Source organism: Hyla sarda, chromosome 3, assembly GCF_029499605.1.
Source record: "Hyla sarda isolate aHylSar1 chromosome 3, aHylSar1.hap1, whole genome shotgun sequence".
Taxonomy (NCBI): domain Eukaryota; kingdom Metazoa; phylum Chordata; class Amphibia; order Anura; family Hylidae; genus Hyla; species Hyla sarda.
In genome coordinates this window covers 196166972-196311150 of record NC_079191.1, presented here as the reverse complement: position 1 = coordinate 196311150, position 144179 = coordinate 196166972, and positions in this window count along the sequence as shown.

The following is a 144179-nucleotide window of genomic DNA, read 5'->3' as shown; positions in this document are numbered from 1 at the left end:
AAGTCACCCCCCTTTTCCCATAAAAAAAACCCACCATGTAAATAAAAATAAATATAAACATATGTGGTATCGCCGCGTGCGTAAATGTCCGAACTATAAAAATATATAATTTATTAAACCGCACGGTCAATGGCATACGCGCAAAAGCGCAAAAAAATTCCAAAGTCCAAAATAATGTATTTTTGGTTGCTTTTTATATCATGAAAAAATTTATAAAAAGCGATCAAAAAGTCAGATCAATACAAAAATTGTACCCGCTAAAAATGTCAGATTGCGGCGCAAAAAATGAGCCCTCATACCACCCCATACGCAGAAAAATAAAAATGTTATAGGGGTCAGAATATGACAATTTTAAACGTATAAATTTCCGTGCATGTAGTTATGATTTTTTCCAGAAGTACGACAAAATCAAACCGATATAAGTAGGGTATCATTTTAATCGTATGGGTTCCCACATATCAGTTGTCCGGCAGAGTGGAGTGTTTATGCTGGAGTGTTTTCAATATCACTCATCTTTTTTTCAGGCTTATTCACTATTCTGTCGCACGTCAGTTATTTTTCTTTTGCACATTTTTTTGGGTCGCACTAATTAATTGTGTTGCACAAACTTCGAGCTAAAGAAATTAGTTGTGTGAGTCAAAATGGTTTAGACTTGTTTGTTTAAAAATGTTTCCATGAATCAAAAGTATTCATGTGTTATAATTTTTCAAACATTACAACAATTATCCTTGTTTATCAGCTTGGGTGTTAAATTGATTTAAACCTAATATTGCTAATGTGTTAAAAAGTAAAAAAAAAATTATAATAATTAACTATCACAAAAGCATTCAATATTTTATTCAGAAAAGTGTTGAACTGTCCAAAATGTTTTCAGGTTATAAGACAAGTTACTTTCACCAAAAACACAATGGCAAACAAACAGTCCCTTGTTAGAAATCACTCCATTTTTGGAATTTTACTTGGCCTCATGGCTGTTGGTTATTGTGTGAGGCAAACTCACACTTTTTCTCGAGGGATTTTGGAAGTACTTTTTGTTTTTTGTCGGTAAAACACCCATTTTTGCATAAAACACGCCCAGTGGAAAAAAAAAACACTCCGAGTGGTTTCTAAAGTATCGGTTGTGCGGCATAAAATTTGGTTGCATAAATAGTTGTACAGATGTTGCGACTAAAATTTAGGCGCTATAATCGAGAAAAAGAGTCGGTTGGACTTTAGTAAATGAGGGCTAACGTGTGTATGTATGTATGTGTGCGTATGGGTGTATGTTCCAGCATCCCGTCCAAACCGCTAAAGATATTAACATGAAACTTGGCACACATGTTACTTATATGTCAACAACAAACATAGGATAGGGGATTTAACCCTTACCATACCCCATTTGCCAGGGTTGGGGTTTTTATTTAAAGTTCCATACATGTCTATGGGAAATTTATGTTACTGCATGATTTCCAAACAGCTGGAGATATTTTGCTAAGGCTTGGTCACATGTTACTTATATGTAAAATAAAAATATATAATAGTTAAATTAACCCCTAACCTGCCCCCATATGGGAAGGATGGGATTTTTGTTTCAAGTACCATGCAAGTATATAGGACTTCTGGTGCCACATTCCCTGAAGAAGCCTTCTGGGCGAAATGACGTTGGGGTGGTGTCCTGTACCGGGGTAAGACGTCTGCACAGTTCACTTAGTTTATGCTGCTTATTTGTTTATTTTGGAGGCCTTGTGCACATAGGTTTAGTAGGCTGATCATCTGTGGCTCCAGCCACATACTCCTATGTACCTCTTATTACACAGTGAGCACTTTATAAACTGAATCGTGGTCCTTTCCTCCATGCGGGCTCTTTTTACATTTGGGCTAGTGTGCAATTTGCTTTTTCTATGTATGCTGCTATATTTATTATTGCCTGAGTGCTAATATATAATCTCTGTACAGCCATTTCTTCCTATATTTACATGTATGTATACATCTTGCGGGCATCTAGGTTGAGCCCCTATATGTGTGATCTCTGCACCTAACTAACCCCTCTACCCATGTACCCGGACACCTCAGTAGTCTGTCTGCTCCTGTTCCTTTTATAAACTGTTTTATAATTCACATTCTAATAAAGAATTGACACTGTTTATAATTTGGTTCTCGGTGTACCTTTTTGGGATAATTCTTGGTTTAAATATTCCCACCTGAGACCCCCTTAGAATTGTATTCTATGTGGTTTGACCCCTCTCTTTGGTCATTACCAAAATAAACTTGAGTAAGCCAAAATCCTTCTGGGAAAATGTATTGTGGACAGATGAGACCAATATAGAGCTTTTTGGTAAAGCACATCATTCTACTGTCTACCAAAAATGGAATGAGGCCTACAAAGAAAATAACACAGAACCTACAGTGAAATATGGTGGAGGTTCAATTATGTTTTGGGGTTGTTTTGCTACCTCTGGCACTGGGTGCCTTGAATGTGTACAAGGCATCATGAAATCTGAGGATTACCAACGAATTTAGTCCGGATCTAAATCCGTTTAACACCTGTGGAGAGATCTTCAAATTGCTGTTTGGAAAAGGTGCCCTTCCAATAAGAGAGACCTGGAGCAGTTTGCAAAGGAAGAGTGGTCCAACATTCCAGCTGAGCGGTGTAAGAAGCTTATTGATGGTTATGTTAAACGACTGATTTCAGTTATACCATCCAAATATTAAGTTAATGGTGCCGATAATTTTGTCCAGCCTATTTTTGGAGTTTGGTATGACATTATGTCCAATTAGCTTTTTTTCCTCCCTTTTTTGGTAAAGTTCCAATACACACAAAGGGAATCAACATGTGTATAGGAAAACATGTGTTACTGCAATCCTTTTCTGTGAGAAATACTTAATTTTCTTGAAAAACTTCAGGGGTGCCAACATTTACGGCCATGACTGTTGTGAGAAGGTGAAAGGTATGTTGGTTGATGGGCAATATGTGTCACCCAGGTTTCTGGCCTTGGTGAGGTAAGAGCCAGTAATTTTCCAGTGTCTGTGCTGCAGTGCAGACTGATACTGTGGCCTAAGTATGGTTGGAAGGCCAATCCGGGATGGCTCTTACTGGGAATGACCAAGTGTAGGGTGGGGGTCATTCCCCACAATCCCGGCCGGCTTTTGTTGGCCTTGAAGCTAGGCTGCCTTACCAGTTGAGGCAATTTTTGCTAGTTGCATCACACAGTGCTAGAGAGAGCTGTGTGTGGAGTTTTTCCCTGTGGGAAGAGTGGAAGCTGTTGGACAGCCTAGCTGGAGGCCTGAAAAAGACTTGCTTGGTTGATTTGGAAAATGCTGTCCCCTTGTTTCTATACTGCAACCGCACCTATTTGCAAGAGCGAGTCATCACACTATATATATATACATATATATAGAGAGAGAGTATGCAAAAAAAGAGGATTGCAGCAGCACACATTGGTCAAAAAATTGAGGCTCTTAGAGCACTTTTTGATCAAAACGTATCCCCCCATCCACCACGGGGAGGTGGCCTCATTCATATATATATATATATATATATATATATATATATATATATATATATATATAAAGAAAGAAGATTTTAAAGTAAAGTGTAATTTACAGTATCAATACAAATCATTTTAACAACCAAATGCACAACATGAATCTGCAAAGATGTGCAGAAAAAAATTACCAAAAGTTAACAATGAAGGACAACTGATTTTATGTGAAAAGTCTTAAACTTTCAGGTCTGGGATGTAGCATTCAGATTCTAGAATCATCCTGTAAATGCCTAGCAGCTCAGATTGTCCCTGCTTGCTCCAAAAGTCATAATTATAGCCAAATTGTGATGATTAATATCATCTTTATTCTGCTGCAAGATAATATATTAATGGAAAAATATAGTTGTGCATAAATTTTTATGTGCACCTGCATGTCATCATGTTAATGTATTAATATTATAGCTGAGTAAGAATGTTTAATAGTACTAAGTTATTTGGTGGTTATGTTTATTAGGCATTGCAAATATAAAAATAAAATGATAGCACATACTTTTCAGTTCATTCACCATAGATAAATTACATTTATATGATAAATTTAGTAGATTGTGATATAAAGAAAACTGGAGTAAAGCATGTGGATAAACACACATTTGATTTAAGACTATAGGAAAAATTGACTAACCAAAGTTTTTTTATCTTTATTTTTTTTCTCCTTGCTTCCTAAGATCATTAACACTTTATTTTTAATTTTTCCATCCACAAAGCTAGGGATGAGCGAATTTAATCTAACCAATCTGAATTTGTTACGAAATTCAGGAAAAATTCGATTTGCAAGGAATTCAAATATCACCGCGATTCTGTCACGCGGATTGCTTCATTAAACTCCATTTAGTGCGGTCCAGGCTCCAGGGTATCTAAAATGGCGGATCCACATGTGAGGACATGGGGCTAGGAATCCTGGGAAGGTGGGAACAAGGGTAGGCAGGATGACCCTGAATCACATGCAGGATCAGCAGCCAGTCACCCCTGTGATGTCACAGCCTTATATAATCGGCAGCCATATTGCGGCCAGACACTTCAGGCTTTCACTGCAGAGAGATAGATAGAGACAGACAGCGCTGTGTGTTGCACAGAAAAGCTTTTTCCAGCAGCAATTCACCTCCTAGTCAAGTCAGCATTCTGTTGCACAGAGAGAGGGACAGAGAGCAGGGTGTGTTTCACAGAAAAGCATTCTTACTGCAGCGATTTACCTCCCAGTCATTGTCTACAGCGTTCTATTACAGAGAGCAGTGTGTTGTACAGAAGAACAGCAGTGATTCAGCTCAAGCACAAATCCTGCCTTGAAGCACTGGTAGGGAAGGGAGTGAGATTGAGAGAGAAAGTGCAAATTGGGTGTAGTGCACAGCAATTGTGTGCTGCAGTACTGGTGTGTACTGCTGGTGTTGTACACAAATACTTCTTTAAGCGTACTGTTGCAAATTTTTCTGCCCTCATAGGATCATAGCACATACGTATATCTAAGTGGTGTACTATTTTGTTCCTGTTAAAGTCTCAAGGGATTATATACTGTGAAAGGCCAGGCAAAAGTACTCACAGGCTGGTGTTATACACAAATACATTTTTAAGCGTACTGTAGCACATTTTTCTGCCCACATAAATGTATACCACATACGTACAACTGAGTAGTGTACTATTTTGTTCCTGTTAAAGTCTCAAGGGCCAAGATACTGTAAAAGGCCAGGCAAAAGTACTCACCGGCTGGTATTAAACACAAATACTTTTTTATGTGTACTGTAGCGCATTTTTCTCACCTCATAAGTGCATACCACATATGTACAACTAAGTGGTTTACTAATTTGTTCCTTTTAAAGTCTCAATGGCTGTTAGGATTCGGCTAGCTGGATGTGTATCCACTGTGTCAGCGAAGGATTGGCGTGGACCGTGTCGGTGGACCGGTTCTAGGGTTGCTACTGGTTTTCACCAGAGCCCGCCGCAAAGCAGGATGGTCTTCCTGCGGAGGTAGCAACCAGGTCGTATCCACCGGCAACGGCTCAACCTCGCTGACTGCTGAGAAGGCGTGGGACAGAAGGACTAGTAAGAGGCAAGGTCAGACGTAGCAGAAGGTCGGGGCAGGCGGCAAGGTTCGTAGTCAAAGAGGATAGTAGGAGATCTGGAACACAGGCTTTGGACAACACTAAACGCTTTCACTTGCACAAGGCAACAAGATCCGGCTAGGAAGTGCAGGGGAAGTGAGGTAATATGGACAGGGAGCAGGTGGAAGCTAATTAGGCTGATTGGGCCAGGCACCAATCATTGGGGCACTGGCCCTTTAAATCTTAGAGAGCTGGCGCGCGCACGCCCTAAGGAGCGGAGCCGCGCGCGCCAGGACGTGACAGCCAGGGAACGGGACAGGTGAGTGAATTGGGATGCGATTCGCGAGCGGGCGCGTCCCGCTATGCGAATCGCATCCCCGCCGGCAATGTCAGTGCAGCACTCCCGGTCAGCGGGTCTGACCGGGGCGCTGCAGAGAGAGGAACACCGCGAGTGCTCTGGGGAGGAGCAGGGACCCGGAGCGCTCGGCGTAACAATGGCCTAGATTCTGTGAAGGCCAGGCAAAAGTATTCACCAGCTGGTGTTATACACAAATACTTTTTAAGTGTACTGTAACACATTTTTCTCCCTTCATAAGTGCATAGGACATACATACATCTAAGTGGTGTACTATTTTGTTCCTGTTAAGGTCTCAAGGGACTAGATACTGTGAAAGGTCAGGCAAAACTTCTCACCGGCTGGTGTTATACACAAATAATTTTTTTAAGCGTACTGTAGCGCATTTTTCTGCTCTCATAAGTGTATACCACATACGTACATCCAAGTGGTGTACTATTTTGTTCCTGTTAAATTCTCAGGGGCCTGGATACGGTGAAAGGCCAGGAAAAAGTACTCACCAGCTGGTGTTATACATAAATACTTTGTTAAGTGGATTGTAGCACATTTTTCTGCCCACATAAGTGCATACAACATACGTACATCTAAGTGGTGTACTATTTCACTCCTGTTAAAGTCTCAAGGGCCTAGATACTGTGAAAGGCCAGGCAAAAGTACTCACTGGCTGGTGTTATTCACAAATACTTTTTTAAGCGTACTGTAGCGCATTTCTCTACCCTCATAAATGCATACCACATTTGTACAACTAAGTTGTGTACTATTTTTTTCGTGTTAAATTCTTAAGGTCCTAGATACTGTGAAAGGCCAGGCAAAAGTGCTCACTGGCTGGCATTGTACACAAATACTTTTTAAGCGTACTGTAACAAATTTTTCTCCACCCATAAGTGAATAGCACATACTTACATCTAAGTGGTGAACTATTTTGTTCCTGTTAAAGTCTCAACGGCCTAGATACTGTGAAAGGACAGCCAAAAGTACACACCTGCTGCTGTTCCAGACAAATACTGTTAAGCGTAGTGGAGCACATTCTACTGCCCTCATAAATGCACGCCACAAACATACCTTGAAAAGTTGTACCATTTTGTTCCTGATAAAGTCTTAAGGGCTTAGTTACTGTAAAAGGGCAGCCAAAAGTACACACCTGCTGCTCTTTTAGACAAATACTGTTTTAAGCATAGTGAAGCGTATTGTTCTTCCCTCAAATAAGCACTAAATATGTCAGGCAAAGAAGTGCCAGGACGTGCACAGAGGAGAGGCAGAGACATAAATTCTTCAGTGGCAGCCGGAGTCGTAGCAAGAGGCCTGATCAGCTAGCGGTCGTGTCCCGACCAGCAACCCATCTGCCTTTTGTCGATTGGTTAACACGATCATCCACTTCATCACAAGTGACATCTGATACCCCAGGCAACAGTCGGTGGGTTCCTCAGACACAACTCTCGGTTGGCATGGCCCGGGAGCAGTCCCTGTCCTCGCATTGCCTCTGTCCTATGCAGTTCCCTCCCTTACAGAAGTATCTTATGCTGTGGGTTCTGCTCCACTATTCAGTAAGGACCATCTAATAGAGGACAGTCAGCAGCTACTGCCCAGCTAAGAAGTGGAGGAGACATCTGCTAGGCGGGCAAGTAGTGATTAGGAGAGTGATGTAGGAGGTGGCGTTGGAAGCTTTCAGGGTCCTGAAGAAGACACTGTTGAGGAACCGTAGGAGGACTTCAGTGATGTGCAGATACTTGTTGATGAAGACGATCGCAATAGGGAGGCGGGTACAAAAGAGGCTTCATCATCATCAGGAGAAGAGGTTTGCAGGTTGCCCATGAAGCAGCAGCTGAGGCAGCAAGGTATAAGCATGGTTGGCAGTCAGCATAATGGCAGAAGTGGAAATTCTGGAGCCAAACATGACCAGGGAAGACCACCTGCTTCCCAGCAGCCTACCTTCCTGGGAGGTAGTGGAACAGGGGTTCCTGGAGACGGCGGCAGTAGCAGTCAATTAGTGTGGCCTGTTGGTGGGAAAATCAGCTACTCAGCGGTATGGCAGTTTTTCAGGAAGCATCCGGAGGAGGTTAACACATGCCATATGTGTCGGCAGAAGGTGAAGCTTGGCCAGGGTCCCAATGTTGGCACCACGGCCCTGCATCAACATATGCAGCGCCACCATAAAGCAACCTGGGAGAACCATGGCTCGGATGCGGTGGTCCAGTCTTCTGCATCACCCAGTGGCACGCTGCTCCCTCTTTCAGCCAGCCAAGGCTCCACCACCTCAGTCGAAGGTAGCTGTGTCTCATACCCTCATTCTGTCACTCCAAATGCTCCTCCTACTTTTATTCAGTCATTCTGCCAACAATCCATCAGTAAAGCTGTGTCCAAGAGACAACAGTATGCGCCCACTCATCCAATGGCGCAGAAGCTGAATGTTCTCCTGTCCAAGTTGCTGGTGCTGCAGTCCCTCCCTTTTCAAGTGGTGGACTCTGCACCTTTCAGAGAACTGATGGCTTGTGCCAAGCCAAAGTGGAGAGTGCCAAGCTGTCATTTCTTTGCGAAGAAGGCAGTATCAACCCTGCACAATTTTGTTGAAGAGAAGGTGGGCCAGTCTTTGAGCTTGGCTATATGTACCAAAGTGCAAGCATCGCCAATGTCTCGAGCTATAACTTTAGTCAGGGACAATACATGTCCTTTATGGCCCACTGGGTGAAAGTGGCTTCCGCACAGCCACAACAGCAACTTGGACAGGTCATACCACTTCCGCCTCCACGCGCTCAGGCCGTTGGTCCTGTGACAGTGTGCGACTCTGCTTTCTCATCTTCCACCGTGTCCTCAGCCTCCACAGCATGGACAAGTCTCAGTGCCCCTTCAGCATACCATATGTGCAGGGCACGGCGTTGTCACGCTGTTCTTCACATGGTATGCCTTGGCGGATGGAGTCGCACAGGGAAGGAACTGCTAAAAGTCATTCATAAACAGATCGGAGCATGGCTTACTCCACGAAAACTGGAAATGGGAACCATGTTGACTGATAATGGGAAGAACATCTTCTCTGCGCTGCATGTAAGGCTGAGCCATGCTCCCTGCATTGCACATGTGTTTAATCTGTTTGTCAAGCGGTTCCTGAAGTGTTCACCCCATTTGCAAGACATCCTAACAATGGGAAGGAAACTTTGCATGCACTTCAGCCACTTGTACACCGCAAAGCACACCCTCCTTGAGCTGCAGCGTCAAAACGGTATCTCCCAACATAGTCTGATTTGCGAAATTGCCACACATTGGAATTCCACCCTCCATATGTTGAACCGACTATACGAACAGAAAAAAGCCATCACTGATTTCTTGATGATCCAAGCGGATATGGGGAATTCCCCTCTGCATCTTCAACGTCAACCAGTGGCAGCTCAAAAGTGACCTCTGCCTTTTGCTCAGGCTCTTTGAGGAAGCCACATTATTAGTTAGTCGCCAGGATTACAGGATGAACAACGTCATTCCACTGCTTCATTTCCTACAACATGTGTGAGAAATGATGGCTGGTCAGGGCGCTGGAGATGTGGCGCCTACATCTCACAGCCACATGAGCCCCGTGGGGGCTGAACTGGAGGAGGGGGAGGGGCAGAGTGGAGCACAGTTTAGGTTTCATGAAATGGGTGGTTTTTCTAGTCATCTGACAGGAGAGGAGGAGCAAGAGCAGCCAGAGGAGCTAGAGGGTTATGAAGAAGGCAAGACAGAGGACCCAGACACACCATGGCAGGATGCAGTTGAGATTAAGGCAGGGAATCCCTCCGAGTCACTTGCACAAATGGCATGATACATGCTCACTTGCTTGCGTGGTGACCGCTGAATTTTCACCATTCGGCAGCGGGATGACTTCCGGCTCTCCACCTTATTGGACCCTCGCTTCCGGCACAAAATGGGGGCCTTTTTTACACCCACTGAGAGGGAGAGACATCATATGTAGTCAGTTAGCCGATGTCTATCGGTGCCATCATCCATCTTCTTGCAGGTCTGACTCGGAGGGCCCTCTGTGCTCACCTTCCACTGCCATGGGGATGGGTGGGGTGGCAGGAGCAGTACCAGCTCCATCAGCAGCACCCTGAGTCTACAGTCGCTGATGAGTACCATTCTTCACCCGCTTCAGCAGCAGGTAGACCTGCAGCAGGACCTGAACCAGCAGGTGGTGGCATACCTTGACATGACTATGTCAACCGCAACTTGCAGAGTTTGCCCTGGAAAAGCTGTCCTGACTGGCCAATAGTGTGCCATCAGAGAGGGTGCTTAGTGCAGCGGGGGCCATATTCAACCCATGGAGAACTTGTCTGTCCACAAAAAATGTGGAGAGACTGGCCTTTGTGAAGATGAATCAAGCATGGATCAGCCAGGATTTCCACCCACCAATGCCTGATGCATCAGAGTAGATTGACCATGGTGCCAAACAAACACTTCACAAATATGGATAGTGCAAAACAGATTTAAGGCGCTGCTCCCAATTACAAACATAACTTCGCATCAGACCTTTTTTCACCCACCTTTGTCATTGGGTACTTGTATTGCCCCCCACCACACCACTCTGTCACCGGGTCACTTTCAGGACTCCTGATGCTGCTGCCACCTCCTGGCTGTCTCATTCTGCCACCATATGTTCTCCTCGTGCTGCCGCCACCTCCAGGCTGTGTCATTCAGCCACCATATGTTCTCCTCATGCTGCTGCTACCTTCAGGCTGTGTTAGTCAGCCACTATGGGGTCTCCTCATTCTGCCACCAACTCCAGGCTGTGTCATTCAGATGTTCTCCTCATGCTGCCACCACCTCCACGCTCTGTCATTCAGCCACTTTATATTTTCCTCATGCTGCCGCCACCTCCATGCTCTGTCATTCAGCCACTATATCTTCTCCTCATGCTGCCACCTCTTCCACGCTGTGTCATTCAGCTACTATATGGTCTCCTCATGCTTCTGCAAATTCCAGGCTGTGTCATTCAGCCACTATATGTTCTCCCCATGCTGCCGCCTCTTCCATGCTGTGTCATTCAGCTACTATATGGTCTCCTCATGCTGCTGCAAACTCCAGGCTGTGTCATTCAGCCACTATATGTTCTCCTCATGCTGCCGTAAACTCCAGGCTGTGTCATTCAGCCACTATATGGTCTTCTGTTGCTGCCGCCAACTCCAGGCTGTTCCATTCAGCCACTATATAGTCTCCTCTTGCTGCCGCCAACTCCAGGCTGTGTCATTCAGCTACTATATGGTCTCCTCTTGCTGCTGCCAACTCCAGGCTGTGCCATTCAGCCACTGTATGGTCTCTCATGCTGCACCAGATCCAGACTGTGTCATTCAGCCACTATATGGTCTCCTCGTGCTGCTTGCACATTATTTAAAAATATTTAAGATAACTCTAGTTTCCAAAAAACTTCAATATAAAATTTAAAATTGATCTTTTAATCTTAGGGATTGTGAGGCCCTATGGTCTCCTCATGCTGCTGGGACATTACCTAAACATTTTTATGGTAGCATTAGCTACCATAAATCTTCAATTTAAATTAGAAAATTCGTCTTTTAATCTTAGGGATTGTGAGGACCTATGGTATCCTCATGCTGCTGGGACATTACCTAAACATTTTTACAGTAGCACTAGCTACCATAAATCTTCAATTTAAATTTGTAAATTAGGAATTGTGAGGCAATATGGTCTCATCATGCTGCTGCCAACTCATCAAGGCTGTGTCATTCAGCCACTACATGTTCTCCTCATGCTGCTGGTACATTACCTAAATATTTTTATGGTTGCACTAGCTACCATAAATCTTCAATTTAAATATTCATCTTGTTATCTTAGGGACTGTGAGGCCCTATGGTCTCCTCATGCTGCTGCCAACTCCAGGCTTTGTCATTCAGCCACTTTATTATCTCCTCTTGCAGCCGCCAAGGCTGTGTCATTCTGCAAGATTATGGTCTAAAAAATCAATTAAAGATAGTGCATAAAACTTAACTCTTATTCAGTGTCTATTAAAAAACACACAATTTGTGAGCTTATCACCATTAAAAATTACTGATACAGGCCTCAAAAAACCTGGGTGTAAACAACCCACAATTTACAATTTACAGTGTTGCATATTATTGTGTCCAGTAAAGGACAATAATACTCCAATAATCTGTGCCCTCAACGCGTTTATGTTGATCTATAGCGATCAACATAATCAGGATGGCGAGGAGCTGTGATGGAGAGTTGTTATATGTTACAGCACCACCTAAGTATATGATAATACACACGGAAAATCCCATATCTCCCAGTACTAGCTTGGTTTTGCTATAAAGTGCTCAGCATTCCTTTGGAAAGAACAATATATATGTCGGCCAGCAAGAGAAAGTAGAGCATTGCGTATCCACAGACACATGGAGATGGCCATCACAAATTGCCCTCCTCAAGCAGTGGTCTCGATTATGTGGAGGAAAAAAAACATAGCTACTAATTGCAAAGTCCTCAGATGCCCTGAAAAGTAAATTGTTATACAGCTGACCTGTTACTTACTGGGATGCCGCTCACTTCCGAGTCTCCTGTTGAGCAGAACCAGCCATGATGCAGGGAGGGCTGTAGTCAGTCCCCAGGAGTGAGTACATCTCCTAGCGGGAGGGAGAATTAGGGTATGAATAGGAGGTTCCAGAGTGGGGCCATCCCGCCTTGGTCTAGGGCCCCAGTGCAGAGCGGACCAGGGTTGGAGTAGAACGCATATAGGGCCACACAATTACTCACTCAATTACTGGTGTTGATACTAAGTATGCACACCAGCGCTAACACAAACCAAGTATTTTTTTAATAAACCACCTCATTCCAATCTCCGACATGTAAATGCGCCTAGGGGAAGTCTGTTTATATTCCCCAAGACCGCCTTCTCGCCGACATCAAGTGAGGGGAGTGGCCCTGACTGACGTGTGGGTGCCGGAACCATATATAAGGCAAGACGCGAGATTGTCAGAGTGTGAGCAGCAGTACCCGGTGAGTAACAGCTCCCTGCACCACGGCAGGTTCTGCTCAACTGGAGACAATTGAGCAGTGCCCCAGTGAGTAACAGCTCAGCTGTATAAACAATTTACTTTTCAGGGCATCAGAGGACTGTGCAATTAGTAGCTATGTTTTTCTCTCCACTTTTAGGCACAACTTAATTGAGACAGGAGATATTTTGGTTATTATTTACCCAGATTGTAGCCACCAAGGTGGGTGGATGAGGTCAGAACAAAACTCATCACTACTGTTATTTCAGATTATGGTATTCTCATGCTGCTGCCACCTCTGTGTGGCTAGCTTTTTGTGAACTAGAATTTCCTGTTTGACTTTTCTTTTTTTGACTACAAATCCCATAATTCCATTTTCCTCCCTCCCACACATCAGCCACCCACCGATTAAAACATAAATGAGCTGCATCCATTCAAAGACCTATGGTTTTCAATCAGGGTGCCTACAGTTGTTGCATTAGTTGCAGATTGATCACTCCACCCATTGAAGCAGACAGGCTCCTTGTCATCAGCTGACTAGTGAGTCATGTCTCGGCCGCATTGCAATCTGGGAAAAATCACAGTCATTTCGTATTTTTGTATGCTGTTAAAAATAAATATTGGGGGGAAAATCATATAAGAATTGTGAGAAATCCATCACACACAGGTACAGACACTATATTATGAACTACACTAACTTTACAGCCCCTGTAGCAAAGTCAAATAAAAAAAAAAATTCCTGGAATACCCTTTTAAATCTTAAATTTTAATTAAAAAAATCTATAGAGCGATAACAATGAACCATAAGTGATTAAATCAAACATTCGCGCTTTCACAGTCGGGGGGGGGGGGGGGCGCTGAGAGGCAGGGGCTGGAACAGGTGGTATATTGCCTGGCGGAGGACCACCAACTCGATTTTAAGATACAAGTACAAAGTTTTTCACTGTAGCCACTTCTAGCTTTATACGCACACATATCCAATAGCACAGAAGCTGAATGTGCTCCTGTCCAAGTTGCTGGTACTGCAGTCCCTCCCTTTTCAAGTGGACACTCAGAGCATGGGGGTGCACTGATAGACAGGGGCAGGAACAGGTGGTAGCTCACCTCATGGAGGACCGCCAGCTCGATGCTCACCAGAATGGGTAATCAAAAAATTTAAATAAATTCAAATTAAATTAAATAAAAATTACATAAAAAATCTGCCTCATTCAGATGCTCTACGGCAGTGATTCTTATAGCGATACCTGTAATCTGCATGTCATACTGAATAAAAGTATTATTTCACCAACACAGCACACTCCCTATGCGTGTTGGGACAAGGCAAAGTGTTCTACACCCCTATTCAGCCTCTCTGAAGGCCAGAAATAGCCATTTTTAATAGTGATTCGCCAAAAACAAATTCGGACCTAACCAAATTTTTTCGGAAAATTCTGCGATTCGGCCAAATCAAATTTTTTAAAAATTCTCTCATCTCTAAACAAAGCCTATATTTTTGTGGAACAAGCTTACCTTTTTATTGGCACCCTTCCCTTTACCAAATAATGTATTGTGAAACAAGAAAAAAATGGGCGTAATGAAGAAAAAAAAACGCAGTTATACAATTAATGTTCTTTGTACAATTACAATTGTACCGAATTTACACATTTTTTGTTTTGCTTTACTCATTTTTAAGAAATTAAAATCTAGAAAAATGGTTTGCTTTGATTCTGACCCCTATAATTTTTATTTACTTTTTTAGACTTCCTAGAATTTTACAAATAAACTTTCTATTCCTTATACAGCACACTGAAATACTGTTAGATTTTTGTGTACTGCTTGATTGCCTTTCTACCCATGGCAGGCTGTACTGTCAGATCTAACAATGGCAGCCACAAAGGCCTTCTGATGGCCTCAGGGCTGCCATGACAAGAAAATAAGACCCCACAATTGTATTGCATGGTTGCCAAAAGGATCAATTAGATCCCTACAAGCCATATTGACCAGTCAGCATCAGAGTCATCTCTGATGCCAGTCACTGATGGTGAGTGAGTGCCCACTCTTAATAAAAGTTAGCACATGTTGTGAATGACACTTCATCTGGGTGCTGAGACATTTACTGGTTGCTAGAGTGATTGCTAGAACTATTCCCTTAAACAATTAAAATTATAATGCAGAATCCTCAGCCTAAGCAAAGTCTTAAAATATGACCACTGATATGCACCCACAGAAATGTATACTTAATGTATCTCAGAAAAAATTTTGAATTAGAAAGAAATGTACTGAAGGATGGCGCTGCTTGGAAACATGATCTGGGAGGTTTCTTCATATAAATGTATTTATTTATATTGAAAAAAAACAGGGTACATAAAAGCAATAATGCGTTTCCGGTTTAGCACATCCCTTCTTCAGATTGCAGATGTATATGTTAAAACAATAAAGACTGGTTTAAATAAGCAGGTATTGGTGCCAAATAGTCAAACGGAGGTTGGGAGCGTGATGACCTCAGACCCGGTAGTATCATGGTATAATAGTAAAAAAAAACAGATAAATATACAAAAAAGATATAGAAATATGACATATTACAATATTGCGTGAGGGAGGGAAAAATATATGGAAAAATATGAACGGCCACATTCTTGTGGAGCAGTCTAAATGAACCACAGGATGTAAGATGAAAAGAAGGCTTGGAACACATGTTTACTAACATCGTAAAACATATTCGAAAAGACCTATGAATGGGTGCAGGCTGGTAGCCAATGAAGAGACAGCTTAGTTTAGTAGCTGTTGCTGGATAAAATGTATTCCCGGGGCTCTTTTTAAATCAAGTGAAGGTCATGTGTTTGTTAGCGACCAATGGGGTTTGCGTTTGGCATGATGCCGAGAGAAAAAGGTCACATGGTTAATAGTGACCAATGAGAATTCTGTATGGCATGGTGCCGAGAGTTATGGCTTGGGGTTCCCAGGGCTGATAAAAATGAATTAAAAGTCACATGGTTGCTAGCGACAAGAGGGTGATAGTACAGCTTTTTTTTTTCTTTTAACAACAAACCCTACAGGCAATATAAAAGAGTAAGGAGAAATTGTACACACCCTAAATCTAAAGGATAACCCTCCTCCATCATCAAAAGCAGCTTCCACAAAGCAGTAAAAAAAGAAAATAAATCCTCAGACTTTTCCTATAATTTCATCACCACATTCACAAGTGACCACAAAGATATAAGAACTATCATCAAAAAACATTGGAGTATTCTACAGCTAGACCTTTTCCTGAAGGACACCATCCCCAGCAATTCTAAAATCACATTCCACAAGAGCCATTAACTCAAAAATATACTAGCTTCCAGCCGGCTCAAGAACTCTAAAAGCACTGACCCTTATTTACTCTCTTCCTCCTGTAATAAGTAGCTACAGGTGAAATAACATATGGTGTAAATGCTGTATAACAATAACTTATGGTGCTAAAACATCAAATCCCATACTACAGGTGAAACCTTCACTGTCATGTCATTTATGAATTGTAGAACCAGCTATTAGAGATGAGCGAATTTTTAATATTTTCCCCAAAAAATTGTGGCAAATGAATTTAAAATGGCTATTTCTGGGCTATAGAGAGCCTCAATAGGGTTGTAGAACACTTTTCTTTGTCATAACACTCATAGGGAGTGTGCTGTGTTTGTGAAATAATACTGTTATTCAGAATGATGTCAAAAAGAAGGATGGTATATATCACGCACTCACCCGGTGTATGCCAAAGAAGTTGCTTTTATTCCATGCTAGAGGGGTTACAGCGGTTCGACCCGAACCGCTGTAACCCCTCTAGCATGGAATAAAAGCAACTTCTTTGGCATACACTGGGTGAGTGTGTGATATATACCCTCCTTCTTTTTGACATATTACATATGTGTTTCTCCATTTAAGCGCACCCCCGACCTGCCACATCACTCGCCCATAGGCAATCACTTCAGTCTAACATTGCAACCGCAGCACCGTATACTACACTATAGTGCCGGCTCTCTGTCTATTGTATACCGTTATTCAGAAGGACATGCAGATTACAGGTGTCGCTATTAGAATCACTGTCGCAGAACGGCACAATGACAGAGCCTGGAGGTGGCATCAGTATGAGGAGACCATATAGTGACTGAGTGACGCAGCCTGGAGGTGGCGGAAGCATGAGGAGACTGTATAGTGGCTGAAAGACACAGTGTGGGGGTGACGGCAGCATGAGGATTTGTCAGATTTGATTCGCTCATCCCTACTAGCTATATAATTTACCTGTTAGACTGCCCATCTTCAATATGTTGGTCGAACCATACAACCCTTACATTGCCATCTGAATAAACATCAAACCAATGCAACTTATGGATTTACCCTTCATAGTGTTTCACGCAATGCCGCCACTAAACATAACTGTACATTTTTGGGTTTTCTAATAACCCCTATCAAACATATCACTGAGGACACTAGCCAGATAGATATATATATATATATATATATATATATATATATATATATATATATATATATAGGCTTAAAACATTGCAACCTATAGGTTTAAATGAATGTATACAGTTGCAAGAAAAAGTATGCGAACCCTTTGGGATTATATGGATTTCTGCACAAATTGGTCCTAAAATGTGATTTCATCTTCATCTAAGTCACAACAATAGACAATCACAGTCTGCTTAAACTAATAACACACAAAGATTTAAAGGAGTACTCTGGTGCGTTTTTCTTAACCCTCTGTGCCCGGGCTGCAAAGCAAAACAAAGTAAACTTTAACTTACCTTCCTACATTTCCCCGCTGCGCTGATATTGATGTCCCGTTCTCCGGTCCCCGACTTCTTCCACTTCCTGTAAGTCGAAGAGTCACGTGACTCTCAGCGTATCACCTTTCGCAGTGTCCCCCTGTGGCCGGTGATAAAAATGAGCACCACGTGACTCTTCGACTTACAGGAAGCGGAAGAAGTCGGGGACCGAAGAACGGGACATCGATATCAGTGCAATGGGGGAACGTAGGAAGGTGAGTTAAAGTTGGTTTTGTTTCGCTTGGCAGCCCGGCCCCATAGGGTTAAAAAAAAATGCACCTGAATACTGAATGTTTTTATTGAACACACCATGTAAACATTCACAGTGCAGGTGGAAAAAGAATGTGAAGAGTATGTGATTTAATAACTGGTTGAACCTCCTTTGGCAGCAATAACTTCAACCAAATGTTTCCTGTAGTTGCAGCTCAGAGGTGTGCAATGGTCAGGAGTGATTTTTGACCATTCTCTTTACAGAACAGTTTCAGTTCAGCAATATTCTTGGGATGTCTGATGTGAATTGCTTTCTTGAGATCATGCCACAGCATCTCAATCAGGTTGAGGTCAGGACTCTGGCTGGGCCAATTCAGAAAGCATATTTTCTTCTGTTTAAGCCATTCTGTTGTTGATTAGCTTCTATGCTTTGGGTTGTTGTCCTGTTGCAACACCCATCTTCTGTTGAGCTCCAGATGGTGGACAGATTACCTTAAGTTCTCCTGCAATATGTCTTGATAAACTTGGGAATTCATTTTTCCTTTGATGATAGCAATCCGTCCAGGCCCTGACGCAGAAAAGCAGTCCCAAACCATGATGCCCCCACCACCATACTTCACAGTTGGGATGAGGTTTTGATGTTGGTGTGCTGTACCTCTTTTTCTCCACACATAATGTATTTCTTCCAAACAACTCAACATTGGTTTCATCTGTCCACAGAATATTTTGCCAGTACTGCTGTGGAACATCCAGGTGCTCTTATGCAAACTGTATATGTGCAGCAATGTTTTTTTTTTGGACAGCAGTGGCTTCCTCTGTGGTATCCTCCCATGAAATCCATTCTTGTTTAGTGTCTTACGTATCGTAGATTTGATAACAGGGATGTTAACATATGCCAGAGACTTTTGTAAGTCTTTAGCAGACACTCTAGGATTCTTCTTTATCTCATTGAGCAGTCAGTGCTGTGCTCTTGCAGTCATCTTTACAGGACGGACACTCCTAGGGAGAGTAGCAGCAGTGTTGAACTTTCTCATTTGTTTACCATGGACTGATGAACAGCAAGGCTTTTGGAGGTACTTTTATAACCCTTTCCAGCTTTATGCAAGTTAACAATTCTTAATCATAGGTCTTCTGAGAGCTCTTTTGTACGAGGCATCATTCACATCAGGCAATGCTTCTTGTGAAAAGCAAACCCAGAACTGGTGGGTGTTTTTATAGGGCAGGGCAGCTGTAACCAACACCTCCATCTCATCTCATTGATTGGACTCCAGTTGGATGAAACCTCACTCCAATTAGCTCTTGGAGATGTCATTAGTCTAGAGGTTCACATACTTTTTCAACCTGCACTGTGAATGTTTACATGGTGTGTTCAATAAAAACATGGTAAGATTTACTTCTTTGTGTGTGATTAATTTAAGCAGACTGTGATTGTCTATTGTTGTTACTTAGATGAAGATCAAATTACATTTTATGACCAATTTAGAAAATATGACTCCTCAATATTAACCATGGGACATTTTTCTCTCGGCACTACGCCATACAGAAACCCCATTGGTGACTAACAAACACGTGACCTTCACTTGATTTAAACAGAGCCCTGGATATCAATTCTATCCCAAGGCAGCTCCAAACCTAAGCTGTTCCCTTATTGGCTACCAATCGTGTGGTCATTTACAAATCCCCAACACGAGAACATCCCGCCTACATCCATTTATAGCTTTTCTATGTTTTATGAAGTTAGTAAAAGTTTTTCAAGCCTCCATCTCATCCTATCTCCTGCAGTTCATTTAGACTGCTTCACAAGAATGTAGCTTTTCATATTTTCCCTTATATTTTTTCCTCCCTTACGCAATGATGTAATATGTCATATTTCAATGTCTTTTTTGAATATTTATGTGTTTTTACTATTATACTATGAATCTACCTGGTCTGAGGTCATCACGCCCCCTAACCGATGTTTGACTGTTTGGTGCCAATACCTGCTTATTTAAACCAGTATTTATTGTTTTAACATATACATCTGCAATCTGAAAAAGGGATATGCTAATCCCGAAATGCGTTATTGCTTTTATGAACCATGTCTTATTTATTTTAATATATATATATATATATATATATATACATATATATATATATATATATATATATATATATATATATATATATATATATATATGAAGAAACCTCCCAAATCATCTTTTCAAGCAGCTGCTGAAGTGGAACTTGCCTTCAGGACCTAGTGGATATCTGTTCCCGTCCAAATCAAATATTAGTTGATGCATGTATCAAAGTGAATAACACATTGACTCGTTTGTTGAGTACAGAAATTCTTTCTTCCTTTATTACAACATTCCACAGAGGCTTATAAACACTTAAGAATTAACATGAATTACCACCCACATTATCGGTTAATTATTAGTGACGTTTGTTTATTAGTCTACGTGATCATAGTTTTGTCATGCGCAAATTTGACTTGTTTTTCTTCTAAGCACTAAGCAATTATTAACTTTGTTCTCCCCAAATATTCAAATGTGAGTTTGACATCACCTTTATCTCTCTGCAAACAGTTCAATCTTGATAGTGTAGGCTACACTGGTGGGGGAGAAGATGATTTCTGTCAGGTCAGCTAGTATTGAGCAAAAAAACTAAGCAGATGTAAAATATGACATTTTATACCAATAAAAAAAAATGAAAAAAAAAAAAAAAAAAAAAAAATATATATATATATATATATATATATATATATATATATATATATATTTATTAAATTCATTACAACCCCCCCTTAAAATGGCTATTTTTACATTCTTTCCCTAACATGTAGTCCTATCTCATCTGTCCTATGTACTTCTAGAACTCTTTTTCTTCTTGCTGTACGTTAGATGAGTCATGGCTATTCCATGATGCCCTTTGTCATAGACTTTGTACATAGATTTTCAGATGCTGTCCCTTACATGTAAAATGATTCTGTATTCTAGCATTTCTGCAATGGGGTATATGATCCATCATGGGATTCTTCATAGTCAAGGTTCATCATCACAGGAGTAGCATTGTCCATGGCTTTTTCACACATCTTCTTCAGGCATGTCAGCATACAACAGATGATAAATACAAGGATGGTAAGAATTGTTATTCCTATTTCAATCAACATCTTTTGCCAACCCCCCCCCCCCCCCCCATTCCATTAAAATATTGGTCTCAGGAGTCTGACAGTCCAGAATTTCTTTTAAGTTCCGCTTTCTAACTTTTTATGGCTATGATTACCTTACCGTTGGGTTCTGTGTTATCTGGGATGTATGTACAACAGGTTTCCCCAAACATTTTACATACCCCTCCTTTCTCAGTTAAGATCATATCTAAGGCCATCCTATTTTGAAACGTCATAGTAGATGTGGTGCTAAGCTGTTCAGCCTGTCCTTTGAAGGCTTCTATTTAAAAGTTAACAAATCTTTGTTGATTGTAATAGATATAATTAATCCAGTCTACATTCTTATTCATGGTGACTAGGGGTAGTAGGACATATTTAAATCCTGTTTTTACTTGGTCTCTAGCCTTAAACTCATCTTTGACTCCAGTGGCATCAATATATACATGGGGTCAAGGCTCGCTTTTGGGACTTGTCACCTGTTGCTATGGTGAGTTTCTTGTTCTGAAATTGGTTCATGGTTAAAGATATGCACAGGCATAATGACTTTACTCAATGTCCATTCTCCAGTTCAAGTTCCTTCTAACCAGGTTCTAAGCTTCATATCTCCACACAACCATTAAATATCACCTAGAGACTGGACTTGGCATTGTAGTTTGTCTTTATCCATAATTGCATATGAGGATCAGTAAAGTTTGCCATGAATCTGCCTTAGTTACCTGGGATGGAATAGCAAGTATAGTTCCCAGGGTAAATGGTGATACATTCTCTTGGTTTAGGGGTTTTGGTGGTTATAGGATGTTCCTTCTTCCACCATTCACAATTTGTGTGATATGTGGAGCTATTGGTATATAGGCTGAGGAAGCATTACTCTGCTTGTTCTGGGATATATAATGGGACTGTACCTAGATGAGGCCTGGTGCTTCCACAAACATAACAGTTAGTTCTATTACTCTTCCCTGCTGTATACCTCATCTACTCATGCCAAAGGTTAACATCTGAATATCCTGTTTCTATGGCCATTTTGTCCACGAAGGTGGGATTTGCTATAGCTACCATTTTCTTGTAGGACTGGTCATGTTGTTCTATAGAATGGATTAAAGGGGCATTAGGGTCTCTCCATTCCCCTTTTCTGGTGACCTTGGTTAGTCCCCCCAAACCACCAACCAAGGACATAAGTCCCTGCATCACTGGGGACTGGATTCTGAATGGTTAGTGTTAGCCGCATACCATGCCCTGTTTTAACCAACTTCATGTGGTCTAATAAAGGTCTACCGTCCTTATCCTTGCTGTCTGTAGCTGTGGACTGTTCAGGTTTGTAACCCAATGGGGGCCCAGAATTCCAGGCCTCTGCGAACCAGGACTTACAATCTTCTCCCCATGGACCACCAGTGATACACACATCCTTCCCCATATCCTTCACAATACTACTTCCATTGATTGACTCCCCTTGGGCAAGTTAACATTGCACATGCATCAAAAACATATGTGGCTCCAGTGGTATTCATCCCTTTTTCATAGTTATGGCTATCTCTGGGCCACCTAGTGCTGTTGATATGAGACAAAGGATATGTATGATCTTCATGATTGGGTTGGACTGGTTCCTTCATCTTCTGGCATTGGCAGCTTCTTGCAGTGGGAATCGTGGATCCAGGTGTTCTTCCCTTCCACCTTGACTGAAGTGGACGTGGTCAGCAGAATTTGGAATGGACCATCAAATATGGGCTCAAGAGGATTCTTTCTCACAAACTTTTTCACTAGTACCCAATCACCAGGCAATAGCTTGTGAGTCCCAGCAGCTGTTTCAGGATCTGGAATAGAAGAAAACATTTGGGCATGTATTTTAGTCAACTCCCTTGATAATGCGGCAACATAATTAGTTAGTGCATCAGACTGTACTTGTAACTGCTGAGAATAGTAACACCCTCATCTTGGGGCAGTGCTAAACAAAATTTCATAGGGGGATAGCGAATGCCCTCCTCTAGGGGTGTATCTGATGCTATAGAGGGCAATGGGTAGACTATCGGGCCAAGGTAGACCAGTTTCCGGGGACATTTTCAACATTTGGGTTTTGAGGGTGACATTCATTTTTTCAACCCATCCACTGCTCTGGGGGTAATAAGGCGCATGAAAGAATAAAGTGACTCCTAGGGCAGACCAGATTTCTTTTGTCACTGTAGCTGTGAAAGCAGGTCATTGGTCACTTTCTATGACTTCAGGTACTCCATACCGGCATACTATTTAATTGAGGAGTTTCTTGGCCGTGGTCTTGGCTGTCATATTGGTAGTTTGTCCACCACCACCACAAGGGCATACTCAAATCTTGCGCTCTTTAGCATTTGTATGTGTACTGTGGTCTGGCCAAGTGTTTCTGGGGTGTTTTCTCCATACGGCCTGGGTTGCACTTTACACAAATAGCACAGGACTTGGAGTAGTGGTGTAATTCCTGGTGCTGTGTAGTACTTTTGAATTAGGGCATTCATGAGAGTTTTTGACAAGTGGGCAATCCACTGCTGGGTACATACTTCTTGTTAAGCAGGGCTTCTTGTTATTTTCAAATAGGCCATTCCTATTCAACACAGCTCCTTTCTGTTTCCATATGTCCTTTTCTTCAGGGCTTGCTGCCTCTTGTAGTTCTTTCAACTGGCATTTGTCTACTGGTAGGGTCTGTAGGGCCAGCTTCGGGGAGTCCTCCCCTCTGCTTTTTACTTCATGTGAGTTTCTGGCTGCTTTGTTATATCCAATAGGTCTTGTCCTGCTGCCATGAGACTGGGCTAGGACACCAGTGGCATGTCCCTGTCGTACCAAGACAAAGAGCTTGAAAGGTTTGTCATAGTCTGGCAGGCCAAGTACAGGTGCTGATGAGATGGCATCCTTGAGTTTCAGGAAGTTGGAGATAGCCTCCTCAGAGAGGTCAAAGGCATCCGTCTTCAAAGCATCGTAGAGAGGTTGCATCAATAGAGAGGCTTCTGGGATCCATGACCAACAGTAGGAGATCAGTCCAAGGAAGGCATGTAAAGCCTTGGAAGGCTGGTACAGGGATATCCTGTAGGGCTTGAATTCTGTCTTGAGTAAGGTGTCTGGTGCCTTGTGAAATGCAGTGGTCGGCTAGGAGACTTTCAGAATGTTTTTCTGCAGATGGTCTCAGCACATGAAATACAATCATCCACGTAGCTAAGAAGTACCATGGATGGGTTCTGTTCTTGCCAGGTGTACAGGATGAGAGTCATGGCTTTAGCAAACTGGCTGGGTGAGTTTTGAGCTCCTTGGGGCATGACAGTCCAAGTGTACTGCTGTCCTTCGTGGGTGAAGGTGAATAAATACCAGCATCTGGGATCCAAAGGTATGCTAAAGAAAACATTGCTGAGGTAGACAACAGTGAAATACTTTGCAGTAGGGGGCACCCTTGACAGCAGAGTATGGGGATTGGGGACAATAGGGGTGTCTAGTACTGTGGCTTCATTCACGGCTCTAAGATCTTGAACCATCCTGTACTTCTCAGGTTCCCCTTTGGCTGTTTTTTTCTTGACCAGGAATAGGGGTGGGTTGCAGGGGGAGGTGCATGGCGTGCCCCATTGTTGACCAGTGTCTGGACTTGTTTAGAGATAGCCTCAGATTGGGCAATCTTGAGTGGGTACTGGGGTTTTCTAGGCAGCGGGCTCCTGGCTTCAGGGGGACCATGACAGGTGGGACCTTAATTTTGCCAATGTCTTCTGGACCAGTTGACCAGAGACTGACTGGTATATGGGCCAGTACAGTACAGACCAAAAGTTTGGACACATCTTCTCATTCATAAAGTTTTCTTTTTTTTCAGGACTATGAAAATTGTAGATTCACACTGAAAGCATCAAAACTATGAATTAACACATGTGGAATTATAAACATAACAAAAAAGTGTGAAACAACCAAAAATATGTCATATTCTATGTTCTTCAAAGTAGCCACCTTTTGCTTTGATTACTGCTTTGCACACTCTTGGCATTCTCTTGATGAGCTTCAAGAGGTAGTCACCTGAAATGGTCTTCCAACAGTCTTGAAGGAGTTCCCAGAGATGCTCAGCACTTGTTGGCCCCTTTGCCTTCATTGGGTTCAGGTCTGGCGACTGTGGAGGCCAGATCATCTGGCGTAGCACCCCATCACTCTCCTTCTTGGTCAAATAGCCCTTACACAGCCTGGAGGTGTGTTTGGGGTCATTGTCCTGTTGAAAAATAAATGATGGTCCAACTAAATGCAAACGCAAACCGGATGGAAAAGCATGCGGCGGCAAGATGCTGTGGTTGCCTTCAATTTTGAATAAATCCAGAACAGCGTCACCAGCAAAGCACCCCCACACCATCACACGTCCTCCTCCATGCTTCACCGTGGGAACCAGGCATGTAGAGTCCATCCGTTCACCTTTTCTGCGTCGCACAAAGACACGGTGGTTGGAACCAAAGATCTCAATTTTGGACTCTTCAGACCAAAGCACAGATTTCCACTGGCCTATTGTCCATTCCTTGTGTTCTTTATCCCAAACAAGTCTCTTCTGCTTGTTGCCTGTCCTTAGCAGTTGTTTCCTAGCAGATGTTCTACCATGAAGGCCTGATTCACACAGTCTCCTCTTAACAGTTGTTCTAGAGATGTGTCTGCTAGAACTCTGTGTGGCATTGACCTGGTCTCTAATCTGAGCTGCTGTCAACCTGAGATTTCTGAGGCTGGTGACTCGGATGAACTTATCCTCCACAGCAGAGGTGACTCTTGGTCTTCCTTTCCTGGGGCGGTCCGCATGTGAGCCAGTTTCTTTGTAGCTCTTGATGGTTTTTGTGACTGCACTTGGGGACACTTTCCACCTAGAATATGACATATTTTCAGTTGTTTCACACTTTTTAGTTATGTCTATAATTCCACATGTGTTAATTCATAGTTTTGATGCCTTCAGTGTGAATCTACCATTTTCATAGTAATGAAAATAAAGAAAACTCTTTGAATGAGAAGGTGTGTCCAAACTTTTGGTCTGTACTGTACATCTGATGGGATTGTTGAGGTGGGAGTTTTATGGAGAGCCAACATGATCGGGATGGAGCATAGAGCAGAGACATCCTCAATCTCCAGAGGGGAAGAGATGGATATAGTTCCATCTTTGCTAAATTTTATGGAGGCTTGGAGTCTGGAGAGAACATCTGCTCCTAACAGGTTGAGTGGACAAGTGTCGGAAACTAGAAATCTGGCTAGTAGTAAGTGGGGGAAGTTGGCTATGCAGGGAGGCTTTGTGAGGGGATTAGTTCGGGGGACACCATCAACCCCTACACATGACACATCTATATTTGTGAGGAAAGATTCAGTTTGCCAGCCCTAATTACACTTCTGGCTGCACCTGTGTCTATAAGAAAGGTTGTAGGGTGCCCTTCAATGGGTAGTGTCCCTTTAGCCAGAGGGAAATCCATGTTCGTTGAGGATACTGCCATAGAACATGAGTGAGACACAGGATTGCCCAAATCCTATCGTAGCAAATCCTGGGTAGGTCTTTGCCCTTAATTTGGGGAGTATCCAGAGGACTCTTGAGTGCCACGTGGGCCATTGAGTTGTTGGTATTGGTAATTGGCTGAGTATTGACCTTGTGAGGGTTCAGATCTTCTTGGTGATCTGCAGTCACAATTATAGTTGCCAGGCTTGTGGCAGTTGTAGCAGACTACAGGTTGGCACCATCCTGGCGGCGGGTGGTTGGTGAGGAGATCCCCAGTCATCATAAGAGGGGTAGGTTTTTTAGTGGAGCTTGGCTAGATTCTAAGCCTTTTGCCACTAAGAGTAGGGTATCAAGTGTCAGCACTCTGTATTCTGGACGTGACAGAACAAGGCCCTTCTTTACCGGGCCATTAACAAAAGCAGAAGATAACATTTGTGAATGTGATTTGTTGGATGAGTCAAATCCAAGATCCTAAAAGCATTGCTTGAGTCGGGCATAGTATTTTTCAACAGAAAAATTGTCTTGGCTAATATCATGGACATTATTTGCTTGAACTGCTAATCTGTCTTGGGCCCATTTTAATAGGCGCTCCCAGAATTAAATGCCTGACTGGTAGATAGTTTCCTCAGGGTGGTGTCCTTTCTGGAGATGTGCTTCCATAATTGGCCAGTAAGCATCACCAGCCTTAATCTGCCATAGGCTCTGTAGATCCTTAAATGAAGTAGAGTAAGATTGTTAAATTTCCCTGATCCTATGATAAAAGGGCATTAGTTGTTTCTCTGGGTCAGGGAGTTGAGATACAAGGATAACTGCTTGGTATGGGTTAAAAGTAACAAACATAGTAGGGGCATCAGGAGGGGAGTTGCCCCATGCATGTCCATCAAGCCGCCTCAGGGTATAAAAGGTATTTCTGATAGGGGTTGGAAAGGCTGGCTGGATTAAAAGGTGACATGCAGAAGCAACCGGGTGTAATCAGGTCTACCTGCTGCTTGGGACAGGTCACGGGTGCTTGAGCACCTGCTATGAGGGCAACCCCCAGAATGGAAGTGTAGCCGCTCACTAGGGGTGGCTGCTTTAACGCTGGTTCTATCCCTCTGGCAGCAACATTGGTCTTGTTGTCTTCTGAGAATTGCTCCTCATTAACAGAGTGAGAGAGGATGGTTGTAGGAGGAACATGTTAGGAGTCATCAGGATTAAGCACAGGATACATGGGAGTAGGCCTTCTGGGTATAGCAAGATGGCTGCCAGGGGTAGTGCCAGAAGTAGGGGAAGTAAGAGTATTGAGTGACCCAAGATGGCTGCCAAGGGTGGAAGTGGGAGTACCCATACGTCCGGATATACCAAGATGGCCACCAGTTCCGGATACGGAAGGGGCAGGTGTTTTCAGGTCACTGGGTGTGGCCTATGGGCATCCCAACTATAACACGTATCTTGCCAGGGGGTGTTCTGGGCACCACAATTAAAACATATCCACCCTGGTTTGCCATCATAGGGCGGTGCCTGATTTAAAACATTGATGGGGGTTGAAGGCATTTCATCAGCATTAAGACATTTATGGTACACGTATACCTTCTTATCCCTCTGTTCTATTTTTTGTTCTAACCAATTTTCCTTGTACAAATTCCTTGCACAAATTTAGCTGTATTAAACCATGCTTCTGCCGTCTTCAGCACAGTATTATCAACTAATAATACTTTCTTCTCTATGAGAATTTTCCTCCACATTTCTGGCAGCAACCTTCCTCCTATTACTGGTTGCATATCACATATTTTTATTAGTTTACCCAACTTTTTCACATTTTCTTCACCCACCAGATCACATGCTAAAATCTCAAGCTTTATATGTTTCTGTCCCATCTTTACTTCTTTGGACCTCCCAGTGGGAGCCCAAACAGATCTGCTGCTCTATTCTGCTCTTCCGTCTCACAGTCCTCGGGCTGTTCTCGGTGGCAGAGGCACCTAACTTGCTCACTCCCCTTCTCTCTTGCTTTACCTTCTATTTCTTCCAAAGATAGTCCCTGCTTCCATTCTTGTATTTGAAAGTGCACATTCATATTTCAGTATTTCTTTATTGGAAAATTTGCATAGACACGATAAAAACTCTGACACGTTTCACACTTTCACGCTTAGTCATAGAGTAACAAGACATTGCATAAGACATACATAAATACTAAAATCTTAGTCACTTGTCCATGACATCAAAGAAATGGAAACTCTTGTCTGGATTTGGATAAATCGAATACCTGAAATGGATTCACAGCCAAGTTATACTTTTAAACCTGTTCACACAAGAAAAAAAGAAAAAAAGTTGTACTTTTCAATGCAAGTTCCTGTTCACAGAGTATGTCATTATCAAATCTGTCCTATGGTTTAAACAATGAGGGTGCCTTGTATTTAAAACAAACATCCAAAAGGTTTCCCTATTTAATAATTTTCTTCTTAGGTCACCTCCTCTAACATTGCTTCTAACCTTCTCAATGTCCATAACACACAAACTACTCATGTCTCCCACATGTACTTCTTTGAAGTGTCTGCTCAAAGCAGAAACACCAAACTTCTTTGCTTGGGCATCTGAGATATACTGTCTAATTCTGCTCTTTAGTTGGTTACTAGTACATCCTACAAAATGTTGTTGGCATAAATCACAAGACGCTAGATAAATGACTGAGGTTGTGTTGCAATTAATATAGGATTTGATAATGTATTTTTCTCCAGTTACAAACGAACAAAATTATTTTCTGACTTTCACATTTACGGTGACCACATTTCCAATTACCAACACTGTTTAGCCAATTATTTGTATCCAATTTTTGGGGATCGCTGTTGAATAGACTTGGGGACAATTTGGAGCCTAGGGAAGGACCCCTTCTAGACATTGCATTTATTCCTACCTCTACTGCTTCCTTCAATACCGGTTCCATTTCCAAGACAGGTATATGCTTGTTAATGATCCTTCTTATATATGAAAATTGTCTACTATAGGCTGTTATAAAAGTAGGTTTCCTTCTCATTTTTCCTTCCTCTTTCCTATATTTATGTTTTTATTTTTAATTCTTTTATCTCCATCTGTCGCTTTTTTTTTTTTTTAGCTATAAGTGTTTCCCTTTTAATGTTGTCTACCCTTTTTTCAGCTGTTTGTATTTCTTCTATAGAGTAACCCCTTGCCTGAAAACCTTCTTCCCACTTGCATTTCTCCACCTAGTAAACTTCTGGATCTGAACAATTATGTTTTATACCGCATAATTCGCCATAAGGAATATTTTTAAGTTGCCAGAAACACTGAATTGTCTGCTGTTTCATTCCTATATGGGCTAATTTTCACCATTTCAATTTCGGATGAGATCTTTATATCGAGAAAATGTACTTACTCTTTGCTAAAATGAGATTTGAATTGTAAGTTAAACTCCTTTTTATTTATTTACCTCATGAATTAAAAAAATTCACACTCCAATCCCCTCCACACCAGTAGCAGGTTGTCTATAAAACGACCTACCCACTGAATGTGGTGGGAGAAGGGATTATTAGGAGTAAATATTAAACAGATCTCCCAAAATATCATGTAGATATTTGCTAATAAAGGCGAATATTTTGAGCCCATGGGAGCTCCCCTGGCTTGAAAGAAAAACTGTTTATCAAACATAAAAAAAAATAATGTGCTGCAATAAAAATTCCAATGCTATGCAAATAAATTCATTCAAGCCAGGGGAGTAAAGGCAGTATATTATTGCTTCCATTCCTTTCCCCCATGGCATGGATGGATAAAGTGCTACCATATCACATGTGGCCCAGGCAAAGCCAGGTTCCCATGTGATATGGTCTAATACATTAATGACATGTTTTGTGTCACGGATGTAAGTGGGGGTAACCTCAGTAATTGGTTGTAGATAATGATCCACCCACTCCCCCAACCTTTCCACACGGGAGCCTATTCCCACCACTATAGGTCTAAAAGGTGGACCTTAGGGAGTGAGTAGAACACAGGCATTAAGGGATTTTTTACATACAAAAATTCTTCCAATTTATTATCAAATGCACCCAGCGCAACTCCTTCACTTAGAACCTTTTTTTGTTTCATTTGGCATATTTGTGTGGGATCACTGTTAACCTTTCTGTACACATTTGTATCTGATAACATTTGTAAATTAAGGTTTTTATACAAACAGACTAACATCACTATTTTCCCCCCTTTGTCTGCATTGCGGATTGTCATATAATCATTCTCACTAAGTTCTTTCAATGCAAATTTTTCTGCTTTATTTAAATTACCAACATCCTTATTGTAACAACGGTCATATAATTTGACTAAGTCCCTCTAAACCAATTCCTGGAATCTATCCAGGGCCTCCGATCGGGAGGCCACAGGATAGATACCAGGATTGGTTGTTTGGAAATTTCCCCCCCCCCATATCATTGCATATAGTTCTTGATTCATTTTCTAAAGCACGTAAACTTAACAAATTGTTCTGTTCTGCAAAGTCCCGACATAAGGCCTCTGTTACTCCCCTGGGACAAGTTATTTCTGTAAGGTTTTCTTCCTTATTCTGTTCCCCCTGGGAGAATTGTCTTTGCAATGTTAAGTCCAGTGCAAATTTATTTACGTCAAGTATGGTGTTAAATAGATGAAAATTACAGGAGGGAACAAAATTCAATCCTTTACTTAAGGTTAAGTTGGAACATGGGCAAAACACATGCTGACAAATTCATGATGGGTAATTTCTGTCTCAGAATAGAACCAGAGGGTACCTGTTTGCATCTGTTTTTGCGGCCATCTCGTCTGCATCTGTGCTTTCGCATTTTTTTGGAATCGCACCTCCACTGCAATCACCTCTGTCACAGATTTTCAAAGATTCAATTGATTAAGCAGCAGATGAAACTCCAATGCTCTCGTCCTGGGAATTTTCCATATCTGAGAAACTCCTCACACATCTCACTGACTTATTTCTTTTTTGTAAGAATTTTTCTTTCCCCATTACTTGTTTCTATTATTTTTATTGTTGGTATTGGGAGTTCTTAGAATGGATATCGGGAAGTCTGCGTCTCCATCTTCATTTTTATGTGTATTTCCCTGGAAGTACCAGGTAAAAACCTGGTCACGTTCATAATCCCCAGTGTCTCTTTGGAATTTGCTCCTCTTCATATCCATAATGTTCTCTTCAATTGTTTCTAGTTTCTACAACATTTTACTTTCCATCTCTTTAAAATCCTTGTGCTCTTGATACAGTCCCAACTCTATTTTAGTTTTGTCCATCTTACTTTAAAGCATAGTGAGTTCAGCCGACTCCTCTTCCACAGTATATGTCATAAGTTTTTTTAGAACACTCCAGCAAAGCGGCATCTCATTTTGCTTCAAACTGTGGGGAATATAATTTTACTGGTCTTTTCTTGAGGCGCAGACCACAAAGGACAATGTCTTTTAAAAGGTACGTGGAAAGGGTTTTATGGTTCCACCAAACATTAATTTCCTTTGCTAGTGATATTTCCATTTCTTTAAATAAAAACAACACGACTGTAGGTGCTGTCTTATTTTGAGTTACCAGCTTACTTTCAAATACGGAGCGGGCTTTCGCATCATGCCTTGTGCTTAGCACTTTTACATCCAAACCGGTAATTCCTCCTGCAGTTCCCATTGTGTCTGGAGTGGAATTCTCCATAATAGCAAGCTCTTTTAATCCAAATGTTCACCCTTTCAATCTGGGGAGCTTGTCTTGTGATGTAAACCAGTCCAAAACATCAAGTAGTGACAGCTCACCCTGATCAGGCTTCCCACCTGTGCACAGACCCGCTTGTTCCGCCTCTAGCTTCAATGCAGAGCAATATAGAAACATAAAAACATATCATGTGTCGGCAGATAAGAACCATTTGGCCCAACTAGTCTGCCCAATGATCTGAATCCTATGAATTGTCCCTGGCCCTATCTTATATGAAGGATAGCCTTATGCTTATCCCATGCATTCTTAAACTCCTTCACTGTATTTGCAGCAACCACTTCTGCAGGAAGGCTATTCCATGCATCCACTACTCTCAGTAAAGTAATACTTCCTGATATTACTTTTAAACCTTTGCCCCTCTAATTTAAAACAATTTCCTCTTGTGGTAGAAGAGAAGAACAAAAAGAACATCCAGCATCCAGGTTGAAGTCAAATTTCTTTATTGGAAAACTTGCATATAAACCATAAAAACTCTGACGCGTTTAACGCTTTCACCGCTTAGTCATAGAGTAACAAGACATTGCATAAGACATATAAATACTATGGTTTTTTTTTCAGTTTTTTTTCTTGTGTGAACAGGTACTTGTGTTTAAAAGAATAACTTGGCTGTGAATCCCTTTCAGGCATTCGGTTTATCCGAATCCAGACCGGATTTTCCATTTCTTTGATGTCATGGATATGTGACTAAGTTTTTAGTATTTGTGTGTCTTATGCAATGTCTTGTTACTCTATGACTAAGCGCGATAGCGTGAAACATCAGTTTTTATCGTGTATATGCAAGTTTTCCAATAAAGAAATACCCTGCTTTTGACTTCAACCTGGATGCTGGACGTTCTTTTTGTATATTGCTCTGCATTGAAGCTGGAGGCGGGACTGGTGGGTCCGTGCACAGGTGGGAAGCCTGATCAGGGTGAGCTGTCACTACTTGATGTTTTGAACTATACACTGTGTCTCTGTTAAACTACTGGCGTCCGGCCAAATTCACTATTATCTTCTCTCACAGACTAACTGGAGTTGATAGAGACTGTCCTTGGGATCCCATTCACACACACAAACAGTTATGACAGCAGGGAGGGTCACGGAAATGTCTTAGAGGCAGAGGAACTCTCGTGTTATACTTCCCTGTATACACTCTTGTTCAAGACACGCCTTACTGCAGTGGCTGTTTTGAACTACTGGTGTCTAGCACCTAACCACTAATACTCTAACTAACAGGAATATCTGTATTAGCAGTTATTAGTGTCCTCTCTTATTCAATCTCCCTGAGACCAAGCCCTCTTCTCAAGAACACAAACACACACATTCAACACATACCCGGGCAACAGATTGGTTCAGTAGAAAAACCCCTTTGCACAGGGGTTTAATGAAGACTTCCAAATTAACATAAACTACCACCCACATTATCAATTAATTATTAGTGATGTGTGTGTGTTAGTCTACGTGTACATAGTTTTGTCATGCTCAAGTTTGACTTGTTTTTCTTCTAAGTGCTAAGCAATTATTAACTTTGTTCATCTCCCCAAATATCTAAATGTCAGTTTGACATCACCTTTATCTCTCTGCAAACAGTTCAATCTTGATAGTGCAGGCTACACTGGTGGGGGAGAAGGTGATTTCTGTCAGGTCAGCTAGTATTGAGGAAAAGAACTAAGCAGATATTAAATATGACATATTATACCAATTAAAATATATATGATTATAAATATTAAATCCATTACACTGCCATGTAGGGCAGAGATAGAGTGCAGCCCTAAACTTGCCCAAACCCTCTGTCCCTGCCTACTTGCGTGCCTATCCAAATTAACGGGTCCACACCATGAAGACTGTCCCTTCCTAAAATAAGTGAGGGGCCGTCAAAAAGTCAAAACAATACAATACAATAAGTTAGGTGTCAGGGGACAGCTGGAGGCACACAAAACTAACAGAAAATAAACTAAACACACACACAGAAAAGCAAGGTCAAACAGGCCGGGTCAGCAACTAGAATATCCGAGGTACCAATACCTAAATACAGAAGAGAGGTCAGAAAGCCAAGCCAAGATCAATAACAATAATACAGGTGTCACGATGCCGGCTGGCAGGTAGTGGACCCTCTGTGCCAGAGAGGGATTGGCGTGGACCGTGCTAGTGGACCGGTTCTAAGCCACTACTGGTTTTCACCAGAGCCCGCCGCAAAGCGGGATGGTCTTGCTGCGGCGGTAGTGACCAGGTCGTATCCACTAGCAACGGCTCACCTCTCTGGCTGCTGAAGATAGGCGCGGTACAAGGGAGTAGGCAGAAGCAAGGTCGGACGTAGCAGAAGGTCGGGGCAGGCAGCAAGGATCGTAGTCAGGGGCAACGGCAGAAGGTCTGGAAACACAGGCAAGGAACACACAAGGAACGCTTTCACTGGCACTAAGGCAACAAGATCCGGCAAGGGAGTGCAAGGGAAGTGAGGTAATATAGGGAAGTGCACAGGTGAAAACCCTAATTGGAACCACTGCGCCAATCAGCGGCGCAGTGGCCCTTTAAATCGCAGAGACCCGGCGCGCGCGCGCCCTAGGGAGCGGGGCCGCGCGCGCCGGGACAGAACAGACGGGGAGCGAGTCAGGTAGGGGAGCCGGGGTGCGCATCGCGAGCGGGCGCTACCCGCATCGCGAATCGCATCCCGGCTGGCAGCAGGATCGCAGCGCCCCGGGTCAGAGGACGTGACCGGAGCGCTGCAGCGGAGGGAGTGAAGCGAGCGCTCCGGGGAGGAGCGGGGACCCGGAGCGCTCGGCGTAACAGTACCCCCCCCCTTGGGTCTCCCCCTCTTCTTGGAGCCTGAGAACCTGAGGAGCAGACTTTTGTCAAGGATGTTGTCCTCAGGTTCCCAGGATCTCTCTTCAGGACCACAACCCTCCCAGTCTACTAAAAAAAAATTTTTCCCTCTGACCTTTTTGGCAGCCAAAATTTCCTTGACCGAGAAGACGTCCGAGGAGCCGGAAACAGGAGTGGGAGGAACAGATTTGGGAGAAAAACGGTTGAGGATGAGTGGTTTGAGAAGAGAGACGTGAAAGGCATTAGGGATACGAAGAGAAGGAGGAAGAAGAAGTTTATAAGAGACAGGATTAATTTGACACAAAATTTTGAAAGGACCAAGATAGCGTGGTCCCAACTTGTAGCTAGGGACACGGAAGCGGACATATTTAGCGGAGAGCCATACCTTGTCTCCAGGGGAAAAAACGGGGGGAGCTCTTCTTTTCTTATCCGCGAACCTCTTCATGCGTGAAGAAGCCTGTAAGAGAGAATTTTGGGTCTCTCTCCATATAATGGAAAGGTCACGAGAAATTTCATCCACAGCGGGCAGACCAGAGGGCAAGGGGGTAGGGAGGGGGGGAAGAGGGTGACGGCCGTACACCACGAAAAATGGGGATTTGGAGGAAGATTCAGAGACCCTGAAGTTATACGAAAATTCGGCCCATGGAAGGAGATCTGCCCAGTCATCCTGGCGGGAGGAAACAAAATGTCGCAAATAATCACCCAGGATCTGGTTAATTCTTTCTACTTGTCCATTGGACTGGGGATGATATGCAGAGGAAAAATTTAATTTAATCTTGAGTTGTTTACAGAGAGCCCTCCAGAATTTAGACACGAATTGGACCCCTCTATCCGAGACAATCTGCGTAGGCAACCCGTGAAGACGAAAAATGTGTACAAAAAATTGTTTAGCCAACTGAGGCGCAGAAGGAAGACCAGGAAGAGGGATGAAATGTGCCATTTTGGAGAATCGATCAACGACCACCCAAATAACGGTGTTGCCACGGGAAGGGGGTAAATCAGTAATAAAATCCATACCAATCAGAGACCAAGGCTGTTCGGGGACAGGCAGAGGATGAAGAAAACCAGCGGGCTTCTGGCGAGGAGTCTTATCCCGGGCACAGATAGTGCAGGCTCGCACAAAGTCCCCAACATCCGTCTCCAGAGTCGGCCACCAATAGAAGCGGGAGATGAGTTGCACAGATTTCTTGATGCCCGCATGACCTGCGAGATGGGAGGAGTGACCCCATTTGAGGATTCCGAGGCGTTGGCGTGGAGAAACAAAGGTCTTTCCTGGAGGAGTCTGCCTGATGGAGGCAGGAGAAGTGGAGATCAGGCAGTCAGGTGGAATGATGTGTTGCGGAGGGAGATCAACTTCTGAGGCATCCGAGGAACGAGAGAGAGCATCGGCCCTAATGTTCTTATCGGCAGGACGAAAGTGAATCTCAAAATTAAATCGGGCAAAGAACAGAGACCACCGGGCCTGGCGAGGATTCAGCCGTTGGGCCGACTGGAGGTAGGAGAGGTTCTTGTGGTCGGTGTAGATAATAACAGGAAATCTTGATCCCTCCAGCAGATGCCTCCATTCCTCAAGTGCTAATTTAATGGCTAGAAGCTCTCGATCCCCGATGGAGTAGTTCCTCTCCGCTGGAGAGAAGGTCCTAGAGAAAAAACCACAAGTGACAGCATGCCCGGAAGGATTTTTTTGTAGAAGAACAGCTCCAGCTCCTACTGAGGAGGCATCAACCTCCAATAGGAAGGGTTTGGAAGGGTCAGGTCTGGAGAGCACGGGAGCCGAAGAAAAGGCAGACTTGAGTCGTTTAAAGGAGTCTTCTGCTTGAGGAGGCCAGGACTTGGGATCAGCATTTTTCTTGGTTAAAGCCACGATAGGAGCCACAATGGTAGAAAAATGTGGAATAAATTGCCTGTAATAATTGGCGAACCCCAAAAAGCGTTGGATAGCACGGAGTCCGGAGGGGCGTGGCCAATTTAAGACGGCAGAGAGTTTGTCTGGATCCATCTGTAGTCCCTGGCCAGAGACCAAATATCCTAGAAAAGGAAGAGATTGGCATTCAAACAGACATTTCTCAATTTTGGCATAGAGCTGGTTGTCACGAAGTCTCTGAAGAACCATACGGACATGCTGGCGGTGTTCTTCTAGATTGGCAGAAAAAATTAGGATATCGTCCAGATATACCACAACACAGGAGTATAACAGATCACGAAAAATTTCATTGACAAAGTCTTGGAAGACGGCAGGGGCATTGCACAGTCCAAAGGGCATGACCAGATACTCAAAGTGTCCATCTCTGGTGTTAAATGCCGTTTTCCACTCGTCCCCCTCTCTGATGCGGATGAGGTTATAGGCGCCTCTTAAGTCCAATTTAGTGAAGATGTGGGCACCTTGGAGGCGATCAAAGAGTTCAGAGATGAGGGGTAAGGGGTAGCGGTTCTTAACCGTGATTTTATTAAGACCGCGGTAGTCAATGCAAGGACGTAGGGAGCCATCTTTTTTGGACACAAAGAAAAATCCGGCTCCGGCAGGAGAGGAGGATTTACGGATAAAGCCCTTTTTTAGATTCTCCTGGACGTATTCGGACATGGCAAGAGTCTCTGGGGCAGAGAGAGGATAAATTCTGCCCCGGGGTGGAGTAGTACCCGGGAGGAGGTCGATAGGGCAATCATAAGGCCTGTGAGGAGGTAGAGTCTCAGCTTGTTTTTTGCAGAAAACATCCGCGAAGTCCATATAGGCCTTAGGGAGACCGGTTACTGGAGGAACCACAGAGTTACGGCAAGGGTTACTGGGAACCGGTTTTAGACAGTTCTTGGAACAAGAGGACCCCCAACTCTTGATCTCCCCAGTGGACCAATCCAGGGTTGGGGAATGAAGTTGAAGCCAGGGAAGTCCAAGAAGAATCTCCGAGGTGCAATTGGGGAGGACCAAAAGTTCAATCCTCTCATGATGAGATCCGATGCTCATAAGAAGGGGCTCCGTGCGGAAACGTATGGTACAGTCCAGTCTTTCATTATTTACACAATTGATGTAGAGGGGTCTGGCGAGACTGGTCACTGGGATGTTGAACCTGTTGACGAGAGAGGCCAAAATAAAATTTCCTGCAGATCCAGAGTCCAAGAAGGCCACTGTAGAGAAGGAGAAGGCAGAGGCAGACATCCGCACAGGCACAGTAAGACGTGGAGAAGCAGAGTAGACATCAAGGACTGTCTCACCTTTGTGCGGAGTCAGCGTACGTCTTTCCAGGCGGGGAGGACGGATAGGACAATCCCTCAGGAAGTGTTCGGTACTAGCACAGTACAGGCAGAGGTTCTCCATACGGCGTCGTGTCCTCTCTTGAGGTGTCAGGCGAGACCGGTCGACCTGCATAGCCTCCACGGCGGGAGGCACAGGAACAGATTGCAGGGGACCAGAGGAGAGAGGAGCCGAGGAGACGAAACGCCTCGTGCGAACAGAGTCCATATCTTGGCGGAGTTCCTGACGCCTTTCAGAAAAACGCATGTCAATGCGAGTGGCTAGGTGAATAAGTTCATGTAGATTAGCAGGAATTTCTCGTGCGGCCAGAACATCTTTAATGTTGCTGGATAGGCCTTTTTTGAAGGTCGCGCAGAGGGCCTCATTATTCCAGGACAATTCTGAAGCAAGTGTACGGAATTGTATGGCATACTCGCCAACGGAAGAATTACCCTGGACCAGGTTCAACAGGGCAGTCTCAGCAGAAGAGGCTCGGGCAGGTTCCTCAAAGACACTTCGGATTTCCGAGAAGAAGGAGTGTACAGAGGCAGTGACGGGGTCATTGCGGTCCCAGAGCGGTGTGGCCCATGACAGGGCTTTTCCGGACAGAAGACTGACTACGAAAGCCACCTTAGACCTTCCAGTGGGAAACAGGTCCGACATCATCTCCAGATGCAGGGAACATTGGGAAAGAAAGCCACGGCAAAACTTAGAGTCCCCATCAAATTTATCCGGCAAGGATAAGCGTATCCCAGGAGCGGCCACTCGCTGCGGAGGAGGTGCAGGAGCTGGCGGAGGAGATGACTGCTGAAGCTGTGGTAGCAACTGTTGTAGCATAACGGTCAGTTGAGACAGCTGTTGGCCTTGTTGCGCTATCTGTTGTGACTGCTGGGCGACCACCGTGGTGAGGTCAGCGACAACTGGCAGAGGAACTTCAGCGGGATCCATGGCCGGATCTACTGTCACGATGCCGGCTGGCAGGTAGTGGACCCTCTGTGCCAGAGAGGGATTGGCGTGGACCGTGCTAGTGGACCGGTTCTAAGCCACTACTGGTTTTCACCAGAGCCCGCCGCAAAGCGGGATGGTCTTGCTGCGGCGGTAGTGACCAGGTCGTATCCACTAGCAACGGCTCACCTCTCTGGCTGCTGAAGATAGGCGCGGTACAAGGGAGTAGGCAGAAGCAAGGTCGGACGTAGCAGAAGGTCGGGGCAGGCAGCAAGGATCGTAGTCAGGGGCAATGGCAGAAGGTCTGGAAACACAGGCAAGGAACACACAAGGAACGCTTTCACTGGCACTAAGGCAACAAGATCCGGCAAGGGAGTGCAAGGGAAGTGAGGTAATATAGGGAAGTGCACAGGTGAAAACCCTAATTGGAACCACTGCGCCAATCAGCGGCGCAGTGGCCCTTTAAATCGCAGAGACCCGGCGCGCGCGCGCCCTAGGGAGCGGGGCCGCGCGCGCCGGGACAGAACAGACGGGGAGCGAGTCAGGTAGGGGAGCCGGGGTGCGCATCGCGAGCGGGCGCTACCCGCATCGCGAATCGCATCCCGGCTGGCAGCAGGATCGCAGCGCCCCGGGTCAGAGGACGTGACCGGAGCGCTGCAGCGGAGGGAGTGAAGCGAGCGCTCCGGGGAGGAGCGGGGACCCGGAGCGCTCGGCGTAACAACAGGACAAACAATGTTGGTTACTCAAAACTAAGTTCTTTCACTGGCAACCAGGAAAGGAATAAGCTGGGCTTAAATTTACAGCTCACAGGTGACTAGCAACAAGGTCAAACAAAAGCTCCAAAAAAAGATTAACCCTTCGGGTTCTTACATCAGTGCCATCCTTCAGTGCCTTTCTTCCTATTTCTTCATTTCTTAATATAGGTTCCTGCAGAGGATACCAGTCCAGGTACCGAAGGCTTGCAGCTTGATCACCAACTTCAGTACCCCAATGTTGGGGTGATACGCACAAAAGCCAAGAGGCTCAATACATGAGAGTCCTACCTATCTAAGGGCAGTAACTCAAAATGTATTACACAAGGCATTGTCATCTCTCTCTTTTCTATTTTTTTATTTTGTCTCATTCCTTTTTTTCTCTGAAGAAATGGCAAGAATTGTGATCTTTGAGCATATAGTAATGATATGCCCGTGCTAGGATAATGCTTGGGAAAATGTGGCATTTTTTTAAAAACTAGTAATACCCACAAATATGCCCCCTGTCCTACCTATAAGCTGGGAATGTGTTTGTTAACTTACAATATTATATACACAAAAATCAGTGCTGATTAATATTTCTATTAGCAGCGCATAGTGGCAGCAGAAGACTGCTGGCACCATGCGCTGCTAATAGAAGTATTTTTCATTCATAGCGCTGCAGGGGTATATGTATATAGAAGCGCTGGGGGGTGCAGACATATAGCGTTATCTGCCCACCACAGCACTTCTATATACATATGCCAGCGCTGTGCTATGAATGAAAAGTATTTCTATCAGCAGCATCGGGCCGCAGGCTGCTGCTAGAATGCTTTTCATTCATAGCGCAGCCATGACATATGTATATAGATGCTGCGAGGGTTCATATACATGCACCGGCGGGGGATACATTATACTTGCGCCGGCGAGGGATACATTATACTTGCACCGGCGGGGTGTATATATATATATATATATATATATATATATATATATATATATATATATAAATGCACTGCAGGGGGAATAATATAAATGCGCTGGGGGGCTAGATATATAGGCTATATGTCTGTACCCCCTGAAGATATATTTCTTGCCCCCCAAAGCGCTTTTAATATAGATATAACCCCCCTGCTACTCCCAATGTTCATTTTTAAATCTCCCGCTGAGAGCCCTGAATGGCTCCTTGGTATTGACCATTCAGGGCTCCCGCGGGGGATTCAAGAATGAAAGTTAAAACACACTGACACATCGCAGGGTTGTGGAGCTTGCCGCCCGCTCCCCTGCATAATAACTTCTGATCACATCGGGTCTCAGAAGTGAAACCCTGTGCGATCAATCCCTCAGCCCCTGTACTACAACCCCCATCATGGAACAGATTCTGTTCCATGATAGGGGTAGCAGTACAAAACACTAATGTAGCCTCCTCAGCTGTCTGCAGACTCCTGCAGCCAGGGAATTACTACTCCCATCATGGAAACAAGTCTGTTCCATGATGGGAAAAGTAGTAGTCCTTTAGCACTGCAGGAGTCTGCTGATGTCACCTCTTCTGAGCATGCTCAGAAGTAATAACGGATATTGTAAAACAGGTGCAAACGGATGGCATAAAGGCTTATCCGTTTGCCATAGACTTCAATGTTAAAAATAATGGACGTCAATTTACCCGTTTCTTGTGATGGAAGAAAAATTAGTGAATGTCCCGTTATTTCTCATGTCACAACTAACGTCTGTTATTCATGATGGGCTATAGCGGTTCATAAAGGGTAATAAAAAAAATCCCATACACTTCAATGTAGGGTTTTTTCCGTTTTTGCACTTTAGTTTTTTCCTCCTTACCTTTAAAAAATCATAACCCTTTCAATTTTGCACCTAAAAATCCATATGATGGCTTATTTTTTGCGCCACTAATTCTACTTTGTAATGACATCAGTCATTTTACCCACAAATCTACGACGAAATGGAAAAAAAAATCATTGTGAGACGAAATTGAAAAAAAAAAACGCCATTTTGTAACTTTTGGGGGCTTCTGTTTATACGCAGTAAATTTTTCGGTAAAAATGACACATTCTCTTTATTCTGTAGGTCCATACGATTAAAATGATACCCTACTTATATCGGTTTGATTTTGTCGTACTTCTGAAAAAAATCATAACTACATGCAGGAAAATGTATACGTTTAAAATTGTCATCTTCTGAACACTATAACTTTTTTATTTTACCGCGTATGGGCGGCTCAATTTTTGCGCCGTGATCTTAAGTTTTTAGCGGTACCCTTTTTGTATTGATTGGACTTGTTGATCACTTTTTATTCCTTTTATGCCATTGACGATGCGGTTTAATTAACTATACATTTTTATATTTTGGACATTTCCGCATGAGAAGATACCACATATGTTTATTTTTATTTACACTGTTTTTTTTTTCCAATGGGAAAAGGGGGGTGATTCAAACTTTTAATAGGGGAGGTGTTAAATGATCTTTATTCACTTTTTTTTCTCACTTTTTTTTTGCAGTGTTATAGCTCCCATAGGGACCTATAACACTGCACACACCGGTCTTTTAAATTGATCACTGGTTTCTCGTAGGAAACCAGTGATCGATGATTCTCATGCGTGGATCTCAGGCACTAAGCAGTCATTTGGCGATCGGACACCAGGAGGAAAGGTAGGAGACCCTCCTTGTGTCTAACAGCTGTTCAGGATCCCAAACAGCTCCCTGAGCTAACCGGCATGGTTTCACTTTCACTTTAGACACAGCATTCAACTTTGAACGCCGCGTCTAAAGGGTTTATAGCGCGCGGCACCGTGAACACTGCCGCGTGCTATTAGCCACGGGTCCCGGCCGTTGCGGCCCCACTTTATAGAAAGGGAAAGGACTAAGGATGTACCCCTGTACTTAAGGGGTTAAGGACCCATGACATACCGTTACGTCATGAGTCTGCTCCCGTTCTATAACGCGGTGCCACGGCGTGGCCCCGTGTCATAGCGGGTCGGGCCTAGCCTCTAACAATGGCTGGGACCCGTGGCTAATAGTGCACAGCACTGATCGCTGTGCCGTGCACTAGTAACCCTTTAGATGCGGCGTTCAAAGTTGAACGCTGCATCTAAAGTGAAAGTAAAACCATGCCGGTTAGCTCAGGGAGCTGTTCGGGATCGCCAACTTTGCGGCATCCCGAACAACTTACAAGACAGCCGGAGGATCCCTACCTGTCTCCATTCTGTCCGATCGCCGAATGACTGCTCAGTGCCTGAGATCCAGGCATGAGCAGTCAAGCGGCAGAATCATCGACCAGTGGTTTCTTATGAGAAAGCACTGATCAATGTAAAAGATCAGTGTGTGCAGTGTTATAGCCCCCTATGGGAGCTATAAAATTGCAAAAAAAAGTGAAAAAAAAAAAGTGAATAAAGATCACTTAACCCTTCTCGTAATAAATGTTTAAATCACCCCCTTTTCCCATAAAAAAAAAAAACAGTGTAAATAAAAATAAACATATGTGGTATTGCCACGTGCGGAAATGTCCAAATTATAAAAATATATTGTTAATTAAACCTCACGGTCAATGATATACGCACAAAAAAATTCCAAAGTCCAAAATAGTGGATCAATAAGTCCTATCAATGCAAAAATGTATCGCTAAAAACTTCAGATCACAGCGCAAAAAATGAGCCCGCATATCGCCCCATACGCGGAAAAATAAAAAAGTTATAGGAGTCAGAAGATGACAATTTTAAACGTATACATTTTCCTGCATGTAGTTATGATTTTTTCCAGAAGTATGACAAAATTAAACCTACATAAGTAGGGTATCATTTTAATCCTATGGACCCACAGAATAAAGAGAATGTGTAATTTTTACCGAAAAATGTACTGTATAGAAACGGAAGTCCCCAAAATTACAAAATTGTGTGTTTTTTTTTTTCAACTTTGTCTCACAATGATTTTTTTTTCCGTTTTGCCGAAGATTTTTGGGTAAAATGACTGACATCATTACAGTAGAATTGGTGGCGCAAAAAATTTGCCATCATGTGGATTTTTAGGTGCAAAATTTAAAGAATTATGATTTTTTAAAGGTAAGGAGGAAAAAACAAAAATGCAAAAACGGAAAAACCCTGGGTCCTTAAGGGGTTAACGGCCGTTTAACAAGGGTTTTCTGACAGATGTTTGTAGTGTGAAAGCAACCTTAGTAATCAAATTTCCTTTCCTAATATTAGAGTAACTTAGCAGGTTCATTGCTAAGCTGGACAATCCTACAAAGCCATAACATAGCAAAAATGTTGTGCTGTAGAGGAGTTGGTCCCTAAATTGAATTTTGGTGGTCCGGGTCTATTGTGCTTGCTGAAGAGAGGTAGAGGGTGCGCTAATTTCTTCAGCCTGGAACAGAAACTGAAGTTTGATATAGTTTAATCAATAATTAATATAATTTTTTTTGTTTAACTTAAATACAAGTCTAAATATATTAAGTTGACATTAAGAAGATATACACACACAATATATATATATATATATATATATATATATATATATATATATATATATATAAATTTAAATTAATTATTAGAGATATCTTCATTTGAATTCATTAAATAATTTGTAAGATAAATAAATACCTTTAGTCCTTTTTCTATTTTGCTAAACTTCATTTTTGTCTAATCAGTTTTACTTGGTACGGATTTAAAGAATAATGCATCGTAATCCAGAGCAAAGAAACAGCCGTTTCTCCACAAAGTGCAGACATTAATAAACAACATAAAGAGCATTTTATATCGTGTCCATGCAGTTTGTGGTGACAATATTTTTGCTGCATGTGGTGTCCAATTCCCTCTGTCATAGTACTGCTCTGTGTAGCTAAATGCTGAGCAATAAACCTATTCAAGTGTAAGAGAAATGTACAGGCTTCAATGCCGTTTTTGCTTTCCAGAAATGTCCACAGTGTGATTTAAAAATAATAGTGTAAAATACATTTTATTTATGAATTTATAAATCATGTCACTTTGGAAATAGTTGGTTTCCATCTCTAACTTAGTATCACCCGGGCTCTTTTATCTCAGCAGAAAGTCCATCAATTTTCATTTCATGTGTTAGGAGGAGCAATTCACTGATTCTCCTGAATGGAAAGGTTAAATCTGGAGTCTCTACAAGTGCTTTGCTAAGAGTTCATTTTTCATGGAAGTTTTTCAGGCACTTCACACCATTACTTTAAAAGGTTATATGAGTCTTTGCACATCCACTGGAACACTTACTAAAGTCAAAACATCAAATGATATCTAGTATTTTCTGGTAATAGATGGAACATCACATTTTAAGGAAAAAGGTTTTGATAGCAATTCTGCAATTTTAGAATTAGCTATTTTTAGGTATAGTTGGACAATGTCTACTTTTCTAAATTTGACAAAGAAACAACAAATAATATAGGCTAACTGGGCATTTAAAAATGTCATTCCCTCAGGGACAAAGTGATTCGGTTCTTGATACCAAACAACTATATGCTTATCCTGAAATGTAAAAAAACTTGCAGGGAACTTTTGTAGCATAGTTGAACACAATGTGACAGTATGACAAATATGATAACAGTGTACGTGTTTTACTTCATAAATATGATATTCAACATTAACACAATTCTTTTAAATGTAACCAGAAAATGTATCATTGCATTCAAAGTTTTCATTTTGGTAGCTTCACCGAATATTGTCAAAAAGTTATCTTTGGCTTAGAATAATCGAAGTAGGAACTCAGCGATGATCCTTGGGATCGATATTCACATTGTATTTTCAGGTGTATTTCAATGTAAATAAAAATGTGTCCTCCAAGTCGCTGAAAACTATCATCCATATTTTTAACATTTATTGGCTCTCCGTAAGTCTATTGGAAAGTGGATGCCTTTGCACAGAATATGTAAAACAAAAAAAACAAAAATACAGATGCATTTTTTTTACATGTTTTTCCACACTTTGCGGACACAATTTTTACAATTAAATACACCTAAAACATACTGTGTGTACCTTGCCTAAAACTCATGTATGATACTGCCTGTGAGCCCTAAAGCCTTATATAATTCTGCTAGGACACCTAGTAATGTTTCCCTTTAAACTGGTTTTAAGGCAAATTTTTATGTCAAAGTTACAGCGACATGTGGTAATCTTTGGTAACAAACAGCTTGTGTAAAAACACACTACATTAAGAGATTTTGTATTCTTTTTTGGGATGTTTTTTTTAATTACTAATAACTGTGTATACTGTAGACACATGAGTCTGCATCAGCAATTATTATGAAATGTGCCTTAAATCTGCGATTAAACAACTGTATGCAAATGTAACACAAAACTCTTGTTTGAACAACATTTTTCCCTTAGTGTGCCACACAAAAAATGGCACTTTACACATATGCATCAGTGGTTCTGTGGTCTCTAGACACACACTATTACTAAATCTGACTGTCCCCCAGATGTCTTCTTCTTCTCATCCTGCCTAACAGAGCAAATGCTGCCCCCGAGCCTGCAGCTGCTGCAGTAGATCTGTCTGTGGGTGGGCTCTAAAGACACACTTACTGAACTGATCCTAACATACCCTCTTTATATCCTGAGTCTGAATTGACAAGCACATAGACCACACACCACCATAATCCATCTTCCATAGGGCTTTGGTAGTGAAAAAATGGAGTGCCCTTTTGTTTTACTGAACGCTGATCACGCATATCTCTGACATCTTCTGAGTTCTTCTCTTAACAGCTACTCTACTTAACAATGGTGGCCACTCAATGCATAGGCTTGTCTTGTGCCTATGCCCCCCCCCTTTAACCGTCTCCTTATTGGTTGAGGGCTGCATTAAAACTGTATGCAAGCCGTATGCATGCCACCTCAGACTGGCTTGTTGAATTCTGGGCTGAGTGACATCATATCTGTGTCCCTACTTTTCCTTCCTATGCTAAAGTGTTGCCAACATCATGTGTTCACATCCCTTTTCCTACCCACATGGCATTGATGCAGTGTTAGGCTGGGTTCCCATTAATTTTTTTTACCAATACCAATACGGGACTGTATACAGAGAGAGCTAAAACCGGGCGCTCCAGTATCCCAGCTATATGTGGCCCATATGTAATTTATTTCAATGAGCGAACCGGAGTGAAACGCTGTCTCTGGTTGGCTCATTTTTGCTCCGTAAGCAGTTTTCCCACCAGACCTAAAACCGTGATATACAACTGTTTTAGGTCTGTTGGGAAAACCAGAAAAGATTAAGAAATTCAAGAAAGATTATCATCCAAGTTTGGCAGTTTACAATTTTGTTGCATAACCAATAAGCTTGGTTGAAAATTGTTAGTAAACCAAGTGCACAAAGGAAGTGACATAGAGTTTCTCCTGCCAATTTCTGCGGTCAATGATTTTCCCAGTCTTACATATGAGGATAATTATGTCTTGCCCTTGTCGTTTGGATAACATTAAACCAATATTACCTTCCAGGACTGTGTTCTTGTTAATAGCATAAGCAATTATTGTTTGTTGATTTGATGACTGCACATCAGCTTGGCTATTCATTTTATTGATGTAGAGAGGTAAAACATAAGACGTACATTCCCTGTCCGGGAGTGGGATTGGTTAATGGAGTCCATTGCTTTTCAGGTTTGTGTTTCAGGTTATAATTCAGATTTGTAAACTCTTAGTGGCATCCTGTACTGTGCTGTAAATACAACCTTAGACATCAGGTAAAGCAAAATCTGTTCAGTCAGCAGTTATTATTAATCCTCCTCTCTTCCTCCTCATTATCACAAGTTCAGCTCAGCAGAATGGAGGAGATGAGTGGTCAATTCCCTTTGTTTTAAGAATGAGACACCATACACCCGTGCAAATGAGATTATTGGCTGATCCCACAAAGACAAAGAGATCTGCTGGCAAAACTCTAATGTGTAATGGCACATGTGTGTATGCAATCACAATCCTTACCGCTGCTGTCTTATGCTCTGTTATGTGAAACAGCTGTCTATTTATGTCTGTATTAGATTCCAAATGTGAGCATAATACTGTAGCTATAGGTACTATGGTTAGAAATATAAGTTACTTTGGCTATTGGCAGTAATGGGTTCTTGAAACATGAGTTATAAGGCTGAAATAATTTGGGTGCTATAGGTCTGGGTACAATGGATGGCTTGTGGGCACAAAGGCTAGCATTACACACAATTTACTTTATTTTACAACTCTATGTGGGGGAGGATGACACTGAGCCTGGAAGAAGAGGATACCAAGGACTAGTAAAGAGGATACAGCTACAGAGGACTGGTGAAGATATGTGTATTTTATTTATTATTTTTACAGGGCCCCCTGCTGTGGAGCAAATTTTTGTTTCACCTGTAGTGCCCTTTTAAAGACTGGTTCATCTGCACTAATCTGCAGGTTAATCTGCACTAAACTCAGTATACAGGTTTAAAGTGGGGGTGAACCTGATTAAAAATAATTGTTTCTTACTGAAAACAGTGGTTGCTGAGATATAGCCCCCATTGCTAAAATTCCAATTTCATCCTTTACGCAAAGGAAGCGAGAGCAGACTTTCTGAGCTTCTCTGCCTCCATCCCATCTGCTTTGTTATGCCCTTACATCTCTTGAATATGCATTGCCTCCTCTTTGTTCTCACATACTTTTGATGTTAGCTGTTACCACAGGGTAGGCGCTACACCCAACTTCTGGGTGTAGCAAGAGAAAGGTGCCTGTGCTCTGCTAGAATAGCTGAGCACTCATGTGGACTTAGGCTATAGCCTAAGTAATAGCATGTTTTAATCAGATGTACATTCTCATTTTAACTCTCTGTAATGCTTCAAGTGTGGATGAACAGGCTGTCAGGTTACTCTTAAAATGTGCTTGTATTATGGCCTTGTTGGATTGCTTCAGGGTGTCCAACATGCGGCCCACCAGACTGTGATCTCCAGTAATAACCATACCTCTTTCTATTTAGTTGTATTGACATCTTATAGACACGGTTGCACCTAACCAGCTGAATGTTGGTAGGATCAAGAGAGCATTTGTCTTCCTCACCTGCCGCTGTGACCCGGCTGTGTATTGCAGGAGTGATTAGGGCTGCCTGCATCTACAGAAGTCAGACTCAATTAGAGGAGCTGAAAACAAAGATTTAGGGTGCACAGTGACACAAATGATTGGGGGAACTGTGGCACAGATGTTAAGGTATTAACCTTTTCTACCCAAGAGTAGTAAGGGGCCCTCTATACTTTATTCACAAAACCCGAGGGCAGTAGACCGGGGTAAAACACCCCTATTTAACACAATCCCTAAAACGTAATTTTTTGGTACATAGTCACTTGCCGACTCAACCTAGAGAGGGTACTTGGCTGAGGAGTAGCATGGTAGGGACATACCCATGCGGGCATTGTAGTTTCTGTACATCAATAAAAACCAAGACAATTACAAATCCTGTGGATCGAGAAATGTTACCTATGTTGCACAGTGCTCCTGCTGAAAAGTTATGTGGGCAAAACCACACATGAGCTTCGTCGTTGAATGTCCGAACACTCGAGCAATATTAGGAAGGGAATGGATACACGTCTGGTGAGACATATTCAGATAGTCCACCATGGTAGACTACAAGATTTGAAGTTTGCAGGTATATGCCAATTAAAGCTGGGACCCAGGAAGGGGATTATTGATAATCCCCTCCGACAGGAGGAGGCCAAATGGATATGGCGCCTATGTAGTCAAGCACCATCCGGCTTAAATGAAGGCTTCTTATTTGTCGCTTTCCTATGAATGATTAATTGCTTTTACAAGAATATATACCCCAGAACGTATTATATTTAGGACTGACCTAGTGGTGGTGGGTTGTTGGTTAGTTATAGAGGGGGAATATTTATAAGTTATTATCATTTCAGTGAACAATGTACCGTATATACTCGAGTATAAGCCGACCCGAGTATAAGCCGAGACCCCTAATTTCAACCCAAAATCCCAGGAAAAGTTATTGACTCGAGTATAAGCCTAGGGTGGGAAATACCTCATCCCCCCCTGTCATCATCCAGACCCGTCATTAACATCCTCATCATCCCCTTGTCATCATCCCACACATCCCCCCTTCATCATCCCCTTGTCATCATCCCACACATCCCCTTATCATCCCACACATCCCCCCTTCATCATCCCCTTGTCATCATCCCACACATCCCCTTATCATTCCACACATCCCCCCTTCATCATCCCCTTGTCATCATCCCACACATCCCACACATCCCCCCTTCATCATCCCCTTGTAATCATCCCACACCCCCCCCCTTCATCATCCCCACCCCCCTTCATCATCCCCACACCCCCCCCCCCCCTTCATCATCCTCTTCTCATCATTCGCCCTCAGTGGTCTTCAACCTGCGGACCTCCAGAGGTTTCAAAACTACAACTCCCAGCAAGCCCGGGCAGCCATCGGCTGTCCGGGCTTGCTGGGAGTTGTAGTTTTGAAACCTCCGGAGGTCCGCAGGTTGAAGACCACTGCGGCCTTCAACATGCGGACCTCCAGAGGTTTCAAAACTACAACTCCCAGCAAGCCCGGGCAGCCATCGGCTGTCCGGGCTTGCTGGGAGTTGTAGTTTTGAAACCTCCGGAGGTCCGCAGGTTGAAGACCACTGCGGCCTTCAACATGCGGACCTCCAGAGGTTTCAAAACTACAACTCCCAGCAAGCCCGGGCAGCCATCGGCTGTCCGGGCTTGCTGGGAGTTGTAGTTTTGAAACCTCCGGAGGTCCGCAGGTTGAAGACCACTGCGGCCTTCAACATGCGGACCTCCAGAGGTTTCAAAACTACAACTCCCAGCAAGCCCGGGCAGCCATCGGCTGTCCGGGCTTGCTGGGAGTTGTAGTTTTGAAACCTCCGGAGGTCCGCAGGTTGAAGACCACTGCGGCCTTCAACATCATCCAGCCCCCTCTCACCCCCTTTAGTTCTGAGTACTCACCTCCGCTCGGCGCTGGTCCGGTCCTGCAGGGCTGTCCGGTAAGGAGGTGGTCCGGTGAGGAGGTGGTCCGGGCTGCTATCTTCACCGGGGGCGCCTCCTCTCCGCGCTTCCGGCCCGGAATAGAGCCGTTGCCTTAACAACGACGCATCTGCGTCGTTGTCAAGGCAACGTGACTATTCTGAGGCCGGGCCCGAAGCGCTTAGAAGAGGCCTCCCCGGTGAAGATAGCAGCCCGGACCACCTCCTCACCGGACCACCTCCTTACCGGACAGCCCTGCAGGACCGGACCAGCGCCGAGCGGAGGTGAGTACTCAGAACTAAAGGGGGTGAGAGGGGGCTGGATGATGTTGAAGGCCGCAGTGGTCTTCAACCTGCGGACCTCCGGAGGTTTCAAAACTACAACTCCCAGCAAGCCCGGACAGCCGATGGCTGCCCTGGCTTGCTGGGAGTTGTAGTTTTGAAACCTCTGGAAGTCCGCAGGTTGAAGACCACTGCGGGTGGGGGAGTTCACTCGAGTATAAGCCGAGGGGGGTGTTTTCAGCACGAAAAATCGTGCTGAAAAACTCGGCCTATACTCGAGTATATACGGTAAGTGGGTTTTGATTGTACACCCTTTTTTCCCCCTCTCCTCCCCTTCTTATTAGAAATTGGAGAGTCTGACAGAGCATTCTTATTTTATCAATATAAAGTGCATTATAGATAATGTACCTCATTGAGAAATGACTAAGAAAGGGGAATTATAAAAAGATGGAAGAGCGCTCCATAGCGTGAAACTGTCAATGAGTAATTCAATAGTGAATTTAAGAATTCTTACCAAAGGCGTGACAATAGTCAGCGTGAGTATATGGCCGGTCTGCAGCTTCCCCAATCATACGAGCAATACCAGGTGAACACTTTCAATGGTCTCCTCATACTTATGCCAACTACACAATGGTCTCCATATATTGACTGTGTATTGTAGAAAACATGTGGGTATCCTTGAGTTACTGTTCCAGCATCATTGCCATGTTGATACCAGATCAGTAATAAAAGGAATATTGCTAAGGACTAGCAGAAACAGGGAACTGTGGATACTGACCACTGGCTGTTGGAATTGACCTACTATCCCAGGTGGTAGATTTACCATTTTGAAGTTCCTCAGTTCCTGTAGGCTTTAAGTCATCATTCTTTGTTGTGGTTCTTCAGTTGCAGAATTAAGTTGTATCATGTTTTCCTGTTCCTCCGATGAGCTAATGTCACTGGAACACACAATACTCATATTGACCTCTATAAGGATCCTTTTCTTCAGAGAACGTATGTATCATTTTATTATTTTGAATGTTAGGTTTGATTCTGACAATTTCTGATTATAAAGGAATTTTGGAATCTGGGACACAGGTAAAAATAAGTATTTTAAGGCGTACTGTAGCACATTGTTCTGCCCTTATAAGTGCATACCAAATACCTACATCTAAGTAGTGTACTATTTTGTACCTGTTAATCTGTCAAGGGTCTATATACTGTGAAAGGACAGCCAATAGTACACACCTGCTGCTATTCTAGACAAATAGGGGGAGATTTATCAAAGGATTTAGACTGTTTTTTCTTGTCTAAATTTGTCGCACAGAAAGTCGCAGTCTAAATATGTGCGACTTTTCTGCGACTTTTGCTCTAGAGGATTTTTAGAACATGATGCACGCTAGTCTATTTTAGACTGAAATGCATTGAAAAATGCATTGGTGCTGAATTTATCAAAAGCGACTTTTCAGCGACAAGTCGCATAGGCTGAAATTACGCCAAAATGTCAGACCATGTTGGAGCAGGTTTAAATATAGACTAAAGCATAGATCATGCAGTCTGTGCACAGAATTTATCAAGAGCTGTGCGCCATTTGATAAATTAGGTGCACAATAGACCAGACTAACCCTCTGTAGTTTGGTCTATATTGATGCGGGACATAGACAACTTTGATAAATATCCCCCATACTGTTTTAAGCAAAGTTAAGCGTATTGTACTCCCCTCATATACGCAATAAGTATGTCAGGTAGAGTAGTGAATTTCAATTTCAAAATATTTAATTTCAATTTCAAAATCTTAAAGGGGTACTCCACACCTAGCATCTTATCCGCTATCCAAAGGATTGGGAATAAGATGTCAGATCGCTGGGGTCCCGCTGCTGGGGACCCCCGGGATCTCCGCTGCAAACTCGCTCTGTGCGTAATGACGGGCAATACAGGGGCCGGAGCATCGTTACGTCACGGCTCCGACCCCTCGTGCCATCACGTTCTGCCCCTTTAGTACAAGTCTATGGGAGCGGGCGTGGTGGCTATCATGCCCCCTCCCATAGCCTTTGATTTAGGGGGCGGAACTGTGACATCACAATGCTCCGGCCCCTGTATCACCGGTCATTACACACAGAGCGAGCGTGCTCTGTGCTGTAATGATAGTGGGGTGCCGCAGCGGAGATCCTGGGGGTCTCCAGTAGCAGGACCCCCGCGATCTGACATCTTATCCCCTATCCTTTGGATAGGGGATAAGATGTCTATGGACAGAGTACTCCTTTACATTTTAAAATCATAAATTTCAATGGTTTCCTCATGCTGCTGCCAACTCTATGCTGTGCCATTCAGACACTATATGGTCTCCCCATGCTTGGGTCTGGGACTGGGGAAAAAAATATGTTATGGTAGCACTAGCTGCAATTTCAATTTCAGAATGAATCTATTAATTTTAGGGATTGTGAAGCCCTAGTGTCTACTCATGCTGCTGCCAACTCCTGGCTGTGCCATTCAGACACTATATGGTCTCCTCATGCTTCAGCTAGATCCAGGCTGTGTCATTCAGGCAATATATGGTTTACTGATGTTGCTAGGCCTGGGTCTGGGAATAAAAATGTTTTTATGGTAGCACTAGCTACCCACAATCTTCAATAAAAAATTTTGAATTCATGTTTTAATCTTAGGGATTGTGAAGCCCTAGTGTCTACTCATGCTGCTGCCAACCCCTGGCTGTGCCATTCAGGCACTATATGGTCTCCTCATGCTTCAGGCAACGCCAGGCGGTGTCATTCAGCCAATATATGGTTTACTGATGCTGCATGGCCTGGGACTGGACCTAAAAAATGTTATGGTAGCACAAGCTACCATAAATCTTCAATTTAAATTAAAAAATTGATCTTTTAATCTTAGGGTTTTTTAAGCCCTAGTGTCTACTCATGCTGCTGCCAGCTCCAGACTGTGTCATTCAGCCACTATATGGTCTCCTCATGCTGCCAACACCTCCACGTTGTGTCATTCAGCCACTATATGGTCTCCTCATGCTGCCAACAACTCCACACTGTGTCATTCTGCCACTGTTGCCCTCATTTTCTAAGAGTGGAGTGTCGGTTTGTGTTTCTTTTTTGTATTTTTAACCTTTTTTCACTTGGTATTTACTAATCTGTCATACTTTTCCCGATATTTTTTGTTGCAAGGAAAAAATCAGTCGCGCTGTAATTTCTGTTGCATGGTTCTGTCGCACGGTAATTTCTGTCGCAGGGTTTTCTGTCGCACTGTAAATTCTGTCACAGGCAGGTTTGTTTCTGTTGCAGGGTTTCTTCTACAGATGTTCAGGTGTGAGAGGTGGGAATCCCAGCAGGGGTTTCCTTGACCTTCCAGTGAATATCGGACTTCGGCACTGGTTGACACAGGATCGGGTATAGATTCGTAATTGCTTTTTCATTGAAAAATTTTTTTTTTGCAGTGTTATAGCTCCCATAGGAGGCTATAACACTGCACACACTGATCTTTTACATTGATCAATGGTTTCTCAAAGGAAACCATTGATCAATGATTCTGCCGCTTGACTGCTCATGCCTGGATCTCAGGCACTGAGCAGTCATTCAGCGATCGGACACCAGGAGGCAAGGTAGGGACCCTCATGCTGTCCTGTAAGCTGTTCGCGATGCCGTAATTTTGCCGCGGCGATCCCGAACAGCCCCGGAGCGTACCGGCAATGGTTTCACTTTCACTTTGCGTTCAACTTTGCGTCTAAAGGGTTAATAGTGCGCAGCACCACGATCAGCGCTGCACACTATTAACCACGGGTCCCGGCCATTTTTAGAGGCTAAGCCCGACCCGCTATGACTTACATAGAAATTTAAGATTTTGAAATTGAAATTGAGGATTTTGAAATTGAACTTTTAACTCCCAAGTTTTAGTGTCCCGTGCCCCGTCATGTGGCTACAAAGGACCAAATCTAACAAGGAGTCATATGTCACATGACAGCACAATGACAGCCTGGAGGTGGCATCAGAATGGGGAGACCATATAGTGGCTGAATTACAGTCTGGAGTTGGTGGCACCATAGGGAGACCATATAGTGGCTGAATGGCACAGCCTGGAGGTGGCTGAAGCATGAGTGTCACGATGCCGGCTGGCAGGAGGTGGATCCTCTGTGCCAGAGAGGGATTGGCGTGGACCGTGCTAGTGGACCGGTTCTAAGTTACTACTGGTGTTCACCAGAGCCCGCCGCAAAGCGGGATGGTCTTGCTGCGGCGGTAGTAACCAGGTCGTATCCACTAGCAACGGCTCAACCTCTCTGACTGCTGAAGATAGGCGCGGTACAAGGGAGTAGACAAAAGCAAGGTCGGACGTAGCAGAAGGTCGGGGCAGGCAGCAAGGATCGTAGTCAGGGGCAACGGCAGGAGGTCTGGAACACAGGCTAGGAACACACAAGGGAACGCTTTCACTAGGCACAAGGGCAACAAGATCCGGCGAGGGAGTGCAGGGGAAGTGAGGTATACATAGGGAGTGCACAGGTGAACACACTAATTGGAACCACTGCGCCAATCAGTGGCGCAGTGGCCCTTTAAATCGCAGAGACCCGGCGCGCGCGCGCCCTAGGGAGGACCGACAGGACCGACCGAGGGAGAGCGAGTCAGGTACGGAAGCCGGGGTGCGCATCGCGAGCGGGCGCCACCCGCATCGCGAATCGCATCCCGGCTGGAGGCGGTATCGCAGCGCACCCGGTCAGTGGATCTGACCGGGGCGCTGCCGTAGCGAGGATGTTGCGAGCGCTCCGGGGAGGAGCGGGGACCCGGAGCGCTCGGCGTAACAGTACCCCCCCCCTTGGGTCTCCCCCTCTTCTTGGAGCCTGAGAACCTGAGGACCAGACTTTTATCTAGGATATTGTCCTCAGGTTCCCAGGATCTCTCTTCAGGGCCACAGCCCTCCCAGTCAACCAAAAAAAAGGTTTTTCCTCTGACCTTTTTGGAGGCCAGTATCTCCTTTACAGGAAAGATGTCCGAAGAACCGGAGACAGGAGTGGGAGAGATAAGTTTAGGAGAGAAACGGTTGATGATGAGTGGTTTAAGAAGAGAGACATGAAAGGCATTAGGAATACGAAGAGAAGGAGGAAGAAGAAGTTTGTAAGAGACAGGATTAATTTGGCACAAGATTTTGAAAGGACCAAGATAGCGTGGTCCCAATTTGTAACTGGGAACACGGAAGCGGACATATTTAGCGGAGAGCCATACCTTGTCTCCGGGAGAAAAAATGGGGGGAGCTCTTCTTTTCTTATCGGCAAACTTTTTCATGCGCGATGAAGCCTGTAAGAGAGAATTTTGGGTCTCTTTCCATATGGTGGAAAGATCACGAGTTATTTCATCCACAGCGGGCAAACCAGAGGGCAAGGGAGTAGGGAGGGGGGGAAGAGGGTGACGGCCGTACACCACGAAAAATGGGGATTTGGAAGAAGATTCAGAGACTCTGAAGTTGTACGAGAATTCGGCCCATGGTAGAAGATCTGCCCAGTCATCCTGGCGGGAGGAAACAAAATGCCGTAAATAATCACCCAGGACCTGGTTAATTCTTTCTACTTGCCCATTGGATTGAGGATGATAAGCAGAAGAAAAGTTTAATTTAATCTTGAGTTGTTTACAGAGAGCCCTCCAGAATTTTGACACGAATTGGACGCCTCTATCCGAGACGATCTGCGTGGGCAACCCGTGAAGACGAAAAATGTGTACAAAAAATTGTTTTGCCAACTGAGGCGCTGAAGGAAGTCCAGGAAGAGGAATAAAATGTGCCATCTTGGAAAATCGATCAACGACCACCCAAACAACAGTGTTGCCACGGGATGGGGGTAAGTCTGTAATAAAGTCCATACCAATCAGAGACCAAGGCTGTTCGGGGACAGGCAGAGGATGAAGGAGACCAGCAGGCTTCTGGCGAGGAGTCTTATCCCGGGCACAGATAGTGCAGGCCCGCACAAAATCAACAACATCCGTCTCCAGAGTCGGCCACCAATAGAAACGAGAGATAAGTTGCAAGGATTTCTTGATGCCCGCATGGCCTGCGAGATGGGAGGAGTGACCCCATTTGAGGATTCCGAGGCGTTGGCGTGGAGAGACGAAGGTCTTCCCTGGAGGAGTTTGCCTGATGGAGGCTGGAGAGGTGGAGATCAGGCAGTCAGGAGGAATGATGTGTTGCGGAGAGAGCTCTACTTCCGAGGCATCCGAGGAACGAGAGAGAGCATCGGCCCTAATGTTCTTGTCGGCAGGGCGAAAGTGAATTTCAAAATTAAACCGGGCAAAGAACAGAGACCACCTGGCCTGGCGAGGGTTCAGCCGTTGGGCAGACTGGAGATAGGAGAGATTCTTGTGATCGGTGTAAATAATAACTGGAAATTTTGATCCCTCCAGCAGATGCCTCCATTCCTCAAGTGCTAATTTAATGGCCAGTAGCTCTCGATCCCCGATGGAGTAGTTCCTCTCCGCCGGAGAGAAGGTCCTAGAAAAAAAACCACAAGTAACAGCATGCCCCGAAGAATTTTTTTGTAGAAGAACCGCTCCAGCTCCTACTGAGGAGGCATCAACCTCCAATAGGAAGGGTTTAGATGGGTCAGGTCTGGAGAGCACGGGAGCAGAAGAAAAGGCAGACTTGAGCCGTTTAAAGGCGTCTTCCGCTTGAGGAGGCCATGACTTAGGATTGGCATTCTTCTTGGTTAAAGCCACGATAGGAGCCACAATGGTGAAAAAATGTGGAATAAATTGTCTGTAATAATTGGCGAACCCCAAAAACGTTGGATAGCACGGAGTCCGGAAGGGCGTGGCCAATCTAAGACGGCAGAGAGTTTGTCTGGGTCCATTTGTAGTCCCTGGCCAGAGACCAAGTATCCTAGGAAAGGAAGAGATTGACATTCAAACAGACATTTCTCCATTTTGGCATAAAGTTGATTGTCTCGAAGTCTCTGAAGAACCATGCGGACATGCTGGCGGTGTTCTTCTAGGTTGGCAGAAAAAATCAGAATATCGTCCAGATACACAACAACACAGGAATATAAGAGATCACGAAAAATTTCATTAACAAAGTCTTGGAAGACGGCAGGGGCGTTGCACAGGCCAAAGGGCATGACCAGATACTCAAAGTGTCCATCTCTAGTGTTAAATGCCGTTTTCCATTCGTCTCCCTCCCTGATGCGGATGAGATTATAAGCACCTCTTAAGTCCAGTTTGGTAAAGATGTGGGCACCTTGGAGGCGATCAAAGAGTTCAGAGATAAGAGGTAGAGGGTAGCGGTTCTTTACCGTGATTTTATTAAGTCCGCGGTAGTCAATGCAAGGACGCAGGGAGCCATCTTTTTTGGACACAAAGAAAAATCCAGCTCCGGCAGGAGAGGAGGATTTGCGGATAAACCCCTTTTTTAAATTTTCCTGGATGTACTCAGACATAGCAAGAGTCTCTGGGGCGGACAGAGGATAAATTCTGCCCCGGGGTGGAGTAGTGCCCGGGAGGAGGTCAATAGGACAGTCATAAGGCCTGTGAGGAGGTAGAGTCTCAGCTTGTTTTTTGCAAAATACGTCAGCATAGTCCATATAGGCCTTAGGGAGACCGGTTACAGGGGGAACCACAGGGTCACGGCAGGGAGTATTGGGAACCGGTTTAAGGCAGTCTTTGAAACAAGAAGTACCCCAGCTCTTGATCTCTCCTGTGGACCAATCCAGGGTTGGGGAATGGCGTTGAAGCCATGGTAGTCCAAGGAGAATTTCGGAAGTGCAATTGGAGAGGACCAAAAACTCAATTTTTTCGTGATGAGGTCCGATGCACATTAGGAGGGGTTCCGTGCGGTAACGCACGGCACAGTCCAATCTTTCATTGTTAACGCAATTGATGTAGAGAGGTCTGGCGAGACTGGTCACTGGGATGTTGAACCTGTTGATGAGAGAGGACAAAATAAAGTTTCCTGCAGATCCGGAATCCAAGAAGGCCTTAGTGGAGAAGGAGAAGGTAGAGGCAGATATCCGCACAGGCACAGTAAGACGTGGAGAAGCAGAGTTGACATCAAGGACTGTTTCACCTTCGTGCGGAGTCAGCGTACGTCTTTCCAGGCGGGGAGGACGGATAGGACAATCCTTCAGGAAGTGTTCGGTACCGGCACAGTACAGGCAGAGATTCTCCATGCGGCGTCGTGTCCTCTCTTGAGGTGTCAGGCGAGACCGGTCAACTTGCATAGCCTCCACGGCGGGAGGCACAGGAACGGATTGCAGAGGACCAGAGGAGAGAGGAGCCGGGGAGAAAAAACGCCTCGTGCGAACAAAGTCCATATCCTGGCGGAGCTCCTGACGCCTTTCGGAAAAACGCATGTCAATGCGAGTGGCTAGATGAATGAGTTCATGTAGGTTAGCAGGAATTTCTCGTGCGGCCAGAACATCTTTAATGTTGCTGGATAGGCCTTTTTTAAAGGTCGCGCAGAGGGCCTCATCATTCCAGGACAATTCGGAAGCAAGAGTACGGAATTGTATGGCGTACTCGCCAACGGAAGAATTACCCTGGACCAGGTTCAGCAGGGCAGTCTCAGCAGAAGAGGCTCGGGCAGGTTCCTCAAAGACACTTCGAATTTCCGAGAAGAAGGAGTGTACAGAGGCAGTGACGGGGTCATTGCGGTCCCAGAGCGGTGTGGCCAATGACAGAGCTTTTCCAGACAGAAGGCTGACTACGAAAGCCACCTTAGACCTTTCAGTAGGAAACTGGTCCGACATCATCTCCAAGTGCAGGGAACATTGTGAAAGAAAGCCACGGCAAAACTTAGAGTCCCCATCAAATTTATCCGGCAAGGATAGTCGTAGGCTGGAAGCGGCCACTCGCTGCGGAGGAGGTGCAGGAGCTGGCGGAGGAGATGATTGCTGAAGCTGTGGTAGTAGCTGCTGAAGCATCACGGTCAGTTGAGACAGCTGATGGCCTTGTTGCGCTATCTGTTGTGACTGCTGGGCGACCACCGTGGTGAGGTCGGCGACAACTTGCAGAGGAACTTCAGCGGGATCCATGGCCGGATCTACTGTCACGATGCCGGCTGGCAGGAGGTGGATCCTCTGTGCCAGAGAGGGATTGGCGTGGACCGTGCTAGTGGACCGGTTCTAAGTTACTACTGGTGTTCACCAGAGCCCGCCGCAAAGCGGGATGGTCTTGCTGCGGCGGTAGTAACCAGGTCGTATCCACTAGCAACGGCTCAACCTCTCTGACTGCTGAAGATAGGCGCGGTACAAGGGAGTAGACAAAAGCAAGGTCGGACGTAGCAGAAGGTCGGGGCAGGCAGCAAGGATCGTAGTCAGGGGCAACGGCAGGAGGTCTGGAACACAGGCTAGGAACACACAAGGGAACGCTTTCACTAGGCACAAGGGCAACAAGATCCGGCGAGGGAGTGCAGGGGAAGTGAGGTATACATAGGGAGTGCACAGGTGAACACACTAATTGGAACCACTGCGCCAATCAGTGGCGCAGTGGCCCTTTAAATCGCAGAGACCCGGCGCGCGCGCGCCCTAGGGAGCGGGGCCGCGCGCGCCGGGACAGGACCGAGGGAGAGCGAGTCAGGTACGGAAGCCGGGGTGCGCATCGCGAGCGGGCGCCACCCGCATCGCGAATCGCATCCCGGCTGGAGGCGGTATCGCAGCGCACCCGGTCAGTGGATCTGACCGGGGCGCTGCCGTAGCGAGGATGTTGCGAGCGCTCCGGGGAGAAGCGGGGACCCGGAGCGCTCGGCGTAACAATGAGGAGACCATATAGTGGCTGAAAGCCACAGCCTGGAGGTGGCTGAAGCATGAGGAGACCATATAGTGGCTGAATGGCAAAGCCTGGAGGTGGCTGAATCATGAGGATACTATAGAGTGGTTGAATGGCACAGCCAGAAGGTGGCATCATGAGTCCTGAAAGTGACCCTAATGCAAGGAATTTCTGAAACTGGGGACCAGCACCTTAATTATGTTTTGCAGTATCCATGGCAGCACAATAAGAGAGCCTGAAGGTGGTAGCATCAGCATGAGGAGACCATAGAGTAGTGCAATTAGAGAGCATCGAGGTAGCAGCATCAGCATGGGAAGACCATAGAGCAGCACAATGAGAGAGCCTGGAGTTGGCAGCAGCAGCATGAGGGCCATGCCAACTCTGAGGAACCCACCGACTTTTGACTGGGGGTGTCAAATGTCACTTGGGATAAAGTGGATGACCGAGTGAACCTCATTTGGGATGAAGTGGATTACAGAGTGAACGGATCAATCACAGCTGCTTGGTTGCTGGTTGCGACACGACTGCTAGCTGACACCGGGCACTCAGACCTCTTGCTGCGACTCTGGCTGCCACACACCCCTACTCTGCTGCGGCCTGTGCCTGATGAATTTAGGCCTCTGCCATTCCTCTGTGCTCATCCTGGCACTACTCTGCCTGACATACTTATTGCGTATATGAGGGGAGTACAATACACTTCACTAAGCTTTAAAAAGTATTTGTCTAGAACAGCAGCAGGTGTGTTCTATTGGCTGTCCTTTCAAAGTATCTAGGCCCTTGACAGATAAACAAGTAAAAAATAGTACACTACTGGTAGGTAGGTATGTGGTATGCACTTATGAGGGCAGAAAAATGCACTACAGTACACTTAAAAACTCAGTATTGTTGTAAAACACCAGCCAGTGATTGCTTTTGTCTGTCCAAGTATGTAGGCCCTTGACAGATTAACAGGTACAAAATAGTACACTACTTAGATGTATGTATGCGGTATGCACTTATGAGGGTAGAAAATGTGCTACAGTACGCCTAAAAACTCTGTATTTTTATAAAACACCAGTGGGTGATTACTTTTGTCTGTCCTTTCACAGTATGTAGGCCCTTGACAGATTAACAGGTAAAAATTTGTACACTACTTAGATGTACGGATACGGTATGCACTTATGAGGGCAGAAAAATGCGCCTAAAAACTCAGTATTTTTGTAAAACACCAGCCGGTGATTACTTTTATCTGTCTTTTCACAGTATGTATGCCTTTGACAGATTAAGAGGTAAAAAATAGTACACTACTTATATGTACGTATGCGGTATGCACTTATGAGGGCAGAAAAATGCGCTACAGTACCCTTAAAAAAACACATTTTTGTAAAACACCAGCAGTACACAACAGTGCTGCAGCCAAAAAAAAGCTGAATACTAAACACAAAATTGCACTCTGTCAAAGACTATTAGGAATGAACTGCTGTGTATTATACAGTCTACAGACTAGTATAACCAGCAGATGATTTTTTGTGGAACAAAGACACTGAATTGCGCTGAAAAATTATTCCTGCCTCCTCTGCTAAGGTTTACGAAGTTAAGCCATCTTGTTAAAATGTATGAGGCAACACACAGCTATCTGCCCCTCTCTGTAATACTATGCTGAAGAAAGTGACTGGGAGGTTAATGCCTGCAGCTGCAGTAAAAATCCTTTTCAGTGAAAAAAAAACAATGCTCTACACCCACGAGAATGCTGATGTGACTAGGAGGATGTTAAACGCTGCTGGACTGTGCTTTTCTCTGCTGTAACACACGCACACACACAGGCTCTGTGTCCTATGATCCTTCTGCAGTGTATTGTAATTGGAATTATGGCTGCCGATTATATAGGGCTGTGACATCACAGGGGTGACTGAATGCTGATAAGCTGCATGCTGCATGTGATTCAGGGTCATCCACCTACTTCCCTTCCCGCCTTGCCAGCATTCCTTGCCCCATGTACTGACATGTGGATCCGCTATTTTAGATGCCCTGGAGCCTGCACTGCAGTAAATGGGGTTTAATGAATAGAATAGAATCGCGGCGATATTTGCATTAATTGCAAATCGAATATTTCCTGAAATTTGTAACGAATTTGGGTTCGTGAACTTCAATTAGCTCATCTCTAGTTCAGACTACAGGAAATTAGACGCGATTTATAATCACTTACACAAATTAGAGATAGATACTATAAATAAAAAAGTTCATAAATATAATCGGGACCAGCAGGATTATAAAGCCAAATCCATAAATGGCTGAGAAACATACCACCATCACACAATAACCCTGCTAGCCAAAACAATAATAATAAAAATAAAAATAGAAATAACTATGACAAGTACAACATTAATAATAAAACAATGGATAATCCTGCTACATTGAAAGCAACCACTCCAGTTTCTTAATTGCCACCGTTGAGTAACAATGGAGCCACTAAATTTAAAAGTTATGCTGCGGCAGTGAGTGATGGTGCTGCCCAGAAGTTCAGACCTAACAAGTCTGAACATGGTCATACAATCATTAATTCTGCCTATACCACTAATCATAAAGCCTCCTCTAGTTCTCCATCTTACATTTATTCACATCTACCTATTGTACAGTCTGATGGATCTACATTGGCCCACATTCCAGCCACATGTCATTCCTCCTTATCCTGTCCTCACTCCATAGCACCTAACCAGTATTCCACCCTACAGTCCATTCTTCCACTCCGCTCCAGACCGATTCTTCCTACCACTTGCCCACTTGCACTTCCACTCACCTCAGAACCACCAGATCACTATCCTAACATGTCACTTTTCACTACACATGATGAATCGTTCTCTGTAGATACTCTCACTGAGATCAATTCCACTTTGTCTTTTTTTAGACTCCCCTCCCACGCTTCCACACATTTCAGACAACCAGTATCATATCGAATCACCAATTATTTCCCTGCAGTTCCAATGACCAACCAGTTAAAAAGAAAAGAAAACCCTGTGGTTGCAGAGGAGGTACCGCTGCAAGAAAATCTAAAAATACAGATGAGACTGCCATCCAATCTACACCTACAGACATCCAAGAAAAACAGTCCATGAAATTGTTCAATTTATCTTTATATGTATTATCACAAAATGAAATCAGCCTACTGAGTAGGGGTCTTTCATTTTGTCCTTCATCCAATCCAAGTGATTTTCAGTTATTCTTCGATCTAAACCAGTACATCAGAAAATTTACTTTAACACGTAATTTTAACATAATAAAAAATAACATTCCAGTTGATAACACACCTCATATTGAGCATAATGTAGAGCCTATTTCTATGGGCCCTACAATAAAACATGTTCCAGTTAAACCGATGTCTTCATTTTACCCTATTCATCATAGGGGTAACCACCTAGACGCCTTTTACTCTGTGGTACAGAAAGAATTCAACCAACTATGTGAAAAAACATCCCCTTTTCAAAGATAATTTAACCATAAAAGGGCGACCTGCAATTAAGTTATCACCAGACCGGAGAATAAACAGGCTTTTAGACTGGTAATGGGAGGCAGATACCGCAGAAAAAAGAAGCAAAAGGTACCTCTGGAAGCTGTGCACCCCTTGGGCCAGATATCCCGCTTCCTCCGCCCGCTAAACCCGGCTCCCGCTGACTCCTGCATGAGGCAGACCCCTGCACCAGGTACCATAACTAGAGATGAGCGGCCGATTCGACAAATTTTCCCAAAAAGTTTGTTTTGATCAGAATTTCGATATTGAAAAAGGCTATTTCTAACCTACATACAGCCTCTATAGGGGTATAGAACACTTTGCTGTGTCCTAAAACGCATATGGAGTATGCTGGGGTAGTGAAATAATATTGTTATTCAGATTAGAATGCAGATTACTGGCATCGCTCTCAGAATCACTGCCGCGCAGCAGCACAATGACAGAGCCTGGTGGTGGCATCAGTGTCATATAGTGACTGAATGACAAAGCGTGGAGGTGTTGGCAGCATGAGGACACCATATAGTGGCTGAATGGCACAGCGTGGAGGTGTTCGCAGCATGAGGACACCATATAGTGGCTGAATGGCACAGCGTGGAGGTGTTGGCAGCATGAGGACACCATATAGTGGGTGAATGGCACAGCGAGGAGGTGTTGGCAGCATGAGGACACCATATAGTGGGTGAATGGCACAGCGTGGAGGAGTTGGCAGCATCAGGACACCATATAGTGGCTGAATGGCACAGCGTGGAGGTGTTGGCAGCATGAGGACACCATATAGCGGCTGAATGGCACAGCGTGGAGTTGATATTGCACGAGTACACTACACACCAGGGCTTCACAATCCCCCCCCCCAAAAAAAAAAACCAATACAATATGAGCAATGTTTGTCAAAGATTTCTCATAGGTAGCAACCACTATCCAAAAATTTTAAATTCCCAGACCCAGGCCCCACCTCTGCGGCATCAGGAACCCATTTATTGCCTGAAGGACACAGCCTGGAGTTGGCTGATGCACCAGTACACACAGGGCTTCACAATCTGCCCCAAAATCAACAAAATTGTATAATTTAAAAAAAAAATTCATACCTTTGTGTAAGAACAAGCGCATATCCAACATTTCAGAAGACTCCATAAGGCAGGACGGTGGACCAACCAAAGACTTTCTTCTCAAAAATAATGAACCACACAATTTTTTATTTTTTTTATTTAAATTCCTAGACCCAGGCCCCAACTCTGCTGCATCAGTGACCCAGTGCCTGAAAGACACAGCCTGGAGTTGGCTGATGCACGAGCACAAACCCGGGCTTCACAATCCACCCCAAAAAACAGCAACATTTTTTTAAATTGTCTGACGAAATACCTTTGTGTAAAAACAAGCGCATATACAACAGTTCAGAAGACTCTATAATGCAGGATGGTGGACCACCCAAAGACATTCTTCTCAAAAATAATAAACCACACAATTTGTGAAATGTTTTAAAAAAATTGAAATTCAAAGACCAAGGCCCCACCTCTGCTGCTTAAGTAACCCAAATATTGCCTAACGGACACAGACTGGAGTTGACTGATGCACGAGTACACACCAGTCACCCGGGCTTCACAATCCACCCCAAAAAACAGCAAATTTTTTTTGAAATTGTCTGACGAAATACCTTTGTGTAAAAACAAGCGCATATACAACAGTTCAGAAGACTCTATAATGCAGGACGGTGGACCACCCAAAGACTTTCTTCTCAAAAATAATAAACCACACAATGTTTGAAATTTGGTTAAAGGGGTATTCCAGGAAAAAACGTTTTTTTTATATATCAACTGGCTCCAGAAAAAAAATCTTAATCCTTTCAGTACTTATGAGCTTCTGAAGTTAAGGTTGTTCTTTTCTGTCTAAGTGCTTTCTGATGACACGTGTCTCGGGAAACGCCCAGTTTAGAAGAAGTTTGCTATGGGGATTTGCTTCTAAACTGGGCGTTTCCAGAGACACGTGTCATCAGAGAGCACTTAGACAGAAAAGAACAACCTTAACTTCAGAAGCTCATAAGTACTGAAAGGATTAAGATTTTTTAATAGAAGTAATTTACAAATCTGTTTAACTTTCTGGAGCCAGTTAATATATATAAAAAAAGTTTTTTCCTGGATAACCCCTTTAAAAAAATTATTACATATGTGTGTAAGCGCATCTGTTTCAAAAAGATCAGATCACCAAAAGATTTTTTTCGACAAAAATGATTAAGCATTAATCCCTCTCCGTATTTTTTTTTTATTTTCATAAAAAAATCACACGCACCAAGCGTTCCGTTGTGTAACGGTTAGCATTCTGCAAAATTCAATTTTAATACTGATAAAATTATCAGTAAATTTAACAATAACACTACCCAAGAGTGTTTAATTACCCCATACATTGCACCAGGAACAGTCAGGAGTAGGCCTCAGCAGTGTCTCTTTTTTTCAAGGACAGGTGCGTGTTACACGCTGAAACCAGTTCGTGATAGGGATCTGGGATTGCAATTATTTACCCTTAAAACGAGGAATTACCAGTAAGTGAGGGTCATAAGCTCGCGTTGATTAAGTCCCTGCCTTTTGTACACACCGCCCGTCGCTACAACCGATTGGATTGGTTAGTGAGGTCCTCGGATCGGCCCAGGCGGGATAGGAGAAGGCACTGGCAGAGCGCCGAGAATTTAACGATCATTGTTGAAATTTGCATTAAGCATGTATTTAGCTACTGCTAAACATCCAAAAATTTAAGGCCCAAGGCCAGAGGCGCCAGGGAGGCAAGCAGTTTGTGAAAGACACAGAATGAGTCTGTAGCAGTCATTCGCAGTACACAAGAGGGTTTCATAACCCCTTACATTTAAAGATCAATGTTTACATTTGCATTAAGCATGTTTTTACCTACTGCTAAACATCAAAAAATTATAGGCCCAAGGCCTGAGGCACCAGTGAGGCAAGTAGTTTGTGAAAGACACAGATTGAGTCTGTAGCAGTCATTCGCAGTACCCAAGAGGGTTTCATAACCCCTTACATTTAAAGATCAATGTTTACATTTGCAATAAGCATGTATTTAGCTACTGCTAAATTTATAGGCCCAAGGCCAGAACCATCAGTTTCCCCCATATTAGGAGCATAGTTGTCCCCCAGATTAGGAGCATAGATGTCCCCCATATTAGGCAGCATAGATGTCCCCAGATTAGGAGCATAATTGTCCCCCAGATTAGGAAGCATAGATGTCCCCCAGATTAGGAGCATAGTTGTCCCCCAGATTAGGAGCATAGTTGTCCCCCAGATTAGGCAGCATAGATGTCCCCCAGATTAGGAGCATAGTTGTCCCCAAGATTAGAAGCATAGTTGTCCCTAGACATGTGCAATTCGGTTCGGCACGAATGTCTAATTTACCAAATTTTACCGTTTTCGTGCATTCGGACCGATCCGAATGCACGAAAACATATTTTGAACATTCCCGAATTGCCACAATACGAATAGCAAAGTAACGAATACATTTGTTATTTCCCGAACATTCGGTAAATCTTTTTATACATTTTTTGGACTTTAGCGATCCTAAAAAATTATGGAGATACCTTTTTTTATTAAAATTTTGTAGGGTATCATAAAAAATCATAATAAAAAAGATACAGTAGTGATGAAAAAATTGTATCTAACGAGACGTATCATTTTATTATGAAATGTTTATTCATTTTTAAACAGGGATCAATTTATGTGAGTGGGTAAAGCACTAAAAATATAGCCGACAATAGTAAAAATGTAGTGTGTGCGTGTTTTTCACTTTTTTAAAAATTTTTTTTTAGGTAGTACTACTACTCCCAGCATGGAACACACTGTTCCATGATGGGAGTAGTAGTTACCTGTACTAATTGACAGATCGCAGGGGTCCCTTGCGATCCTCTTGTATAATGTATAGATGCGGCGGCTGCTCTTCTATGGTCCCCTGCACTCACGTATATATACACATATTCATATTTCCCACAGAGCTGTGATTGGCCAGATGGTTCCAGGGGACCATAGGAGAACGGCCGCCGCATCCATACATTATACAGGAGCATCACAGCGGTGTCAGGCGATATACCCGCAGTGATCTTTCCTTTACTACAAGTACTACCACTCCCAACATGGAGTACACTCTGCTCCATGCTGGGAGCTATAGTACCTGCATTAATAGACAGATCGCAGCGAGTGTCAGAAGTTACACTTGCTGCGATATGTCTATTAATGCAGGTACTACAGCTCCCAGCATGGAGCAGAGTGTGCTCCATGTTGGGAGTATTAGTACCTGCAGTAAGGGACAGATCCCAGGGATGTCACTTCTCCTGACAACCGCTGCGATCCTCCTGATGTGAATGTCGGGATCAGCTGTTCTCGGGGCTACAGAGGCGGGAGAACAGCTGACGCTGAGCCGTAGGTATACATCGTATATCTACTGCCCAGCAAGAATTTACAGTGAGCCTGCAATGTGTATACAGTATACACATTGCTGGCTCACTTAACCCCTTGCTGAGCTGTGTGCTTTGCGCAAGCCCAGCAAGGGAAGAGTTAACTTACACTGCTGGACAGTGTAGGTTAACCCTTTGGGCGGTATACACTATATACAGCTATCTATAGATAGCTGTATACAGTGTATACAGAAGACGAAGTCCAGCTTACTTCCCTCGAGTCCCGGGCCGGGTTCGTGTAGCTCCGCCCCCTTAGTGATGACGTCATTAGGGGGCGGAGCTACAGAAGGGAACAAGGCTAGTTAATCTGAAGCTCTGTTCACATTGTACGTTTTGTATAATGTGAACAGACCCTTCTGGCAGTGTCTACCCAGACAGGGAGACTCCAGCTGTTGCTAAACTACAACTCCCAGCATGCCCAGACAGCCAAAGGCTGTCTGGGCATGCTGGGAGTTGTAGTTTTGCACCAATTGGTGGCTCCCTGTTTGGGTAGACATTGCATCATGGGTACTCTCCCCAGCAGACAGCGCCAGAAATGTCATAACCATTTTTTTTGTGTTTTTTTTCGTTTCAGATCCGTGTATGCAGAGGATTACTGCGGATTCGATGGATTACGGCGGATTATTTTTAAATAAAATAATTTTTCCAATGTGTTGTGTTTTTTTTTTGTGTTGTGTCCATCCCATTTTTAGTGGACAGACGAGTTCGCCTTGGGGTGACTATGGCCCCGGCCGTACTAAACAACCTTTCTGATGGCACACTACTGGCCGGGCATGACAGCTTTTCCAGCTAGTTGCGGCCATAAATCGAGTTTGGCTGCCCAGAAGTCCAGCGGATCTTCAACGGTTGTTGGCACGGTCATGTCGGGGTATGCCACCACCAGCTGGTTCAGCTCCTGCTCCATGTCCACCTGCTGCTGATGAGTAGCTTCACTATGCGGCTGAAGGAAGCTACTCATCAGCGACTGTAGACTCAGGCTGCTGCTGATTGAGCTGGTACTGCCCCTGCCAACCCTCCCCAGCAGCCGCGGCAGTGGAAGGTGAGCGCAGAGGCCCCCCCGAGTCAGACCTGTGAGTGGATGGACCATGTGGCCGATAGGCATCAGCCAACCGACTACGTAGAAGCTCTCTGTAGTAGGTCAGTTTGTCCTCCCTCTCAGTGGGTGTAAAAAAGCCTTCTGATGTAGGCGCAACATCTCCATTGCCGTGACCAGCCATGTTTTCAATCATTTTTTGTAGTAAATGTAGGAGTGGAATTACGTCGTTCATGGCGTAATTCGAGCTACTAACAAAAAATGTGGCTTCCTCAAAGGGCGTCAGCAAATGGCAGGTGTCACGTATGAGCTGCCACTCGTTCATATTGAATTTACACAGGGGAGTACTCCTATCTGCTTGGATCATCAAAAAATTGGTGATGGCTTTTCTTTGTTCGTATAGTCTGTCCAACACATGGAGGGTAGAATTCGAAAGTGTGGCAACATCACAAATGAGACTATGTTGTGGGATACCGTTCTGAAGCTGCAGCTCAAGCAAAGTGTGCTTGGCGGTGTACGAGTGGCTGAAGTGCATGCACAGTTTCCTTGCCATTGTCAGGATGTCTTGCAAATGGGGGGAAGACTTGATGAACTTCTTGACAACCAGATTCAACACGTGTCCCATGCAGGGCGAATGGTTCACAATTCCTTGTCGCAGCGCGGCCACGATGTTCTTCCCATTGTCGGTCACCATGGTTCCCATCTCCAGATTTCGTGGAGTAAGCCATACTCTGATTTCTTCACGAATTAACTTTAGCAGTTCCTCCCCTGTGTGACTCCGTTCGCCAAGGCAAACCATGTGAAGGACGGCTTTACACCGCTGTGCCCTACACATATGATACGATGAAGGGCCACCGAGATTTGGATGTGCAGTGGAGGCCGAGGACACGGGGGAGGAGGTGCACACTGTAAAAGGACCAACTGGGAGAGAGAGCATGGATGAGGAAGCGGTGTGACCTTTCCAAGTTGCTGTTGTGGCTGTGCAGGAACAACATTTACCCAGTGGGCCATAAAAGACATGTATTGTCCCTGACCGTACTTACAGCTCCAAACGTTGGCGCTGCCGTGCACTTTTGAACACACCGACAGGCTCAAGGACTGGCCCACCTTCTCTTGTACAAACTTATGCAGGGCTGGTACTGCCTTCTTCGCAAAGAAATGACGGCTTGGGACTCTCCACCTCGGCTCGGCACAAGCCATCAATTCCCTGAAAGTTGCAGAGTCCACCAGTTGGAAAGGGAGGGACTGCAACACCAGCAACTTGGACAGGAGCACATTCAACTTCTGCACCGTTGGATGAGTGAGCGCATACTGTTTTCTCTTGGACATGGCTTCGCCTATCGATTGTTGGCGGAATGGCTGACTAAAAGTGGAAGAAGCAGGTGCGCCAGAAGGAGGGTTTGACACAATGCTCCCTTCGGCTGAGGTGGTGGAGCCTTGGCTGGATGACGGAGGGAGCGGATGGCCACTGGGTAATGCGGCAGGCTGGACCACTACATCGGAGCCACGGTTATACCAGGCTGCTTTATGGTGGCGAATCATGTGTTGACGCAGGGCCGTGGTGCCGAGATTGGGACCCTGGCCATGCTTCCCTTTCTGCCCACAGATTTTGCATGTGGCTACGCTAAGGTCCTCCAGATTCTTTATGAAGAACAACCACACCGCATAGTAACTGATTTTCCCACCCACAGTCTGCACTATTTGACTGCTATTGGCGACGGTCTCCAGGAACCCCTGTTCCACTATCTCCCAGAATGGTAGCTTGCCGCGAAGCAGGTGGTCTCCCCCTGGCATGTTTGGCTCCTGAATTTCCACTACTGCCACCACCACGCTGACTGCCAACCGTGCTACCGCCTTGCTGCCTCATAGACAAAGAGCAAATCTCTTCTCCTGATGATGATGAAGGCCCCGTGTGCACGTCACTGATGTCCTCCTCAGGTTCCACAACATTGTCTGCTTCAAGACCCTGAACAATTGCAACACCGCCTCCCACGTCACTCTCCGCATCACTACTTGGCCGCCTTGAGGAGCAAGCGCCGCATGTCTATTCACATTCTTGGCTGCCCATTAGCTGCTGACTGTCCTCTATCACATCGTCCTCACTAAATAGTGGAGCTGAACCCAAAGCATGATATACTTCTTTGGGAGAGGGAACAGCATAGGACAAAGGCAATGGGATTACGGAGACTGCTGTGTGTATACTGTGTGGAATAGCACTGAATTTAGCACAGAGACAGAAAAACAGGTAGTAAATAGTACACTACTTTGTTGTATGTATGCCATTTGCTATGATGAGCGCACTGTTAAGCGTTTTTATACACAGAATTTTTTTTTCAAACACCAGCAGGTGTATACTGTGTGGTATAGCACTGAATTTAGCACAGAGACAGAAAAAAAGGTGGTATATGGTACACTATTTTGGTTGTATGTAGGCCCTTTGCAATGATGAGGGCACTGTTAAGCGTATTTTTACTCAGGAAAAACTTTTTTTTCTTTAATACACCGGCAGGTGTATAATGTGTGGTATAACACTTAATTTAGCATAGAAACAGAAAAAAAGGTAGTATATGGTATGCTATTTGCTTGTATTTAGGCCCTTTGCAATGATAAGGCCACTGTTAAGCGTATTTTTACTCAGGAAAAACTTTTTTTTCTTTAATACACCGGCAGGTATATAACGTGTGGTATAACACTGAATTTAGCACAGAGACAAAAAAAAAGGTAGTATATGGTACACTATTTGCTTGTATGTAGGCCCTTTGCAATGATAAGGGCACTGTTAAGCGTATTTCTACGCAGGAAAAACTTTTTTTTTCTTCCATACACCAGCAGGTGTATAACGTCTGGTATAACACTGAATTTCGCACAGGGACAGAAAAAAAGGTGGTATATGGTACGCAATTTGCTTGTATTTAGGCCCTTTGCTATGATAAGGGCACTGTTAAGCGTATTCCTACGCAGGAAAAACTTTTTTTTTTCTTTCATACACCGGCAGATGTATAACGTGTGGTATAACTCTGAATTTAGCACAGAGACAGATTAACAGGTGAAAAAGGGTAAAAAGGCACTAAAGTCCACACTAATATGACTTATTTCTGAACAGCAGCAGGACCCAACTGGGCAGCACCACAGAAATTTTTTTTTACAGGGATTAAACCCTAAATTGAACTCTGTCACACAATTGTGAGAATCAGATTTGTGGAGCAACGGAAAAAACTCAATTGGGCTGAAAAAAGAGGAGATTAGATGCTCCATACAGGTAAAACAGCTGTGAGATCTATGACGCAGGTGACTGCTATGCAGCACCTCTATGCCTGCTATATTGAGTAACAAGAATACGAGGTTTTGCTAGAATCGTTCTCGGACAGAACAGCAGAAACACTGTGCCCTGTGTCTTTCCCTAATGCTGATGTCACCGCTACTCGTAGCGGTCGGATGCTGTAGAACGCCGTTGTATGCGATCAGCACACAGACATGCAGTCACTTCCTTTCCCTATCTCGTGCATAGAAGAAATGACTAGAGGGAATAATGAGAAACGCTCACTTAAGAATCTCACCTATAACGGTGCTCAAATCGCCTTATTCCCAGACCTGTCTCTACGTACTCTGCGCCTAAGATCTAGCCTGAAACCACTCCTGTCAGTGCTTCAAAATGCCCAAATTATTTATAAATGGGGATATGCGTTCTCACTGACAGCTAAACATGGATCAACGATGGCTATCCTCCGCCGCCCTGAAGATCTTCCATCCTTCCTCAACACATTCAAATTGCCATTGGTCGCCCTCCCGAAATGGTCACAGATGTTCCTGCTCCCTCAACCACCACCCCTGAGACCGCGCACTCCTCACTCTACTTACAGCAGACGGGACGTGGAACCGTCGCGAGACTAGCTCCCCCAGCAACAAAAAAGAAAGACTTGACTGACTGGAAGTTTGTCCACCCTGAACTTGACTTCCGGTGGAAGTGTTCAACCTTTTCTGACATACGGCTGTCCCTCATAACATTGAATAAGTATCTGTACTAGTTGAATTTAATGCCTGGGTTTAACCCACATGTTTCTTAAGTAGTATAGATGCTACCAGACCCCTGCACTACAGTTTAGTTGCTTCCCCCACACTGTATCTGCTTAGTTGTTTTCCCTACATTAGTATTCTTGACTGTATACTAACCCTTATAATTGCTTCATACACATTCTTTTTCTAATCTGCCTCCCTGTCCAACTGATGTCACAGGGCTACTAGCCTGTCTAATACACTATTACCCTGTTTCATATATGCGCTTTTCCTGCACATAAATGCAGGATAGCTACCTAGGTTGTTCAACGATCCCATGTATGGCCCGAGTTCACTGTTACTACAATGTTTTTAGTTAGATTGGTGATACTGACCTGCCTGCTGTCGTCTCTCTGGTGCGCTTCCTGCGTATCCCCCACTAGTCTAGACGTCAGGCGGGCCCTGACTAGGTCTATGGCCCTTAAGGCCCTCTCTCTTAGTTCCCTTGTGTCTGTGCCTATGCGGATGCTGTCCTCTCACACGCTTGTTCTCTTACATTTCTGTGCTTTTTTCTTCTCCTGCAGGTCTTCAACATCTTCTCCCCCGAGGCGGGCAGGCCGCAGACTGGACCACCCTCTGACCTCCCGCTCCTATAATAAGTATAGTGTCCTCCCTATTCTTAACTATGGCAGCTGATATTCATATTTCTACACTCACTGTTAAGGGCCTCAATACCCCAGAAAAACGGGCCCAAATCATTTACACCATGCACAAACGTAAAGCACACATAGTAGCCAACCTTGTCAACCAAATATTATTCCACCTGGCTTCATAGTGTCAACCCGGAATCTAGGACGAAAGGGGTATCCCTGGCGTCCCATAGAAACCTACCGCACACCGTAAACTCCTCTCTAGCTGACCCGAACGGTCAATACGTATTTGCTAATTGTACCATCTCAGATCAACAGATTACAGTGGCCTCCATATATGCCCCAAATAGCGATCAAGTGGCCTTTCTGATCAGGACTCTGGAGATTCTTGAGACCTTTGCATCGGGGCCAATATTGCCCCGGTTAATAGCGTGTTCAACCTGCCCTCTTTTGCCAAACCCCATGCCTCGTGGAAGCTCAACGAGTCCTTACTCTTGGATAGCCGATGCCTCAACGACCTTAAGACGTCAGTCTCCCATTTTCAGAATGATCATTTATCTGACCCAACCTCACCAATAGTGAAATGGGAGGCATTAAAATGCGTACTCCGAGGGGTTATAATAAGGCATGGGGCGAGGCTCAAGAGGGAAGCATCGGCAAGATTGAGGTCCCTTTTCTCGCAACTACATACTCTCGAGACCCAACATAAACAATCCCAATAGGATTCAGTTTTCCGGGAACTTATCAAAGTGCGCCATGAGCTGCTTGATCAATTAAATAAGAAGCACCGTTATTATCGACAGGTTACCGGAAAACTGTTTTATGAGTGGGGGAACAAATCTGGCCGCCTCCTTGCTAATGCGCTGAGGGAGAAGAGGTCTTCTCTCTACATTCCAGCGATCCATCCACCACACAAACCCATCACTCACCTGACGCCGGATATCCTTGAAGCATTTCGTAATTATTACACAGACCTATATAGCTTACCCAAACCCTCAGCCCTCGCACCGGAAAACGCCTCCATGCCTTCCCTTTCCCAATACATAGCTGACACCGCCCTCCCCGGACTGACCCCTGAAACCACTTCCTCCTTGGAGGCCCCGTTCTCCCTGAAGGAATTGGAACATGCTATGGCCAACCTGCCATCTGGCAAAAGCCCAGGGCTTGATGGCTACTCGGCCAAATTCTATAAGACCCTGCGGGGAGAGCTGCGCATTCCTCTATTACAGGCATTCATTGAAGTTTCTGATTCCTCCCCTTTCTCATCCTCCTTCTTGCGTGCATTTGTAACAGTTATACCCAAAAACGGAAGACCCCCTACTCTGCCCCAGTTACCGCCCAATATTCCTAATTAATACTGACGCAAAAATCTTTGCAAAACTTATAGCAAAACGGCTTGCGCAGCACATGGGCTCCCTCATCCACCCAGATCAAGTGGGATTTGTGCGAGGCAGAGAAGCCAGAGATAACACACTCTGCGCCTTCTCTACCATACACTACGCCCGTAACCACAATGTCCCACTCTTCCTACTCTCATTAGACGCCGAAAAGGCATTTGATCGGGTGGACTGGGAGTTCATGTCTGCGACTCTACAGCAGATCGGAATTGGCCCCCGAATGCTTCAACGCATTATGGCGCTTTACAATCATCCCCTAGCCCAAATACGTGTGAATGGACAGCTGTCCGCCCCATTTGAAATTCATAACGGCACCAGGAAGGGGTGTCCCTTGTCTCCTCTCCTCTATGTCCTATGCATGGAGCACCTCCTGATTGACATCCGAGACAATCCTGATATAAGAGGACTGTCCTTGCCCCAGTGCCATTATAAATGCTCCGCTTTTGCGGATGATGTACTCCTCTTCCTGTCCTCTCCAGTAACCACCTTACCCTCATTACTGTCAACTCTATGTAGATTCTCAGATTATAGTAATTACAAATTAAACTTGTCCAAAAGTGTGGCGCTTAACGTCACCCTCCCCCCCACCTGGTATCAATGCTCAAAATGCCCTATAATTTTAAGTGGCAACCGTCATTAACCTACCTGGCAGTACAAGTCCCATTGGATCTCACAGCTTCCTTTCACCTTAACTTCCTCCCTATTCTCCAACTATTAAAATTGTATCTTACTAAATGGCAGAAGAGGGATTTCTTGTGGTTGGGGCGTGTTAATATATTTAAAATGAATGTGCTCCCTCGCCTACTATACCTCTTCACATGCGTGCCCATACACATCCCCAGCTCCTTTTTCAAAGAACTCTCGACACTCCGCTTTGTCTGGGGGAACAACCACCCTTGACTGGCTAAACATATCTCACATAGACGCAAGGAGGAGGGAGGTCTGGCTCTGTCTAACTGCCTCCTCTACTATGCTGCGACAGTCCTAACACGTATACTCGACTGCTTTCATCACAGACTTGACAAGCAATGGGTCCTCTTTGAAAGTCATGCCTGTGGTATTGACCCAAGATCACTACTCTGGACCCTTAATCTAAATTGCCCATCGCATTTCAAAGACTCACTACCCCCTATCTTAACCTCAGTAGTTAAGACCTACACCTCATACCTACGATGCCCTAGATGTGTTCACACCGAATGGCCCACTAACCCCTTTGTTCGACAACAAATCTTTCCCCCCGGCCCAGCACGCGCACTTCTTCCTCACCTTTAAACATACTGACGGATTAACGTTTCACTCCCTACTGACTCCCACAGGTCTGAAACCCCTCGCAGACATACTGGGTAACTCCGAGATGTCCCTCAAGTACTCCTTTCAATACTCACAACTTCTCCACTTCTATAGCTCCTGCAGGCATCCCCTACAGCTACACCGTCCTCTTTCCAAATTCGAGACCCTCTGCTCTTCCTCCTCCAAAGTCAACCATGCGACTAGTGTGTTCTACTCCCTGCTTCTGGATACTGCCTCATCATCTCCACTCCCGTTCCGCATAGCCTGGGAGAGAGAGTTGGATATTGTAATAACAGACGCGGAATGGTCCCGTGCTCTTTCCGGTTGTCATAAATCGTCCATCTCCTCAAGGGCTCAAGAAACTAACTATAAAATTCTCACCAGATGGCATAGAGTCCCCACACTGCTGGCTCGCATGTACCCCACTCTTTCGGATGCTTTCTGGAGATGTGGTGGACAGGGAGAGACTATGTCACATATATGGCTGACATGCCCAAAGTTGGATGCGTTCTGGTCAGCAGTCCTCTCTACTATCGAACAGATAACCTCCCTGTCACTTGACAGATCTCCGGCAACCGTCCTGCTATCAATATTGCCCTACCCGGCCCCCCGCCGGTCCGAATATATAGTACTATATTCACGAATATTCGCAAATTCGCGAATATGCGATATTCGCGAATAAAATTTGCATTGCGAATATTCGTGAGCAACACAAATCACAACACATGGGGGTTACAGTTCACATTACATTTCTCCGATGTGTCAATAGAATTCTTGGATCCAGAAATTAGGAAAACTGAGGAAGGTAAAATTGCCACTTGTACTTTTTTTTAAACAAGTAGATGTCAATAGTTTTCTGAGTTTTGACAGTGTACATTATCCAAATTGGGTCAAGAATGTGCCCTATGGCATTATGTTCGCATTAGGAAAAATTGTACCAATGATACGGATTTTAAAATGCAGTCTGTGATATTGAAAAAACTCTTCCAAGATAAAGGGTACCCTAAGAAATTGTTATGCACAGCCTATAATTATGTAAAAACTAAAAAACTATCAGATTTTTTAGTGACAAAATAATTGACAAAAAATGCAGGCTAAAGTGAGGAATCGGGTATGGAAAATAAATTTAGATATAATTTTATCACTAATTTTAATAACAGTGCCAAAGAAATAAAAAAAATTATCAGGAAGAACTGGTCAATTATTCTTGCTGACCCTGTATTAAAACAGATAGTGCCTAGATCCCCCAATGTTACATTTAGACAAGCAAAAAACCTAAAAAATGTATTAGCACCAAGTAGATTTAAAAATAAGTGTTCTTTTGAAAATAACGGTGGGACAGTGGAGAGGGGGTGTGTTCCTTTAAAAAAAAAAATTTTGCCTTTGCTGTAATATGATACAGAGTACCATGACTGAGAGTTTTGAATCTTTCCAAACAAAGAAAAAGTTTTTAATAAAAGATCTGGTTGACTGCAGTACACAATATGCAATTTATCTTTTAGCATGCAGTTGTAGTTTTCAATATGTGGGTTGCACCATACAGACGATGCGGTCCCGCATGTGCAAACATAGAGCAAATATTAAAAAAAAATTTTTGTTACATAGTGTTTCAAGACACTTTTCTATTGTACATAAGGGTGATTTTAAGGGGTACTCCCGTGGAAAACTTTTTTTTTTTTAAATCAACTGGTGCCAGAAAGTTAAACAGATTTGTAAATTACTTCTATTAAAAAATCTTAATCCTTCCAGTACTTTTAAGGGGCTATATACTGATGTCCTGACCACAGTGCTCTCTGCTGTCCATTTTAGGAACTGTCCAGAGCAGCATATGTTTGCTTTTGGGATTTTCTTCTACTCTGGACAGTTCCTAAAATGGACAGCAGAGGCAGCAGAGAGCGCTGTGGTCATGACATCAGAGAAATCGAAAAAGATAATAATTTCCTCTGTAGTGTATAGCCACTAAAAAGTACTGGAAGGATTAAGATTTTTTAATAGAAGTAATTTACAAATCTGTTTAACTTTCTGGCACCAGTTGATTTGAAAAAAAAAAAAAGTTTTCCATGAGAGTACCCCTTTAAGCTCTTTATGTTTAATTATACTTGAACAAATTCCGGAAGATTATCCTAATTGATTTCAACGTTTAATTCACCGAGAATCCTTTTGGATTCACAAATTGGCCACGTTGATCCTTAAGGGGTTAAATGAGATGATCAAAAATGTGCACTGAATACTATCCTGGTCCTCTGTTCATACCTAGTAATTTTTATTGCAATTTTTTGTCATGCATCTCTTGTCATTTTTATATTGCATTTTTTTCTTTTTTTTCTTTTAACCTTTATATTATTTCTGTCATTCGGTGTAAATGCTAGATCAATTTTTTATTAATTCCTTTTCTGTAAGGAGAAATATTTTTTATGAGATCTATTAATAGTTTAATGTGGAGTTTGTGTGTGTCGACGCGCATGCTTATGCGCATCTATATTCATATTGATTCATAGTGCAATTTCTAAACCAAAAAAAAAGAATTTATCAAATGTGTTTGACCTATAGTTTTAAGGTGGGACCATTTATGCAGGCTCTTTAATCTAAATTAATCGATAAAATAAGTAATACCTAGTATATAAAAAATATTTGATATAGCCTGTGCGCATATGTGTGTTGTGCGCGTCCATCACACACATATTCCAGGTAGTAGTGATGTGGTTATACACATCGTTGTTATGGCAATAAGTATGTACATGTGGTTATACGTTATATTTTGCACATAATTCAGATCCTTGTTATTTAATATGCGAAATTTGTAGGTGAATATGGTTCTGCATAATCGAAATGAAAATTGTACTTGCGATATTGTCTGAAATATTTTAAATATGTCTCTAAATGTAAAAAAAGTCATGTAAGAGGTAATATGAGGTAAATTCAGTATGTAAGAATCCTCTTTACCATGTTTGTCATGCCTGATGAAACCACGCAAGCGCGGTGAAACACAATGCATTGTTTTAAATAAATCCTTTCTACTCACCTGACGTGTCCATCCCTGGTTAGCGCCGCTGAAACCCACTGCTCCTTGAAAGTCTTTACCTGGTATTGTGAGAAAGGGGAATGGCTTGGATCTCCATGGATCATTATTACAATATTTATTGATTGGAGTGTATAATTTTTATAGCCCATAGTGAAGTAATAAATGCTTTTAGATATCTAGTAACCATTGCAGCTTCAAGACCGGTAAAAAAATCATCAAAAATCAATCAAAAACATTTGCAGTGATCATAACATATATTATTATTTTGTTCCACTACAGATTATCCCAGCATAAATGACAAGGTCGTTTCCTTGAATGTTGGATAGACTGCTGTGTCATATATATATATATATATATATATATATATAGCAACACTGAAAACGTGGTCTCAAATGGCTGGAGGTGCTCAACCCCAAATGCAGTTGAACAATTGTGCATTTATACTGGGGGAGCAGATCCTGCCCTTGTAGTCCGTTGCTAGGGGCGATCCCCAGCATAAAATACATACAATGGAGGATGCCTGCAGCAGACTACAAGTGCCACAATAGAATCCTACACCAGATAGACGGTGTGGATGTGTAACAATTAGAATAATACAGGAATTTAGGTGCACTACTGTGATAGATGTAAACAATGACATTGGCTATCCCTCAACACTGATGTTAAAATTGAGACATTAGCCAGTATATCCTTGTATGAAGGACATACCTGAGCCCGCACACCAACGCCAAGGTTTCTCAAATGGCACAGGACCTAACACTAAACCTACCTGTGCGTGATAGGCAAAACAGGGGCCAGTGGGCAATTACGGCAGCAATAGGCCGACTTACAGACTCCACCCAGATACCCTCCAGTGTGGCTGAGCACACATACAATGGGAGGAGGGAGGCAGACTATAAGCCCCACCTGAGTTGGCTGATGCAGTTGCCGGCTAATGTCTCAATTTTAACATAATCAATCTGGTATAGGATTCTATTGTGGAACTTGTAGTCTGCTGCAGGCATCCTCCATTGTATGCATTTTATTCTGGGGATCGCCCCTAGCAATGGATTACAAGGGCAGGATCTGCTCCCCCAGTATAAATGCACAATTATACAACAGCTCTGTTTCTATCTTTGCAGATGACACCAAGCTTTGTAGCACGGTACAGTCTATAGAGGATGTGCATAAGTTACAAGATGACTTGGATAGACTAAGTGTCTGGGCATCCACTTGGCAAATGTGGTTCAATGTGGATAAATGTAAAGTTATGCATCTGGGTACTAATAACCTGCATGCATCGTATGTCTTAGGGGGGATTAAACTGTCAGAGTCACTGGTAGAGAAGGATCTGGGTGTACTTGTAGATCACAGACTACAGAATAGCATGCAATGTCAGGCTGCTGCTTCCAAAGCCGGCAGGATATTGTCATGTATCAAAAGAGGCATGGACTCAAGGGACAGGGACATAATACTCCCCCTTTATAAAGCATTGGTACGGCCTCACCTGGAATATGCTGTTCAGTTTTGGGCACCTGTCCATAAAAGGGACACTGCAGAGTTGGAAAGGGTGCAGAGACGCGCGACTAAACTAATATGGGGCATGGAACATCTTAGCTATGAGGAGCGATTAAAGGAGTTACAATTGTTTAGTCTTGAGAAGAGACGTTTAAGGGGGGATATGATAAACGTATATAAGTATATTAATGGCCCATACAAAAAATATGGAGAAAAACTGTTCCAGGTTAAACCCCCCCAAAGGACGAGGGGGCACTCCCTCCATCTGGAGAAGAAAAAATTTAGTCTCAAGGGGCTACACGCCTTCTTTACCGTGAGGACTGTGAATTTATGGAATGGTCTACCTCAGGAACTGGTCACATCAGGAACAATTAATAGCTTTAAAACAGGATTAGATACATTCATGGAACAAAATAACATTAATGCTTATGAAGAAATATAAAATCCCATCCCTTCCCCAATATCGCGCCACACCCCTACCCCTTAATTCCCTGGTGGAACTTGATGGACATATGTCTTTTTTCGACCGTACTAACTATGTAACTATGTAACTATGCATATGGGCTTGAGCACCTCCAGCCATTTGAGACCACGTGCTCAGTATTGCTTTAAATTTATACTTGGAGGTGTGTAAACTCCATATGTAGCAGATATTAGCAGATGTATGATTTTAATTACCCAAATCCACTGTTATATACATAAAAGTCTGAGAGGCAGTGCACACTGCAGGTGCAACTGCCTCCAATACTGGCACAATAAGACTTTAATCAGCACTAATATAGTACTGAATATCCTCTCCAAAAACTAGTTCAGCTGAACAGTGTATACAAAATAAGACACAATAAGTTGGAGGGGATAGTGGATGAATTCCAGTGGATTTTGATGTGGTTTTAATATCCCCTTTGTGTGTAATCATAATTTTATTAAAATAAAAGTTATGTTTCAATAGAGTATGGATTAAGAGGAATTAGTGCCTTATGGGCACAATTGTTGTTTAGAAGATAGCCAAACTGCTCTCCCATAGAGATATATTGAGGGGGTGTGGCAGCCCCTGCTTTGGGTGGAGGTCATGACGTGCTGCTCTGGGTGAGAGCCAGGGATCCGTAAAGGAGATCACGGGGGCCACAGCGGTCTGAACCCCCTCGATCTAAAACCTATCCACTATCCTGTGGATAGGGGATAATTTGTTCTGTCCTTCAAGGCATGGAACGTCTCCTTTAATGGCACCCACAGATACATATCTGAGGAAGTGGCCTTGTTCTGATCTGATTAGATGCAGTCAGAGAATACATAGCTATCACTGTAATGTCATTAAATGTTAGAATTCTCTTTCCTTTTCCAATCGCAGTTTGCTATGACATCTTTACCCAAGGTATGCAGAGTTTACTGCCTAGACTTTTTGGCCCCTCACTTCTACAGCACATCCCTACCTTTAAAGAAGTCAAGACCAGACTTTAAAATTAAGCCAGTGAAACCAGCTCCAACAAGCCAGTGAAATGTAGTTCATGGAATTACTGTTTCAGGAACTCTATTGATCATCTGACCCTTAGTGAGGGGATTAGAATGCTTAATTTAGTTCTCCCAATTTTTTTTTAAATATCGGAATAAGGAAACCTTTATATGTACAAAGGGATGCAACTAACTCATATTATCCATCCAATATCAATGTAGCAGGCACTGAGTTGACTTGATGCTTGACAACATCTAATTAGGATTATTTGGAAGTGCTTTCATGTAAAACATCTCAGCATGATGCTAGTTAGTTTCTCAGTGGAGTGCATTTACTTGTGAATTGTGTTATTTTGCTGATTTATTACTCATTTTAATCCCAATTATTTTCTTGTTATAAGTAATAAGGACATATATTGCCTCTTAGGACAACATTAATTCTTTAGGATAGAAAGCATATTCTCTTTAATCTATTTATTTAGACATTTTATCAAAATATTTAAATTCTATTTTAATTTGCAGCGTTAATAATTTTTAACACCACATTTTATTACTGTTGAGGCAAACACTTCACCCAGGCACCATTGATGCTGAACCAAAGCTTTAATCCACTTGTAGATCTCCTCCAGCCAGAAAGTAAATGAGATGAAATATGGACTAGAAAAGACATTACAATTACAACATGTATGCCAATAAGTGCTATTTGATGAATACAGTGTATGATAGGATATTGAAGCATGTGTATTTACCGAATACTGTTCTATTACCGATCATTAAAAGTATTGTAAGGTACATCACTGCTATAAATATTTACAAACAGAAACTAGGTTATTTCCATGTTTCCACAAGTAAAACTGAAGTACCTCTAATAGTATGTACAGTATATTTCATATTTTTTTTAAACCAAACACAATAACACGGGGGGCTCAACTTCCATATTGGTGATTACATATCAGGGTGCAGAGCAGTCTATCCCAATATCCATACACAAAAAAGGAAGGAAAAGTGGACATACTATAGTCAAGCAATTTATCCACTTTTGTTCTTCCTTTTTATTTTTATAAAATTCTATAAATAGTAAAAAAAAAAAAAAATACTCATAAAAACACATTTTAATGGTTAGGGTTAAAACTAAGGAGAGTAGAGTAGAGTAGGTGGGAAGGTTGAGGGTTGAAAAGTGTATAAAAGTATATACCTTTCAGGTTTCATCAAAGTTTAAACACACAGGGGATGTATTTGTTATTTACCCAAGGAAGGACATAACAAGATTTACTCCTCCATAATGGAGAATTAATAATTTTTGGTGATACTAAAAGATGAAAGACAAATTTACCGATTTGTTATAGGTAGATAAAAGTGAATTTTTTTGGCCTAAGTGGGCGGGCTGGAGGCATTACAAATTTGTAACAGGAGGAAGCTTACTCTTTTCCAAAATAACCAATAAGTTGGCATGACCAAAAGATAGGTACATATGTATCATTTACTTTGTGGCATTTCCAGAATATATCAGGTAAAGAAAATAATTTGTGCCTTTTATTTGAGGTATTGTACCACTGTATAATAATTGTGTAAGAAGGACTTTCTTGTTTTATAGGGAACAAAGTAATATATCTTCAAACATTGTTGGCTTTCTAATCAATTCACCATTTGTTATGCCAAACAAGAAAGGCATAACTGCGGAGCACTCACCGCTGGTCAAATGTGATTTATTGGAAGAAACTGGTTAACAGGAGCAGACAGAGGGGACATCTTTTTCACAGCGCACACACATTACTTTATCAAGATTTTAGACAAAGCAGCTTGTGTGTTGTGAAACAGCTGTCTCCTCTGTCTGCTCCTGTAAACCGGCTCCAATAAATCTTGATTGATCAAAAATACTTTTGCAAGTAAATTTAAGGCTCTTATTAAGATGCACTTGATAAAAGATCTGGTCACCGAAAGTGCATTTAGTTCCTTCCTCATCTCTCTGGACTTTTGAGTCCTTTTAAAGTGGTAGATCTGGATGTGAGTGACTTGGAGATTTCTGAAGTGTGGAGTTTGCTTAGTACTTCTTTAAAAACCTGCTGACATCTGCTTGCGTAGTTGATGTCCCAGGGTGGATGTTTTCTTATTGCTTATTGTATCTATGATAGATTGTGGATCATTGATGCTCTAGGTGGAACTCTCTATTTACTGCATTATTGGTAATTACAGTGAGCTCTGCCAAAATGTTTTAGTTTGATTGGAAAGAGGAAAACTGTGAAAAGAAGAAACATTTTGGCTATAGAAAAGTATAATTCAACAACTGAATGTGCTGGGTAGAACTCTGTTCAACCAGGAAAATCTAGAACTGTGCTATTTATTTAAAGGGTGTGGAAGGGAGTTGATATGTGAGTTGATATGTGACAGCCATCACGCCCCCTCCCATAGACTTGCATTGAGGGGGCGGGACGTGAAGTATTGAGGGGGTGGGGCTATGACATCACAAGCACCTGGTGCTGGCTCCAGCATTCGGAAGTTTGTTCAAAACGCTGAGCAGCGGGGTACCCCTTTAATTTGCCCTAGACCCAATGACTAGCACTGGCATAATATAATACTGGCAGTATTGGCATCATATAGTACTGGCAGTACTCGCAGTGTTTTCATGATATAGTATTGGCATTACAATAGCATTACCTGGCATCATATACTCCTGGCAGCACTGGCAGCATTGGCATGATATAATACTGGAAGCAATGGCATCATGTAATACTGGCAGTACTGACAAGGTCGGCATGATATAGTATTGATTTACTGCTGGTAGTACTGGCATCATATAGTACTGGTAGTACTGGCACAATATAGTATTGGCATTATATACTACTGGCCCTACTGGCATCACAAAGTTCAGGCAGTACTGGCTTTATATTGTTTTGGCATTGCTGGTGTTTTATAGTATTGACCTGATAAACTACTTTAGCTACTGTAATAGTATATAATGCCATTACTATGTCATGCCAGCATTGCCAGTTGTATATAATCCCAGTGAAGAAAAAGATGTTTCAGCTGGTGGGGTCAGATTTTACTTGCTCCGACTCCAGCATATGGATACTATTTTTTAATTATATTTATATATAATAGCATATGATATGTATATATATATATATATATATATATATATATATATATATATATAATGCTAAATTATAATATATACATTTGTAGTACTCTTTTTCACTGGTACTAATAGTTTCAGTGCTTAGTGGAACCCCTTCCTTGCTGTGCTGCTGATGTATGTATTAAATCTCCCCTCCCCCGTCCCTTAGCCTGCAGGCTTGTCATCATTATAAGCAGCTCAGAGCTATGTGACCCATCCTTGCTGTTCTGCTGTGTTTGTGTTATTTCTGTTCACATTACACCATGTACAGCCAGTGCACTAGTAACCCCTTATCCCTCATTTGCTATCTATAGTAATGTACTTGGTAAATCATCAGCTTAGCACAGTACTAGCCTTTTCAGTAAAACTATGACATAGTATGTCCCGTTCTGTGTTGTGATGGAGGGGGAACTAAAGGGAGTAACTGTGTGTACTCATGGCAAACAGCTCTGCTTACACACCTTGAAATGGAGAAATTTTAAAATAGCTGTGCTCCATTGGAAGAAGCTTTCAGGGGCTCAATAAGGCTAAGTTTCCACTTGATTTTTTTTCTGGCAGTTTTTGGAAAACGTCAAAATGTCAGAAGTGGATCCATAAGGGAGAAGAAGTCCTTCCTTTATATGTCCAATTCCTTTTGAATACATTTCCGACTTTGGCTTAAAACCTGCAGTGTCAGTTTTCCAAAAACTGCCAGAAAAAAAAACAAGTGGAAACTTAGCCTAAAAGTAGTGCCAGCACTAAAATCCCCTTATCACCACACCATATTTCATCTAAGAAAACAACAAAGGTTTATTAAAATCCTTTGAAACAACAGGTATATTTTCAGATTATAAAGCCACTTTTGTATGATTTTGTGCTAACCCTGGGGGGAAGTGTAGTGGTGTATGGGGGCTCACTGAGCTAGATTGGTGTTGAGCTCTAAGTGTTCTGTAGAGTCACTACACAAACTTTTGTCAAGGGTAAGGGGATGCACTGGGCTGCACCCTGAAGTAAGATGCAATAAATAAGTCCTTCAGGTCAGGATAAAGACATTGTACAGGACAGTATGGTACTCTGTATAGTAGCCTGTATTGATACAAATGGTACTTGTCAGCTTTACCAACTTTGCTCTAACTAGAACTTGTGAAAAAATACACATCAGTAACTCAACCTTACAGATCATATGGCCTCGCTAATTCAGTGTGGCCTAAGAACGATAGAGTTACATAGGGAAATAGTTACAATAATCCCACCTATTTCCTGGAAAGTTTTGATTAATTCTGGAAACTGTGAATGAAATGTGAATGAAAATGTATGTGAGTGAATAGGTTTGATTCCATGTTTACCATCTGCTATTACCTGGTAACAGTAGAAAAGTGCAGTTAACCTTTACAGGACATTATACCTACAATACAACATGGTTAGGTGATCCTTTATCAATCTGCCATTGTTGCTTCTGTGATGAGTGATTTGTTGTGGTATAAAATATTTCCTTTGATACAGAATTGTTTTGATAACATTCTATTTATTAAACAGCAATAAACCAATAGTCAATGCCTGCTAATGAATTCATGAGCCAGTACTTTGAGCCAAAAGATTTTTCACATGCCCATGCTGGAGAATAAGATGCTGATATGCATCTCATGAGGATGCAGCAAACGCCACAAGTTATTTATCACAGTGTAATTTAGATTGTATACACTGGGGTGAGTTATGACCCACGTGGCTATAGCCGAAGCCGCAAATCATTTGCACTATAGTTTAATATGATAAGTAAGTATTCAGCTGAATTTACACATAATATTTTGGACAGTATTTTTTAATTATTTAAAATGTTTCTATTATATTATCAGTTTCACTCCTTGTTCTGGCAAAAAAATATATAAATACAGCACTTTAATCCAGAAGGGGTTAGTGGATGAGGGCAAGCAAAGAGGCATGCCAGGCTGTGGCGCTTGAGCAGCTTAGCTCAGCCTACTTGCCAATTAACTGGGAAATAAAAAGATGTTGCATACTTAGAATTGACAGTCTAATTATGTACCAAAGTTATCAAACAACATAAACTTTGATAAATCCAGTGCATTTTTAGTCCGTCTAGTCTAACTTTACATTAGATATATATATGTTACTATTTGGGTACGGTCCCATGTATTTCACGCTGCGCAAAATCTGCTGTGCAGCTGGAAATATGCTGCGTTTTCTCCGATGAACATACACACAGGACTTTCCCAATGCCAGCCCCGTGTGTTCAGTGAGGTTTGGAGGTGGGGCCGTGCACAGCTCACAAACCTCACTGAACACACAGGGCTGCCACCAGATAGCCCTGTGTGTATGCTCACTGAGAATATGCAACGTATTTTCCGCTGCACAGCAGATTCTGGGCAGCGTGAAATACGCTTTGTAAGCTCTACGTGGGACCATACCCTTAAAAAGAAAAAGTTACTATTTGGTTTGTATTGTTTTCGCTACAATCTTGCATGAGGAGTGGAAATTCAAACTACACCCCCTTAATGAAATGTTCATTTTCCCTTGAACGCCATTTTGCTTCTTTATTCTCAATATATGTCCAAAAATTCTATTCTGCTCAATTTTATAATATTTCCTACTATGAATCAAGCTTAATTTTTACGCAAAGAACCCGCAAAGGATCTGCCAACCTGCAGTCCACTTTGGAAGAAGTAGTATACTACTACTCTGCTTGGCAGTCTCTATATCTGTATCTTCCCATAGTTCTTGTCCTAAAAATGTTTACAGTAACTTAGAATTTTTTTCTTAATATAACATTCAACTGTCCTTTCTAAATGTGCTACAACAGCAAAGTGTATAGTTTGATACAATGTTTAATATCCTAAAGTGCTCAAATAAGCAGTTTTGTTTGCTGCTTTAAATTTCAATCTAAGTTTAGGAACATATGTACTATATACAGTACAATTGGGCAAATTTATTTATCTAAATGTGCCAGAATTCTGGATACATTTTTAGCAAAAAAGTCCATAAACGTCTTACACATAATTTGTTATGTGTATAAAATTGTACCAGACATATGGATAATTAGTTACACGTGGCTGAAAAACTTCAAGTCAACTTTTATTTTTAACACTTTAAATGCATATGTATGCAAAGGTAAAAACATTGTATATATTAAACTCAGAAAATACAGGCAACTTTGCCTAAAATGCATATTCAACATTCACTCTCTAAGCTTTTCAATATGTATTTATGTCAAACACAGGTAGAAACACAATGGCCCTGATTTACTATTGTAAACCCGACATGTCTTATCAGATTGTGCACCAGATTTTGCACCAGAATTGAAAAGAACCTGACCAACTCTCCATTTTACTGAGAAATTCTGAAAGAGGGGTGTGACCATTGGGGAAACGTGGCATGACCATTAGTATTGAGCGGCATAGGCCATATTCGAATTCGCGAATATTCGCGAATATATGGACGAATATTCGTCATATATTCTCGAATATTCGAATATTCGTTATATTCTCGTTTTATTTTCGCATGTGCGAAAATTCGCGTATGCGAAAATTAACATATGTGAAAATTAGCAGATATAAAATTAACATACGCGAAAATTCGCATATGCGGAAATTAGCATATGCTAATTTTCGCATATGCGAATGTTTGCACGCCAGTCTCACACAGTAGTATTACAGCCTTCTTTACACCACACAAGCTGGAAGCAGAGAGGGGTGATCACTGTGATGTGTACTGTGAAGAAAAAAAAAAAAAAAAACGAATATTTGTAATTACGAATATATTGCGCTATATTCGCGAAATTCGCGAATTCGCGAATATGCGATATTCGCAAATAATATTCGAATTGCGAATATTCGCGAGCAACACTAATGACCACCAAAAAGGTGGCATGGTCCCGACATTTTCACAAAAAAACAACATATTTACTAAGGTTTACACGGAAAATGTAGTGCATTTGAGTTGACGAAAACCCCACCGATCAGAGCATGTGTAAAAAAATAGCAGATTGTTGGGAAAAGTGCTAAATGTAAGGAAACATTGGTAAATACTGTGGAAAAATTGTAGGGCATTAAAACCCACAAAGAAAACTACACTCTTTAACGACTGGAGATGTGGATCCGCTGTACCTTGTGTGGATGAGCTTGTGGCTTAAGCCATACCAGGGAGCGGAGTATAAGGAGCCGCTGGTTTTCACCAGAGATGGAATTGCTGTGGCAGGCGGCTCCCAGGTCGCTACCCCTGATATGACTCATCCACTAAGGCAGCAGTGGTGATTCGTGGCACAGAGAGGATGAGACGAACTCATAGTCTGTGCCATGCAGAAGGTCAGGGGAGGTGGCACAGCAACAAGGTCAGAAAACATAGCAAGGAGGTTAGAGGGTAGGTGGCAAGGAAGCGATGTCAGGGAACGAGGCAGGCAAAACTGGTACATGGTAACACAAGGCAAAATTCAGGTAACACTTTCTCCAAAGCACAGGGGCACAAAGATCTGGCAGGGGTCAAGGAGGAAGAGGAAGTCCAGGGCTAAAAATGTTCAGGAGCAGACAAGCGCCAATCATTGATGCCTTGGCCCTTTAAATCTGTAAGAATTGATGCGCCTTAAGGAGGGGGATGCACACGTGCTGTGAACCAGGAACAACGGAGGGGACAGAGAGCAGAGAAGGTAAGTGACTCTTAGTAAATCAGGGCCAATATGTTTAATTAAACCCAGAAAATGCATGTAACTTTGCCCAAAACGAATATTCCAAGTTTGCTATACAAACTTTGAATGGAACCTAGGTAGAAATACTATATGTCTGATTAAATCCCGAAAATACATGTAACTCGGCCTAAAATGTTTATTCCACGCATTTAATGCGTATGTATGTTAAGCCCAGGAAGAAATACTATGGGGGAGATTTATTAAAACCTGTCCAGAGGAAAAGTTGCTGAGTTGCCCATAGCAACCAATCAGATCACTTCTTTCATATTTGAGAAGGCCTCTGATAAATGAAAGAAGCGATCTTTCCACATATGTATTATTAAACTTGGCCTAAGATGTGTTATCTATGTTCACTATACATACTTTTAAAGCATATCTATGCTAAACTTGGGAGGAAATAAAATATGTTTGATTAAAACCCAGTAAATTGGCCTAAAATGAGTATTAAACGTTCATTACAAACAATTAAAATGCTTATTTTGGTTAAAATACAAGTCAGCCCTCTGTTTTGCACAGCTTGTTTTCTGTTGAAAAGTGATAGCTTTTATGAGCTTATTCTTCAGTGACACTGCTGGGAATTGTAGTGCACCAACTGGATACAGTAATACCTCCTGTCACTGTCTAGGGTCAGCCCAATGCTCAATGGTTTGCTCAGCTTCCTTTTGTATTGGATAAAGGCTTTTTTGGAAACAGTAGTTCCCGTGCACTGTCTACTCTCTCTCAGCTTTCTCTCCAAGATGGAGGCCGCAATGCCCATTCATAGGGCTTAATCCGCCTGTGGTGTCCCAGTACAGGATATGGCCCTGTCAGATAAATGCTGCCTCAGGTTCTTCAGGAATGTCTATTCTGGGCCCACTACTCCATGTGCTGTGTTGTTTTACATTATGTATTACTGTATGGTGATTCCTTTTATATTAGTTATGCTGGTTGTTTAAATCTTAATGTGCCTTTAAGGGAGAGAAATGCAAAAGAGGTCATGTGATCATTGTGCCATATGGGAGCTCCTGCCCCATGCCTTAAAGGGGTTATCCAGGAGAAAATCTCCTTTCACTTCACACACTCTATCCTAACTAACTTTACCCCTCCCTGTCTGGACTAGTTAAAGGGGTTTTCCAGGAAATTATTATTATTTTTTTTATATATCAACTGGCTCCAGAAAGTTAAACCGATTTTTTAATAACTTCTATTAAAAAGTCTTAATCCTTTCAATACCTATGAGCTGCTGAAGTTGAGTTGATCTTTTCTGTCTTAGTGCTCTCTGATGACACCTGTCGCGGGAAATGTCCAGAGTAGAAGCAAATCCCCATAGCAAACCTCTTCTACTCTGTGTAGTTCCCAAGACAAACAGAGATGTCAGCAGAGAGCACTGTTGCCAGACAAAAAAGAACAACTCAACTTCAGCAGCTGATAATTATTGGAAGGATTAAGATTTTTTTAATAGAAGTAATTTACAAATCTGTTTAACTTTCTGGAGCCAGTTAATGTAAAAAAAAGTTTTTTTCCTGGAATACCCCTTTAACTAGTCCAATCAGGGAGGAGTCAAGTTAGTTAGGATAGAGTGTGAGAAGTGAAAGGAGATCTAAGGTAGTAGCGTAGAGGAGGAGTGAGAGGAGTGTTGTAGGAAAACAATGGAGTGCTAAGAAAGTCTGAAGTCAAGCAGCAACACTATCTGCAGGTGTCCCCCGCACAGGATGAGTCTGTAATTCCTAGCTTTCGTGAGTAGGAGTTAATGTGTCAACGGGCCCCATAGCGCTAGTTCAGGAAAACATCAGTGACATTTTGACGCCTGAGGTCCAAAGGTCTAGTCCAAAACTTTGGCGGTAGGAAACTTAAATGGATGCTTTATAGATCTCAAGTCAGTGTTTGTTGTCTCCAGTAACAAGGAACAGTCTCATTAAACAACTGAACAACAAGTTCAGTCAAGTGTGAGAGAAGAATGTCTACTACAAGTCATAGCAAGGCTTAATGGTTCCTTGTGTTCCCCTGCATTACTCCTGCTTTCTCTACATTGCTAAGGACTGTAACATCTTTCTGCAATCCTCAGTAAAGAAAGTTATCCGCAACCCTACTCTGGAATATTCATTGCCTCAGTCCGGAAAGATCCACGCACTAATTACCTTGATTCTATTAAACTGCAAAAGACGCAAGGTCCACAGCAACTGTCAGTCATTGAAGTCTATAAAAGTGCATTACAGAGACTGTTACTGTATTCTGAATGTACCACAAGTTCAAGAGTAAAGTTTACTTCAGTTCAAGTTTAACTCCAGTGTGGACCTTCAGTCATTATCTGCATACGCCTGTCGTTTCTGGGAAGGGCGGCGATAGGCCGAAGCTATACCTCAATAATACCAGCCCTCACCCTGGCGTCACGAGTGACAGGGTTAATATTAACCCCTCATATACCTTTACCATACCACCACTACCATACACCCCCCAAGGGCTACCACAGTCACACACAGAGGGTCTCATTCTACTACAGGAACATAGTTTTCTTCAATACACCGGCTCATCACAAGCCACTTAAGGCCACACCTATGCTGTCTCCTCATTGGCCTAGAAGCTGCATGTGACAAAATGCAAGCAATGATTAGATAAACTGGGATCATGTGATCTTGATGCTAGCTGCATGGTATTCTGGGCTACCCTAACATTATTTTGGGGTTCCTGGTACTTCATCCATTCATTCAGGAGCCAAAGTGCTATGTGTTCCTTATTCCTTCTGCTAATAATAGTGCAGATACTAGGCTCACACGAGCCCAGCCTGGCAAAGCTTGATAGTTCTGCAAGACCCAGTTTGTCGGGCTCGGCACGCTCATCCCTAATCCTGATATAACTGGGCATTACTATAGTATACAGGTATGTCTGTAGTTGTTAAATTGTGGAATAAAACATATCTCTCTCTTTCTCTCACTCTCTTTTTCTCATTCAATATTTGTCTTTTTTCTTTATCTCCCATTGTTTGTCTCTCCCTCTCTCTCATTCTCTCTCTGGTTTCTGCTTATTTGACTCTCATTGTTTATTGTTTATCCTTCTCTCATGATGATGATGATGATGATATATATATATATATATATATATATATATATATATATATATATATATGTAGGGGAATATGCAAAGCAGCTCATTATATTACCTTCTTAGGCGATGTTCCCTGGTATCAGCTTAGCTCCAGTTACGGAATATAAAAAACTGATCGGGATTAATGCCAAGCCAGACTTACTCCCCAAAAGGGAAGTTTCTACCCATCTGCAGACAGCTGTTTCGGGGGTTCTTGCCCCTCGTCAGTACAGAGCAGGGTGATCTTGCTTGGCTGAGATGAGGGGCCTTAAATACTCATCCCCTTTAGTTATATATATATATAAATATATATATATATATATATATATATATATATATATATATATATATATATACATATGTATATTAATTCCTAAACCGATAAACTGGAACAATTACTAGCACATGTGGACATGAGGAGAAATATTTCCTACACATAAAGATGATGTTCTGTTGACTTCTTTGATACTATTAACTGAAATGCTCAGTAAATGTTGCCAAGCAACATCAAATGCCCTCCTTTGACTCGCAGTCTTCATGCCCTAATAAGTCAGAGAGAAGAGATCTCTTTAAATGGTTGTCCTTCCCCAGCCCCTTAGCCTAACCTATTCATTGCTGGCACCTATATTTCGGAGTAAGTTCTTATCTTCTCATACAATAAAATCAATAACAAACAGCACACTTTTCCTTATTTTAAGTATGTGCAAATATGATAACACATTTAGCTCCATCGTAACATGCAAATGTATAAAAAAAAGCACTTTAAATGTATCCGTGTGCCTTATTAGCATAACAAAAATGTGTACAAAAATGGGCAGTATTTGAATTGCAGTATTCACCCAGTCATGCAGAACTAATTTCTTGGATGTCTAGTAATGCACACAAAGCTGCTCTGTAGCTGCTACTGACAATGAGCTAGAAAGTGAGAAAAAAAGAGCTTGATGAACACGGTCACATCTCTTGACTGTGAAAATCCTTTCTACAAATCAAGCTGTCGTAATGGTCTTGTTATGTCTAATTATTACAGAAAAAGAATTTCCCTGTTTGTGACACTGTTCAGACATATCTCCGCTACTCCAAGTTACTGCTATACTCCTTGCCAATAGCAATGTTATACTGATTACTTCTTCTGCTTTCCTTTTTGCACTCCTAGATCTGAAACAAAAATGTGAAGACTATTTTAAAGGATTTCTCTGGCTGTATTTGGGACATAGCCATTGGTCTCTTGAAATCTATTCCTCTATATTTCAGGCACTTAATTAGCAAGGGATTTAGATCATCTTTAAATATTAGTGTCCGAGTCTGTCCTTAGTTCGACAAAGTCATGAAGTCTTTCTGAGCCAAAGTTTAAATGGAGTCTCCTTGGTGCTATAATACAATCTATACACATTGTACTTGCTGGCTTCAACCATATGCCTGAGGTTTATTGGCTTCTTAAAAGATGCACAACAAGAGGAAAACACAAATCGACAATTTCTCATCACTAACTCAATCAATTAGATTTGTCTGCATCTTGCTCTGTTTCAGCATTACACACAGCTGAATAAAGGAACCTCTGTGTCCCTTTCAAGTCTGCACATTCTCAACATTAAAAAAGTAGCCATATATACATATTTATAGACTAGAAGCTGAAAATTACTTAAAGGGGTATTCCAGGAAAAAACTTTTTTTTATTTATCAACTGGCTCCAGAAAGTTAAACAGATTTGTAAATTACTTCTATTAAAAAAATCTTAATCCTTTCAGTACTTATGAGCTTCTGAATTTAAGGTTGTTCTTTTCTAAGTCCTCTCTGATGACACCTGTCTCGGGAAGCGTCCAGTTTAGAAGCGAATCCCCATAGCATACCTCTTCTAAACTGGGCGTTTCCCGAGACAGATGTCATCAAAGAGGATTTAGACAGAAAAGAACAACCTTAACTTCAGAAGCTGATAAGTACTGAAAGGATTAAGATTTTTTAATAGAAGTTATTTACAAATCTCTTTAACTTTCTGGAGCCAGTTGATATATAAAAAAAAGTTTTTCCTGGAATACCCCTTTAACCCCTTAAGGACCAAGGACGTACCGGTACGTCCTTGGTCCTGCTCCCGTGATATAAAGCAGGGTTACACGGTAACCCCGCATCATATCACGGTGGGCCTGGCGTCATAGTGAAGCCGGGACCCGCCGCTAATAGCGCACGGTGCCGATCGCGGTGCCGCGCGCTATTAAGCCTTTTGCCGCATGCTCAGAGCTGAGCCACGCGGCTAAAAGTGAAAGTAAAACTGCCGGTTAGCTCAGTGGGCTGTTCGGGATAGCCGCGGTGAAATCGTGGCATCCCGAACAGCTTGCAGGACAGCCGGAGGGTCCCTACCTGCCTCCTCGCTGTCCGATCGCCGAATGACAGCTCAGTGCCTGAGATACAGGCATGAGCAGTCAAGCCGCAGAATCATCGATCACTGGTTTCCTATGAGAAACCATTGATTAATGTGAAAGATCAGTGTGTGCAGTATTATAGGTCCCTATGGGAGCTATAACACTGCAAAAAAAAAGTGAAAAAAAAGTGAATAAAGATAATTCAACCCCTCCCCTAGGGGTAAGAAGATGATCATTTTAAAAGTATTCATTTTCCTGCATGTAGTTATGATTTTTTCCAGAAGTACGACAAAATCAAACCTATATAAGTAGGGTATAATTTTAATCGTATGGACCTACAGAATAAAGATAAGGTGTCATTTTTACCGAAAAATGTACGTAGAAACGGAAGCCCCCAAAAGTTACAAAACAGCGTTTTTTTTTTTCAATTTTGTCGCACAATGATTTTTTTTTTCGTTTCACCGTAGACTTTTGGGAAAAATGACTGACATCATTAAAAAGTAGAATTGGTGGCACAAAAAATAAGCAACAATATGGATTTTTAGGTGCAAAATTGAAAGAGTTATGATTTTTTAAAGGCAAGGAGCAAAAAACGAAAATTGCAAAAACGGAAAAAACCCCGATCCTTAAGGGGTTAATAGAAGTAGTTAAGCCAATAATTTAACAGTGATATAACTAGAGAATCATGCATGAAAATGCAGATAGACTATGACTAAGCAGCCTTAAAGGGGTACTCTGGTGGAAAACTTGTTTTTTTTTTAAATCAACTGTTGCCAGAAAGTTAAACAAATTTGTATATTACTATTATTAAAAAATCTGCTGACATCACGGGCACAGTGGTCTCTGCTGACATCTCTGTCCATTTTAGGAACTGTTCAAAGCAGCTTATGTTTGCTATGGGGATTTTCTCCTACTCTGGACAGTTCTTAAAATGGACAGAGATGTCAGCAGAGAGCACTGTGTTCCAAAAAAAAAAGAATTTCCTCTGTAGTATTAAGCAGTTAATAAGTACTGGAAGGATTAAGATTTTTTTTATAGAAGTAATTTACAAATCTGTTTAACTTTCTGGCACCAGTTGATTTAAAAAAAAAAGGTTTCCCCAGGAGTACCCCTTTAAAGGGGTATTCCGGCCAAAGTCATCTTATTCCCTATCCAAAGGAAAGGGGATAAGATGTCTGATTGTGGGGGGCCTGCCATGTGGACCCCCCACAATCTCTGTGCAGCACCCACATTCTATGCTGGGCTGCTGCTCCAGTCTCGGAAACCTCTGCGTTTCCAGTACTGGAGACGTGATGTCACACCATGCTCCCTTGTGGCGTCACACCATGGCGCCCTCGTGATGTCATGCCACAGCCCCTCATGGCATCATGTCATGCCCCCTCCATTCATGTCTATGGGAGGGGGCATGAAGGCTGCAATGCCTCCTCCCATAGACATGAATGGAGGGGGCGTGGCATACAATAGCAGGAGACCACTGTTTTAACATCAGTCTTCTGCTTCTGTGCTGGGGCTTCTGCAGGGGGTGCAGCGGGGGCCTGGGCCCCTTACTGGGGTGTTGCTGTACACCCTGACGGCAGTCCTGTGTACAATGTAGAGCCTGCACATAAGCCTGGTTGTCCCCTATTGGGTTGTTTTGTCCCCTAATAGAAGTGTTTTGTCTCCTATTGTCCGCTATTGGGAGTGTTTTGTCCCCCTAATAGGAGTGTATTGTCCCCTATTGGGTGTGTCCACATCCGCCATTGGGAATTTTCCATATTTGGAGGATGCAAATACAGTCTCATGGGACTCTACGGGGGAATTAAAAACTGTCCACTATTGGGAGGTGTCCACTATTGGGAGGTGTCCACTAAGGGAGATTTCACTGTATCAGATTGTTGTCTCCTAAAATCCAAGACAAGAATAATAATGTATTGTGAATTAATGCATGGCAAGAGATGCATTCTACTTTCTAAAGATTCCAATACCTGGTCTTTCTATTATCAAATAAGACTGCTATTATCCAATATTATTCAATATGTTTATAGCCAGAATTGTATTACAGAAGGCTTGGCTTTCTATGAGAAAAAAGACAGGTTTGAAATGTTTTGATTTATCCTTTAGGCTTAATCTGTATTCCCAAAACATAATGGCATATGCAAGATCATTTGCACAAATTAATTTGTTATCTGGCTTGAAATATAGAATTGATAGTCCAGGGGATATTGTTGTTTTTAATTATTTGATTCAAGTAATTAGGGATATTAGCTTATGAGCCTACACAAAAAAGTCCCTTGCGGTGCTATTATGATAATGTCCTTTTGAATAGGACTGAATTTTATGCCTACATCAAATGGTTTATCAGAATTGTATCTATGTTGTGAAATCATGTAAACAGTGCACTGTTTCTTGTTAAAAGGTTTATGTTTTTCTTTAATGTGCAAGATAAAAAGTCATCTTGTTATCATGTCTATTGGTAAGCAATGATGAGTATGTTAAATGTTATCTTTAGTGTTCAGAATTCCTTAGATAAGGGTCTAGTTTCGTTATTTGGAGCATCACATCTAAATTGATTTATAACATCTAAGAACCTATCTTGCTTTTTCCATCATCATAAAATGGCTTGTTAGAAACACGTCATCAAAATATGCAGATATAGTAATTGTACCTCCCCAAATTTACTTTTATCTTTCCACTGTTGCTCTGTTTCTGAAATTTTGAAACCTTTCTTTACCTCAACTGGATTAATAATTAAATGGGCAATGCCAGATTCAAAAAACGTTTCATATGTTGCACATCTTGTCAAAACATTAACCTTTCTAATATATTTCATAAGAGAATGTTATTTCCTTTTTATAGAAATCATGGCTTATAAAATCATGGCTTTGTCCAAGCAGAAGCACAGGCATGAACAAAGTCCAGTAAGTGAGGGTGAGCTAGCTAACACTCCTCTGTGTTTGATAGGACAGGAGAGAGCACAGAGGAGTGCTATCAGACAGGAGAAAGCACATAGTAGTACTATTAGACAGGAGAGAGCACAGAGGAGTACTATCAGACAGTAAAGAGCACAGAGGAGTGCTATCAGACAGGAGAGAACACAGAGGAGTCTTATCAGACAGGAGAGAACACAAAGGAGTACTATTAGAGAGGGGGGAGCCAGGGGAGTCCTTTCAGGCAGAAGAGAACACAGAGGAGTCCTTTTAGACACGAGAGAGCACAGTAGAGTACTATCAGGCAGGGGAGAGTACAGATGAGTCCTATCAGGCAGAAAACAATGCATAGGAGTCCTATTAGACAGGAGAGAGCAAGTGGAGAACTATTAGACAGGAGAGAGCACAGAGGAGTGTTAGCCCACCCTCACTTACTTTACTTTGTTCAGGCCTGTGCTTCAGCTTGGACAAAGCCATGATTTCTATAAAAAGGAAATGCTAATTTCTTATCAAGAATATTAGAAAGGTTAATGGAAACAGGAAACAACGAATGTCAGCTTCACTAATACTACGGCACAGTAATCTCCACAGCAGACAGGCAATAGAAGAACAGGAATCAGGGCTTGATAATCTTCAGTTTAATGGAGATAAAATGACAGGAGCAGAAAAATACACATACCAACACGCAGAGGTAGCAGTGACGCATTTCAGGTCACATGACCCTTTGCCAGACTGATGCAAAATGATTGAAAAGCAGGTATTTATATGGTGCCTCACAGGTGGAGCATAAAGAGTACGTAGAAAACATTTAATTAACCCATAAAAGGTGATAACACCTTACACTAAGCATATTTCAATTACAAAAGCACTAAACCAAAATGGCAAAGGATGGCAATGTATGTATAAAATAAAACAATAATGCATGTAAAATGAACATTAGCATCCTAATGGTATCTTAAAAAAAGAAAAAAGAAAAAAACCTGTAGGTGGAGAAAAAAGAGGGAACTACAAAATAGGAGTAGTAAAAAAAGTATACAGGATCAAATTAAACATCAAAGCTATTAATAATGTAAAATGATGTCAGATCGAAGGTTGAGGCCGTAGGGTTGATAACATTGCAAGCTATATATCGAAAAAACTTCTTGACTCTCAGTAGACTGTGAGAGTTTGAATAAACTTGTTCATGTCCAAAATTGTGTTAAAGACATTAAAGTGATGGGATGGAGAAAAACCAAGTCCTCTGGACAACAAGGAGATTTGACTCTCACTTAGAATAAATGAAGACAAATGAAGATATCAAGCTCCATCTACACATTAACACGCTGGAGAAACTTATGGTACGTGAAACCAAGTTGAATTCCATGTTCCTATTTTATGAACTACCTTAAATGAACAAATGTCTTTTTGTGACTTGAGATTGCTTGAAAATGAATACTCTGCTGTGCAAACTATTCATGAGTCTCCTTGTTTTACTGTAGGTAATCCTGGTTTCTATCCTTTGCATTCCAGATCTACACCTGGATAGCTTCCAGGATCTTGTTATAATCTTTCTAAGGGTGAGAAACTGGCTATTCGACAATTGAAGAACAACCATGAGTTGGTAGTGCGTGCTGGAGATAAAAGGGGGGGGGCTGTTCTGTGTATGAACAGATCACTTTATTGTTATTTGAATAAAACCCTCTTAGATTATGCCAAAACATACAGTCGCTTGAGTGGTGATACCACAGTGATGTTAACACAATAATTACATATGGGGGTTATATCTCAAAAACAATTTAGATTCTGGTTCCTCACCCTGTCACCCCCAAATTCCACTCACTCCCAAAGGTTCATAAAATCCGATTCCCGACACCTATGAGACCCATTGTGGCGGGCATCAGCTCTTTAAATGAACACATGTGTGGTGGGTGGGCTCTAGGGATGAGCGGCATTGCCCATATTCAAATTTGCGATATTTTGCGAATATGTAGACGAATATTCGGCCTATATTTGTGAATTTTGCGTATTCATTATATTTGCATATTCGCAAATGTGAATAGTCACATATTTGTGTATTCGAGGAAGAAAACAGTGAGGGGGCGGGCAACTTTACTATTGGTTGCTAGGGATGTTGTTGATAACCTCTCACAAGTGTATTTGCATCATTCTAATAAGCCCACAAGTGAATAGAAGGAATATGCGAATATTCACATATGCGGATATGCACAAAAAAGTGAATATTCATAATTTCGAATATATAGCGAATATATTCGCAATATTCACGAATTTGCTCTATCCTACAGTTCATATCCATCCAAGTTACATTAAGGATAGTCAGCACTTGTTATCCATTGTGAACCAATTTGAGTGGAAGTCTTCCTACTGTTGGCTCACTCTGAATATCAAATCATTGCATTCATCATTGCCACATACCCTTTCCATACAAGCCATATCTGACATCATGGATTTATTTTCTAATTACAGCACAAATCTGAAAACCTTTACATTGGAGCCATTATAGTACATTTTGTCACACAATTTCTTTATCTTTGAAAATCAGTTCTACATACAGAAAACGGGGGTGTCATTGGGGGCGAAGTCCTCTCCCTCGGCAGCCAATCTTCATGTTTTTTGGTGGGAACTCCAGTATATTTGGTTACATTATGCGCTCCAGCCGCAGAAGATGGCCGTGAAAACATGGTCCCATTACCTGCTGCTACCGGCGGGGCTGGGATTCGCATCGTGGGACGTGCCCGCATGTGAATCCCAGCACATCACTCACCTGGTGCTTCTCCTGCACCTGCCTCTACCTCTCTGCTCTAGCGAGCGTGTCCCCGTCCCCCTAGGAACTTTCAAGATTTAAAGGGCCAGTGCACCAATTAGTGAAGTAACACCTGTGGCTCATTGATAAATCCCTCCACCTCCCACACTTCCCTTCTGGATATTTGTTGCCCTAGAGCCTTAGAGAAAGCATTCCTGTGTATTGCCTTGCCGTGTATCATACCTTTGCTCCGTGACCTGACCATGCTTCTTTGCCGCCTGCCTACTGACCATTTGCTACGTTCCTGACTACGCTACTGTGCCGCCTGCCCTGACCTCCTGCTATCCAGATTACGAGTTGCCTAATCCCACCTGTTCCTCGAATCTCCTCAACCGCCTGTGTGGTCAAGCCGTGCTAGGGGTAGCGACCTGGGTGCCGCCTGCTGCAGCAAGTCCATCCCGCTTTGCGGAGGGCTCTAGTGAAAACCCGCAGAACCTTAGACTCTGCTCCCTGGTACAGTCAAAGTCATCTACCACAGAGGTCCAGCGGTTCCACTGCGTTCAGACTACTGAAACGTGAGTGTTACACATTTTTTGTTCCCACAATCAATATTTTTTCATGATATTGTTTGGTATGGCAGATTTTTGGATGATGTTGTCATCATTTGGTCGTCCACAGAGAAGCGTGCACATCAGTTTGTGAAATATGCCAACAACAATTTCCACAATTTGCTGTTCACATTCTCATGGTACAAGAAGGAGGTTCCTTTTTGGACATGTTACTGTCCGGCGACAACAAAATTCATACATGTACATATAGGAAACCCAGTGCTGGCAATACCTTACTGAATCTTGCCATCCACACTATACAATCAAATCAATTTCTGGTGGTGAATTCACTCGAGCGAAACGTAATTGTTCATCCACCAACTCATACATACAGGAAGCTGAAGTGGTGAGTCAGAGACTTAAAGCTAGAGCATACCCTCATTGGACTATAGATAGGGCTAGCTTTATGGTTAACAACAAGGATAGAGATTCACTTCTTACCCCCAAACTACTTGGCATTGATGCATCAGACAAATCATCTAAAATATCTTTTGTTACTACTTATAGTATGGAATATCAACAAATGTCACTTATATTATCAAAAAATCCCATTTTACACCAGGATCCCTATTTAGCAATAATTGTAAAAAATGGTTGTAATTTCTCATTAACGAGCCCCTACCCTTGGAAATTTTTTAATCTCCCATTGTGCTGCTCAACTATCAACTGCAATCTGACACTTGGCTAGCTCTTAAGGGATTTTTTCCTTGTGGCAGTTAAAGATGTGTTGTCTGTAAATTTGTCCATAAGTGTGCATTCACACAAGGGCTACCCGATCAACACAAACTGCCTATAAAATCCTTTATCAACTGCCAAACGTTATATGTGGTGTAACGAATTACGTGCAATACCTGTCAAATATCATACATAGGAAGCACGAAGTGTTCCCTCAAACTTAGGATCCAGGAACATACTAGAGGCATCTGTAATTTACATATATTTCCTGTTTTCATTCCACGAAATAGAAAAAGTGTATAGAACAAAGCAAGGAGATTATTGGGTAAAAATTATCTGCAATCAAGAAGTTTTTTGGATACATAACTTGCAATTTTATCAACACCATGGCCTCAACCTTCAATCTGACATAATATTACATTATTAACCCCTTAACCTCCTGAGCGGTTATCCCGAGCGTGACTCGGGGTTAATTTTCGGTAAGGATCGGTAACCCCGAGTCAAGCTCGGGGTAGAATTGCAGAGTTGCTGGCCGGGCTGCACGATATATCGCAAAAGCAATGCGATATAGCGATACGGCCCCCGGGAAAACATGCAATTATCTGCTCGGGTCGTCTCCCGTGGCAGGGGCCGGCCAGAGCAGGTAAAGAAAAATACTAAAAGTCATTGTTTCCCTACCAGGGGGCCTCCAGCTGTTGCAAAACTACAACTCTCAGCATTCCCAAACAGCCAAAAGCTGTCTGGGCATGATGGGAGTAGTAGTTTCACAACAGCTGGAGGCACCCTGTTAGAAAAACACTGAGCTAAGTGTAAAAGGAAAAAGGAGTAAGGCTGCTTTTAACGGCCGGGTTTCGCCGATATAGTAACGGAACTGGTGACGGAAGTTCCTAAATGGAACTATTTCACAGTGTGAAAGCAGCCTAAAATAAAAAAAACTTTTGCTTACCTAATCCCGGTCCTTGCATATGCCGTTTCCCTCGGTGCGCTCCTGTCCCTGCTCTCTTCACTATTCATCTTCTAGGACCTTTCCCTTTTCAGCCAATCACAGGCCGCTGTGGTTTCAAGCCAGTGATTGGCTGAAGGGAAAAGGACTTGTTCTGCAGCAAATACACTAGGTTTGAAATCTGCCCGGCAAACCTAGTGTATGTTGCTGCCGGACAAGGTGAGAAGGGGGTATGAATGTGACAGGGGGGAATGTGACAAAGGGGGGAATCTGACTGAGGGGGGAATGTGACAGAGTGGGGAATGTGACAAGAGGGAAGAATGTGACAAGGGAGGGGGGGATGTGACAGGGGGAAGGGAATGTGACATGAAGGAGGGGATGTGACAAGGGGGGAAGAATGTGACAAGGGGGGAATGTGACAGGGGGGAGGGAAATGTAACATGGAGGGGGAAGAGTGTAACACGGGGGGGGGGGGATGTGACAAGGGGGGGGAATGTGACAAGGTGGGAATGTGACAAGGTGGGAATGTAACAAGGGGGAAGAATGTGACAAGGAGGGGGAGAATGTGACAAGGGGAGAATGTGACAAGGGGGGGATGTGACAAGGGGGAGGAGAATGTGATTGGGGGGGAATGTGACAAGGGAGGGGGAATGTGACAGGGGAGATGTGAAATGGGCGGGGGGAGATGTGAAATTCAATGCAAAAAATTATACCGCTTTTGGTACAAATTTCCAGACAGAATCAGACCGCCAGGGAGGTAAAGGACCAGGGATTTGTCCGTTTTTGCATTTTCATTTTTTCCTTCTTACCTTTTAAAAATCATAACTCTTTCAATTTTTCACCTAAAAATCCATATGATGCCTTATTTTTTGCACCACAAATTCTACTTTGTAATAACATCAGTCATTTTACCCAAAAATCTACGATGAAATGGAAAAAAAAAATCCTTGTGCGACAAAATTGAAGAAAAAAACACATTTTTGTAACTTTTGGGGGCTTCCGTTTCTACACAGTACATTTTTCGGTAAAAATTACACCTTATCTTTATTCTATAGGTCCATACGATTAAAACAATACCCTAGTTATATAGGTTTGATTTTTTCATACTTCTGGAAAAAATCATAACTACATGCAGGAAAATGTATACGTTTAAAATTGTCATCTTCTGACCCCTATAACTTTTTTATTTTTTCGCCTACAGGGTGGTATGAGGGCTAATTTTTTTGCGCCGTGATATGAAGTTTTTTGCGGTACCATTTTTGTATTGATTGGACTTTTTTATCACTTTTAATTCATTTTTTCATGATATAAAAAGTGACCAAAAATACACTATTTTTTTTTTGCGCGTACGCCATTAACCGCGCAATTTAATTAATGATATATTTTTATAATTTGGACATTTCCACATGCGGCGATACCACATATGTTTATTTTTATTTACACAGTTTTTTTTTTTTTTTAAATGGGAAAGGGGGGTGATTCAAACTTTTATTAGGGAAGGGATTAAATGATCTTTATTTTTTTCACTTTTTTTTGCAATGTTTTTGCTCCCATAGGGGGCTATAACACTGCACACAATGATCTTTTACATTGATCAATTGTTTCTCATAGGAAACCATTGAACAATGATTCTGCCGCTTGACTGCTCATGCCTGGATCTCAGGCACTGAGCAGTAATTTGGCGATCAGACAACAGGGTGCAGGTAAGGGTACCCTCCTGCTGTCCTACAGCTGTTCGGGATGCCGCGATTTCACCGTGGCGATCCCAAACAGCTCCTTGAGCAAACTGGCATTGGTTTACTTTCACTTTAGACGGGGCATTCAACTTTGAATGCCACATCTAAAGGGTTAATTGCGTGATCAGTGCTACGTGCTATTAGCCATGGGTCCGGTCACTATTAACCACGCCGTGGCCCCTGCATTATAGAAAGGGAGAGGACTCAGGACGTACCGGTACATCCTTGGTCATTAAGGGGTTAATAGCTGCGATGTTTATTTTGATCCTGTGTGCTTTTTTGCTACTCCTATTTTGTAGTTCCCTGTATTTTCTCCACCCACATGTTTTTTCTTTTTTTAAGATACTATTAGGATGCTAAGGTTTATCGTACATGCATTTATTGTTTTATTTTATATATACATTGCCATCCTTTGCCATTTTGGTTTAGTGCTTTTGTACCTGAAATATGCTTAGTGTCAGGTGTTATCAAAGAGTGACCTTCTATGGGTTAATGATATGTTTTCTACTTACCCTTTATGCTCCACCTGTGAAGCACCATATCAATACCTGCTTGTCAATCACTTTGCATCAGTCTGACGAAGGGTCACGGGACCTGAAATGCGTCACTGCTACATCTGTGTTTCGGTATGTGTATTTATCTGCTTCTGTGATTTTACCTCCAATAAACTGAAGATTATCAAGCACTGGTTCCTGTTCTTCTATTGCTAGAAAGGTTAATTTTTGCCTAGATGTACAACATATAAAAAGTTTTTGTATCTGATAGATACCATTTAATAATTTTCTTAACTAAAACAACATTTTGAACTTATTATTGTTTGTCTCTATAGTGTATAACTATTTATTTAGCTTTTATTTGGTTAGTCAGTGATGAGACCAACAGTTGGTACCAGCAGCCACTGCCTTCATTAATTTTAAAGGAAAACTGTCAGCCTGTTCACCCACACTAAACCAACACTGGGTTAAAGTGTGGGTGAACAGGAGGGGTCCAACGAGGGGTAATTTCTTTAAATATGTCCAATAGGTCCTGAGATATGTCCCCCAGAAGATCCTCTGCTAAATTCAGAGAATCATGTGCAGGGGCGGGGCTTCACTGGCTCAATTTAGATATTCATTGTCTGTGACTCCACTTCACTGGGATGTCACAGTCAATGAATATGCAAATTGCGACAGTGAAGCCCTGTCCCCTGTGCATGATTTACTGAATCTCTGGACCTACTGGAGACATATAAGTGACCCCTCATTGGACTGTTCACCCACACTGTAACCCAGTGTATTGCTTTTGTGTGGGTTAACAGGCTGACAGGTTTCCTTTAATGTGGTTGAGTATGTCTTTATCTAGGTGTCTCAGAACCTGATTATTACAATAGGTAGATAGTAGTAGTGTTTCAGTAGCTAGCCACCTTTCCTTGAGTCCCAGGTTTAAATCTATGGCCACTCTGGCTAAGGCTGGGTTCACACTACATTTTGGACATACGGGGATCGGATCCGGCTGGGGGGAGTAAAAACCTGGCGCTCCCATATCCCATTCAAATGAGCCTACCAGAGTCAGATAGTGACTTCAGTCGGCTCATTTTTGCCCCATGTCTGGTTTTCTGATCGGATCTAAAACCGTGGTATACCGGGGTTTTAGGTCCGGTCAGAAAACCAGACACAGGGCAAAAATTTTGCCGATTGGAATCACTATCTGACTCCGGTCGGCTATTTCAAATGAATGAGATGGGGGCTGGGTCCAGCTGGGAAACGAGAGCACCCCATTTTCCCTCCTCCAGTGGGATCCGGTCCCTGTATGTCCAAAACGTTGTGTGAACCCAGCCTTAGACAAATGTATGCTTTTTGTGAGGCTTGGCTAAGTTTATTACAAATTTCTTACTCTCAAAAGATATGGAAACAGCAACAGGCATATACTCGCTGAGCTGGGCAACCAGTTTGAGCCAAGGTTAGTGTTACGCCGAGCGCTCCGGGTCCCCGTTCCTCCCCGGAGCGCTCGCCTCATCCTTGTTGCTGCAGCGCCCCGGTCAGATCCACTGACCGGGTGCGCTGCGGTTCCGCCTCCAGCCGGGATGCGATTCGCGATGCGGGTGGCGCCCGCTCGCGATGCGCACCCCGGTCCCCGTACCTGACTCGCTCTCCGTCGGTCCTGTCCCGGCGCGCGCGGCCCCGCTCCCTAGGGCGCGCGCGCGCCGGGTCTCTGCTATTTAAAGGGCCAGTGCACCTATGATGGTGCCTGGCCCAATCTCCCAATTACCAATTAGTGTGATCACCTGTGCACTTCCCTATATCACCTCACTTCCCCTGCACTCCTTGCCGGATCTTGTTGCACTTGTGCCTAGTGAAAGCGTTCCCTTGTCTGTTCCTAGTCCGTGTTCCTGACCTCCTGCCGTTGCCCCTGACTACGATCCTTGCCGCCTGCCCCCGACCTTCTGCTACGTCCGACCTTGCTTCTGCCTACTCCCTTGTACCGCGCCTATCTTCAGCATCTTCAGCAGCCAGAGAGGTGAGCCGTTGCTAGTGGATACGACCTGGTCACTACCGCCGCAGCAAGACCATCCCGCTTTGCGGCGGGCTCTGGTGAAAACCTGTAGTGGCTTAGAACCGGTCCACTAGCGCGGTCCTCGCCATCCCTCTCTGGCACAGAGGATCCACTACCTGCCAGCCGGCATCGTGACAGTAGATCCGGCCATGGATCCCGCTGAAGTTCCTCTGCCAGTTGTCGCTGACCTCACCACGGTGGCCGCCCAGCAAGCCCGACAGATCGCCCTTCTAACCCGTCAGCTGTCGGAAATGTCCACCATTTCGCACCAACTTCAGTCGCAACTTCTCCAGCAATCTTCTCCTCCGCCAGCTCCTGCACCTCCTCCGCAGCGAGTGGCCACTCCTAGCCTCCGCCTGTCCTTGCCGGACAAATTTAATGGGGACTCTAAGTATTGCCGTGGCTTTCTTTCGCAATGTTCCCAGCACTTGGAGATGATGTCGGACCAGTTTCCTACTGAAAGGTCTAAGGTGGCTTTCGTGTTCTGCCTTCTGTCTGGAAAAGCCCTGTCATGGGCCGCACCGCTCTGGGACCGCAATGACCCCGTCACTGCCTCTGTACACTCCTTCTTCTCGGAAATTCGAAGTGTCTTTGAGGAACCTGCCCGAGCTTCTTCAGCCGAGATTGCCCTGCTGAACCTGGCCCAGGGTGTTTCTTCCGTTGGCGAGTACGCCATTCAGTTCCGTACTCTTGCTTACGAGTTGTCCTGGAATAGTGAGGTTCTCTGCGCGACCTTTAAAAAAGGCCTATCCAGCAACATTAAAGATGTTCTGGCCGCACGAGAGACTCCTGCTGACCTACACGAACTCATTCATCTTGCCACTCGCATTGACATGCGTTCTTCCGGATGGCGTCTGGAGCTCCGCCTGGATATGGACTTTGTTCGCACGAAGCGTTTTTTCTCCCCGGCTCCTCTCTCCTCTGGTCCTCTGCAATCTGTTCCTGTGCTTCCCGCCGCGGAGGCTATGCAAGTTGACCGGTCTCGCTTGACACCTCAAGAGAGGACACTACGCCGCATGGAGAATCTCTGCCTGTACTGTGCTAGTACCGAACACTTCCTGAAGGATTGTCCTATCCGTCCTCCCCGCCTGGAAAGACGTACGCTGACTCCGCACAAAGGTGACACAGTTCTTGATGTCAACTCTGCTTCTCCACGCCTTACTGTGCCTGTGCGGATATCTGCCTCTACCTTCTCCTTCTCTACTATGCTCGTCTTGGATTCCGGATCTGCAGGAAAATTTTTTTTGGCCTCTCTTATCAACAGGTTCTACGTTCCTGTGACCAGTCTCGCCAGACCCCTCTACATCTATTGTTTTTACAATAAAAGATTGGACTGTCTCGTGCGTTTTCACACAGAACCCCTCCTAATGTGCATCGGACCTCATCACGGAAAAATTGAGTTTTTTTTCCTCCGGTTCTTTGACCCCAAGAAGAGGGGGAGACCCAAGGGGGGGGGTACTGTTACGCCGAGCGCTCCGGGTCCCCGTTCCTCCCCGGAGCGCTCGCCTCATCCTTGTTGCTGCAGCGCCCCGGTCAGATCCACTGACCGGGTGCGCTGCGGTTCCGCCTCCAGCCGGGATGCGATTCGCGATGCGGGTGGCGCCCGCTCGCGATGCGCACCCCGGTCCCCGTACCTGACTCGCTCTCCGTCGGTCCTGTCCCGGCGCGCGCGGCCCCGCTCCCTAGGGCGCGCGCGCGCCGGGTCTCTGCTATTTAAAGGGCCAGTGCACCTATGATGGTGCCTGGCCCAATCTCCCAATTACCAATTAGTGTGATCACCTGTGCACTTCCCTATATCACCTCACTTCCCCTGCACTCCTTGCCGGATCTTGTTGCACTTGTGCCTAGTGAAAGCGTTCCCTTGTCTGTTCCTAGTCCGTGTTCCTGACCTCCTGCCGTTGCCCCTGACTACGATCCTTGCCGCCTGCCCCCGACCTTCTGCTACGTCCGACCTTGCTTCTGCCTACTCCTTTGTACCGCGCCTATCTTCAGCATCTTCAGCAGCCAGAGAGGTGAGCCGTTGCTAGTGGATACGACCTGGTCACTACCGCCGCAGCAAGACCATCCCGCTTTGCGGCGGGCTCTGGTGAAAACCTGTAGTGGCTTAGAACCGGTCCACTAGCGCGGTCCTCGCCATCCCTCTCTGGCACAGAGGATCCACTACCTGCCAGCCGGCATCGTGACAGTTAGGAGTAGAATTTAAGTATTCTCTAAGTTTTTATGATTTGTATCACTCCAGGGTAAGGGAGCTGAACTTAACTGCTATCGAATACCAGGTCACTTCCATACAATGGCCCTGGGGTTGGTATCAGCTGGCCCAGTGAAACAAAAGGTACCAAGGAATAAGGCATGGCAGTCGGTACCTCCAAAATCTTTCTAATACACTTTTTCCCACTCTCTTTGACTGGTTAATTAGTAACCTTAGGGCATTTTGTCCCCTGATGTACATAATTCTGGTCCTTATGCTTTTCTAGTCCACTTTTATGGGTCTCCCTTTAATTTTGGGCACAATACTAGTACTCCAATTTCATTGTATCCCACTGTAAACAAGCCCACCTACAGGTCAACATAACTACACTCAGTGAGAACTCTCCAGCTCAGAGTTGTCATGATGATCTGTAGGTGGGCTTATATACAGATGCAACTGCAAGCCTGCCCCCAGTGTATATGTAAATGTACTGATCACACAGTTGTTATTGCTGCCATACTGAACTTCCGCTATGAAAATTGAGTAATAAAAAACAGTAGAAGCCTGTACTTTTGAAAGGAGTACAGTATATTGCTCCTTTTTATAACTCTTTGTTATAATTTAATTGACACTGTTAGTTTCTACACAGGGTACCCCTTAAAGTCCCTTAGGTGTACATTTACTTTGCTTTAGTTGGATGTATTGTTATTTGCTGCTGAAGTTGAGTTGTTCTTTTCTGTCTGACAACAGTGCTCTTAGCTGACATCTCTGTCTGTCTCAGAAACTGTCAAGAGCCAGAGCAAATCCCCATAGCAAATCTCTCCTGCTCTGGACAGTTCCTGAGACAGACAGAGGTGTCAGCAGAGAGCACTGTTGTCAGACAGAAAAAAACAACTCAACTTCAGCAGCTGATAAGTACAGGTAGGATTCATATTTTTATATAGAAGTCATTTACAGATCTGTTTAACTTTATGGAGCCAGTTGATATGAAAAAAATAATAATTCACCAACATACCCCTTTAATTGTACCTTTACACATTGAAACCTTGTGTTTCGCAGCTCAGATAACACATGAGGCAGACCAAAACTCTGTGTATGTGCTTGTGTAGTCTCTGGATTCAAAACAAATATGTGTTTAACAATGATCCCAGATATGGCCACATGCATTGATTAATAAATAAATAAAAAATACTAATAATGTTTCAAAATTAAACATTGCTTTGGATTGTTTTGTATAAGTTTTGAATGGAGGAATCCTTCCACAGAGTACCCACCAGAAAGGAGCGCTGTACAATTTCTCTGACAATTTACCTTATAATTGTCCTCCATTTATGATCCATTACTGGTTTTGGCTTCAATAGCTGTATAAAAAAAACTGAATGTGAGAAATCACCCTTACAGATGCTTGCAAAGGAAATTAGAAGAATAATAACCGTAAAGAACATTCATCTTTAATTAACATGCTTTCTTGCTTCCCTTTTTCATTAAATAATTTAGGCCTGGTGTGGGATTAGACTTCAACTTTATAGAATTATCTAGAAAGATTATGTTTTTATCCGTGCTCGGTTGTGCTTCAACTAAATATTTCAATAAAAAAGTCACGGCATAGTCCCTTAACAATTAAACAACTACAAATATAAAGCATATTTTTCTAGAGTCACATATGTTATCAAGAAATACTCTGATGTTATGTTATCAATTGATACTCTGTCTTGTGATCACTTGCGCAATAGTTTTTGATACATTGCAGAGCCAAGTTACTCAGTTTTTTACTACAATTGCCTTTTTTTTTAGTTTTCAGTAACTATATAGGTCGTGTCTAAGAGAAATGAAATGTGTGTGTTGTTATAGGTTTATCATTACATGTCCTTATTTTAATCTCTGCTTTGATTTGTAACATTGAAAAACATGGCAAACACACTGTATATAAAATGATCCTGTAATTATTCCTATTAACTATAGATATACTTTTTTCTACTGACTTTAAAGGGGTACTCTGCCAAGCCCCCTCCATTCATGTCTATGGGTGGGGGCGTGATGGCCGTCAGACCCCCTCCCATAGACATGAATGGAGGGGGCGTGTCATGACGTTAAGTCCCCAGTCCCAGAAGGCCGGAGGTTTCCAAAACTGGAGACGCAGCTCCTGCATAGAATGCGGGTGCTGCAGGGAGATTGTGGGGGGTCCCAGCGGTGGGTCCCCCGAGATCAAACATCTTATCCCCTATCAGTGGTGGGTCCTTTGATGAGGATATAGTGACGGCAATGCTTAAATAATTTAAAAAAATGAGAAAAGGTCATAGAAGGTTAAAAAAAGGAGCAAACAAAGATAAAGCAATGTAAAGAATAAACTAGACACACAGAAAACTAGATTTGAGAGAAGATTGTCTCAAAGAGAATGTAGAGAAAAACAAGTATCATGCAATGCATCATCTAAGGAAGTATCAACAGAGAAATATCAAGAAGAAAACAAAGACAAAAGCAAAGGTAATACAGAAGTGTGGTAACCTCAGAATTTTATAAAATTCATTTATTTAGAGACATAAACTTTCAACTGATAATTACAGAAGTTAACCCCTTCATGTTTTGGCCTTTATGATCCAGTCCGTTTTTTTTTTTTTTTTTTTTCAAATTTGATATGTGTCTCTTTAAGTGGTAATAACTTTGGACTGCTTTTACCTGGCAAAGTGATTCAGAGATAGTTTTTTAGAGACATATTGTACTTTATATTAGTGGTAAATTTTTGTTGATACAAAAAGCGATTTTTGTGAAAAACTCTAGAATATTGTGAAAAATTGGTAAAAGTTTCATTTCTCTATGTTTGAAACTCTCTACTTGTAAGAGAAATAGTTATGCCAAATAAATTTAGTTATTAATTAACATCCAAACCATGTCTTTTTTATGCTGGCATAATTTGTTAACTATTCTTTAACTTTTTACGACATTAGAAGGTTTATAATAATATGAGAATATTTAAAAATTTTCTACAAAAGTTCAAAATCAAACTTTTTTAGGGACCACTTGAATTCTATATATGTATATATATTTATTTATTTATTATTTACTTATGTACAATAGCTCCCCCTAGTGTCTGCCCTGCCAAGCACAAGATGCAGTAGCAGGTTTAGGACACTATGGGCAGCTGCTGTACAACTTAGCAGTTCATTTACAAAAAAAATAAAAAACTACTGTACTCCTTTCACCCGAAAGTGAAGCATGCAGGAGGGCACAGCTGCGGGAACTCGGGACCGGTAAGGGACATTGAGGAAGGGGGACAGGACACTGGTAAGAGGGACAGGACACTTGTGTCCCGATCCCGGTGATCAGGACACACACGCTGCTCTACTCAGGATTTCCATTGCAAAACGCTGCCATCGGCTAGTCAGATTTTTTCCATTTTGCTGTGGATTTTGTATTAACATGACTGATGTCACTGCAAAGTAGAATTGGTGGCGCAAAAAATAAGCCATAATATGGAATTTTAGGTGTAGCATTATGATTTTTAGAAGGTGATGAGGAAAAAATTAAAATGCAAAAACGGAAAACCCTGCATCCTTAAGGGGTTAAGGGGTTTAAGACCCCTGATGTGTAAACCTGACAGCAGTGTCTAAAGGGACTGTAATGACCCGTCCATGTTTGACCCGAAGGGGTAAGCTTTCTTGAGCTTTGGTTTGGTTGATGTGGTAATCTCCTAGCTATCTGGGCTGGTCAGCTGACTATGCTAAGATCACGTCTGTGTAACTGGCTATTTAACCTACAGGGTGCTTCTAGTCCTTGCCAGTGAAAGAACTTAGTTTGAGTAATCAGCATTGTTCGTTCTTTGTTATCTGGATATTGATATTGGCTCAGCTTTTAACCTTTCTTCAGCTAGTTTGACTCTGATTTGACAGTATATGTGTTTAGATTTACTTTTGTTAGTTTTGTGTGCTTCCAGATGTTCCTCCATCTCCTACTGTATTGTATTTTATTGTTTTGACTATGTCTCTATGCACGTATATATGAAGGGAACGTCCTCGTGATTGTGGACCTGTTGTTTGGGAGGGGTACGCAAGTAGGCAGGGACAGTGGATGTGGGCAAGATTAGGGATTCATTCAATCCCTGCCCAACGAGACAGGGACATTTAAAGGGGTTATGAAGGCATAGAAAAACCCAGCTAATTTTAGAAATCAGAAAATTTTTGAAAAATTTGCCTTGTTGTAACACGCATAGGGAGTGTTATTCAGTATGACATGCAGATTACAGGCATCACTATTAGAATCACTGTTGCACAGCGGCACAATGACAGAGCCTGGTAATTGGAACGAGAAAACTTTAAATCCTTTTTTGAGGACCCATTGGAGGGCAAATCTGGTGCCAGCAGCCACAGTAATTCCAGCTCTAACAGTGTATAATTTCTGCAGTGTTTAAGTTGCTGCAGTGAAAAAGCTCGTACTTGTATCTTTAAATCGAGCTGGTGGTCTGCCACAAGGCCAGCTACCACCTGTCCCAGCCCCTGCCTTTCAGCACGCCCCCATGCTCATGATTTAGTGTCCACTTGAAAAGGTAGGGGACTGCAGCCCCAGCAACTTGAACAGGAGCACATTCAGCTTCTGTGCCGTTGGATAAGTGGGCGCATACTGCTATAATATGGGGACATTAAATGACAAAAATAAAGCATTTAAAATACTAAAGCAGTACAGCAGTGAAGAAGCATTAAAAAGCTATAGAGAAAAATGTAAAATATGTAAAAAAAAAACAGATAAAAGACACAAAAATAGAGACAGAAAGACTCATTGCCAAAAAGAGTAAAACTAACCCCAAAAAGTTATTTAACAATATAAATAGCAAAAAGGTTAAAAATGAAAGTGTAGGCCCTTTGAAAAATGATGAGGAAGAAATTATAAATGGGGAGAGGGATAAAAAAAAATATGTTAACCCCTTAAGGACACAGCCCATTTTCACCTCTAGGACGCAGCCCTTTTTTGCACATCTGACCACTGTCACTTTAAACATTAATAACTCTGGAATGCTTTTACTTATCAATCTGATTCCGAGATTGTTTTAACATAGTGGTAAATTTTTATGGTAACTTGCATCCTTTCTTGGTGAAAAATCCCCAAATTTGATGAAAAAATTTGAAAATTTAGCATTTTTCTAATTTTGAAGCTCTCTGCTTGTAAGGAAAATGGATATTCCAAATATTTTTTTTGGATTCACATATACAATACGTCTACTTTATATTTTCATCATAAAATTGACATGTTTTTACTATTGGAAGACATCCGAGGGCTTCAAAGTTCAGCAGCAATTTTACAATTTTTCACAAAATTTTCAAACTCGCCATTTTTCATGGACCAGTTCAGGTTTGAAGTGGATTTGAAGGGTCTTCATATTAGAAATACCCAATAAATTACAACATTACAAAAACTGCACCCCCCAAAGTATTCAAAATTACATTCAGTAAGTGTTTTAACCTTTTAGATGTTTCACAGGAAAAGCAGCAAAGTGAAGCCGAAAATTCAAAATCTTCATTTTTTACACTTGCATGTTCTTGTAGACCCAATTTTTGAATTTTTACAAGGGGTAAAAGGATAAAATTTATACTTGAATTTGTAGCCCAATTTCTCTCGAGTAAGCACATACCTCATATGTCTATGTAAATTGTTCGGCGGGCGCAGTAGAGGGCTCAGAAGCGAAGGAGCGACAAGGGGATTTTGGAGAGTACGTTTTTCTGAAATGGTTTTTGGGGGGCATGTTGCATTTAGGAAGCCCCTATGGTGCCAAAACAGCAAAAAAAACACATGGCATACCATTTTGGAAACTAGACCCCTTGAGGAACGTAACAAGAAATTAAGTGAGCTTTAATACCCTACAGGTGTTTCATGACTTTTGCATATGTAAAAAAAAAAAAAAAAATTTCACTGAAATGTGTGTTTCCCCCCAAATTTCACATTTTTGCAAGGGTTAATGGCAGAAAATACCCCCCAAAATTTGTAACCCCATCTCTTCTGAGTATGGAGGTACCCCATAAGTTGACCTGAAGTGCACTACGGGCGAACTACAATGCTCAGAAGAGAAGGAGTCATATTTGGCTTTTCAAGAGCAAATTTTGCTCGGGGGGCATGTCGCATTTAGGAAGCCCCTATGGTGCCAGGATCACAAAAAAAAAACACATGGCATACCATTTTGGAAACTAGACCCCTTGAGGAACGTAACAAGGGATAAAGTGAACCTTAATACCCCACAGGTGTTTCACGACTTTTGCATATGTAAAAGAAAATTTTTTTTTTACCAAAAATGCTTGCTTTAACAAAAATTTTACATTTTTAAAAAAGGTAATAGCAGAAAATACCAAAAAAGCCCAATTTCTCCCGATTCAGAAAATACCCAATATGGGGATGAAAAGTGCTCTGCTGGCGCACTACAGGTCTCAGAAGAGAAGGAGTCACATTTGGCTTTTTGGAAGCAAATTTTGCTCTGGGGGCATGCCGCATTTAGGAAGCCCTTATGGTGCCAGGACAGAAAAAAAACCTACATGGCATACCATTTTGGAAACTAGACCCCTTGGGGAACGTAACAAGGAATAAAGTTAACCTTAATACCCCACAGGTGTTTCACGACTTTTGCATATGTAAAAAAAAAATATTTTTTTTTACACTAAAATGCTTGTTTTCCCCCAAATTTTACATTTTTACAAGGGATAATAGCAGAAAATACCCCCCAAAATTTGTAACCCCATCTCTTCTGAGTATGGAAATACCCCATAAGTGGACGTGAAGTGCACTGGGGGCGAACTACAATGCTCAGAAGAGAAGGAGCATCATTGAGCTTTTGGAGAGAGAATTTGGCCATGTGCATTTCCAAAGCCCCCCGTGGTGCCAGAACAGTGGACCCCCCCAGATGTGACCCAATTTTTTAAACTACACCCCTCACAGAAGGTAATAAGGGGTGCAGGGAGAATTTACACCCCACTGGCATTTGACGGATCTTTGGAACAGTGGGCTGTGCAAATTAAAAATTGTATTTTTCATTTTCACTGACCCCTGTTTCAAAGATCTGTCAGACATCTGTGGGGTGTAAATGCTCACTGTACCCCTTATTACATTCCGTGAGGGGTGTAGTTTCCAAAATGGGGTCACATGTGGGTATTTATTGTTTTGCACTTATGTCAGAACCGCTGTAAAATCAGCCACCCCTGTGCAAATCACCAATTTAGACCTCAAATTTACATGGTGCACTCTCCCTTCTGAGCCTTGTTGTGCGTCCCCAGAACACTTTGCGCCCACATATGGGGTATCTACGCACTCAGGAGAAATTGCGTTACAAATTTTGGAGGCTTTCTTTCTTTTACCGCTTGTGAAATTTTAAAGTATGGGGCAACACCAGTATGTTAGTGTACAAAATTTTTTTTTTTTGCACTAACATGCTGGTGTAGACCCCAACTTTACCTTTTGATAAGGGGTAAAAGGAGAAAAAGCCCCCCAAAATTTGTTAGGCAATTTCTCCCGAGTACGGCGATACCCCATATGTGGCCCTAAACTGTTGCCTTGAAATACGACAGGGCTCCAAAGTGAGAGCGCCATGCGCATTTGAGGCCTAAATTAGGGATTTGCATAGGGGTGGACATAGGGGTATTCTATACCAGTGATTCCCAAACAGGGTGCCTCCAGCTGTTGCTAAACTCCCAGCATGCTTGGACAGTCAATGGCTGTCCGGAAATGCTGGGAGTTTTTGTTTTGCAACAGCTGGAGGCTCCGTTTTGGAAATACTGCTGTAGGATACTTTTTCATTTTTATTGGGGGGGAAGGGGTGGTGGTAGGGGGGGGGGCAGTGTACGTGTGTATATGTAGTGTTTTACTCTTTATTTTATGTTATTGTGGTGTAATGTTTTTAGGTTACATTCACACTGACGGCGGATTACACTGAGTCTCCCGCTAGGAGTTTGAGCTGCGGCTGCAGCTCAAACTTGAAGCAGGGAACTCACTGTAATCCGCCGCCAGTGTGAATGTAACCTATACATTCACATGGGAGGGGGGGGGGGGCAAAACTACAACTCCCAGCATGCACTGACAGAACGTGCATGCTGGGAGTTGTAGTTTTGCAACAGCTGGAGGCACACTGGTTGGAAAATACTGAGTTAAGTAATAGAACCTATTACCTAACTCGGTATTTCCCAACCAGTGTGCCTCCAGCTGTTGCAGAACTACAACTCTCAGCATGTACTGATTGCCAAAGGGAATGCTGGGAGATGTAGTTATGCAACAGCTGGAGGCACGCAAGTACAACTCCCAGCATGCCGAGACAGCCATTTGCTGTTCCTGAATGCTGGGAGTTGTAGTTTTGCAAGATTTAGAGGGGTTCAGGCTGGAGATCACTGACAGTGGTCTCTAAACTGTGGCCCTCCAGATGTTGCAAAACTACAAATCTCAGCATGCTAAGACAGCAAACTGCTATAACATGCAGTACATTGATTCAATACACTGATCACTGCCATTCCACTGGATTTCAGGCTTGGAGCAATAAATCGCCAATCGGACACGCAAGAGGCAGGTAAGCCACCCTTCTGCTGCGTCCTAGCTGATCGGGATATCGCAATTTTACCGCTATGGTCCCGATCAGCCCGACTGAGCTGCCGGGAAGCTTTTACTTTCACTTTAGATGCGGTGATCAACTTTGATCGCCGTGTCTGAAGAGTTAATGCCGGACATCAGCCCAAGCAGCGATGACCGGCATTAGCCATGGGTCCTGGTTGTTTATAGCAACCGGCACCCACCGGGTATGATGCGCGCTCACCTGCTGAGCACGCGTCATACCCTGGGAGACACTTTTGGATGTTCATAAACGTCCATATGCGTTAAGGGGTACTCCGGTGGAAAACTTTTTTTTTTAAATGAACTGGTGCCATAAAGTTAAACAGATTTGTAAATGACTTCTATTTAAAAATTGTAATCCTTTCAGTACTTTTTAGCAGCTGTATGTTACAGAAGAAATTTTTGAATTTCTCTTTTGTTTTGTCCACAGTGTTCTCAGCTGACACCTCTGTCCTTGTCAGGAACTGTTCAAAGCAGCATAGGTTTGCTATGAGGATTTTCTCCTGCTCTGGACAGTTCCTGATACAGGCATCAGGTGTCAGCAGAGAGCACTGTGAACAAGACAAAAAGAAATTCAAAAAGAGAAGAATTTCCTCTGTAGCATACAGCTGCTAATAAGTACTGAAAGGGTAAAGATTTTTTAATAGAAGTAATTTACAAATCTGTTTAACTCTCTGGCACCAGTTGATTTAAAAAATATATATAATTCCACCGGAGTACCCCTTTAAGGGGGTAGCAGATATATAGGCAGCAAGGTTAGTATGTGTTTGCTCTGGGGGTGAATAGCTAAGAAAAATTACAAGTATAAAATCACAATACTATGGATAAATTGTCAAATATCAAGTTAATTTGACTACTGTATTCAAATCTCAGTTTAAGAGATTAAGTGTAAAAGTGCAGATTCATAGATAACTCTTATGTCAGAGCTTTTTAACCCTACTCAAATGAGGTCCATTAAAGGAAGATTGGGGGTTAGGAATATCAGAGTGATATTATTATTATTATTATTATTATTATTATTGTTATTTTGAGCCTAAACCCACAGAAAACAATAAAGAAAGCAACACAGTAACTGGTTATACCACCTGCACTTCCCATAAGCCATGTCCTTAGTCAGCTTGTCTTCAGCAAACTGTAGGTTTTTTGTGCATCATCTTTAAAAGATGTTTCCTTCTGGGATGACAGCCATGCAGACCAATTTGATACTGTACATTACAGTAAGTATATACATGGATTTCCCAATTACCCAATGCTATTTCTCTTATTCTGTATTCTGTTAGTAAATTGGTTATTTGGCATGGTTGCAGAATACTAATTGTATGTGACCCCCTTGGTCTCCAATAATGTCAAAAGTCTGTTTGGCATGAGTGGTCAGCCACTAACCATCCGCATAAATAAAATGCATTCTCTGATCTAAGCTAATACAGCTGCAGGAGTAAAAATGGTATATAAGCAAATGCTTCAGTAGAGAGTAAAACCAAGAGGTAGACTTTGTCTAGATAGGTAGAGCATTTACAAATCCTCCACAGCATTTTGATGTAATTTAAAAGAGTACTCCGCTGCTCAGCGTTTGGAACAAACTGTTCCCCTCATGATGTCACGCCCCACCCCCTCAATGCAAGTCTATGCTTTGCTTTGCTGAACCTATGTCAAGGGAATTCTTCCGTTGGTGACTACGTTCTTCAATTCGTAACTCTAGCCTCAGAACTAGCATGGAATGATGAGGCCTTGTTTGCCATATTCAAAAAAAGGACTGTCTAGCAGGATTAAAGATGCCCCTGCTGCCCGTGTTCCTCCATCTTCTTTGACTGAATTTATCCACTTGGCCACACGTATTGATGTGCGTTTCGCTGAAAGGCAGGAAGAACTGCACTTAGAGAGGGAACCTGCCCGAACAAGGAGATATTCTCGCCTGGCACCTGTGTTTCAACGTCCACCTCTACAGTTTCCTGCGCCTCTTGCCGAAGAGGCTATGCAAGTGGAGCGTTCCCGTCTTACACAACAGGAGAGATCACAACGAGGCAGTGAGAATTTGTGCTTGTTTTGTGCTAGCCCCGAACACTTCCTCAAAGACTGTTCTGTTCGTCCACAGTATCCGGGAATATGCTCGCACCTAGGGCACGTAGGAGAGGCGTCCCGTGGTGTGAATACCACCTCTCCTCGCTTAATTATTTCTGTACACGTCTTCGCTTCTACCAAGTCTTCCTTCAGTGCTACAACATTTTTGGATTCTGGATCAGCAGGTTACTTTATTAATGCTTCTTTGGTCCACAAGTATCATCTTCCTGTCACTCGGCTTGCCAAGCCCTTGTTCGTCTCCTCTGTTAATGGACAAAATCTGGACTGTATGGTTCACTTCCGTACTGAATCTCTTGTCATGCAAGTGGGTGTATTGCATAATGAAAAGATTGAATTCTATGTACTGCCACATTGTAATTCAGAGATTCTTCTTGGCCTTCCTTGGCTGCAACGCCATTCTCAGCACCTGGATTGGAGAACTGGAGAAATTATTCACTGGGGACAATCCTGTCAAAATCTTTGCCTTCAATCAGTTCAGTCTAAAATCGTTTTTCGTCCTCCTCCTTTACCAGGCCTACCACCACCTTACTAAGATCTCTCTGACATTTTCTGAAAGAAACAGGCTGAGTCTCTGCCTTCACATGGTCCATACGATTGCCCTATTGATCTTCTGCCTGGTACCACTCCTCCTCGAGGAAGGCTATACCCTCTATCGGTTCCTGAGACCAAAGCCATGGCTGAGTATATCCAGGAGAATCTCAAAAAGGGACTTATCCATAAGTCCTCTTCTCCTGCTGGAGCTGGTTTCTTCTTTGTTGGAAAGAAGGATGGCTCACTCCGTCCATGCATTGACTACAGGGGACATAAAATCACGGTGAAGAACAGTTACCCTTTACCTCTTATCTCAGAACTTTTTGACCGTCTACGTGGTGCCAAGGTCTTCTCCAAATTGGACTTACGTGGAGCGTATAACCTCATTCGCATCCACAAGGGAGATGAATGGAAAACGGCCTTCAATACTCGTGAGGGACATTTTGAGTATCTCTCGTAATGCCATTTGGTCCCTGCAATGCTCCAGCCATTTTTCAAGAGTTTGTCAATGATATTAAAGGAGTTACAATTGTTTAGTCTTGAGAAGAGACGTTTAAGGGGGGATATGATAAACGTATATAAGTATATTAATGGCCCATACAAAAAATATGGAGAAAAACTGTTCCAGGTTAAACCCCCCCAAAGGACGAGGGGGCACTCCCTCCGTCTGGAGAAGAAAAAGTTTAGTCTCAAGGGGCGACACGCCTTCTTTACCATGAGAACTGTGAACTTATGGAACAGTCTACCTCAGGAACTGGTCACAGCAGGAACAATTAACAGCTTTAAAACAGGATTAGATACATTCCTGGAACAAAATAAGATTAATGCTTATGAAGAAATATAAAATCTCATCCCTTCCCCAATATCGCGCCACACCCCTACCCCTTAATTCCCTGGTTGAACTTGATGGACATATGTCTTTTTTCGACCGTACTAACTATGTAACTATGATATCTTCTGTGATCTTCTCTACACCTGGGTTGTCGTATACCTAGATGACATCCTGATCTTCTCTTCCAACTTAGGGGAGCATCGTACTCATGTTCGTCTGGTTTTTCAGCGATTACGGAAGAATCATCTCTACGCCAAACTTGAGAAATGCCGGTTCGAGAAATCTAGTCTTCCATTTCTTGGCTACATTGTCTCTCACCAGGGCCTGCAGATGGATCCAGATAAATTGTCTGCAGTATTGGATTGACCTCGTCCTTTGGCCTACATGCTATTTAACGCTTTCTAGGATTCGCAAACTATTATCGTCAATTTATCCCACATTTTTCATCCTTGGTTGCTTCAATTGTGGCTAAAATTTACTAAACCCCTGGGCCTGAGCCCGGGGTATGAAACCCCTGTAAGACTACCCCTAAAACGTAACTTTTACTTTACTTGTTAAAAGGTATAACCCCAACAAAAATAGGTTAAAACTGATAACCAGATGATCTAGTATAAGTGCAATAGATTACAGGAGAACTGTCTCCAATTATTGATCAATTAGCCCTGCAGTGGCTACTAGAGCAAAGGATCAATCTGGTATCGCTTAAAATCCACACTCTATTGCCGCCTCTACATGTTGGCGGCGAAACATGTAGAGGTGGCAATAGAGTGTGTATTTTAAGCGGTACCAGAATGATCCGTTGCTCTAGTAGCCACTGCAGGGCTATATGATCAATAATTAGAGACAGTTCTCCTGTAATCTATTGCACTTATACTAGTTCATGTGGTTATCAGTTTTAACCTATTTTTTGCTGGGATTATACCTTTTAACAAATAAAGTAAAGTTATGTTTTAAGGGTAGTCTTACAGGGGTTTCATACCCCGGGCTCAGGCCCAGGGCTTTAGTAAATTTTGGTCAATTGGTCCCCTACTGCCCTAGGGTAGTTTTTTTTGTGTGATTTCAATTGTGGCTCTCACTATGAAGGCATCTGTCACGATGCCGGCTGGCAGGTAGTGGATCCTCTGTGCCAGAGAGGAATTGGCGTGGACCGTGCTAGTGGATCGGTTCTAAGTCACTACTGGTTTTCACCAGAGCCCGCCGCAAAGCGGGATGGTCTTGCTGCGGCGGTAGTGACCAGGTCGTATCCACTAGCAACGGCTCAACCTCTCTGGCTGCTGAAGATAGGCGCGGTACAAGGGAGTAGACAGAAGCAAGGTCGGACGTAGCAGAAGGTCGGAGGCAGGCGGCAAGGTTCGTAGTCAGGGTGGATAGCAGAAGTACTGATACACAGGCTTTAGACACACAAAACGCTTTCACTAGGCACAAGGGCAACAAGATCCGGCAAGGGAGTGCAAGGGAGGAGAGCAGATATAGCCAGGGAGCAGGTGGAAGCCAATTAAGCTAATTGGGCCAGGCACCAATCATTGGTGCACTGGCCCTTTAAGTTTCAGGGAGCTGGCGCGCGCGCGCCCTAGAGAGCGGAGCCGCGCGCGCCAGCACATGACAGCAGGGGACGGGAACGGGTAAGTGACCTGGGATGCGATTCGCGAGCGGGCGCGTCCCGCTGTGCGAATCGCATCCCCGACGGCCAAGACAGTGCAGCGCTCCCGGTCAGCGGGACCGACCGGGGCGCTGCGGAGAGAGGGACGCCGTACGCGCTCCGGGGAGGAGCGGGGACCCGGAGCGCTAGGCGTAACAGTACCCCCCCCCTTAGGTCTCCCCTTCTCTTTGTCCGGTAACTGCCTCCCCTGGGATGAGGACACCGGGAAAGGATGGAGGGATTCCTCAACGGCAGGCAGAACAGCAGGAGTGGGAATGGGGAGGGAGGGCAGAGGGCGAGGCCTGGCACGGGGCAGTGTGACACCAGGACGAGGGCCATGAGGAGGCACCGAGGCTTGCCTGACTGGACTGGGAGGGGGGGAGAGGCACTTCTTAAGGCAGGCAGAGTCCATAACGACCTTAGGGAGACCGGATACAGGAGGAACCACAGGGTCACGGCAGGGAGTACTGGGAACCGGTTGAAGGCAGTCCTTGGAACAAGAGGGACCCCAACTCTTGATCTCCCCAGTGGACCAATCCAGGGTTGGGGAATGGTGTTGAAGCCAGGGTAGTCCAAGGAGAATTTCGGAAGTGCAATTGGGGAGGACCAAAAATTCAATTTTCTCGTGATGAGGTCCGATGCACATTGGGAGGGGCTCCGTGCGGTAACGCACGGTGCAATCCAACCTGGCTCCGTTGACCGCGGAAATGTGGAGTGGCTTGAACAGACGGGTCACCGGAATGCGGAATTTATTCACCAAGGACTCCCGAATAAAATTCCCAGAGGCACCAGAGTCCAGGCAGGCCACGGCTGAGAGGGAAGAGCTGGCTGAAGTAGAAATCCGTACAGGCACCGTGAGACGTGGAGAAGCCGACTTAGCATCAAGAGATGCCACACCCACGAGAGCTGGGTGCGAGCGTGCGTTTCCCAGACGTGGAGGACGGACAGGGCAATCCACCAAAAAATGTTCGGTACTGGCACAGTACAGACAAAGATTCTCTTCCTTACGGCGATTCCTCTCTTCCAGGGTCAGGCGAGACCGATCCACTTGCATGGCCTCCTCGGCGGGAGGCCTAGGCGCAGATTGCAATGGAGACTGTGGGAGAGGTGTCCAGAGATCTAAGTCTTTTTCCTGGCGGAGCTCTTGATGCCTCTCAGAAAAACGCATGTCAATGCGAGTGGCTAGATGAATGAGTTCATGCAGGTTAGCAGGAGTCACTCGTGCGGCCAGAACATCTTTAATGTTGCTGGATAGGCCTTTTTTAAAGGTCACGCAGAGAGCCTCATTATTCCAGGAAAGTTCAGAAGCAAGAGTACGGAATTGTATGGCGTACTCGCCAACGGAGGAATTACCCTGGACCAGGTTCAGCAGGGCAGTCTCAGCAGAAGAGGCTCGGGCAGGTTCCTCAAAGACACTTCGAATTTCCGAGAAGAAGGAGTGTACAGAGGCAGTGACGGGGTCATTGCGGTCCCAGAGCGGTGTGGCCCATGACAGGGCTTTTCCAGACAGAAGGCTGACTACGAAAGCCACCTTAGACCTTTCAGTAGGAAACTGGTCCGACATCATCTCCAAGTGCAGGGAACATTGCGAAAGAAAGCCACGGCAAAACTTAGAGTCCCCATTAAATTTGTCCGGCAAGGACAGGCGGAGGCTAGGAGTGGCCACTCGCTGCGGAAGGGGTGCAGGAGCTGGCGGAGGAGATGGTTGTTGCTGCTGTAGCTGTGACTGAACTTGCTGTAGCTGTGACTGTTGCTGCTGTAGCTGCGACTGGAGTTGCTGTGTCATGGTGGTCAAGTACGACAGCTTGTGATCTTGTTGGGCGATCTGTCGGGCTTGCTGGGCGACCAGCGTAGGGAGGTCAGAGACAACTGGCAGGGGAACCTCAGCGGGATCCATGGCCGGATCTACTGTCACGATGCCGGCTGGCAGGTAGTGGATCCTCTGTGCCAGAGAGGAATTGGCGTGGACCGTGCTAGTGGATCGGTTCTAAGTCACTACTGGTTTTCACCAGAGCCCGCCGCAAAGCGGGATGGTCTTGCTGCGGCGGTAGTGACCAGGTCGTATCCACTAGCAACGGCTCAACCTCTCTGGCTGCTGAAGATAGGCGCGGTACAAGGGAGTAGACAGAAGCAAGGTCGGACGTAGCAGAAGGTCGGAGGCAGGCGGCAAGGTTCGTAGTCAGGGTGGATAGCAGAAGTACTGGTACACAGGCTTTAGACACACAAAACGCTTTCACTAGGCACAAGGGCAACAAGATCCGGCAAGGGAGTGCAAGGGAGGAGAGCAGATATAGCCAGGGAGCAGGTGGAAGCCAATTAAGCTAATTGGGCCAGGCACCAATCATTGGTGCACTGGCCCTTTAAGTCTCAGGGAGCTGGCGCGCGCGCGCCCTAGAGAGCGGAGCCGCGCGCGCCAGCACATGACAGCAGGGGACGGGAACGGGTAAGTGACCTGGGATGCGATTCGCGAGCGGGCGCGTCCCGCTGTGCGAATCGCATCCCCGACGGCCAAGACAGTGCAGCGCTCCCGGTCAGCGGGACCGACCGGGGCGCTGCGGAGAGAGGGACGCCGTACGCGCTCCGGGGAGGAGCGGGGACCCGGAGCGCTAGGCGTAACAGCATCTAATCCTAAGTATTGGCCTTAAGAGGCTGAAGAGGCCTTCTCCCATTTAAAGTCTGCATTTGCTCTGCTCCTGTGCTTACAAGACCTGATCGGGAGAGGCCCTTTGCTTTGGAGGTTGATGCCTCATCTATTGGAGCGGGTGCCGTTCTTACTCAGAAAAACGCCAAGGTCAAGACTGTTACTTGTGGGTTCTTCTCCAAGACCTTCCCTCCTGCTGAGAGGAATTACTCCATTGGAGATCGTGAACTTCTCGCTATCAAGCTAGCTTTGGAGGAATGGCAACATTTATTGAAAGGTTCTTCTCATCCGGTCAGCATCTACTCCGACCATAAGAATCTTCTATACCTTCAGTCTGCTCAGCGTTTGAACCCCCGCCAGGCAAGGTGGTCACTGTTCTTTTCCAGGTTCAACTTCTTCATTCACTTCCGTCCAGCAGACAGAACATCAGGGCTGATGCTCTCTCCAGGTCCTCTGATGTCATTGGTTTGGACTCCACGCCTAGGCATATTATTCCTCCAGACCGTTTGATTCCTGCAGCTCCTGGCGAGATTCAGCAAGTTCCTCCTGGAAAATCCTTTGTGCCCGCCAGATTGAGACGCAAGGTCCTGAAATGGGTTCATTCTTCCTTGACAGCAGGACATACTGGAAAACGCAAGACACTAACCTCCCGGCACTACTGGTGGCCCCATCTTGAACGTGATGTTTCTGATTGTGTTCGTTCCTGTGAAACTTGTGCCTGTGACAAAACTCCTCGACAGAGACCTGCAGGACTCTTACAGCCTTTACCCATTCCTTGGTCCCATATAGCCATGGATTTCCTCACTGATTTGCCACCATCTGTCATCTGGGTCATTGCAGATCGGTTTTCCAAGATGGCTCATTTCATTCCTCAACCAGTCTTCCTTCTGCCCCACAGCTGGCAAAGTACTTGTTGTTGCATGTCTTTCATTTACATGGTCTTCCTTAGCATATCGTTTTGGATCGAGGTGTGCAGTTTGTCTCTAAGTTCTGGCGAGCCCTTTGTAACCCTCTGGACATCAATCTGAACTCCTCCTCGGCCTACCACCCTAAGTCCAACGGTCGGGTGGAGAGGGTTAATCAAATCCTAAAGACTTTTTTCTGCATTTTGTTTCAGCTCGCCAAGATGATTGGGTTGACCTTCTTCCCTGGGCTGAATTCTCATATAATCATAAGGATTCTGAGTCCACAAGGTCATCTCCCTTTTTTATTGTCTACTGACTCCATCTCCGTCCTCCTCTTCCTCTCCCAGTCTCCTCCAGTGGGCCTGCTGTTGATGAGCTAGTCTGTGACTTCTCTATCATCTGGCAACAGACCCAACAATCATTATCTCAGGCTTCTTCATGCATGAAGGTGCAAGCTGTTAAAGCAGAAGACCTCATCCATCCTTCTCTCCTGGTGACATGGTGTGGCTTTCATCCAAGTACATCCAGCTGCTGCTGATGGGGATGGAACTCGCATCACGGGACGCGCCCGCATGCGAGCCCAAGTCCATCACTCACCTGGTGCTTCTCCTGCCCCAGCCTCAGCCTCTCTGCCCCGACGCATGTGTCCCCCACCCATAGGGTGCGCGCGTGCTGGAGCTTTAAGATTTAACCCCTTTCCGTTTTTTCACTTTCGCTTTTTCCTCCTTACCTTTTAAAAATCCTAACCCTTTCAATTTTGCACCTTAAAATCCTAATAATGGCTTACTTTTCTGCGCTTATGTCATTGACCATGGGGTTTAATTAACTATATATTTTTATAATTTGGACATTTCCGCAAGCGGCGATACCACATATGTTTATTTTTATTTACACTTTTTTTTTTAAATGGGAAAAGGGGGTGATTCATACTTTTATTAGGGATTAAATGATCTTTATTCCCTTTTTTTTCCACTTTTTTTGCAATGTTATGGCTCCCATAGGGGTTATAACACTGCACACACTGATCTTTTACATTGATCAATGGTTTATCATAGGAAACCATTGATCAATGATTCTGCCGCTTGACTGCTCATGCCTGGATCTCAGGCACTGAGCAGTCATTCGGCAATCGATCAGCGAGGAGGAAGGTAGGGGATCTTCCTGCTGTCCTACAGCTGTTCGGGATGCCGCAATTTTGCCGCGGCAATTCCGAACAGCCCACTGAGCTAGCCGGGAGCAGTTTACTTTCATTTTAGATGCAGCGTTCAACTTTGAACGCCGCATCTAAAGGGTTAATAGCGTGCGGCACCGTGATCAGTGCCATGCGCTATTAGCCACAGGGCCGCAATGACGCAGGGCCACGGCATTATAGAAAGGGAGTTGGCGGAGGGTGTACAAGTACGCCCTCCGTCCCCAACAGGTTAAAGGGCCAGTGTGCTCATTAGTGTAATTCACCTGTGGTTCATTGATAAATTCCTCCACCCTCCTCACTTCCCTGCCGGATCTTTGTTGCCTTGTGTCTGAGAGAAAGCATTCCTGAGAGTTGCCTTATCGTGTATCTGATCCTTTGCTCTGTGACTTGACCTTGCTCCTCTGCCGCCTGCCTATTGACCTCCTGCTACGCCCTGACTATGCTACTGTGCCGTCTGCCTTGACCTTCTTCTATCCTGACTATGAGCTGCCTTATCCCTCCTGTGCCGCCTGTGTATTCGAGCCGTGCCAGGGGTAGCGACCTTGTTGCCGCATGCTGCAGCAAGTCCATCCCACTTTGCGACGGGCTCTGGTGAAGACCAGCGGCCCCTTAGACTCCGCTCCCTGGTATGGTCCGAGTCATCTGCCACACAGGTCCAGGGGATCCACATCCACTGGAGTTTGTGTCTTATGAAACGTGAGTGCAACAATTTGATCAATATAAAACTTTTTTTTTTAAATCAACTGGTGCCCAAAAATGTAATAGATTTGTAAATTACTTAAAAATCTTAATCCTTCCAGTACTTATCAGCTGCTGTATGCTCCACAGGAAGTTTTTTTTCATTTTGAATTTAATTTCTGTTTGACCACAGTGCTGCTGACACATCTGTCCATGTCAGGAACTCTCCAGAAGAGGAGAGGTTTGCTAAGGGGATTTGCTCCTGCTCTGGAAAGTTCCTGGAATGGACAGAGGTGTCAGCAGAGAGCACTGTGGTCAGACTGGAAAGAAATTCAAAAATAAAAATCTTCCTGTGGAGCATACAACAGCTGACAAGCACTGGACATTTTAAGATGTTCAAATTGAAGTCATTTACAAATCTGTAACATTTTTTGGCACCAGTTAATTTTAGAAAAATTGTTTTTCCACCGGAGTACCCCATTAACTTCATGGACCTTTGTAGGATCCTTTAAATGGCCATGGATGTGGAGAGATGTGGATTAACCCCTTCCCGCTATTGGACGTATGCATACGTCCAGGCGAATTACACGTTCGCGCAAATGGACGTATGCATACGTCCAAGCGATCTCCTGCTCTGCCGCGGGCAGCGCAGGAGATCGCGGGTGGGACTCAGCTGTCAATCACAGCCGGAGTCCCACCACAGCTGCCTGGGCCGCGCCGGTTCCGGCAGCATTAACCCCATAGATGCCGTGATCAGTTCTGATCACGGCATCTACGGTGTTTGCAGGGGGAGCGCTCTCCCCCTGCCCATCAACGGCGGCGCCGCGATAAAATAAGGGGGATCGAGGGTGTCCAAGACACCCTCGATCCCCCTTGAAGAGATAGGAGTGAGGTGGCAGGGTTGCCACCCCTCCTATCCCTGCTATTGATCGGCCGAGCGACCGACCAATAGCAGACTGGGGGCGGGGGGGTTAAAGTTCGGTTCCCCCCGCTATGCCCACCCATCGGTGTCCGGGCACAGCGGGGGGAACCGTGTAATAGCGGCGGCGGCGATCACTTACGCGGCGGCGGCGGCTGTGATTACGGCGGCAGTGGAGGTAAGTATGACGCCGCGTGTCCAGAGTCTGTTGCCTAGCAACATCTGCAGGGCGACAGTTTAGAGAGTGGTCTCTAAACTGTCGCCCTCCAGATGTTGCAAAACTACAACTCCCACCATGACTTGACAGCTGTTTGCTGTGTTGGCATGCTGGGAGTTGTAGTTTTGCAAGATTTAGAGGGGTTCAGGCTGGAGATCACTGACAGTGGTCTCTAAACTGTAGCCCTCCAGATATTACAAAACTACAACTCCCAGCATGCCCAGACAGCAGTTTGCTGTCTTAGCATGCTGAGATTTGTAGTTTTGCAACATCTGGAGGGCTACAGTTTAGAGACCACTGTCAGTGATCTCCAGCCTGAACCCCTCTAAATCTTGCAAAACTACAACTCCCAGCATTCAGGAACAGCAAATGGCTGTCTCGGCATGCTGGGAGTTGTACTTGCGTGCCTCCAGCTGTTGCATAACTACATCTCCCAGCATTCCCTTTGGCAATCAGTACATGCTGAGAGTTGTAGTTCTGCAACAGCTGGAGGCACACTGGTTGGAAAAAACCGAGTTAGGTAATAGGTTCTATTACCTAACTCAGTATTTTCCAACCAGTGTGCCTCCAGCTGTTGCAAAACTACAACTCCCAGCATGCACGTTCTGTCAGTGCATGCTGGGAGTTGTAGTCCCCCCCCTCCCATGTGAATGTACAGGTTACATTCACACTGGCGACGGATTACAGTGAGTTCCCTGCTTCAAGTTTGAGCTGCAGCCGCAGCTCAAACTCCTAGCGGGAGACTCAGTGTAATCCGCCGTCAGTGTGAATGTAACCTAAAAACACTACACTAACATAAAATAAAGAGTAAAACACTACATATACACACGTACACTGCCCCCCCCCACCACCACCCCTTCCCCCCCAATAAAAATGAAAAACGTATCCTACAGCAGTGTTTCCAAAACGGAGCCTCCAGCTGTTGCAAAACAAAAACTCCCAGCATTTCCGGACAGCCATTGACTGTCCAAGCATGCTGGGAGTTTAGCAACAGCTGGAGGCACCCTGTTTGAGAATCACTGGTGTAGAATACCCCTATGTCCACCCCTATGCAAATCCCTAATTTAGGCCTCAAATGCACATGGCGCTCTCTCACTTCGGAGCCCTGGCGTATTTCAAGGCAACAGTTTAGGGCCACATATGGGGTATCGCCGTACTCGGGAGAAATTGCCTAACAAATTTTGGGGGGCTTTTTCTCCTTTTACCCCTTATGAAAAGGTAAAGTTGGGGTCTACACCAGCATGTTAGTGTAAAAAAAAACATTTTTGTACACTAACATACTGGTGTTGCCCCATACTTTAAAATTTCACAAGCGGTAAAAGAAAAAAAGCCTCCAAAATTTGTAATGCAATTTCTCCTGAGGACGGAGATACCCCATATGTGGGCGCAAAGTGTTCTGGGAGCGCACAACAAGGCTCAGAAGGGAGAGTGCACCATGTAAATTTGAGGTCTAAATTGGTGATTTGCACAGGGGTGGCTGATTTTACAGCGGTTCTGACATAAGTGCAAAACAATAAATACCCACATGTGACCCCATTTTGGAAACTACACCCCTCACGGAATGTAACAAGGGGTACAGTGAGCATTTACACCCCACAGGTGTTTGACAGATCTTTGAAACAGGGGTCTGTGAAAATGAAAAATACAATTTTTAATTTGCACAGCCCACTGTTCCAAAGATCCGTCAAATGCCAGTGGGGTGTAAATTCTCCCTGCACCCCTTATTACATTCCGTGAGGGGTGTAGTTTTAAAAATGGGGTCACATGTGGGGGGTCCACTGTTCTGGCACCACGGGGGGGGCTTTGGAAATGCACATGGCCAAATTCTCTCTCCAAAAGCTCAATGATGCTCCTTCTCTTCTGAGCATTGTAGTTCGCCCCCAGTGCACTTTACGTCCACTTATTGGGTATTTCCATACTCATAAGAGATGGGGTTACAAATTTTGGGGGGTATTTTCTGCTATTATCCCTTGTAAAAATGTAACATTTGGGGGAAAACAAGCATTTTAGTGTAAAAAATTTTTTTTTTTTTTACATATGCAAAAGTCGTGAAACACCTGTGGGGTATTAAGGTACCACTTTACCCCTTGTTACGTTCCCCAAGGGGTCTAGTTTCCAAAATGGTATGCCATGTGTTTTTTTTTTCTGTCCTGGCACCATAGGTGCTTCCTAAATGCGGCATGCCCCCAGAGCAAAATTTGCTTCCAAAAAGCCAAATGTGACTCCTTCTCTTCTGAGACCTGTAGTGCGCCAGCAGAGCACTTTTCATCCCCATATTGGGTGTTTTCTGAATCGGGAGAAATTGGGCTTCAAATTTTGGGGGGTATTTTCTGCTATTACCTTTTTTAAAAATGTAAAATTTTTGCTAAACCAAGCATTTTTGGTAAAAAAAAAAATTTTTTTTTACAAATGCAAAAGTCGTGAAACACCTGTGGGGTATTAAGGTTCACTTTATCCCTTGTTACGTTCCTCAAGGAGTCTAGTTTCCAAAATGGTATGCAATGTCATTTTTTTTTTGCTGTCCTGGCACCATAGGGGCTTCCTAAATGCGACATGCCCCCGGAGCAAAATTTGCTCTCAAAAAGCCAAATATGACTCCTTCTCTTCTGAGCATTGTAGTTCGCCCGTAATGCACTTCAGGTCAACTTATGGGGTACCTCCATACTCAGAAGAGATGGGGTTACAAATTTTGGGGGGTATTTTCTGCTATTAACCCTTGCAGAAATGTGAAATTTTGGGGGAAACACACATTTTAGTGAAAATTTTTTATTTTTTTTTACATATGCAAAAGTCATGAAACACCTGTGGGGTATTAAGGCTCACTTAATTCCTTGTTACGTTCCTCAAGGGGTCTAGTTTCCAAAATGGTATGCCATGTTTTTTTTTTTGCTGTTTTGGCACCATAGGGGCTTCCTAAATGCAACATGCCCCCAAAAAAACATTTCAGAAAAACGTACTCTCCAAAATCCCCTTGTCGCGCCTTCGCTTCTGAGCCCTCTACTGCGCCCGCCGAACAATTTACATAGACATATGAGGTATGTCCTTACTCGAGAGAAATTGGGCTACAAATTCAAGTATAAATTTTATCCTTTTACCCCTTGTAAAAATTCAAAAATTGGGTCTACAAGAACATGCAAGTGTAAAAAATGAAGATTTTGAATTTTCTCCTTCACTTTGCTGCTTTTCCTGTGAAACACCTAAAGGGTTAAAACGCTTACTGAATGTCATTTTGAATACTTTGGGGGGTGTAGTTTTTATAATGGGGTCTTTTATGGGGTATTTTTAATATGAAGACCCTTCAAATCCACTTCAAATCTGAACTGGTCCATGAAAAATAGCGAGTTTGAAAATTTTGTGAAAAATTGTAACATTTCTGCTGAACTTTGAAGCCCTCTGGTGTCTTCCAAAAGTAAAACTCATAAATTTTATGATGAAAATATAAAGTAGACATATTGTATATGTGAATCCCCCAAAAAAAATATTTGGAATATCCATTTTCCTTACAAGCAGAGAGCTTCAAATTTAGAAAAATGCAAAATTTTCAATTTTTTCATCACATTTTGGGATTTTTCACCAAGAAAGGATGCAAGTTTCCACAAAAATTTACCACTATGTTAAAGTAGAATATGTCACGAAAAAACAAACTCGAAATCAGATTGATAAGTAAAAGCATTCCAGAGTTATTAATGTTTAAATTGACAGTGGTCAGATGTGCAAAAAAGGGCTGCGTCCTAGAGGTGAAAATGGGCTGTGTCCTTAAGGGGTTAAAGAAGTTTTCCAGTATCAAAAAACGTATCCCCTATCCACAGACTCAGATTCTATTTACTTTAATTGGAGCTGAGAATGCAGTATCTTGCTGTCCCCACTGCAAGCAGTATAGAGCCATCTGCTTCTGTTGAAAAACTACCAGGTCAGCCTGACTCTGACTGAGGCAGTACACCGCTGTGACCAGTGACTGGCTAAGCAGGAAGTTAAAGCAGAGACAAGACATCATAGAAAAAAGAAAAAAGTATTGACAAGCTGGGACTGGGACCCGTGAACACATCAGCTGTGGGGGATTGTGGATAGGTGAGCATTACTCATTTTTTATGTTTAACCCCCCCCCCCCCCCCTCCCCCAACACGACCACCACCACCAGGCAAATATAAAAATAATGATGTGCCGGAAACCCCTTTCATAATCCAAATATAGCCATGTAGCTACTTTAAAACATTTCATTTGTACTAGTTCTTTATTTAGTATAGGACTTAGTTTATATAAGAATAAAGATGATTAGGGCATGAGGGTGATGGGACATCTGTACAAAACTGTGTTTGATAACTATTCAAATTACTCTTTTATATCAGTGTTGAATAAAAAAAAAAATCAAATAAACTATGTATTGTTCTTTGTTTCTTAGTTTTGTCTACTTTCATTAACCCCCTACCATCCCCTTTGCTCGAGGCTAATAGGAGCACAAGCTAACACAGAATTCGGAACTGTTGACTATCTTGAGCTGCAATATTTTATGAACAGGGAAGTAGTTAACATTTTACTAAATATTCTCTTGACATTTGTTTTTGCTCTTTTGGATTAAACAGCTAATATACTGTTGGCAACTCTTCTTAAGCATGCCTGTGTATTTTGTTGATGGCTGTCCATGCTGTTTTAGGTAACTGTTCAAACAATGCTGCTCTACAAAAGGTCACGAGTGCCAAAAATTATTCATATCAGAACAATAGATTCATCAGAAAAGAATTGAATATTATATTGGTCATGTACATCAGAGTAATGGGTCAATGAACTATTCATTTACTAGTTATTGTGTCCTTAAAGTGAACCAATCAATCTAATTATTAATACATACATTTTACAAATAAATTCCAAAATGTTCTTATGTATTTAAAGCTACATTCACATCCAATCAAGACTATGTTTTGGAGCTACATCAATATGTGGGAAGAACGGTAGGCTGCAGTCAATGGACTAAACTAAGTCTACGTTCAATCCATTTCCAGCAGTCAGGCAAAATTTTTATATATACGTTTGGGAAGGGACCAACTGTAAGCACTACTAAGCAATCCCGGACAATGACACATGGAAGGAGTCCAATGAACATAAATATAATGTGGACGATTTATCAAAACCGGTCTACAGGAAAAGAATCTGATTGGTTGCTGTGGGCAACTGGGCAACTTTTCCTCTACACAGCTTTTGATAAATCTCCCCCTATGTCTCCGTGCAATAAAGAATCAAAAGGATCTCTGGTGAGTTGCAGCTACATTCTTCTTATCCAGAATTGAATATACTGCTTCTGCTATGTAGCTTAGAACCACCTATATCCACATTCATGGGCATTTTTCCTTTCTATAGCTGTACAATCCCAATTTAGCCAGACAACAGTAAAGCAGTGCAAGCTACTCTTTCTATATGTTGTGTACTTAAATGTTAGGAATTGGGTGAATTAAAGGAGCATTTCTAAATTATAATTGTGGCATATTGTTAGCAAACAGATGTAACACAAGCTAACTGGGGCATGGTGATGTGACATCTAGTTTTAAAGAACCTGTGACAATAAAAATGCAGTCCAATAACCAGGCAAATGTTATAGAGCAGGAAGAGCTGAGCAAAAGTCATTGAGTTATTTTTTTATGGAAACCTCTACTCATTCTTCTTTAAATTCATATCTTAGACTTCAAGGCAGTCACTTCCTCCTCCAGATCACAGTGAGTCAAAGTATAGCTTATTCTGTATACTGTATGATCAACCTAAGTATATAGATATTTACAGTTAAAGAGTTACTGTCACCAAATAAACTTTTCTAAACTAACTCGGGCTATGTTCCTTAACTACTCCTAACACTCCTCCCACCCTTAAAAAATTCAGAGCTTTAAAAAGCTGTGTATCTTACCTTTCTTCTTGCTCACATAGTGCACTCTCCCAGCAGAAGAAAGTGGGGTTTTCCAGCAGGCATGAGATCACTGAAGCCTGCTGGTGGATCACTTTAACACTCACATCATTGCAGTCCTGTGATGAATAAATGACCTCAAGCTCTGTACAGCAACTTTCAATCTGTGTATTTTTATTGAGGCTCTGTTCAGCTTTTAGTCTGTGTAGCTGCTTACAGTGAGGCTCTTTGTAGCTGTCAATCAAGCTCAAGGCAGAGAAACACTTCCTGAGTTTGGTCTCCTGCCATTACAAGCAGGAGACCAAAATCTGAGATTTTGACCAGACGGAATGTGTTCTGGCCAAGAAGGGAAACCCCTGGTGTCCAGAAGTATATAACAGAAAAACTAACATAAAACATTTTGTATTTTTGTGGGTGTGTTTTTTTTTTTTTTTAATGGCAGCCAATTACAAAAGTTATTTATTTGGCATAAGAAATCAAATATTAAAAATTGTGTCTAATGACAGTGCCCATTTAAACACAGAAGGAAACAGTTTATCACAAATTGTAGCATCAGCAGCATATCCTTCACAATGGTTTAATTAGCAATTTATTAGAAACAGGCAGAAATAAAAAGGAAAACACCTACCATCTCATCCTATGCCACAAGTGAACCCCAGTATGTTACCAGTGAAAGTAGTCAGCTTAGGCCTCTGCTTTAGTGGGCTGCAAGAAGGAGAGTCCAGGATGAGATGTGCCGAAGTACTGGGAATTGTAGAAAACACAGTCACAACACCATCTATGTTCTTCCAGCCTTCTTTGGACCACAGGCTGGAAGCAGGGAGGGATGATCACTTTTGTGATGTGTACTGTGAAGAGAAAAAAACTAATATTCGTCATTACAAATATACAGCGCTATATTCTAAATATTCACAAAATCACAAAGTGCTGATATTCGCTGTAACAAATTGCATTTCAAATATTCGCGCTCAACACTAAATAGATTTACAGGAAATGGCCATGTATTGGAAATTTATTTGAAAAGATGACTGTCCTGCAATGAGATGTAAAACAAACTAAATTTAAAAGTGCAATTAATTTCCCAGACTTAAAGGAGTACTCCGGTAAAAAACATATATTTTTTTTTAAATCAACTGATACCAGAAAGTTACACAAATTTGTAAATGACTTCTATTAAAACATCTTAATCCTTCCAGTACTTATTAGTGACTGTATACTACAGAGGAAATCATTTTCCTTTTAGATTTCTGTCATGACCACAGTGCTCTCTGCTGACACCTCATGTCAGGAACTGTCCATAGAAGGGGAAATTCCCTATTGCAAACATATGCTGCTCTGAAAAGTTCCCAAAATGAACAGGTGTCAGCAGAGAGCACTGTGGTCGTGACAGAAAAGAAAGCCCAAAAGAAAATAATTTCCTCTGTAGTATACAGCCACTAATAAGTACTGGAAGGATTACAAATTTTTAATAGAAGTAATTTATAAATCTCATGTATCCACGGAAGAAAAAGAAAGCAGAGCACTCACCAGCGTCCTCTCTTATAAGCAGCTTTTATTTTGGCGTGCAGATTACAACATCAGATACACATCGGGGAAGTACAGACAGGGGAGTACGACTGTGAGACGTGGGGGTATCCTCTAGGTGACGGATCGTTGCGCGCCGCAGCGCTTCTCCAGACCGGGAATGATGAGGTCACAGGAAAAGGTGTGCTTTATGTGAACAAGGTAGCTCTGACGCTGCAGGTATGTGCTGCGCTATTGGTTAGGCTACCCAGGTGTACAACAAATAATATAAACATACAAAATGTGATTTAAAAGCAACAACTTAGCATGTGAGAATCATGTATACTAAATTCAAACTTAGATCAACGCACTATACTCCTGTTTTTCGTTTAATCCAAGAGGACCGGTGGCATCCGTCCGGATTATCCCTTTTGCCTCATTCTTTAGGAGCTGCTGGGTTATTTAACCCTTTAGCTGAGGTGGTTACATGCTCAATCCCTTCAAAGCGTAATGCTTCTGGGTTGTTATCATGACAATCTTTCATGTGGGAAAACAAACGTGGAGCCCCTGTACCAGTGACCAGGGATCTAAGATGTTCCCTGATCCTATGGTACAGGGATGAATAGTTTTTCCGACATAAAAGTAACCACAGGTACAGATCAGACAATACACTACGTTAGTAGTTTTACATGTTATCATTTGTTTAACTTTAATATGATATCCCCCTAATTGTAAAGTTTTGTATTTTCCATTAAATTTGCATTGTTTACAGGACCCACACGGAAAGTTACCTATAGGGCGGCTATCCATCAGCCAATTTTGTTTCTGTTTCTTTTGTTTTCTATTTTCGTTATAGTAGTCTTGAATTGTCAGGTTTTTATGATGTGTTATTATGGGAGGGGGTTGTGTTAATTGTGACAAGTCGGCGTCCTGCTGCAACATGTACCAGTTCTTGCGAATAGATCTTTTTATTGTGTCATTCATGGAGGTATTTTTAAAAGTGAAGGTGAATCTTGTGTTTTCATTTGATGTTCTTTTGCGTGTAGAAAGAAGGGTAGCTCTAGAAATTTGATCTACTCTAAGTCTGGCTGCTTTTAATATTTCAGTAGAGTATCCTCGTTTTAATAATCTCTGTTCGAGCGCATCAGCCTGTTCCTCATATTTTTGAGTACTGTTGTTAATTCTTTTGAGTCTGATAAACTGACTAGTGGGTATGTTATTTTTTTTATAAATCTGTTTAATTTTCTGGCACCAGTTGATTTAAAAAAAAAAAAAAAAAAGTTTTCCACTGGAGTACGCCTTTAACTACAATTTCCAATTTGCTAAGTTTCCCTATTATACATATGTTTTCACCTATTAGGAGGACATCCCTGATTAAATGCACTTCAGCTATATTGAATATACTCTCTACGGCAGTTAAACCATGCCAAGCCTTGTGGTAACATCCAAAATCTTGACTAACCCTCCCCCCCCCCATACCTCACTATTGTGGCTATTTATAGGTAAGCCCCAATTCCAGAACAGAAAACCTACATTAATATTTAACCACAGAGACTGCAGGTAAGTGACGACAGATCGATTTGTTAACAACAAATACTGAATTTTAAGAAAAATCCAGGAAGCATTACCCCTTTCACCTTACCATTTGACTGCACTGATCCTCTTATTGGTATAATAACCTAAAAAGATAATTTTTCAAACTTGTCAGACAAGGACATTAAAGATAGCTTTTCATAATACATCACAGCACCTCAGCATCACCTTTTATTAATATGGAACTTAAAATTGCCATTGTGATTTATCACCTGAATGTTGCCATTGAGGAACTACCTTATGAATGTATACCCAAAACAGGAACACTAGAAAAATACAAAACAAAACCATCAATGTGTTAATACAATATATTAACATGCACTCTGAATGCTTATACCTGAACCCCCAAAATGTGAATAAGACAACCTACATAGAAAATGTAATTTTTTATTTTAAAACATTATGAGTAGATTCTCACTTTTTTCACCTCAATATTCAGCTCAAATATCAGCAAATATCAGCTCATGTCTTCAAAATTAAAAAAAAATATATACATTTTTATTATCTCACATGTACTGTACCCAGCAAGACCATTTTACAATAATGGATTACACCAAAATCACCTTTTTCATGGATATTCCTACAAAAACCATGTTAGTTATTTAAAGGGGTACTCCAGTGGCCAATGTGTTTTTTCAGTTTCTACTTACCCTTGCAGGGGAGTTTTCTTGTTTTCTCTGGTTTCGTGCTTGCTCTTTGTTTGTCTTTCCTTTCCTTTCTTGTCACAAGTGTGTCCATGTAGTGTAGCATCTATTTCCGTTTTGCCTTTGTTTTAGAAACTACAGCTCCCAGCATGCCTTGTAGCCTGTCTCCTCTTTCAGCGCCCTGCCTAACTTGTTTTTCATTGCCGCCCAGCCCTGTTTGTGGGCGGCTTTTTTCTTCTTCCCTTTAGCACTCCCTTTCCCCGCCCTGCTCATTAGTAAACTCATCCCACCCTCACTGTCAGCTTCTCACCCAACAGTCCCCACATCAGGGAATGAATGAATTGTCAGCGGGGGGAAGTGATCATATGTGACCTGTGGGCGCTGCTCTGCTTCTACCCCCCCCCCCCAAAACCAATGTTCCCGGGTTAACTGTAAGCCATTCTTCCCATGTCGGGGAATGAATGAAATGTCATCCGCAGCGCGCTGTCCCCACATCAGGAAACTAATCATATGTGACCCACGGGCGCTGCTCTGCTTCTTGCCCTTCCCCCTCCCCCCCCCCCCAAAGCGATATCCCTTCAAGGGTTAAAGGATTTCTGTATTGATGAATTTTACATATTCCTGGGCCTGGGCTGCAAAAATAAACCAAATAAACTTTGACTCACCTTCCTACGTTCCCCTGTTGCTACAGTAAGGGCTTCACGGTACTCTGCTGCAATCCTCATGCTTCTTCCTGGGGACAGGAACGTCACAGAGCCGTTAGCCTATCACTGGCCGCAGCGATGTCCCGCCTCGGCCGGTGATAGGCTGAGCGCACTGTCATGTAAGGAGCCTGCCGGCTCCTTACATGACAGTGCACTCAGCCTATCCCTGGGACACCGGGACAGCCTATCAACGGGACATCGCTGTGGCGGGTAATACGCTGACGGCTCTGTAACAGCATGAGGATTGCAGCAGAGAACCATATGAAGCCATTACCGTAGCAACAGGGGGACATAGGAAGGTGAGTTATTTTGTTTATTTTTGCAGCCCGAGCACAGGAATATGTCAAATTCATTAGTACAGATGTCCTTTAACTGTGAGCCGCAGCAGCGCTGTACATTCTCCCCACATCTGGGAATGAATGATTTGTGAGTGCGGGCACAGGGCTTCTTGGCTAGTTCAAATAGTCCCATAATTTTGTAACTTTTTAGTCTGCACTTTGTGCAGACAGTGGTAGATAGCTTTTGTCACCAAGAATCAGATAGAAACTGTACATACTTTTTTCCAATGCTTGACTTAAACAATAAATGGGACTCCACTTAATATTAATAATTCCTTTGGATGTGTTGCTGATTTCAGCATCCTTCTTCTTCTACGGATGGTCACTTTATGACTGTTATTATATTCTAGAATATCCTCTATACCATCAAATGTCTTGACTATACTTCCTTGCCAAAGAAACTACATTTTCTTGTAGACTGTAAAGCTTATGCTTAAGCAGCTGTAACTTATCTAAGTGTCTATGTGCTCCCTCACCGTGCCTATATATATATATATATATATATATATATATATATATATATATTAAAAGTTAAGGGGGTGGTGGTATCGGATTCCTTGTCTTTTTTTCCCCCAAGTGTTGGCTTTGAATTGATTCCTTGGTGGTACTTTGGGCGTTGCTGATAATACAAGAAAGTTTTGCTATTCTATTATAAAATGAGACCACACTGTCATTCTAAAATTATTCATATTTATTAATACCTTTGAACAATAGTGAATGTATTTTCTATAGTGATTTAGAGGCATTAGACAAAAAGCTCATCTTTACATAATGAGATTGATTACCACACAACTGGTCATCCTTCAAAAATGGTGCAACATAAAAAATAATGACTTTCACCAGTGGTGTGGAAAGAGGCAAATGGGGTGTAACATATCATAAATCTCAGCAATAACTTTATTACTAGAGCTAGAGCCTTTCAATTTTACCACTGCTTTGAAATAGCACAAAATGATGTACATAACAAAATGTTCAACAAAAAAATGTAAAAAATAAAAATAGTAATAATAATAATCTTACTTATAATAGCATATTACACGATAGATAGTAACCTAAGATATACAACAAATGCACGTACTATGGAGAAAAAAATATATCACAAACATTTAATATGATCACTAAAATGATATTGATTTGCTTATGAAAAGGACAAAGATAACCTCCTCTATCAACAAACCATTTAGCCTCAGACAAACATTATCATGTTAATCAAAATAAATGGCTTTACGAAAAGTATTGTTATAATAGGGATATACAAAATTACACCCATAAACCTTTTATTTGTGCAAGTACGGTTTAAGACAGAGTTTTAAGTGTAAAATGTTAAAAATGTTTATAGATCCATACTATACTATATTTATCTTGTCTGATATGTGTATGAGAATGGACACAGCCCTTTAGTGGGAACAATTATAAAAAATAAAAATAAAAATAACCTAATAGACACAGCATGCAAAGTTTTGTGTTGCCCATTAAAGGGGTACTCCGTTGGAAAATACATTTTTTTTAATCAACTGGTGCCAAAAAGTTTAACAGATTTGTAAATGACTTCTATTTAATAATTTAGGATTTTCCTAGTTTACAACGGAAAATATGGATTTTATAAAGACAGGAGGCGAGTATCAAATGCATTATCCTTCTTTATTCAGCCCAATAGCAGAAAGAAAATGCAATGTAATGTAATAACAAAGAAAAAAGAGAGAGGGAGTGTTGGTCACCTAGCAACCACCTACACCCCCTTTACATTCCGACCAATCCTCTTCCATCTAAGTCCATATTAACCAAGTCCAGCTCCACCTCCTCCTCTTTCTTTATGCAGACATTCCACCGCAACCGATACGGCAGGCCAGGAGAAGGCCGGAACAAGTAGAACAGCAACACGAATCCCACGGCGGATACAATCTTCTACGAACTGTAGAACTCAACCTTTTCTGGTAAGAACTGGAACACGATCCATCCACAGACCTCCAACAAAGAGGTCCGAAAACCCGGAGGAAACAGAGAAAACTCATCCAGCGATACTCACTCGGGTGCAGCATTCAATACCCTGGAAAAGAAAAAATACCATGACAGGGATGGGAATAGGGAGGGTTGATACTCGCCTCCTGTCTTTATAAAATCCATATTTTCCGTTGTTAACTAGGAAAATCCTAAATTTTATGGCAGACAGGAGGCTCGTATCAAATGCATGTTCAAAGTACATAACAACAATATCACACAAGAAAACAATATAACACTGACATAGAAACATGAGTCTCAGGTCGAAAATAAAACGTGCGAAACGTATTTTCCGAAGACCAGTCTGCTGCTTTCATAACATCAGACAGAGAGACTCCCGCCTGAGCCACCTTGGTAGCCATGGCTCCTCTAGAGGAGTGCACTTTAAAAATGGAGACATCAACCCCGGCAAGGATCATTGTCAGACGGATCCACCGGGATAACGTTGGGGAAGACACCGGACGATGCGGAGTACAGAAAGATATGAGAAGTTGGGAAACAGAATCTGAACGCAAGTGAGCTGTCCTAAGCTCATAAGTCTTAAGACACCTAACTACACACAACTTAGGATGTTCCGTAAAACTCGGATAGAACACCGTTCTCAGATCGGTTTTCGTCCGGCGAGCAATGGAGAAGAGCACACCCCCAGGTGTAAATTGTCTCCTCGATACCTCCAATGCTTGAACATCCGACACACGTTTGATGGA